This window comes from Embiotoca jacksoni, unplaced genomic scaffold (genome assembly GCF_022577435.1).
Source record: "Embiotoca jacksoni isolate LCO1_2020_lvr unplaced genomic scaffold, fEmbJac1.0.p SCAF_2, whole genome shotgun sequence".
NCBI lineage: Eukaryota > Metazoa > Chordata > Actinopteri > Embiotocidae > Embiotoca > Embiotoca jacksoni.
In genome coordinates, this window is record NW_027185340.1 from 3,025,383 (window position 1) to 3,168,315 (window position 142,933).

General features: G+C 42.2%; 7 protein-coding genes across 10 annotated transcripts; 4 read left to right on the plus strand and 3 right to left on the minus strand.

The window, feature by feature from the left end:
• Positions 1–4,658: 4,658 nt before the first annotated feature.
• On the plus strand, positions 4,659–16,754 carry glra2 (glycine receptor, alpha 2). The gene is made up of 9 exons (XM_069153953.1): positions 4,659–5,271; positions 5,943–6,064; positions 8,181–8,248; positions 9,825–10,048; positions 11,166–11,248; positions 11,340–11,477; positions 11,580–11,794; positions 13,963–14,112; positions 15,054–16,754. Exons 1-9 carry the CDS (start codon positions 5,186–5,188, stop codon positions 15,333–15,335), a joined length of 1,368 nt encoding a protein of 455 aa, XP_069010054.1. The 5' UTR covers positions 4,659–5,185; the 3' UTR covers positions 15,336–16,754.
• A 4,372-nt stretch (positions 16,755–21,126) lies between these two features.
• On the minus strand, positions 21,127–28,028 carry fancb (FA complementation group B). The gene is made up of 8 exons (XM_069153954.1): positions 26,640–28,028; positions 26,375–26,530; positions 26,187–26,276; positions 25,258–25,386; positions 24,401–24,573; positions 23,069–23,487; positions 22,747–22,987; positions 21,127–21,923 (listed from the first exon to the last, which is right to left on the minus strand). Exons 1-8 carry the CDS (start codon positions 27,558–27,560, stop codon positions 21,509–21,511), a joined length of 2,544 nt encoding a protein of 847 aa, XP_069010055.1. The 5' UTR covers positions 27,561–28,028; the 3' UTR covers positions 21,127–21,508.
• Positions 28,029–28,139: 111 nt separating this feature from the next.
• On the plus strand, positions 28,140–44,459 carry mospd2 (motile sperm domain containing 2). 2 transcript variants are annotated; one of them, XM_069153955.1, is made up of 15 exons: positions 28,140–28,228; positions 28,316–28,373; positions 28,757–28,912; positions 30,154–30,240; positions 30,373–30,527; positions 31,829–31,889; positions 32,058–32,096; positions 32,725–32,849; positions 33,465–33,638; positions 38,071–38,189; positions 41,513–41,606; positions 42,017–42,113; positions 42,824–42,944; positions 43,051–43,153; positions 43,888–44,459. In XM_069153955.1, the coding sequence occupies exons 1-15, from the start codon at positions 28,196–28,198 to the stop codon at positions 44,041–44,043; spliced, it is 1,578 nt and encodes a 525-aa protein (XP_069010056.1). In that variant the 5' UTR covers positions 28,140–28,195; the 3' UTR covers positions 44,044–44,459. The 2 variants fall into 2 exon arrangements, with proteins under 2 accessions (XP_069010056.1, XP_069010058.1); XM_069153957.1 differs by having other exon boundaries at positions 43,891–44,459.
• Positions 44,460–46,676: 2,217 nt separating this feature from the next.
• On the minus strand, positions 46,677–49,799 carry LOC138200939 (ankyrin repeat and SOCS box protein 9-like). Its single transcript, XM_069153958.1, has 7 exons — positions 49,717–49,799; positions 49,493–49,572; positions 49,144–49,251; positions 48,553–48,703; positions 48,217–48,351; positions 47,547–47,738; positions 46,677–47,420 (listed from the first exon to the last, which is right to left on the minus strand). The coding sequence occupies exons 1-7, from the start codon at positions 49,796–49,798 to the stop codon at positions 47,269–47,271; spliced, it is 900 nt and encodes a 299-aa protein (XP_069010059.1). The 5' UTR covers position 49,799; the 3' UTR covers positions 46,677–47,268.
• A 3,392-nt stretch (positions 49,800–53,191) lies between these two features.
• gpr143 (G protein-coupled receptor 143) lies at positions 53,192–57,738 on the plus strand. Its single transcript, XM_069153573.1, has 9 exons — positions 53,192–53,530; positions 54,414–54,523; positions 54,896–54,990; positions 55,350–55,442; positions 55,671–55,780; positions 55,864–55,972; positions 56,188–56,305; positions 56,401–56,656; positions 57,491–57,738. The coding sequence occupies exons 1-9, from the start codon at positions 53,275–53,277 to the stop codon at positions 57,592–57,594; spliced, it is 1,251 nt and encodes a 416-aa protein (XP_069009674.1). The 5' UTR covers positions 53,192–53,274; the 3' UTR covers positions 57,595–57,738.
• A 146-nt stretch (positions 57,739–57,884) lies between these two features.
• On the minus strand, positions 57,885–78,481 carry tbl1x (transducin beta like 1 X-linked). 3 transcript variants are annotated; one of them, XM_069153961.1, is made up of 15 exons: positions 78,008–78,480; positions 64,849–64,954; positions 64,006–64,151; positions 63,489–63,708; positions 62,716–62,848; positions 62,439–62,580; positions 62,290–62,353; positions 62,105–62,202; positions 61,449–61,509; positions 61,212–61,333; positions 60,987–61,061; positions 60,732–60,859; positions 60,085–60,250; positions 59,896–59,997; positions 57,885–59,722 (listed from the first exon to the last, which is right to left on the minus strand). In XM_069153961.1, the coding sequence occupies exons 2-15, from the start codon at positions 64,904–64,906 to the stop codon at positions 59,696–59,698; spliced, it is 1,542 nt and encodes a 513-aa protein (XP_069010062.1). In that variant the 5' UTR covers positions 64,907–64,954; positions 78,008–78,480; the 3' UTR covers positions 57,885–59,695. The 3 variants fall into 3 exon arrangements, with proteins under 3 accessions (XP_069010062.1, XP_069010060.1, XP_069010061.1); XM_069153959.1 differs by having other exon boundaries at positions 59,896–60,250; positions 78,008–78,481; XM_069153960.1 differs by lacking the exon at positions 78,008–78,480 and adding an exon at positions 69,389–69,499 and having other exon boundaries at positions 59,896–60,250.
• A 10,752-nt stretch (positions 78,482–89,233) lies between these two features.
• LOC138200941 (anosmin-1) lies at positions 89,234–129,788 on the plus strand. The gene is made up of 14 exons (XM_069153962.1): positions 89,234–89,521; positions 95,383–95,430; positions 109,400–109,462; positions 109,786–110,008; positions 114,561–114,745; positions 115,098–115,227; positions 117,517–117,722; positions 119,495–119,639; positions 120,604–120,750; positions 124,339–124,427; positions 125,564–125,735; positions 126,228–126,448; positions 127,098–127,239; positions 128,587–129,788. The coding sequence occupies exons 1-14, from the start codon at positions 89,330–89,332 to the stop codon at positions 128,643–128,645; spliced, it is 2,022 nt and encodes a 673-aa protein (XP_069010063.1). The 5' UTR covers positions 89,234–89,329; the 3' UTR covers positions 128,646–129,788.
• The last annotated feature ends 13,145 nt before the right edge of the window (positions 129,789–142,933 follow it).

The window sequence follows — 142,933 nt, forward strand, 5'->3', positions numbered from 1 at the left end:
ACGAAGAGACGTTGCCGGCGACGTGCCTTCTTAAGCATTAAGCATTGAGGCACAATTTAAATGTCATTTTATTGACCTGTCATATTGGCAGAGATGTTCATTTTCGGGACGACGCCAACATTTCATTTGAAAGCCTTCATCGGCTGATGTCAATGACGTGCTGATATTATCATGCATCCCAAGTATCTACCTTAAATGAAAGAACTTTTCTTTGAAATTTAAAAAAATAATAATAATTGTACCATTTAAAAGTACCCTGTGGATTTGTGTCTGCCAGTAGTTCTGTGGAGCAAAGTTTTAATGAGTGGGCCCCTGTTTTGAGGACAGTGTTGTTCTACTGGACCGAGAAACATGCATCAACGAAGGCAAGAAAGAACAATGCAAGCTAGCAAACATGGATGTACATTTTATCTTTAAAAAACACAACTCTGTAAGGGGTTATAAGAAAGGAAATTCACGGAACTCAGTTGTTTGACTTTTGGTGGGTAACACTAAATGCATTGATAGCTTTTGTTTGTGTCCAACAAAACCCCAAAGGGCGCCTTTAACATTATTTGCATGAGAGCAGTGATGCCCTTTTTCCAACAATCCAAGCTTTCATTTACCTAAAATATAGAAAACAATTAGTGAGAAATAGCTTGATTGTGAAATACAAACAAAAAAAACAAAAATGTGCCATTTTGAGGAAGACTTAGGGAGGTTTGGGAGGCATCTAAGGATTAACTGAAGAAAAACAAAAGGGCTGCTAGAAACTAATCAGAATTACGGTGCTGAAATAATTGAAAGTAAATGCAGTTGTTGCACAGCTGTGAATATAGTAAAACACTTGGACAGTTTAAAGCAAGACAAACCTGATGAGTAGAAGAACAGACATGGCAATGATTCAGTCAAGAAGACGCTGCTGCTGGATGATAAAGAACTGTGTTTTTGTGGGGTGTCACAAATCTCCTTTTTCTTTACTTCAGGATAACACTCAGCTCAAAAGCTATAAATGTAATGCTTTAACTGCAGGTATGGTATTGGAGTCTAAATGCACAATGGAGACATCAAAAACAAACCTCTGTACAACAGTGTGCGTCTCACTTCTATAGAACTGGATTCATTTTGAGAGTGACAGTCAGTCGCCTTTAATGTGTTCTTCTATTTGACATACTGCACGCTAATCACTTTTATGAAGCCATGTTTGTGCAAGCACATCATGTCTTGTATTCTACCAGTGAGCCTTTTTGCTGTATACCTGTACATATACTCCACTACATGACATCAACATCCCCTGTTTATACTGCCATATACTCCCTGCCAGAGTCATTTCCCCATCACAGTTTAAAAATGGTCACATTGAGGTGGAATATCGACATAGATTAATATTCAACATGGCACACTGCATTTAAGAGATTAGTTTCCCCATAAATATCTAAAAAAGCTGGGGAATGAGCGCTGCTGCTGTGCCAGTATCCCCCTCGCGGGTAATTGGTCCCATAACATACATCTAAGCACCACTGAAAGGAAAAACTGATGGAAACCAGTTAAGCAATTGAAATTGCATTCAATCTTCAATCTATTCTTGCATCACTTTGACAGCAGCACAGCCTCAGTGACAGCGCTCAGTGAGACAAGCCTGCAAGCTAGAAATAGATAAATTGTGAGTCAGTGTCAACATGGAGCAGACATTGGCCAGGAAAATAAAGTATGTGTATGTGTGCTGTTTAGGGTTTGGGTGACTGCACAGTAACTGGAACTCAGGGGAGACATCGTGACATGCAGATCTGAAAGAGAACATGATGGATTGAAGAGGAATTGCTTAACAAACTGAACAGAGTTGTGAGCGTTCGATATGATGTGTGCATCCTATACAAGCGCTGCGGCTTTTGTTATTCTTTTTAGCTGTTCGAATGAGACGGAGAGACTGTGGAGGATGTAAGAGGGTCTAGACTGGGGATCAGTGGGTTTTCTGTGCTCAGTGATGGAGAAAGGCGCTGTGGCTGTCAGGGGGCTCCCACTGATGAAGGAGAGCTGATTGACAGATGAGTCTTTGTGAAGACCAGTGTAGCTTTCTTCACTTTGCCAGAGAGACAATACGACCTATAAGGGGAAGCATCCTCGTCAGCATTTAGGCCGTTCGTTCACCTCAGACACTAAACATCCTATACCATATCCAGAGAGATGCATTTTAAACATGTGGCCACATGTTTGTGTTGCAGCCAGGATGTGTGCATGGTAAAATCTAAGTTAATCACTCCCTTGTGTGCCACGTATGAGCCTCAAAATAGCTTCATTTTGCCATGACAGAGAGCTTATGATAATTGTGCTGGGTGTTTTGGCACCAGAGAATTCTCAAATCCTTCCTTCTCTTCAAGAATCCTCTCATTAAATCCTTTGCATTCTTCCACCGGCTTGTTGCAATGTCTCATCAAAATAGCTCCCACAACAAGTTACCTCTCTGTATCCCTGCTAGGCCTGAGATCAGCTCCACGAGTTGAATTATAGAGCAAAAAAGTCATTAAGTGGGATAAAGATACAAGGAATCGATGGAGCAATGGATGCTCTGCAGATCTCAATTGTCTCCAGTCCAGTGCACATGAGCATCAGGGTGGTAAAGCCTGCTTGTTGTTTCCAGGTGAGCTCTCCAGCCGGTCCACAACTCTTCGGTTACTGAGGGGGATCAATGACAACCCAGACTACATGGAGCTTGCAGCTGGGTACTGCTTCAACCATGCTCTTCCTCAAAAACAGCTTGGTGTACAAAAATAAATGCAAATATTATTGTTGGGTAATTTGCCGTGAAGGGATATCATTTGGAGGTGCAGAATTATAGCCAAAGAAATGACCAAAAACGAAACCTTTTGATTTAATTTAAACGTCACAAATTGAGCTGCAAATCCTTTTGGACAATACAATAAACCAGATGATGGAAAACCCTTAATTCCCTGCAGAATAACAGGCAGTAGCGACCAATCTTTGTTGTGTGTGGGCTGCTTTAAAATAGCTTTGCCTGTCTTGAGCCTGTAGTTTTAATAGCTGTGTGGAAACTGCTGGATAATGAGAAAGACTGGCATTTCTTGTCTAAAAGATTGTTCTGTTTTATTCCCTCCTTTCACATCTCTCTCCCCCTTAATAACACGCATATTTGACTTGCTCTCCTTTAATTATGTGACCCACCTGGCTCAAAGTCTTTTCCTTATGGAAACTAATGACCAGTCGAAGCTCCGGTTGGTTGACATTACACAGACATGCCAACTGCAGCTGTCTCAGAGATGGGAAATAAATGACTTGAGGGCAAAGAGAATTTTTGGCTCTTACCAGCAAGAAATGTGTTCATTAAAGAAAATATCTGGTTCTATAGATTTTATTTCTGCCATGGATCAGACACGGTGACATAAAAATCATCCACAGAAAGGTGGATGATGTGCCGTTCATTACCGTACTTGCGAGACAAAGCAAATTTTGTTTGCTAATTACAAGCAAAATATAAACACACCGGTTTATGTGCCAGTTGGTAAATAATTTACATGGGCATTCAATATTTATGGTGGTGAAAACGCTGTTGAACAAGCCAAGCACAAAACCAGAGAAAACCATACATTCCCAAGCATGAGATACAAAGTGACACTTGTTATTTGGACTACAGCATTAAAGGAGAAGGAGAACAGGATGACTCGACATGAGGCCGAGACGGGCCAAGATGATCTGTTAACTGGTCAGTAACCAAGTGTCAGACTACATGTAATATGGCCCCAAGCCTGTCACGGTGTTGAAGCATGTGATGTGATGAGTGTAATCTTACCACACAATGCCTGTGGTTGGCTTGATGTGAATGAATTTTTTTTTTTTTTTTTATCACCGGGGTTTATCTTCTTCCTCCACAGCACATGCCTGTGCATTCATGAGGAATGAGTCATTCATGCCTGTGGTCCATGAAGCCTCGCAGCCCACTCACATCCTCAAACTGCCAGGTCCCCTGGTCCAGCCTCTGTATCAATATCAAGAGCTTATATCCAGACATATTGAACAAAAATTGCTAAATCAGTGTGGTAGCCTACTAAACCCCAGTTCCTCCACCCACGGGGCCAACCTGTATATGTTCCTGCCGTCTACGTGTGTGTCTGTCAGTCAGCTCTCCACGGTCTCGCTCTGGGAGGCCAAACTTTCAGCATTTCCAATGATGTGCCTCGGAAATCTGTTTCCAGGGCAACCAGGGTACCAAATATTCTCCCAGCGGCTTCTCGCTGGTGCGTCCTTTGTTTACACTTTTCATTTCTGTGAAGATGTAGGTTGCTCTAAACAGACATGGATAGGAACAAAAATAGCATATTGCATTAAAAATGTAGCCGGTGTCAGAGTAACCCTGTCAATTTGATGTTGTACTCAGAATAAATCATCATTTTAGATGGATTACATCTCTAAAAAAAATAATCCGGATTTTACAAGTGTAGGTTCCAAGTCACATGTTCACGACAGGATATCGATTTACAATAGATCCCCGTCCAATTTCGTGTACTTAATTACATATAGAAAGACACCTACATCCCCAAAGCCAAATCCTGATGCGCAGCAGCGCGCACTGGGAGTTTCCCCGACAAGCCGACCTCGGGAGACAAAAGCTCTCATTTAAAACTGACAACTGTCGTCACGTAAAAGGAGACGTTGTTTGAATGTCTCTCTCTGCTGATTACCTCCCTCGTTTATTGGACTTGTTGTAAATCAGCTCACGTCCACCACTTTTAAGCCTTGCGCTTGCGCGCAACGGAACCGGGAGCTGTCTAAGTGCTGAAATGAGAAAAGGCGTTCCTTTCCCATTCCTTGACGGTCCCCCACCTGAGAAAGATTTCACTTCACAAGTAACAACACAGGCCAACGGGTTGGTCTTCACACAGCGAGCCTTTAGATCTCAGCCAGCGCCAAAGCACAGCCTCCAGCCGACGCACCTTGGAGTTTCACCTTCCCGACGTCTGAAAACAGGAATGATGTTTCTTCACACCTCCGCTTCGAGAAATTTGTTTTTGGGAGTCAGAGTTTCATGAAACTAAACTATGATCTGTGGCTACGTTGAGGAATGTCTCCTGTGTTTTTGTGTGACACAAGAACACCCAGACGTCCACGACTTGGTCAGGAAGAAAGCGGTATTCCTATTTGGATTATGTGTTTGACTAATGTCAACATACGGAAGAAATAGAAAAGTGAGCACATGGGGAAACCACCGGGAATGAATCGCTCCATTATTAAGGTTGTGGCAGCTTTATTTACAGTTTTCATGGAGACAAACAACTTCAGGTAGGCCAATTTATTTACCAAACATATTTGATTTCATAGATTTAAAACACATTTCTCCTTTCTGAAGTTTGGAAAATGAGATGAATAAGTATTTGATGGTTTAGGGAACGATATGGAAGAAGCGATATCGCTTGTCTGCACAAAGTTGGTAATTGCATGAGTGGCGCTTTGAATACGATTTATCAAAGTTCTTCTTTATTTTATAACTCAATGCTGATTATGATTTTCAATACGAGTTGTTTTGCTAGAAGCCTATTTGATCTCTAAAATGTTCTTATATAACATTTCAATGAGGAAATCGCGTCTCTACAATGATGAGTTTATAGTGACATTTACGCACGTAAATGTGTTATTGTCAACGCTCTTGTGGCATCACAACAATATCCCTGCAATATCACCATTAGAAAATACAGCTTGCTGCGGTATCTGTGTAGGAATCTTGCAAAAATGAATAATCCTTTCTTAAAGGAGATGACCACGACGTCGAAATCACATCTGATACGTGTGTGCGCATAAACGCATTTTCTGGTTTCCTTATGCGTGTCCATCACTCCCAGGCGTGTCCATCACTCCCAGGCGAAAGATAAGGTTCTATCTCCTGGTCCTGAGCCCTGACTTCTGTCTGATCAAGCCATTTTTTTTCTTTTTTTTTGTTACCATGTGCGTTTCAGAGTTGTGGATGCCAAGGAGCACGATTCCAGATCATCCTCCAACATGTCTCCATCAGACTTTCTGGACTCACTCATGGGTCGCACGTCCGGGTATGACGCACGAATAAGACCGAATTTTAAAGGTTTGTTTATCCTTCTCTTTGTCTTTTAGAAATTTGCACACACTTCAACTCCCCTCTATGAAAAAGTGTATAAAACTGTCACTACAACTGTAAGCACTGCAAAGTTTAACATTGGATCCTCCGGCTGTTATCTGTTGCCAGGATACTGTGCTACCAGCCCTTTGATAAGACCAATCAATCACTTTAGTTTACAGTAACATTGTTGTCCAAGCTTGAATTAAATCATGAACCAACCCCTCATCATAACATTGCATGCTTGTTTGCATTTTGTGAAATTGTGTTTGAAAAAAATCCCCATCTCTCTTAAATACTTAAACGGGGGAGGGGGAGGGGCGTTTAAATATCACAGTGACAAACAAAAAGATTGGTTCTCACAGCAGACAGGGATGCCACCATGACAGGCCAAATGATGGATGGTGCCCCTGTGGCGAGGCTGCAGGCTACTGCCTCCCTCTGTTGTTGTTGCTGTGATGCTGAAGACAGACACTGCATCTGTCACTGGAACGGAACAGAGCGAGTAGAGGCTGGCCCGCTGGGGCTCAGACCCACTCTAGGCTGGGTCAGGTGGGCCGGGATTTGTGGGGATTTGGGGACTCCAGTATAGCTGAGGCGGCCAGACAGTACAGCACAGGGACTGTTCATCTGTAGGATTCCGAAAACACATGGCCCAGATCTCTCCTCTCCATTTGGGAGACAGGGAAGATGTTGATAAGATTGCTGCTGTGGACTTCAGATGAGAGGACAGCCTGTTTAACACTGGCTGGCATTTTCAAAGGAGGGATGACGTGCTGTTTCCAGCTAATAAAAAGAGGATTATGAAAGCTATACGGCCTGATTTAAATGTTGCTGGTTAAATTTGTATTCTCTTTTACTTTAAGGCAGATGCACGATCACGATAAAGCACCGTGTCTTGAGCGCACGTATCTTCATATCTTCCAGCTAGAAAACAAACACATCGGCATGAAGCCCCTGGAATATAAACAAATGATTTTGGTTGTGAACCTGCTAGTCATACTTTGAAGAGTGTTGAACTGTATTTCTGAAGGCTGACCTAGATTTCCTTGCTGAGTTTGTTGAGAGGAGGTGCTGCCTTATTTTTCTGCTTCCTCTGTTAAATGCAGCGACTTGACGACAAACTGAGGCAAATATTAATACCAAGTACCATGCAATATTGATGAGGAAAACACAGGGGAAGGGCACTGGGAAGGGCTTACAACTTCACTCATCAGATAGAGTAAAAACATTTGATTTGACTTTAAATAGCACATAACCTGCCGAGCCTCGCAAAGACATTTTAGCTCAGGCACCTCTGTGGAGGGAAAATGACATTATTCATTAGAGCACGCTGGGTACTTTTTACTCACAGTCTTGGAGAGAAATTGCTCTGATTTGATAGTGGGACAAACAGATTGCTACCGACCCGCAGCTGACACTGTCAAATAATCTGTAGATTACCTTTTTAACTGATTAAGAAGTAATAACTTGAACAAAAAAATGCCAATAAGAATTTCTAAAAGCTAAATTTGACATAATAAGAATTGTTTTTTACAACCAACACCCCAAAACCTGAAAAAAATGTAGTTAGATATCATGTAAAGTTAAGAAATTTTCACATCTCAGAATCTGAAACAAGTGATTTAAATAACTGATCGATGAACAGAATAGTTGACATTTAATTTTCTGGGGATTTCTGGTGATTGAATCATTGATTAGTCAGCTAATGGTTGCAGCACTAAGTTACTGATTGTGTGTGCATGGATCGTCTGTTGAACGTTTTAACAGCAAGTTCTGCTTGAAATATTACCAACATTTTTATAGAAGCCCTCATGACATAATCATGACATCAAGTTGACACTTATTCATTATTAATTATTATCATTCTTTTGGTTTCCAAACATGCATAATTTCAGTCTCCAGTGACGAAACATTAAGGCTCTTTCCTGTCATGTCGTTGTCATTCCATTTCACAGGTCCCCCTGTAAACGTTACATGCAATATTTTTATCAACAGTTTCAGCTCTGTCACTGAGACAACCATGGTGAGTCCCTTTTGGCATTTTGGTTGCTTTTTTGCTCTGTACAATGTGTCTGTGTGTTATCTGTCCCTCAACCTGCAGGTCCACCAGTTAATGTTACCTGCAACATATTTATCAACAGCTTTGGTTCTATTGCAGAAACTACAATGGTGAGTGTTGTGCTTGGACATTTTCATGAGCCCTGACCCCTTCTCTGGAGTTACGATTGAATCGTCTTGTTTTAACCTTGTTTAATCGACTTTTTCCAACATTTATCTACACTACGTATATGTTTTTTGCCATCCTGGAATCTATTGGCGGGCTATTCAATTGATAAAAAAAAGTATTAGTTTCTGCTCCCATGATGGCCTTTGTGCACGTGCTAGCTCAGGTTTAATAATTCATGCAACAAATCCAAACTAGTAAGCCAGTTTAAGTGTAGCCAATAATTGACAGCGGGGGCCTTTTAAAACAAACTACTGTACAATGCGTGATGTGTGAAAGCATCCAATTGCCAAAGGGTAAAAATATACAACCTACAAGGCTGCATTGAAACTAATCAGAATCAAAGCACTCATAATGAGTGCTAATAACTACTTAGATCATGAATGGAAAATGTTAATTTGTGCAGGAGCTGGAACAACGTAAGACTGCCAGGGAATTACAGTTTCAGACAAGCATGCAAATATTTGGAACCGCCAATATGCTGGTGAAATGTCAAACAACATAAAGGCTTCTCATCATCATGACATATCAATTACTCTGAGCAAGTGAGCTTTGTGACACTGCAACTGCTCTGTCAGAGTCGTCCTCATCAGGCCCTACATCTAATAGATGCTTCATTTAGCCTCCACAATGGCCTTTACATAATTCTGATTAACCAGAAATGTTATCATAAGGTCAGCGAATGCAGCTTGCAACAATATGTCATCATCAAAACTGTCATGTGAACATGTAGATTTTATATGTGCCGAAGATGATTGTATTTCTGGATGATATAGGTGTTGAGAAATTTGCATTCAAGATCATATTTCACACATCATCCATTGTATTGTTTGTCATGTATTGTTATTGATGGTACGGGGCGGCTTTTGAAAATATTTTGAATGATCACAACAAGAAATAGAGTGGAGTACTTATTACTGTTTATATAGTGCATGTGTTTGTGTATAAACAATTTAATGTTGTAGTTGATTTAAGTAGTATAATATAGCTAGTAAAATATGTATACTAAAATAGTATAATATCATATAAAGTAGTATAATTTTAACCACAGTAGTTTACATATTAATATATAGATAATCTATAAATATACATATTGTTAAGGTGATCATATTTGGTGTGTGCAAAATCTTAATTAGCAAATTAACTATAGCTGTCATATAAAAGTATTCATAATATTTCCCTCTAAAATATAGTGGGGTTGAAGTATTAAGTAGTTTACCATAAAATGTAAATACTAGAAAAGTACAAATACCTTAAAGATATGGTGTAAGTACTTGCTAGCTCTATTTATTTTTTTTATTACTTTAGAGATAAATTTTCGTGTTCTAGAATAATCATTAATTTGTAGGTTTATTAATGTAATTGTAATATAATGCAACCTCATCATAAAAAGGGTGGAGGAATAATAAAATGTGATAATAAAAACGTACACCAGTGGCTGGCGTTGCGTCGTCAGCCCACTTTGTGATAACCCAAATCACCGCACTACAAAATATGCAAAACCACTTGTCATCTCTGCAGGATTACAGAGTGAACATCTTCCTGCGGCAGAAGTGGAATGACCCCCGGCTGGCGTATAGCAAATACCCGGATTCCTCCCTTGACCTGGACCCGTCCATGTTGGACTCCATATGGAAGCCTGACCTCTTCTTTGCCAATGAGAAGGGAGCCAACTTCCATGATGTCACCACAGACAACAAGCTGCTGCGCATCTTCAAGGACGGGACTGTCCTCTACAGCATTAGGTAACATATTGGACACGTTGTTATAGACAATTAGAAATGACTCCAGAATTATACTACAACTGAATCATTCGGTCGCTGATTCATTAATTAATCAATCAATAGTAAACTAATCCATTGGGTTGTATTGTTGTAGTGTAGCTGAGGTAGGAATCTGTGCCGAGTGAAAGACGATGCTGCAGAGAACAGGAAGCTCTGATGCATAGATTACCCAGGGACATGTTCACTTCTCGCTTCTCTTACATTTCCATCTTAAACATCAAAGACTGGGTCAATGCACAGCGTACACTTTGAAATTGATTTCAATCTCATTATGATCACTCCTTTGAAATGGTATAATTTCCTGAACTAAAGTACATTCCCATGTGCAATGTAGATTTTTGATTAAAAGGAACAGTGGTTGTAAGAGGGCAAACTAACTCAGGGGCACTTTTGAGAGTCCAGAGCAAAGATAGAAGCAAAAGTAAAAAAACAGAAATGTGTACTTTTCTTTACGTTAAAAGATTTAGGCACTCAAAAAAAACAAAACGTGGAATACTCTGGATGGATGACATTTTGCGCAAACTATAAAATATGAAAATATGTTGTATTTAATTTTAACACAACTTGAGCCACATACAGCTTTCAATTTTCTCTGCAATGATGCGATATGAAGCAGATCAATTTCGAGTCCATTTAGAGAGCGGCTCGAGGCTGAGCAGTGCTCAGGTGTGCAGGTAGAGTGGGAACGACGGGAGAAATGAAAGGTGGTTAGCCGCACTCTCCATCCATGGGAGAAATGACAGAGTGGGCAGACTGCGGACCACAATGCATCACAGAGACAATAAGTTGCAGTAATGAAAGTGTGATAGGAACCTGCTGAAGGGAATCCTACATGATATGTTGGAGGTTATCACACAGGAGAAAAAAAAAAAAAAAAAAAAGCAACCAATGCGGTTATTACCACAAAAAAAAAAAGTACCGACTGTAATTTAATTTTTGAAGCAAATTATTTTCAATTCAAGTGTCGACCCACTTGTTCGACATTAATAAATATATTTGTTTTAAAATCGAAAAACATATATTCATGGGTGCAGTCTGTTCACTATGTTTTACTTTGTGGCTTTTTCTTATATTATAGGTTGACTCTGATTCTGTCATGCCCAATGGATCTGAAGAACTTTCCAATGGATGTCCAAACTTGTACGATGCAACTGGAAAGCTGTAAGCATTGATTTTCTCAGTTTTGTCACCACACTTTCTAAACTAAGTATCAACTGTATATTTAAGGGAATCTATTGTTTTCTGTTTGTAGTTGGCTACACTATGAATGACCTGATCTTTGAGTGGCTGGAGAATGGTGCCGTGCAGGTGTCAGATGGACTCACCCTGCCTCAGTTCATAATGAAGGATGAGAAGGAGCTGGGCTACTGTACCAAACACTACAACACTGGTCAGAGGACACACAGACTCCCACTAACGCTGTTTGTATTTCATACCGATAACACTTCTCGTGGTTTAACGGCTGATTTGCATTTGTTTTGCTGTTGAACAGGTAAATTCACCTGTATTGAAGTTAATTTCCACCTGGAGCGGCAGATGGGATACTACCTGATCCAGATGTACATTCCCTCTCTCCTCATTGTCATCCTCTCATGGGTGTCTTTTTGGATCAATATGGACGCTGCCCCCGCCAGAGTGGCGCTGGGCATCACCACTGTGCTAACCATGACCACCCAAAGCTCCGGGTCCAGAGCTTCTCTTCCAAAGGTAAACCTCAGTTATATCCGTCAACAAGCAGAGGACACGAGAGCATGTCTAATACGGTTCGATGCTGAATTCAATGTTGCTATGATCGAAAGTTTTGGTCTCAATCAGTCAATCAAAGCACGTTCACGCCTCTACTGGTGAAAAACACATTTTAAGAGACAAAATTAATTTTTAAAATCATGTCTGTTATTGAAGCACATGAATAAATTCTTTATATGACACTTCTTGTAATTATTTTACGGTTTACCGAGAGGTCTTTAATAGACCTGCAAATCCTAGAAATGTAAAAAGAAAATGTGACCCAAAACAAAAATAATTAACAAAAATGTTTTTGAATTGTGATTATCTTATTTACAAAAAATGTTTTTAGATATTTACTTATATAATCATCTCTTTAAACAATTTGATTTAAAAAGCAAATTGAACTTAATTTGAGTAAAGTTTACTAAATTTACATTCATAAAGACGTAGAGACAAACTACAACTTTTTACTGAAGATGATCAAATAATACAGCATTCTGTGAACTATCCTTCCTCTGAACATTTTAAATATAAATTTGTTATTTAAAAAAAAAAATAATAATTAGAGTTGTACATGTGATCAATTGATCATATTCAAATGAAAGTCTCTGCATTATTAATTAACTTTATGAAAATGATTGTTTCCATTTTTTTGCAGACTTCACTTTTTCTTATTAGTGAAATTCAAATTAGTACTATTATTACTGAACCATTCAGCAAAGCTAGAAAACTAAAAAGGGGTTAAAATTGGGTAGGTGACACAGGAAAACTTGCAATATGGGAGCTGTCATAGATCTATAATTTATTTATTATACTGGGTCTAATATAAATCATTCAGGAAGACTATACATTTTATTTTGGGACAAATTTGCAACGAGAGCTGAAAAAAAGGACAAACTGCACAAAACACACAAAATTTGTGAATGTGTGTTGGTGATTTAGCCCCAGTAGAGTTGTTACCCTCCGCATGCACGTCAATGACCTGGTTGACATGACGATTATCACGACGAGTTTGCAGGTAAAGAAGGGCAACAGGTGGATCAACCAGATTCTACTATTTCTTCTTTAGGTTGGTGCTCTTTCAATGCAAGATTCAGGAAGCAAGATTTCAGACAAAGATTTGTGACTCAAACCTAAACAGAATCAATCTACACAAAAAATAAATAAAATAAGTCAAAGGATGCTTCATTGTTGACTGTTCCAGCATAAGTAGGAAGAGAACAGTTCTCGTTCAGACATCTGTTATGTAAAAGCTTACTTCTACACATCTGTGGATCAAAACCTTTTTTTTTTTTTAACATAATAAAAGCACATGCAGCTCTTATAACATGATATCTACAGTTAAAAAATATGCAGCATTTTTGGTGTCATCTGTGTACTTCAGCAACAGCGGTGGTAGTCTCGGGTAGCTTATTTTCAATCAGGGAAAATTGCCATGCACATATTGTGAAGAGTACTGCTGGCTCATCGAGAGTCCGAGCTTGATGGTAATCACTCTCCATACGTCAATGTGAACACGAGTACCAAAGGCCTCAGCTACGTCAGAGATTCCCACAGGAAATACACACATACTGATAAATATTTAAAAAGAAGCCTTTGAGCGCCTCAGCCAACAAAAACAATAACTTTATATGCCCTAAGTGCCCTCAAAAAGCCGAGTTGTTTTCTCAACATGCTAATCAGCTGTCATAAAGAGATGAGGTCACACTGATGAGCAACAAAGGCTTTCAACATCGTCCTCACCTTCTCAAAAGAAACAGATCAAAACCAGTAGTAAAGGTCCAAACTAGTATGAAAGTTCTCTTTCTATTGGTAATTGGCGCAGCAATTATTTCCCATGGTTTGCAGCCACGAAATCACTGACATCACTGGCAGCTCTGATAAACTTGTTAGCAAACATGATGATTACTGTTATTTGAAAATCACTGTTGACTAAAACAATGGGCAAAATAAAGGGAGAAAGACCAGAAAAACTTACCAGAGATGAATTGGTAGGCCTAAAAGATGTGGAACTCAAATTTAATAAAGAGAAGTCAGAAAATAAATACCTATTTGAAGTTAAAGCTCAATTTCATACTGTATTTGAACTGTTCACTGATGCTGTCACCTTGAAGGATCTAACAAAGGGAATCTGTTTTCTCTCCCAGGTCTCTTACGTGAAAGCCATTGATATCTGGATGGCTGTGTGTCTGCTCTTTGTATTTGCTGCATTGCTAGAATATGCTGGGGTTAATTTTGTCTCCAGGCAACAGAAAGAGTTCCTTCGCCTGAGGCGAAGACAAAGGAGGAATCACAAGGTAGGCTTTCAAAGTCTTCACAAAGTTGCAGTTTAAATATCAAACTTTTTAGCAACTCTAGCAGTGTTGCTCTGGGTACGGGGATATTGATCAGTCAACCACTTTGGTCCAGAATCAAAGAAATCTCAGCTCAGCTATTGGATGGATTAACATTAATAATGACGACCGTGGTGGGTGTTTGTCTGACTTTTTGTTTGGATACACCATCAAAGTTTATATTTATGCAGAGAAATATCTCAACCTTATCCAGGTGAATGGGTTCCGAATCTGGCACAGACATTAACGAGTCCCAAATGATATATTCTAAGTTTGGCCACCATGTTCGCCCTTTCAAAATGTTTTAATATCTGTCGGGTGGATTTCCATGAAATTTAGTACAAACATACATGAATGTTTGTACAAAATCATCTGAACAAATTGCCAATTTTATGTATAAGGCCCAAAATTGTGAATTACACGAGCCTCAAAGGGCTTTAAAATCTGTCCATCCCTAAACTTTTGATTTAGGTAAGGACCTTTTTAGTTTAACAGAAAAAAAAAAAAAGGAAGAGACCTCAGATGGAACATCCTCTGGGATGACAGATGTTGTGTGCCCAGAATAGACATGCCAAGGACATGCCTATGAGCCTCGACTCTACTTACTAGCATGACTATAGACACTTGTTGGAATATTGAATAAATGTGCCATTATTAAGCCCCATCCCCTGAAGCAGCCGTTCTAATAGGTTTTTCATTACAGTGCTTCAGGTTATCTTGGGAATTTTGTTTTAATCAATTTAAAAGTGTTTGTATATTGTATCTCTAATTAATGGTCATGTAAGTTAACTGTGCTACTAAAACCTGAGCCTGTGGCCAGAAAGAAGTAAAACATTTGCGCTGCAGTTGTTTAAAAAAAAAAAAAGGCAAAGTAAGTTCATCTCCATGTGCGTGTGTTTTCTCAGGATGATGACATGCGTGAAGGTCGCTTTAATTTTGCTGGCTACAATATGAGCCAATGTCTGCCAACGAAGGATGGCTCAGCTGTTAAGAACGCTGCTCCAGCTCCAAACCCTCAACCATCGGTCCCGAAGGACGTAGATAGCATGAGGAAAAAGTTTGTGGACAGAGCCAAGAGGATAGACACGATCTCCAGGGCCGCCTTTCCTCTGGCTTTCCTCATCTTCAACGTCTTCTACTGGGTCACCTACAAAATCATCCGGCACGAGGACATCCCTAAAAAGTAAAAGACTCTACCCTCAACGAATAACGTTGTATTTTTCATTTCTCAGATTGAGAAATGCCCGGGAAAGCACAGAGAGATGAGTTGGGGAAACTGTGCATTGAGAGGCACCGTGGTGATCATGGCGGTGTTCTTTCAGGGATAATGTACAATGTTCATGCATCATACAGTTACGCTCATGTTCTGATAATGTGAACAGCTCTTGAGACACAGATGCTTTATTTGTTCTTGTACTGCTGCATAATATTCTCGGAAGGGAAAATGGTTTTCGCTCAAGACTTAGAAACATGCTGGAGAAGAGGGACCAAATTGTTTTGTTTTTTTAATCAATTCTGCCTTGGCGTCGATGCAACCAAGGAAACATTCCATGGATTCGTAGGTGTAGCTTTGTCCGACCCTCGAAGACTTTTTGTGACTGCAAAATTTCTTATCACGGATGCTTAGGACTGTTTTATAGTGTACTATTGTCGTGACACTTCCTCTCTCTTTCTACAAAATACAGCAGCAACCTCTATAAAACTCTAAAAGAAGAGCACACACAGATGCATCTCTCCAACATTAGGCAGCGGCACATGTCTCAGGCACGAGTGTGAACAAGGCGGATGGAAATCTGGAATCGGGAATTGGATATTGCATTTTTATGAAATACCTGAGGCCTTAGATAACAAAGATTTGGTGAGATGAAGTGCTATGCTTCTCTATTTTTTCAAGCGTCTCCTCTTGTTAGAGCAGTCTATCACAGCCGAATGCACCCGTTGAGCTTTTCTACCCGTGACCAGGCATCCAAAGGTACTTCTAGATGATGAAATATATATTAAATTCTTGGACAACAGATGTCACCTAAAATCATTGTACGTTTTCACAGGTGGTTCTAATTTAGATTTATCATTGGAAGGTAATTTATTATAATAAATTGTCATATATTTCACAAGCTGGGTTCATTATAATATGAAGGCTGATTTTAAGCAAATGTATAAGCCCACAAACTGTGAACATGCACTACATCTTTCAGTGTTTTCATATCCACGAGTACATTTATATTCCAGGTAAATACTCCAGGTATCTTAGGTATGGTTTTAGAGTTTGAGACTATGTTTTTGTAGATTTAGTCTGATGATATATTTATTGTGATGGGGGAAAGCTTATGTTTATAAAATAATATCTTTCTGTATACTTCTTCAACCTCCGCTATGGACTGTTTCCCTTCACTCGGTGTGTTTGTTGCTGGATGGTGACATTCGTTTGTAGATGGACTCAAAAGTGAAGGACAGATCTGTGTAACGTTCTTGGTACAGAGCAGCTAATGGCCCTTGCACTCCTGATATACTGTGGTGAAGAACTGTTTTCTTGAATGCTATTCATGGAAAAAAAAATAACAGTTATTTACTGGCATGTACATCAATAAAATTGACTGTGCACCATATTTCCTTTATTTCTGCCTCTCCTGTCATGTATTAGGTAGTGACCGATGTTCTGCATTGTTTGATATTTTCAGGCGTTTGTTTATGACGGTGACAGGATGCCATTCGGAAAAAATAATAACTGATGACACAAAGCACAAACACATGAAAATGCTTTTTGCGCTCGGTGGCAGACCGGATCAAAGAAAATGACAAACACAGCCTCCTCTCCTCACTGAGCTGATAAGTCAGGGTGATGACACGTGCCATGGATCGCCGGGTGGCCTAGGGTGACACAGATACGATCTGGCAGTGGGTTTCCAGTAATGCATGGTAATGGACTTCACACCGTAGTACAGATTCCATCAGTAGGTGCTCGCCCACCAGCTGACTGGAAAATAGCAGGGATTGTATTTGATACAACACCAGACAGAGATGCTTCTTAAATGGTTCCCACCTGTTGTCGCCGCAAGTGAGCTCAAACTCCACGAGTACCCCACATATACCGCTGTTAAAGACATTTAAAGTTATAATACGCGACTGATAATGTCAGTCATTACTAGACGATGGGTATTACTAGGATCCATCAACCCCTTTATTTGTTTGGAGACGAAGACACAGTCTGCAGTAGGTTTGGTGGGGAGGTCGCATGAATCATCCTGCTGCTTTTTTAATTCTCAAAACACAGGGATTATAAACTAATCAGTGATACTAATCCTCCAATGGAAATACCATCCATTTCACCACCACAGTGTCACACCGCTGCCCAGTTTTATGGCTCTTTGAATATGCAAGGATGCGGTAGCCTTCGTGTAATCGGTGTAATGACTTATATAAGGAAAAAAATGTTTGCAGCTTATAATTCTGTTTAAGAGGGAAAACAACTTTCCATCATTCATAGGGTTTATTGCAGCTGCTTTGTGAGGTCTGAGAAGAGGCAAGAAATCAGGGTTGCCATAGCAACTGCACAGCAGTTGATAGGGCCAGGGTGAGAGGAAAGCGGGAAATTAATGAAGTTAAGAACACTTGTGCATGGTTTTGCCAAGGACGTCTCTTACGCCTGCTCATAAATAGTGCACTAAATCGAAACACAATTTCCACTGTATTACGGTAATAAAGACACTAGCAGCAGATTCTGCTTGCTTCCTGAGGGCTTTACTCAGAGGATTATGCTCCCATGACACTCTTCAAACTACTATACCGGCACTGTGTGTGTGTGTGTGTGTGTGTGTGTGAAGGAGAGTCTGCCAACTACGAGGTATTCACTTTACAAATTCTGCACCAAAAGCAGAACAATGGAAGACTCAACACTCTATTATTAATCTGCACTCCTGTTTTATACCTTTCTATCCAAGGGTTGCCTTGACGACAATCGTTGAGAACCCGTGTGCCTGAGAATTGTTTACTTCATGAGTTAAAAAAATAAATAATATGATTTTGACTGAACAGACCATTCAAAAATGTAGCTGCATAAACCATATCCATCAAAAAAGAGCAGCTGGGGAAGGCCATGGAATTGGGTCAAAAGCTCCAGAAAAACAAACTAATTAGATCTAATATTAAGGAAGTCGTTTTTCAGATTTAAACAGCCGAAATAGACCGTGTTCACATTTGATATGAATTTATTAATGTTAAAAAAGTATTATTTACCCTGTGTGAACTGTTAAATGTAGTATTGTAGTATGTAGGGCATAATAAAACTGACCTGCAGTCAAAAGCAAGAGGCAGGACCTAAAAAAAATACTAGTATTATTATTAGATACCTCTGATTATACAAGTAACATCTGGTGACTTCGATCAATAACGGTCAAAGACCATACCGGCGCCCTCATCAACCAGCATCAGTGTGAACGGAGTTCAGAAGCTCCATTCATCAAGATGGAGGTCTCGTATTATTAAAGGCACAAGCTGGAATTTAAATGTAAACACAAGGGTCACCCGAGCTCCCCTCCTATCACTCTCAGGTGTAACACATCGCATTATATCTAAATGAATTTGACCTAAATAATGCTTTCCGATACGGTTACATATGTTTTACAAACATCAATAAAACAGTCGAATTCAGCGAATGTATCTTCTCGTGGTCCGCTAGCCGTCCGTTTAACCTCGCCGTGCACACGGGAGACAAATAAAGTGCCGAAGCCGTATAACACGATTTGCAACCAATCGGTTAGTGAGCGTGCACAGGACAGTGGGAGGAGGAAATGGGGTCAAGGGGGCAGGCGGGGGTGGGGGTGGAGGGGGTGGGGGGGTGAGAGGCAGCAAAAAAAAAAATCTGGCACATGCTAATGTGCAAAAATGCATAACATAATCGCTTTGTCAAAAAAGGAGAGCTGGCTGAAAAACAGCCACAGAGAATCAAATCAGACTGACAACAGTTGAAAAAGACAACGGGAAAGAGCCGCGTACACATCAGATGGGGGGGGGCCTCTTGGTTTCTGGTCGACAGGTGGGAAAACAATAGTTTTACTAAGCAGGTACTCCTGTCGTGTTGCGTTTAATTACTTGGCCATCGGCGTTCAGTTCACTTTGTAGTTTGCCAAGATGTGCTGGTGTTGTACTGTAAGCGGAGGTGGCAGGAGAGTTGTAAGTATCGCTGTCTGGAGCTGGCGAGCTAAATCTGGGAAGCCGTCTCGTCCCTTCTGCATCTCAACTTTCCAAAAGCAACTGTGGCCATTTGCAAAACCACAATGAACCCAACGTTCGTTAAATTACTTGCGGTGTCGTTGATCCCTTTATATCACGTTATTTCTCCATTCAATGTGCTTAGAGAGATTTTCATAGACCTAAAAACACGCGTCTGTGGGATTGTTTGTACTGATGAATAGTTTAAAACTCTCTTCCTGGTAACGTTGCATTCGTTGTCAGCTTCCAGGTTCAAACCTTCAGTCCTCTCTTTGGTCGCTACGGTTTTTACAAAACAAACTTAACACCTCACTTTTGACAGCTTTTACTCGGTTGTGTTTTGAACGCTGCACTTGTGTGCTTGCACGTCGATGGTTTGATTCCATTTTATATCATAACGTCTCTTTTGCTTTCGCTATTAAGACAGAGACATCCACACCGGATGAGGCTGGGACATCTAGCCCAGTGGTCGCCTGGCAACGCCACTTTGGAAGGCGGAGCTTGTGAAGGAGCACTGAAGGGAGGGTTGTATTTATTGAGCTGTTGAGTTTGAGTAGCAACGATCTCTCTCCAGAACTGCAGACTCTGCTTTAATAAACTAAATGAGGTGCAGATTTGGTTTCCTCCATGTCTGATATTTTTCTATAACAGCAGTAAAAATATTATTCTTCCACCTCTTAATTACCCATCAGGGGAGAGGGGGTGGGGGGGGCTTCAGTAGAGGGTAGAAACCCTGCAATGTTCTTTCACCACTCACGGTAAATAGAGGTTAACGGGCAATAATGGGACGACAGACCATATATTTTACTTGGGTGGCAGTCGGGGCTCTAAGGGAACACCAATACAATTTAATGTTCCTTTCCACATGTGATCCATTTCCCCCTGGCTATTTACTGGTGTTATTTACTGTAGAGGATTCTGAATTCTTCTTCACTGCTGGAAGTGACAGAGGTGTTTGTATCACAGCCAAGAGGGCTGTGGTGGTTTCTGGACGTGAGGGATTAAAAGAGCAAAAGGAAGTGCTTGTGTGTGATCAGCTTGCACAGAAGGCTGTAAGTTGATGAGCCAACAGAGCTGCAAACTGGATCTATAGTTACACTCCAACATGAGGAAAAACCTGAATAACATTTCATTACCTTACAGCAGAATTACTATTTTAAGGCAACACCTTGGGAATCACTGATGAAAACAGGAAGCTTTTAAGTACAATGTTTGAGCTATTTAGAGGAGTGTTGTGGCAATGAGTCCAGCGGAAGCAGTTAGGTGCAGTGAAGCAGAAAAATTCAAGGTGTAAAAGGGGAGTTTATCTCTCCTCAGACTGAGTACAACAAACAGATTGGAGGTGCTCCCAGAACAAACTAAATCCAGCTCCCATTCGGAGGAAAAAATAAAACTCACTATCTATTTTAGCCAAAACTACTGGTCAGACTACCCTGACTCCATGTATCTAGCAAAACCCAGGTTGTTTTAACTATCATTTCCTGTTTACTTACATGAATGGTGATGTACTTACATCTCTGTCAGGCTGTGCAAAGTCACAAGAGAAAAACCATCCGAGGACTTTATTTTTCTTTACCTCATTTCACGGCAAAATAACTGAACCATGAGGGGAAAGTACCACTAAAAGCTTTCAGTGCCATACAGCCAAGTGAGTAGCTGTATAAAGTTTTGCACGGCCTTCATCTGCCGTCTTTATTCATAACACAAACAGTTTCTCACTACAAGATGAAAGGGATCTCTGTCTCCTACCGAACAGCACGGGCAGCAGCAGACATAAAAGAGCATTTTATTTAATTTTTTTCTAAACACAAAGGGTCTAAAGGGAAATGAACAGAAGAATAACATGAGCAGAGAGCAGTATCAAGCGGATATTATATTAAGGCTGTGAAACCCGGGAGGGGAGCCAATAGAAATGGGCTGAGGCTCCTCACAGGAGTCAACACTGGATAGATATAAATCCTAAGAGGCTGTGTGACTTCAGCTCTGAACACAAAGCAAGCCACCGATGGGGGGGAGGGGGGGTCTACATACATGAGGAGGTGTATATTTCTGGTGATCACACTTGACACAACCTACTATTAAAGAGTTGGCATTCTTTTCATTCACACATACCATAGTGATGGGACTCAACAATAATAATGTTTGAAGCATGTTATCCGAGCAAAGTCCTCCGAGTGTTTAAGAGAGCTGCCAAATCCCCAGCCAGTTGGACTTTTGACATGCTTTTAATCAGCCTACGATACCTCCCCACATCCACCAGGGGGCTCAACCTCATCCTACTCCTCTCCATGTCCCGTTGCCACACCTCTCTACACCTCTGGAGCCCCTCTACAGAGCCTGGCTCAGGGGTTACCTCCTGTCCAAAGCTCTTCTTCTTTGCCTCATCTTCGTCTTCTTCACCGAGGAGCAGCGACGCACACTCTCTGAGAGACACCACTTCTTTTTCCAGGGCGGATGCAAATATTTGAGCCACCCCCTGGCCTGTTGTACCTGCAACAGCCTGGAGGGAGCAGGACGCAGGGAGGAACGCCAACAGGGAGTCCAAGAACTGGAGCATCTGTAACTGGCTGCAAATAAAACAGCACAGCAACATTTTGCATATTATTTCATAAACCATGTTAAAATAAATTTAAAAAAGATTTAAGTTTCTTGAAGTCGTTTTCTTTTCTTTCTTTTTTTACCATTTTTGTCATTTGTCAGCCCATTCACAACCACCTGCCTGTTCACTGTTCATTTACAGGATTTGTAATTTTAAGTGCTTTGCTTGCCGGAGAATCATAATCTCTTTGATATTCAGAGGAATATCAGGCCGCCATACATCTCAGTCGACTTCAAAGGCTTGTCAACTTTGAATCTATTAATATAAATTGAGCAGTGTGTACTTGTACTTGCAGATAAACCTCTTTTTTTTCTTTTAAATGAAATTGAATCAATCCCTGGAAGTACTTTTTTCAACCAGTACACTGAGCTGTAATATTACAGTTAGTAATTGAACTGAAATTCATTATTCCGGATTTTTCTGACTTTGCATGACTATCATATTAGCAGCATATAACATTTCAGGTCATGCAAACCAAAGAAAATTCTTAATAGGGAAAACATGAAATTGGCATTCTGAAAATAGGATATAAAGGACAAATGTAATACCTTATTAAAGATGCCCTGTGGATTTTTTGCTAATAGTGCCACGGAACAATTTTGTTCTTGTTTGTTCGTATGATCCAGTATGCACGTTTAATTTTATTTTTGAAAAAAAAAAAAAAATCCTACTTTGTGAACCAATAATTCAATTATAGTTAATAAACAGTGGAATACTATCCATCAATACATACACTTCTAAGGTCAGTAATTCAGCCATCTTAGTAGTGTCTGTCAATAAACATGATTTACCTGGAATGGACAGACAGCTCTCCCTGGAAAGGTGTTATCTGATGCCAGTGCAGCAGCATGAGAGCAGCTGGTCCTGAAGAATTTGATAGGAAATACCGAGGGCTCACTTCTATCTTGTTACAGCCCACTCTTTTCTGCATCCAGCCATCTATATCACCTAAGCTGTAATCAGGTGAGTCTATGTGGAAGACCCAGCGATCCAGCACTGCCAACAGACTCAGGAAGTCCTCCCTCGTCTCATCTGAGTAAAAAAAGAAGACAATAATGAACATTCATGTGTCAGGATTAAAACCTCGAGTTTTAGGCTTGTTGAGATTTGTACCAGTTTTGAGTTGGGGGGATTTCAGCAGTTGGGTTTGGATATTACTATTAATCTCTAAAGCAATTTGACAGCAATGCAGGACAAGTGGTGTCGAGTCGCTCATGGGGGCAAAAGCATCTAGTCTCTGGACGGAATGGAGCATGACACGGCACTTGACACAGCCAGAGTTCAACAAAGGTGTCAGCTTGGTCACTGCAGTCACAGCCAGTCTGCATGTGTTGAGATCATTGGGTCTGCTGGCGTTGTGCTGCTTGCTTCTTTTGGCTGCGGGCTCTGGGAACATGGAGGAGGAGGAGGAGGAAGAGGAGGAGGAGGAGGGCGCAGGGAGCCAGAACACTTGGCTCTGGGTCTGGATGACTGCGGGCATTGAGCTTTGGCCCGTCTCTGTCAGGATGGATAAGCTCACATTGGACATTGGTCTGGAACAGAAATAGCACATAACTAACAATCAGATATCTCACAGCGAGTTGATAATTAGACCAGAAATGACATAAATACCTGCAGACTGTGTGTGTGTGTGTGTGTGTGTGTGTGTGTGTGTGTGTGTGTGTGTGTGTGTGTGTGTCTGCTTGTGAACTAATTAACAACAACAATTCCAGGTGGTGAAATTACATCAGCTGCCCAAGTGCACCAATCAAAAACAGCAATAGTATATGGGCTCTTGAGCCAGTCATGCCACAAGTAGTTTTCGTCCTCATGTTCTCAAATGAGAAAAAAAAAAAAAAAAAAAAACAAGAACAGGTGGATGGAGGAATCCGATCGCTTCATGTTCCCACAAAAAGCAGCTGGGAGAGTTATTAAAAACATGTTGCCATGGTGACCACCTATTCACCCTGCATCTGCCTGGAACTGAGGGGCGATCAAAAAGGCAAAAAAAAACATCTTATTCAGTTAGCGCTGTTTCACTGACAGAAATTAGGTATTAATTTCCTTTAAAATAATTCCTCACTGATTTAATCATGTGGAAAAACCTCTTATGTTTTTCATAATTTACCGACATGATCTGTCCACCTCAACAAACGGCCAATGTTTTAATTCAGATGAATCTAATCAGGCAGTAATGACGTGGTGTGACAGCTGGACAGTCACTTGATTAGTGCCGTATCAATATTGGCTGTATCTTTTCCGTGGATACACTCAACCAGATGAACTCACCTATGCATGATGAGACATGAAGTAGATGAGCATCTCAGAAGAATCACTACGAAAGTGTTATGATAATGTCATGTTCAGCGGACCACACAGAGCCGATACCTCAGACCGTTCAGGCAATATATTCTCATTCAAAAAACATACACAGTCCACTTCAATTAAAAAATAAATCACGTTTACACGGAGTTGTCGGCAGTTAGGATCACTCCCACAACCATTCGGTCCTCAGTGATTCGATGCCACAGCTTGTCAATGTGAGGTTTTGAAGACACTGCTGGCGTGTCTTGCATCTTGTCATCCGAGGCCTCATCCCTTGACTCATCATCACAGTCCCACAGAGCAATAAGGCCTTCCTAGACAGAAAGTGCAAAGACTGTAATCAGCAATGACATGTGTGACAGCACTGACAGCAACAGCAGTTTGTGTCAGACGTTTCTATTTGAATAGCCAATAAGGCACAGCAATAGTGGACTTGAGGAGTGTTGCTGTAATACTGCCGGTCCAAATACAGTAAAGTAGTTGAAATCTGCTTTAAAAAAAAGAAGAAGTTTGTTTCAGGAAATGTACACATTTATTGAATCAGTAAAGGCACCATTTAGATCAGTCCTTAATAAGATAATCCTAAACCCACACAAGTTTTTAATTGAGCATAACACATGCCAGCAAGATATAGATATCATTATCGAAAATTACAACAGCTACTATCCAGACAACAAACACAATATATATTCATTTTACATGCCATTGTTTTTTTTTGTCTTATATAAATTATGACGTGGGGAACAGTAAACAGCAAAGTTATTACTACCATATTTTTTCTTCCCTACCATGGGATTAATAAAGTCTTATCTCATCTCTCTTATCTTATGTAACATTTCATACAAGGACACACATGTTGTGATCTGATCATGAAAACTGTCACTAGCTCCCAAACCGGTGAAAAAAACAACAACAAAAAAACAGCCAAATACTGCAACAGCATGCCGATTTGTTTTTTTTTGTCATAGCACATTTGTATTTCCTTACACGACCAGTACCTGCTCATGCTGGGTGAGAACGGACTCCCTGTCCGAGACCACATCAGCGAGCGCTCGCACCGACTGCTGCAGAACTCGGTCCTTCACCCTCACTTCTCTCTGAAGCTCCTGAAGGACGGTCAGTCCGCTCTGCAGTACAAATCAGTACACGTTAGCTGAACACATACACATAATTAGGTTCATGTCATTGACACCAAATAGAAATATCATTAACAGGCGATTGATTATGCAATGTATAATGATTGGGAACAATAGCTTAGATCTGGTCATCATGACAACACACAGTTACATATGAATATTTACAAACTGATGCTGCAAACAATGAACGCTTGTGTCCACTCGTTAAACCATATTTTAAACAGAAGTCTTCACACACGTAAAAGAAAAACATGAATTATTCATTAATTTTTGCTGGGGTCATTAATTAATTGTACAACCCGATCAATACTGGATTTTGGGAGTCAATCCTGATATTAGGAATAAAAAAAAAAAAGAATTATGATATTGATATGTCCACCAAAGTGTGGTTATCAAACACTTGTGTAATGGAGGCTGGACAATTTTCAGCTGAATGATAAAACATATTGTCCAAAATTATATCAGTACAATGAAACAGTGAACTTCACTTCAATGGAAATATAATCATTTTAAATAACAATACATTTTAAAAACACAAATAGATAATTACCACAGGCATTTTTTTTTTTTCATTATATTCTGTAAAAAGCAGTTATCATATTAAACAACACCAATATGTCTCTGATAGGCCGAAATCAGCCAGTGAATTTGGCCAACCAATAAATCGGTCAGGCTCTAATTATTTATAAAACTTTGTAAAAAAAACAATACCATCTTGTCTTGCTGGGATTACACTAAAAGATGAATGGCATTAAATTATAATTTTCTCCACTGATGTCATAAAAGCTCACCTGAAGTCTGGATTCTAACGCTTGAAGAGTGACGAGACGGTTCTCCGGTGGAGGAGGGGATGTATTCGGTGCTTCGGTGTCCCGACCGCGCTGAAACATGTTTTGTTAATTTGTCACGCTGCTGCTCTTTTAAAAATCTAACTCTTCAAAACTATCGCGGCTCACGACGGGTAAATAACACGCCTTACCGAGTACGAGACACCACACAGGTCAGTGATGAGGAATTTTTCCAGCGGCCGTCCTGCTGCACCTCCATCCTTGAACACCAGCAGCATCTGGTCCGTTCCGCATCCCAGGAAGTCATCCACGTGGACGGAGCTGACGCCTGACCACAGGGAAGCTATCTGGAGAGGAGAGGAGTGTTCAACAATGTAAAAACTTATACATTTAATGAGAATAGATCTGTAGAAAATACAGACGGTCAGAATATAATAAAATCTCAGTTTCACATACCTGAAACGTTTCCCGCCGCACGGCGCAAACGTGCCCCTGGTGAAAAGATACGACAAACAGGCAGCCGTCTCGCCCCGTGTTAACTACCTGGATCGTTTCAGGTCGCTGGAACGGTAGTCGGCACACGTCTTTTACGACTCCGTCCTCACAGTGGACGAGTTGCTGGTGAGAGGTCGCGGCGACCGCGGCAACTTTCAGCAGGCCGTCCACTCTGGCAGCCGAGAGGACCGAGACGCACCGCGTGACGCGGATGTAGGGAGGGGGTAGAATCATCGTGCCGTCGAACACTCGTCCACCCTCGACGAAATACCCGAAGGTTTCGCTTGTGGACGGGTCACTCGAGCTTTCAGACTTTTCTGAAAGCCCGAGAACGAAAACCTGTCCTCCGCTGAGGGGAAGTTCTCCAACGACACAGTGGGACAACTGGACGGGTACTTGTCTCACCCCGGCGGCCCGTGCAGATGTATAGAAGACCTCGTTTTCGTGGGTCCACACCACTGTGGGACCCTGCAGGACGTACACACCCTCGTTCATTTGATAGGGGAGCTTGAACTCCACGCAGGGCTGCAGGCCGTTTGAGCTGCTCAGCGTGAGGAGGCTGTACCGGAAGCTCTCGGCTTTCTCACTCTTTTTAGTCACTAAAACACACGGGAGTGAGACTCTCTTCTGAACGTGGGCAGCGGGTTTACACGTCACAACGTCCACGTGAGCGGACCTCCTCCTGCTGATGACAGCTGTTCCCTCTGCTGCCTTCACGAACCTCTCGTCCTCCCGTTCAAACGAGAAGCTGCGGAACACCAACTCGTTTCTGTCGCCGTCACTCGTGGCCGAAGTCCGTTTGCAGTTGAATGAGATTACTTTACCGCAGTGGGAGAGCCGATGGGGATTTCGGGACCAATCTCCCGAGGGCGGTCTCTCCATTATTGGGACAGGGGAGCTTCCTTCGGGTTCCTCCCAACGTGCAAAACCTCCTTTTTTTTTTTGCACAGCTCGGGCTTTCACAGCTGCGAAATGTCACTTTCATGACAGAAATGTCGCTTGTCTATATAAAAGGTGGCGTAGTTGCGAAACGTAGAGGAGTCGTGTGGTGGAAAAGTAGTCGTACGCGATGTTTCATACCGCCTTGCGAAGTAGCGCGCCAAATGAAACTGAACGCTTCCGGTTTGCCCGAGTGCATTGTGGGTACGAGCTGGTAAACAGAAGTTGAGTTGACGAGTCAGCTGAAAGTGTGTCGCTAAGTAGTTCCTATTTTTTTTTTTTTTATTATTATTTTTTAAACCCGTTTCTACTGTATGACTAATTAGGTTGAAAGCGTTTATTTTTGTTTGTTTTGTCTAAATCCAAACGGCCCTCCTTCTTCCTTCTAAAGCGGAGGGGGCGTGGCCACGGCTGGAACCAAAATGGCAGCGATCGGACGCCAGTTTCTCACTCCGCACTGATTCAGCCAATAACACATCTTAGCTGACCAACTGCCTCTCGACGCGGAACTCGCAACGGACACCGGCGGCGGCGGCGGCGGCCTGGGGCGGTAGGGGGGGGAAGAGAAACAGCTGAATATGGCTGAACTTGAGCCACACGAAGGAGCGCAGGTAAACCGTCTTCCGTACAGGGGTTCGTGAGCCGGTTTGTTTGTTGTGCTTGTTTACATTTTAAAGATGTGCTTCTGTGTCGGACAGGACCTCGAAAAGAAAATTGAGGAGACGAGGCAGCGGTTCAAGAGTGATTTTCTCCAAGGTAACACCGCGTATTGTGGATTTAAGCTTGACATTTAATGTGCCATCTTGTCCTCCCATAAAATTCAAAGTAGTGTTTTTTTGTTGTTGTTGTTGTTTTCAAACATGGTGACCTCAAAGATCCGGATAAGCTCCCAAATAGCTAACGTTAGCTTTAAGTATACTTAGTTGAGAGTAAATGCAGCCGGTAGGTATGACGTCATGGCCTCCACCTGTGGAGGGGTGGAGGGGTACTTCACGTGAGTTTACAGCACAATATGGACTTTGTGGGGGTTTAAACTAGAAAGTAAAAATGCAAAAAAAAAAAAAAAAGAAAGTGAAACTTTGTGCTTGACCTGTTGAAACGCATCTTAAGTTTTTCCACCTTTGTTCGTGTTTTGTCAGATCCAGGTGAGAAGTACGACCCCAGGGACGTGGACAGGCTTCAGACCGACGACGCTCTGGTGGAGGGCTACCTGACATGGAGGATTTATGTTGTCGATGACGCCTTAAAAATGATTGATGAAAGTTTTCAGTGGAGGAAAGAGTACGGGGTGAACGGTAAGATGTCGTAATCCCCCCCCCCCCCCCCAACCTCCCGATTCTTAGAAACAGGGTTTCACATCTGTGTATTTATAATACTATTAGTACTACTAAAATCTCGGTGTGAAAATAGAAAACACGTTTTTCATCACAAAAGCCAAAGTTCTTCAAAAAAAACAAAAAAAAACGTGTCTGTCCACAACTAACAAAACCAGATAAGATGATGATGGTTTTTATTGCCTGTTTTTGAATCCCGGTGCTGCAGGTACAACGTCCAAACCGGGGATAAAAGTAGACATGTTGACATTGCCATATTTAGTTGTTATCCGGCTTGCAACACAAATCAGCGGTTGTCTTTGTGCTCCTCTGGGATGAACCCAGACAGAGGGTCATTGTGTGTTAAACGCCTCTATCGCCATACACAAGCTCCCCCGAGAACAATCCCTGCTCTTTTCTTCAGAGGAATTGCTTTGGGTTGTTGTTTGTGGATTTAACATTTTTTTTTTTTTATCAAACAGTTCTTTTTAGGAAATCTTTTTTATTTGCGTCTTCAGTATGCAGGGCAATCGTGGGCCTTTTGACTTTGTCCATCAGCTGTTTGTTCTTTATTTCGTCATTGGAAACTTTTTGCTGAGTAGCATGTTATTATTATCTGTGAGGTTTTACAAAGCTGCTAGTAAATGAGTGACTTCCTCTGAACGGCTAGAAAGTCCTGCTGTTTAGTCCTGGTTTATATATATATATATATATATATATATATATATATGTGATACAGTTTAAAGTGTTTTAACAAAAGCAAAAAAAAATTCTAATAAAAGATATTGTGTGCCTCAAAACAAAGAAATGAAGGACGCCAGTCTAAAAGATGCACTTCAAATAACCTTGCCCCCATTTGCTTCCAATATGATATTGTTTTTACTTCACAATAGAGATTGAAATGATGGCAGTAGTCAAAGGCATGAATAACAACAACGACTAACAGTCACAGAATAAAAGGCAATGTCAAAATAATGTGCATAAATGTAAACAGAATAAAACTTGTGAAATAGATTTATGAAAATCAAAGAAATGTGAAATACTAAACGCAACCAAAGGCCATTGAAAACATGCACGTCTTGAGATTTGTCAATGAAGGGGGAACATGTGATCGCTTGAGGAGGCTTATCATTCCAAAGCTTTGGAACAGCCGTGACCGAAAGTGTAGTTAATGCTATGAATGAGAACAAACGGTGTAATGTGTGTCTTCCTGTGCGTTTCAGATCTTAACGAGAACACTATCCCCAAATGGATGTTCGAGACCGGTGCCGTCTACCTTCATGGCTACGACAGAGAAGGCAACAAGCTCTGTACGTCCTCTGATGTCACGCACCCGCAAACCAGCTTTTGTTTGTTTTGTCAGAAAAGTTATTTCTGCGACGAAACGCACAAAACTACTCGAACTTATTTTTTTTTAACAAAAATCATTTCCTGTGTTTTAGTCTGGTTTAAGGTGAAGCTCCACATCAAGGATTCAAAAAGCACCTTCGACAAGAAGAAGTACATTGCCTTCTGGCTGGAGCAGTACGCAAAGAAAGAACCTGGGATGCCGCTCACTGTTGTGTTTGACATGGCAGAATCGGGCATCAGCAATATAGTAAGTCCATGAAGATGCTGCTTAACAGGCGGTTTTAGTTATTAGATCTTCGACCTTCTTTTTAGTTTGTGTCTCGTGATCTACTCCCGCCTAATTTTGCTTGCTGTTGTTAATATCTGGATCTCCAAGACAACCGCGGACTGTATTTAATTGCTTTTGCCGTTAAACAAGATTTGCTCTTGTATTAGAAAAAGACTACGCCCTTGTGCTGTGACTCACTGCACTGATGCATATATATTTTATTTTTCTGCTGTTAGCGCTGTGGTCTTGCAGGGACTGATGGTCTTCAGTGGGTTTACACTTTGGAGATTAAAGTAACCTTTAAATCCTGATGGTCAATTCGAGTGGGCTGCCTAATCCGTCGACTCGCCGTGACGCAGGCGTTAGCTGCTTGATGGAGCTCTCCCCGTCAGCGAGTGCATTTCATTGGCCGGGCTCTCTCCCGGAGAAATGGCTCAATTAAATACAAATAAACCAACACTGACAAGGCAAAAAGGGATAAATAGCTATATGAGACAAATATAAAATGAGGTAGATTAGAAGATCAGTTTGGAAAGCAGCTGTCGTGAGGCGTGTTGAACCACAGCGGTAACTACAGCAGGGCTCGCCATGATCTCATTATGACCCGGGAGTGAGTCTCCTGCATAGCAATGAGGATTCTGGCCAATTATGGAGCCGAGCCAGCGTATAAGGCTTGTATCGATTGACATATTGGCTGTTTGCCTGATGATTGCAATTAACATAAAACAGGAAGGTGAAATTTCTTCTTTTTTTTTTTTCAAATTCAGCTAAAATGATTTAAAACATAGCAGGATGTTAGAGCTGGAGGTGAGTAGGTTCTAGGTGGGATTTACAGTAAGGACTTTTATATCTGTCTTTGGTGGTTGAATCAGAGAAAATGAATTAATGCTCAGCTGATGACTGGGAATTTTATTTTTCTAACTTGTTTTCAGGACTAATGTCTCCTTGAAATTGGAAAAGTTGACGGTTGAATCTATGTGGTGCGATCAAATTGGAGCAAAGTAGCCTTTAAAAGCAGCGTGTCTATTTTGCTAATTGTTCATAACAAAAATATAGATGATATTTGAGACGGACTGAGCAGGGTATCGTTCAGAGGAGCTTGTAATGAATTTCCACTTAATGTTAAGTGGGTCACTTCAGATCTGGAGGCGGTTCAGAGAGAACAAACATTCTCCAGTGAAAATTGTTTGTTAAAGCACATTTTATTCTGGAATCCTTTTGTGTGCTTCTGCTTTATGAATCATTGAGGGTTTTTTGTTTTTTTTTCCTTTGTGTTTCAGGACATGGACTTTGTGAAGTACATTGTTAATTGCTTCAAAGTATATTATCCAAAGTTTTTATGTAAGTAACACAAGTTGTTATAAAAGCAAAACAAATATTTATTTGCTTGCACATATGTCACATTCACTCATTAATAGTGATTGCAGATACTTTAATGTCAAACCTGGGGATTTTCAAGCATAAAACTCACTGACATACCTGGTCTTTTTTTTTTTTATATCATTTCAGCCAAAATGATCATCGTGGATATGCCTTGGATCATGAATGGTGAGAATGAGTCTGCCTACTCTTAGGAAAACCATACACCGGGCTGTCAGGATTGTGAAAATGGAGTTGACTATGAACTGTCATAAAACTAAACACGGTTCATATTATGCCACCATTATGGAATAAGCCTAGTAGTTTAATATTACACCTTATGAGGAAGAAGAGACATGTTTAGGCATTAAACATTGGAATATAAAAGTAAACATGGATAACAACTTGGATATTTAAAGATTTACTGTCAGAGATAATAGGCACCAATAATCAAAATAAACTGTATAATGGTGGCACTGAGTCATTATGTATGTGCTATTGAACCACACCAGAAGAAGGGGGCACGATGAGGTGACATCATTAAAAGAGTGCCCTTCGAACTTCAGATGACACGGAAATAGAGATGAAAGATATGATATTTGTGTTGGTTTCATCCAGCTGATGAATGAAACGATGCCAAAGATTATGCAAATATAGGGCGGTCGGCTCGGATAGTTGCGGTCAGGCATTTGTGCAAATCGGGCAAATTGTGACACGGCTAACCATCGAAACGTTTATATTTGGTTGTTTATCGGTGATTTATGAGATGATAATTGATTGTGACGTGTCAATCATCGCGCATGTCTCTTCGCTACAGCTGCATGGAAGATTGTGAAGTCCTGGTTGGGTCCAGAGGCAATCAGCAAGCTCAAGTTTGCATCCAAATCAGAGGTCCAGAACTTCATAGAACCCGAGTACCTGCCACCTCACATGGGTGGAACGGTATGTTTTCATGTCCTTCAACACGTCTCATTTACTAAATTTCCAATGTGGCTCTAAATGATGAGCTTGTGACTCGAACTGGTCAATAATTTGGTGACATTTCTCATCTTTTATTGGGATTTCATTGTAATGAAGATGTGATTATGAAGTTTTGTTGTGTAAACTGTAATCATAACTAAAAAAGTTAAAAGATCAGTCTGTGTTTTACCACATTACATTTTGTTGCGTTTCTTATTCATAACATTTTTATTGATATTTAAGGTTGCAAAATTCAGCTTTAAAGGTAGTAAAACAATGAATGTGGATCCTTTTTCACGCCTCTGTATGTTACAAAAGTCGATCAGGTTTGTCAGATCTCACCTGTCCACTTGCCAGTGATAAAGAAATCTAACTTGGTCTCTTCATTAGATAATAAACATAAATTATACTATATTGTCTTACTAATTTGTCCTTGTATGACCTATGCTGGGTCATATGCAAGATCTGGAAACATTCTGTACTCATATTTTGTACTTATCAAAGCCGTACTTGTATGACTGCCCTAATTTGAACGAACTACTTCTCCACTTTTATAACGATGCTTGTATTGATATAACTAATCTGGCTATGTTCCAGGACTCCTTCAAGTATAGCTACCCGCCTCTTCCTGACGATGACTTCCAAACACCCATCTGTGATAACGGGCCTATTGTCAGTGAGGACGACACGGAGAGCAAAGAGGGTGAAATGGAGAGCAAAGATGCCCTCGAGTCCAGCTTCAGCTCTGATGTTGTGGCGAAGCCCAAAAAGGTACAATTTCTTTCAAGTTTATTTTAAGTTTCGCAGACTCTTAATATTGTTATCAACTGCTCCAGTGTTTCAAAAGCGGCGCAGCGGCGCTGCAAAATCACGAAAGCCACCGAAAATATAGATTATTGTGCAAAATAATCCCAATGAACGTAAACCAGGCACATTTTCTCAACCTGTTTAAAAAGCATAAAGTGATATTTCCCATCCACCACCAGCATGTTTCACACAACCACAGCGGCGGGTTGAGCTAATAGCGAATTGTTGTAATGATGAAAGCAGTATTTTGATGACTGAAATTCATTATTTATTATATTGATATTTCTACTGAGATATTACTGGGTTTAAATAGTTAATTTGATGTATTTTTTTTTAAATAAAAATAATTATTCATGTTTGAAATATAAATCAATAGCGAAAACTCTCTAATTTCTCAGTGTGCTGTGGAAAATTACAACCTTTGAAACCACCAAGACAGTTGGTTTGTGTTGAAGTCCTTTTGATTTCAAAAGCTCACTGTGAAGTAGTTTTGATTTAGTCCACTGCCGGTGTGTGCTAATAGGAGTCCTGGTGTCGTTGGCTTTGTGCACTCCTCGGAGAAACACTGTGCTCTCACAGGTGAAGTGAATTGAAAGTGATTGAGTCACGATTGCGTTCAGATTCGGGCCTTTCAGGCAGTTCACCTCTTGGAGATGTGACTTCCTGCCAATGGCCAGATTACGTGCCGTATTGTCAGAGATTCCTCCTGTTTCTCCTTTCACTCGTTTCCCTTAAGTCAGATGACGACACGTAATCGGGCCGCTTCGTGGCAAATAACGCTCGCACATGGTGAACATGAAGCTGTTGCTCATTGTCCCTGTGAAGGTGACTCCCAGTGTATCTGACCGCAATTAAATCCTGCCAACAAAGCGCCCCTTTTGCATCGCAGACGGCAAACTGCTTCTCTCAGTCCCGCGGGCTGAATATGCTGCAATTTCCGCCGCCTCACTCTTACTGTGGTGTCACCACCTTTGCACCCTGGTTGCAGTTGAGACTGCAGCTTATGTCAAAGACTCTTACTCACTCCCTGCAGGACTCTCCAGTCTTCACCTCATAGTCTATTTAGCTTTTTTTCAGGCCAGCAGCATGCAAAGAAAACCTGCATGGAAATAGATTACCTCAGGATATGCTCAGTATTAGTAAAGGCCTGTTGAACAAAGTGCTATATTTACATTATATTGGTGCATGTTTTCTACTTTGGTGATTGATTCTCTTTGGTTTGTTATATAATGTTGTGGATGTTATTTACAGATATTATGTTGATTTGCTTTCACAGCCAGGGAGCAGCCGACTTAGTTAGTTAACCTACATTTGAGAGAGGACGAGGACGAGCAGCCTTTTGTTTTCATTTCTAACTGCCTGCAGGAAACTAACTGTGTCAACTGGAGAGTCTACTGGAGTCACACAAAGCTACTCCCACGAGCCTCCCACCAAAGTCCCACCAAATAAACAGTGCTGCCACCTTTTAATGAATACCACATTGGTTATGAATTATAGATTTAGATTTGCAAAGCGGAGATATGCAAATCACTCATTTGTAAGTCTCAACGTTAATCTAAAAGCACAAGTTTGAAGCATGGGAATGCTCTTACTGTAAAAATAGGAAAATGTTCGCACTCTCTCTCTCTGGCATATTTTTTGGTGAGAGGGTCATGAATCTGCGCTGCATGCAATCAGAGAAAAGATGCATATCTGCGTAATTTTATTTTGCACACCCAAACAATAGTATTATAAGCACTGCAGTCATCTGAGGTGTCAAATGACTATTCAAAACATGTGAGTCAGCTCTGTGGGAAAGAGGAAGATTGTTTTCAAGATGGCTTGACACTTAAACACTTAACACAGAGAGAAAATGTTACTATAAATAACATAAGGAAGTGTATGAACATGCCTGACAACCACATGGTCATTGGGTTTGTAAATCTTCAATGTGACAGAATAGGAGCTCAACAGTCTTTCAAAAAAGTGCAACCTTGCAGGGTGAGTTGTAATAGCAATTAAAAGGTCACATGCTCATTATAACTGAAGCCTGGAAATGTCATAATACACCCACACACACCCAGACCCTTATGTGACCAGAAGCTTTCACACTCAAGGCTTTCAAGTTATCTAGTTGATAAGAACACTTACCTAATAACTCCCTTACAAACCCACAGTTTTGTAAGGGAGTTATTATGCTGTTATGCTGAATTACAAGTATCCAATTAAAGCACGATATAAAGAAGGGCAAAGTTAAGTACTTGAAGTCAGATGGGAGGGAGGAAATGTTGAGATGAGAACTTGGTAACTGTAATAATAGGTTAGCAGCAGCGTCGGCCGCCTCGTGACATGTTTTCAAATCTGCTGCATTCTTGCTTGCGCTGAGTGAAATAGTTTCACTTCGCATTCATGAGTGAGACTTGACTTCCAGTAGCCTGTGTTCCCACTAAACCTCTGGCCCTGTGTTCATAGAGCAGGCTGCCAGAACCCGAACCCCGTCTGGGACTCGCATTGCATCGTACTCGTGCAAAGCATTTCCGCTTTGTCTAAATAAATAGGAGGCTCTCCACAACCGCCATCCACGCCGACCTGAGCTCTTCTGGGCGACCGGGAAGCTCTACGTTTGATATCTTACTGGCATCAGGAAGCTAATTTCCTTTCTTTGTGTTTTGAAACAAGGGCTGGAAGTGGTAAGGTAGCGTAGCATCACACCCACACAAAGGAACTTGCACTCCGGGAGATGTCCGCACGCTGGAAAGGCAGGTGTACTCGCGCGACTCAAAATGTTGCGACTACACCTCCCTCGCAGTCGACTGATGACGTCACCGCCCCCTGGACATGTCCCTCCTTTGACCTGTCCTGGACTTTATATTTCAATTCGAAACCTGTTTACAGCCGCAAAAAAAAACCCGTTTGACCTCGTTGCTTCGCTGAACCAAGAGGGACGCTCATTTCACATCGTAATTAGCTCTTAGAGACGGAGTGGATCAGTCACTACTGACCGTTAACCATTTTACATTTACTTCTGTCTTCTAACCTCAGATTAAAAAAACTACAAACAAACTACTAACAAGACCAGCTTATTAACCTCCCAGCACTTCATCTTGTGCTGTGCCTACCTTTTTAGGAAATTTTTTAACTAAAGCGCTTTGTGCATCTAACACTATCTTTTATTATCTTTTTTTTTTTTTTTTTTTTTAGATGATGGTGATCTGTGTCTTATCATGTACTGTAAAATCAAAAAACACTACCACTCATTATGAGCATTTCAAATCACCTGCGCTTTCTGTCTTTGCATTTCATATCTTACACAATGTGTAGAAATCATGAAGTTCTGTCATTTTAGATGTCTTTTGTTTCTTTGTATGGTTATTAATATTATTAATTAATGGTTTTTTTGTGTGCTAATTACATTTTTAATTGAATTTTTTTTTTGTTAATTGATTTTTGTATCAGTTTTACAAATTTATCACTAAAATATTCTCATTCAAATGATGTACGTTTAATTCTAATATCTGTATCACACTACATAAAGTAATTTCTAATTCAAATTTGAACATGTTTTGCTTGTTTCTATTCACATAATTACCTAATTGTGTTAAGCTTCCTCCCTTAAATGACGAATAAATAGAGACATTTCATCAGCAGCTGATTATCTCTTGATGTCTTCATTGTGGCAGTCGCATGACAGTCTGCCATTAAATTAAGATTACACGGTTTGTTGCTTATCCGAGCAACGTGCACACTCCCCCCGTGGATTCACAAGTCTTCCAGTCACATGCGGAGCGCCTTGACCTTTGACCCCGCCCGCCTTCCCTCTTGCCCTCCATTCCTCACCTGACGCGGTCACTGGCCCGTCCTTCTTCACGCCACGCAGCGGCAGAAACACTGTGCAACCATCCGCTCCCCCAAACGGAGCCGGTTTATCTACGATATTCATACATTTATGCAACCATTTCACAATTTTGCATCCTGTCAGCTGCTGCGTGGTCTCGTGGGTTTTAAGAATTTTTGGGCCAAAGTTTGAGTGTTTATGCTGAAGTCAGCGAGTCCATGTGTGAATAATATCATTACACTTGGTGTTTTTTTTTTGTTTTGTCTGAAGTCATGGGTCATTGCCCCCCCCCGCCTCCCTCCAGGCACAAGGGTCAGGAGTCGTCGTCGTCATTAAAAGAAAAAGTACATTTTCACTCTAAAGATCCTATTTTGATGACATTACGTTTCACCACTATCTCACAAGAACAAGTTATTAATCATTACAGATGGCTGTCAAGGCCTTCATTAACTGATAGCGTTCTCTGAATGAAGGGCAAAGGTCAACCATTTCATTTTGAGAAGAAGAACCAGATAAGGGTCACACAATTACATTATCAGTATTGTGTGCGTCTTTCTAATTAAGTGCTCTTTGTTGTTTCAGGTGAACTTCCTGGAAGACAGTTTGAGGTCAGAGGACAACGATAAAGGAGACACAAATGGGCGGACCAAAGGAGCCAGGAAGCCGCTCACCACCTTCAGAGGCCCTCTGCTCGACGTTAGGTCGGTCATACTGCTCAAGCGCTTGTCCGTCTTGTCATTAGTCTATATGTTTGTACTTGCCCTTATTGATCTTCATGGTTTCATTGCAGTTAGTAAAGTTGTTCGGACACTGGAGTTCCCACAACCTTTTTAGTGCAATTTCTAGTAATGGGCAGATGAGCTCTACACTTCCTTTGTCTGCTGTTGTAGCCGTTCTTGTGGCCTTGGGTGTGGCAACGTCGGCCTGTCCGTTGGTTGACAGCTTCGGTCCAGACTGTGACATCTAAACAGCCACCTAATGGATTTCCAGGAATTACACACATTCATGGTCTCCAGAAGATGAATCCTACATACTTAGGTGATCCCTTCTTTTTTCTCTGGCACCAACAGCAGGTGGACATTTTTGTTTTTTTTGTAAAATGTCTTGAGAGCTATCGGATGCATTGCCATGAAATTTTGTACAGACTTTCATGGTGCCCAGAGCATTAATCTGAACGGCTTTTCATTTAGTGCTACCAAAAGGTATTAATCTAGTGCCACTAATTGCAATCCCATCAGCCTCAGCTGTACTTAGTGTTTCGTGCCAGTGATGTTCACATGTTGACCATCGATGTCTGAGCACCTCCTGTCTGATCTCGAGTACAGTCAGAGAGCCGTTTGATATTTCGGGGGCTTTCACACTTGTATTTGGGGACCATTTCATGCTCACATTGACTTTTTACAAACAAACCCAGAGGAGGAACCATGAAGTCATGCAGACTGACAAGTAACTGATGGACTGAAGAGCTTCGGAGACTGTCATTCTGCATCATCATATTCTGGTGACTGCCAGCAGGTCATTCAGCACTTAGATGTTTCTTATGTGTAAATATAGAATAGGTATTTAGGTTATTAGTATTACGTGTCTGAGGGGGCCACTACTGTGGTGCAGTGTTGCTCTGTTAGCCACATTAAATGGACTCAATGAGCCGCTAAATTACACTTGACTAGGACAGAATATTTACTCAGTGTACTTTTACCCTCCTTCTTTGTCTGACCAGGGGAAGCCCCGACACTCACGCGCTGATATGCCTGCCTGTTTCTATGGCTACCAAATTATTTGCATAAATACATACGTCACTTAAACCATGCTGCTTTTTCTTCACGATCAGCAGATGTTTTTTTGTTTAGCTTTTGAAATCATGCCAGACTCCCACATCTACTATCATCAACCAAACCGCACCAGACTACGCTGGAAACTGGACTAAAACCATCTATTCAAATGATTCCACTAAAATGAAAGTTTGTTCAGGGGCTTTACACTATTTCCCATCTCAATAAATGTACACTCAGCTGCGAGCTTGTTAGGTACACCTGGCTAAAAGAGCAGAAACTGAACATTATAATGTTCATAAAGGTGTGATTTATTCCTGAATTGTTGTCAGAGACTGTCTTACTTTTAGTCAGGTATAACTGAGAAACTGAGTGGATATTGTGCTAAAGGAGGAAAACAAAAATACATTTATGTGATTGTCTTGTACGTATTGGCAGAAATGTTGTTTTCACATATTGACTCAAAGCCTAAAGCCATTATTGACGTGTTTGCACCTTTCTATCCCCATCGATCTTTCACACGTGCAGGAATTAGGGATGCTTCCGGTCAATTATTCATCGAGTAGAAATGAGTTGGTGTTCATTCATTCAGGGTACCGCACTAAATAGTGATAAACACTGGCCAATGATCAACTAGCTTCTAGAAAGGAGGACTTGTCACGTCTTCCACATGTCGTCAAACACATTATGCATTTCAATTGGACCTTAACTCGATTGCAAATGTCTTGTTGTTGACTCCAAAAGCAGTGTATTGCAAAGTAGTACAGCAATCACAGAGTGATCTGGTCGGTCCTTTGGTAAAAGTATTTACCCAGTGTGAATGATATTACTTCTTATTTTCATGAATAATGTCAGCCAAGTTCAGTTTTTACTGAGTAACAGCTTTGATGTTTTTTGGATTTTGACAGCTCCGGGCTGTGAATTATAGTGATAAACAGATTTAAATGAGCCCTAAATGCAATTCTGTTTTTAGAGCTGGGTTAGCCATAATTCGAGTCTGGGGGCTTTAGAGGAGAGTGGGGGTCTTTGATCTTGGGTTTGCCAAAGGTTTCCAGAGCCCGAAGACTCACTGTGAGCTCAAGCGAGTGCCTGACTCCACAGCTGGGAAAGGAAAACACAAGGACATGAAAAAGAAAATAAAGGCTTTGTTGTTGGCAGTTCTAGTCCGTGAAACATAGCCAAGCTGCATCAATGAGAAGCTTCATACGAAGCAGATAATCCATTTACCAGTTTCTTTTTGGCAAAGTTTGTATCCCCAGTGTAATAAGTGTTCGCTGTACACTTAGATCGAATTCATCAAATCACATGCTATCACGGCCAAGTTGGTTAGAAGGTAATTGGGTGCTTACCAACGACAAGCGGAGCTAAACGCCTCATGCTTAGACCTTAAGCCACAGATTCGCTTTGGCTCTGGAATATATATGGGTCTGTCCTGCCTGGAGTACAACTGGAATTCAATTGTATGTTTCTACTGTAAGCACATGTAAACTAAATGTCCTCTGTTCTCCTTTGAAACAAAGTCAGAAACCAAAATACGGAAGGAGGCGCTTTGCAGTATTCGCGTTGCTTTGTACTTGTAGTTTTACCGTAGGACTCCACAACACGTCACCAAACTTTCACAGGGGAAGAGGAGCACGGACGACGTTTGTTTTTAGGTCAGACATCTAGCAAACTAGTCCCCTCCAACTCATGAAACATCGTGTTTACATCGCTTACATAATTCCATGCAGATGCAGGTGTCTGCCTGTTTACCTTTTCTCTCGTGTGCCCTGCCACAGCTCAGCCGGCCGGCTGCTGATGTTTTCCCAAAGGCCTTTTTCCTCCTGATAGTAAAACTATTAACCGTGACTCAAAGAAGTGCGGGAGAGTTTCACCTGCAGTCTTTTGTGAAAGCCTTTGTGGCGTGTTTTCGTAGGCAAATGAAAAATAAATGGTGGTAAACAATACGAACGCATGAATCCTGTTTTTGAAAGTGTGCTTTTTATGGTGTTGAGCTGCAATATATTGCTCGCAACAACATTGTCCTTCAGGGAAGACGTGATGCGTTGCAAGACAAAGCTACACAGACAGCAACAAGCAGGAATTGTAGATGCCCAGTCCGTGTTGATAAGAAACTTACGAGAGAAATAACGAAGCATGTTGTGAAGCAAACGGAAACCCTGGTAGCATATTTTTGAGAGCGCAGCCTCTGATTTCCACTCAGACGGCCTTCTAGTGTAGTAATGTCACACGGTGAGTTTCTGTCTCTTCAGCCCCGCAGAGGAGCTCAGCTTCGGTTTTGGAGAGACGGAGAGGAAAAGCCTCATCATCCTGAGCAACGGGACCAAAAATAAGGTGGCCTTCAAGGTGAGTCCGAACCAGCTCGCGTGCTTAATCCTGTGAACGTGGCATGAGTTTGAAAGAAGAAGAAAAAAAGAGGGGTTTTTTTTGCGATTGATTAATTAATCTGTTAGTCGATCAACAGAAAACAAATTTGGCAAATGATTAGTCTGCTTTGTCATTTGTTGGGTGCACAACTAACTTAAGCTTTCCAGATGTGAAAATGTACTGCTTTTTGCTCTTTTGAATAATTGAAAATTAACTATATTCTGGTTTTAGACTATCAGTCAGACAAAACGACCTCAATGAAGGCGTCAACATGAGCGTTGGGGAATTGTGATTTTCTGTTTTTTTTTCCTTTTGGTCTAACCTTTTATACTCTTAACAATTTCATTTATTTACAAGAATATATGATTTATTAATTTGTGTGTCCGCAGGTACGGACCACAGCACCTGAGAAGTACAGAGTGAAGCCCAGCAGCAGCTACTGTGAACCCGGAGCTTCAGTCGACATCGTGGTGTCCTTACACGGAGGTACTGCACTTAAGCTCTGCACTCTACTCACAGCAGATGTTTCCCAACGCTGAACCTCTAGAAATATCAAATGGTTCCCGTCTGTTACCTTTCCCAAAGTGCAGGCAAACACTTTTTCTTTTCCTGACATGCATATTTCAAGAGTGATAAAAGAATCATCTCCTCAAAACAAACCATCAGACAACTTGACAGTGCTGCATGAGTTGAGACATTTTGTGGCCTTCAAGCGCTGAAATGTCAGCAGGAGGTTATGATGTGCTGAACATAGCGCTGAAGAATCAGCGCAGCCTATTTTAGGGTTGCTTTTTTTTTTTTTTTTTTTTTTTCCTGGCTTTTATGCTGCGGTGTGCGTGTGTGTGTGTGTGTGTATGTGTGTGTGTTTTTCACAATGCTGTCCCGTCTAACACTGAGTCCTTTGAACATAGCCTCTCTGTTACTGTGTTTAAACCAAGTCAGTCAGTTAGCTTTTTTTTTTTTTTTTTTTTTCGTTGTCGATTTAAACAACAGTCTAAATCATTTATTCACATGTTCTGTAAAACATCCCATCGTCCTGCTTCTATGTGTCAGGATTTCAAGCGATATTGGTTTACAAAAATGTGTCTTTCCATTGAGGATTTAAGAGCCATAAACTGCAACAAGAATTTAGTCCTAATTGTATTTGCTTGCATTAATTCTTGGGTAAAACGATGGCCTGGACGGGTTTGTTGCAGGTTCCCAGGCTTCTCCGCAGGACCGATTTTTGATCATGGCTGCCGAGATGGACAATGTTGGATTTCAAGAATTTGCACAGTTCTGGAAAGAAGTATTAAAAACTAAGATCATGGAGCACAGGTAAGTGTGTTTGCACAGGTCTTCATTAGAGAACACCAGCGGACCTGTAGGCTGCATATCTTCCTCCGGATAAGCGCCGCTAATTAGATGGGTGTCTTTCTTCCAGATTGCGCTGTCATGTCCTGGAGAGCAGTAAAGCAGCGGTGAGTCCTCTCAGGGACGGCCCGATGGAGACAGTCAGCGACGGGCAGCAGGAGTTAAACACAGCGGTGAGTTCTGCTGGAAGAGAAGCTTCAACCTACTTGTTTTCTTTAAATATTTGTTTCATTGAGATCCTTTTTGATCTTGTCGAGTTCCATCGTTGTTTTAAAAACACTTTACAGTTCAACATAACTGCATGAATTGGATTATTAATAATCTCTTAAGAGAGCAACAGCTCTGAAACTAATAAAGATGTTATGAGCAACGTGATGGTACATTTATATATTGTTCATGTCAGTAACTATCAAGTGTAGGTTGAATCTAGTGCAGCCACCTGATTTATCACATTCATAAAGAAATAGTTTGATGTTTTGGGAACAATGTTTATTTGCTTTCTTTCATCAAGTTAGATGAAAAGATTGATATCACTCTTGACGCTTTGTTTAGTGTAATAACTGGAAATAGGCTCACGGTTAGCCTGGCTTGGTCTTTGCAGCACCTTGAAAGCTCACGAATTATAATTGTATTTGTTTGTTCATATTTTACAACAACTAAATGTATTTTTAAATATTTATAGTGCTGTTAGGTGCATTTTTTTTTTGAAGTGTAAGAGAACACCAGGCTTCCAGTATGCATGCTAAGATAAACTACTTGCCTCCCCGCTCCAGCTTCATTCATACAGTAAAGCACAGACATGAGGATGGTGTTAATTTTCATATCTATCTGTTTGCAAAACAAACAAAAAAAGACATGTTTCCATGACTTCTACTACCAGGGTGGATAAACCATGTTTCTGTGTCAGCAGCTCATGCGGATGATGGCCTGCAGCTCCCGGCTGGAGCAGAAGCTGAATACGTGTCTGTGGGTGCAGAAGGTTCTGATCGGGTTGGTGTTGATCCTCGCGCTGCTGAACCTGCTGTGTCTCTACCTGCTGGGCACATCCCAGCGGCCATCTTGACCGGCCGCAGCATCCTCCGCCTGCATCTGACAACCGAGGGCACACAAGACGGGTCCGGCGGCGCCGGTGTCGACCACCTAGGGGACGCTGCCCAAGCCCGTCCAACAGGCTGCGGTCAGGGAAAGGAGCAGGGCTGACTTTAACAACATGTGAGTTGATGTGGAGCTAATAATATATGAAGAGAGATTGTCTGTTTCCCAACACTTGACAAAGAAAGAAAAAACGTTCATAAAGTTTTTGAAATAGTCTTACATCAAGTCAGTGAAAATACTTGTGTATTTATTGCAGCAGTCTCAACATGTAGGGGGGAAAAAAAAAGAAAAAAAAAAAATCGTTATTTTTGTGAACATAATGTATAATTTTTTTTATATTATATAAATCTACACAATATGAAATAAACCCGTTTTGTCAATTGATTTTATTTTAACATTTTTAATGCTTTTCTCGTCGTCAGGTCGGGCAAAGATTTAAAAGAAAAATAAATAGTAAACATGTGGCGCATTTATCTGGAGATGTAGATGTTTTAGTGGCCCTGTTATGCATAAATATTCACACTCTTTAATAAACCCTCATTAACACAGAGCTGCCTAATTGAAAACATCGCAACACATGACCTAACTAAACTTCTGCACAATCTCACCAAGGAGCCACAAGAGATCTCCGTCTCCACTATCTCCTCAATTTGTTTTAATTACCCCAACAGTAAACGAAACTAAAAATACCAAAGCAATTACTGGCGAGTACAAGGACACGGCGCAACCCACTTGTAGCTTAGTGGGAAGCTGTGATATCTATAACAAGATCCGGCTCGGAGCAATCAGGACGCGAGCCGCCGGCCGCACAAGGACCGATCGCAGTGCGGCTGTTGGACGTGTGCACACGAGGGTCGCACGGCATTAACATTCGCAGTTTGTTCGCAGTAGGTGGCAGCCGCCCACATTTGAGGAATGATTAGAATACTTCTGGGAATAATGAGTAGAATAATCCCCCTCCTGATTAGAAACACTGGGCCGATCTGAAGCCAACAAAATGTTTGTTTCCCGAACATTCCCTGCATTGCTTGGTCTGTAACTCCTTCTATTTTGGTGGTGACCCTTCATATGGTTTCCTTCTATATCTTATTGTAAAGCCGCTCCATTAATAGCTGTTTGTAAAAGGAATTGGAGAGTTTTTAAGGAAGCGTGTAGCGCTGCATGTAAAACTCGCACTAAGAAATGCATTTTGCACTATTTGGGTAGAAAGTGCCGAGGCACTAAAAAAAAAAAAAGAAGATGGGGGGTTAATGGAGTGTGTGTCTCCGGGGAATAAAAGTAAAAGCCTTGGTATGACACATAGGTGGGTTGATTTTAAGTGCATCTGCGTGCCGCACAGTACTTTACTGAACCTCGGAAAATCGTTCAGATACACTACAAAGAGCAAAACGGCACACGGCCATCAGAAATGCCAAGATGACTGAAATGTACGACGGTTCAGGTGCTCGTGTGATTCCCAGACACCCTCGTCTCACCTGATTGTCCAGATGTCACTAATTACAGGCTGTATTACTACATTACTGTACGTGTTCCCCAGCGGCTGCACGACTCAGGAGCTCCTCCGCGGTATTGATTTTACATTAAACGCCGGTTAAATCGAAACTCGGTTTCGAGGCGGGCCCGGGCCCCCGGGGCACCCTGTGCAGCGTTTGAGGGGGATGATGATTTAGTTTGGGCGGCAAATTGGGACACGAGGATCAATGGAGAGTTAATGAATGCTGCGTTTAACAAGAGGGGAGCGGGTTACTGTTGCTTTTGTCACCGCGGAGGGGATGTTGATGTCCACATTGAACTGGTACCAGCCACTGGCCTTTTAATCACCTCGCTAAATGACCCATTGGAATCAATATTCATAATACAGTGGTGGTAAACATTTCCAATACAAATGACATGCATAACCGCTATCTATTTCCCAGTAATGTTGTTCACTGTCACACCTACCCGTCTGTTCGACCCTTCTGATTGGCCGTATGCACTGACAAACACACAGGTCAGAGGTCAGGGAGCCCTTAAGGAGGGTTTTTTTTTTCCAGACATGGGGAAGGAGGGTCACGAGCCTACAGCACGCTAGGATTAAACATTACAAATGCCTTTCTCACACTTAAAGTTTTATGAGGAATTGAGCGAATAACTATTGAGAAAATCAGGAAGAAGAAATAGTTCTGTTTTGGGTTTCGGCTTGCGGATTATTGTGAAATCGACCGGGACATTTTAAACACTCGATCCAAGCAATGGAAAGAAGAGATGACCTAAATCAAACCAAATGGGAGTCCCGACATTGTGTGGATCACGGCTCCATCTCGGTATCAGCGCCATCTCTCCTCCTGGTGTTGTTATGATAAGTAAAAGGGCACAAAAATAAAGTTAGACGCTAACAAACTACTGATTCTTCACTTAAACACAAACAAAGGCAGTCGGGGAGGAAAGTTTATAATACTGCGTCCTCCTTTTGGTTCTTCTTCATTGTCTTCTTTTTCTTTTGAATGATTCTCTGGAGAAACAGCTGACTTTTCATAGAATATATTGTGTAATATCTCAACACGCCCGATCACAAACCCACAAAACTGGATTCTTTTGTTTTTACAGTCAGCACAGAATGTGAAAGTTTTACAAGGATGTTTATTCACCGTCTGTCGGTAGAAATATTTTCTACAGCCCATGTCTTAAATAGCCACATTACATCAGTATTTAATAATGCCTTACAAGTAAAAGCAACACATTTTTAAATCAAAAATCCAGCCTGAGAGAAGCATTTAAGACCATTTTGTTTAAAATAATCGGTACATTTGTTTGACTTTGTTGTGAGAATTACAAAACAGAAAATGCATTTACGTAACTGATCATTACACAGATGTTATGTAATCCAGCCTCTGCAGCAACATTCACACAGGATTATTTGTGTAATGTTAAAAAAAAAAATAGTGATTCGATGGTTTCAATATACAATATAAACCTCTCACTTAAAAATGTAATGATGTTGTTTTGAGACTTTTCAGTCTCTGTATGAGAGTCCAGACTGATCTTGAGAATCTGTTTGTTTCGAGGTTCGTCTCAAAGGGGAATTACAGTTCATCTTCACAACCTCAAAAATCATGACGTTCTCTCATCCCCCCCGCAAGATTATTCAACTCTGCCCCCTACTGACCAAAACCTGTAAGGCTCAGCATTGTGAGGTTGAAGCTCTTGAGGATCTTCAGTGCATCAGATCTCCCCTCCGGTCTGATCGGTGGAGGAGATACTGTATCAGCTCTGTGGGGAGGTGAAGGTCACGAATCCCACCGAGCCTCTGCTTGCCCACAGTTCTCCTGATGTACAGCCGGCACAGCTGCACTAGAGGTGACACTCCTGGGAGAAGCAAGAGCCATTACAGAGAGACGATTTGATTATTAGCCTCTGCCGGCGGCACCAGCTCGGTGCACAGACCTTGAAACTCCCCGTAGGAGGGCTACTCGGTTACTTTGGTTTGAATACCTCCTGCTTGTCTCAGCAGTCTCTCCGCTAGGCTGTCGGGAGGTGCGAGGGCCAGCGGCCGCTTGCCCTCCGAGTTCACGAGGAAGCGATCTGCCCCGTACTCGAGCAGGACGGACGCCAGCTCGGGGCTGGACAGACGAGCGGCGATGTGCAGAGGCGACTCTCCGGACGCGCCGCTGTTCACACAAGCACCTGAAGGACAAACGAGGTATGATGCCCTCACATTGCATCAGGAAGAGCATTTCTGAATTTTCCCCTCCAAAGCTTTTCTTCCACAGCAGATCCTCAAATGTAAAACACAATGTGGATGTTTAAGTCATTTTATTTATTTTCATAGATTACAGCGTTGAGGTACACGTGAGGCAGTTTATCCCATTTTTTTATTCAACTCCCTCAACATCCACAAAAGGCTTTACACAACTTTTTGCAGTAGATCTGTAAACAGCATTTGTCGTGGAAATTGTTGGGAGTTCCCCTTCAAGCACATTTTACTAATCATGCTATTTTTTTTTTTTACTTAAAATAGATTTTTCACTGCAGGACTTGAGTGTCATTCCACATTATTTACAAAACTTGATCTTTATTCATTTAGTCTCCTCTTCAAACCCCCCCCAAAAAAATAAAAAAATAAATGAATTTATGTAAAAGTTCAAATGAGAAGCTTTCTTACCGAGCTGCAGCAGCTTCCTGACAGTACTGAGATGCTGACTGGAGCAGGCCACGTGGAGAGGTGCTCCTAACTCGTCGATGTGCTGATCCACATCTGCACCGTACTGAACAAGAGGTTCGATGCACTCTGGGTGACCTGGCAGGAGTTACCACAATCATTATAACATGAAGGGATCTGCTGAGACACCTGCTCGTGCTTCACATCCCGGGGACAATATGCTCACGTCTTACTTTTAAAACATGATACATGTTGGGGTTTGTTTTTTTTTGGCATTTCTGACTGAGCTCGGTTTGCGTAGATTAACCATGCACTCGCAGTGGCACCGTGACCTCTGACCTCTGGCTGCAGCTCTGTGGATCGGAGAGCCGGACCGGCCGGTGCCCAGCGGGGCGGCTCCGTGTTGAAGAAGCAGCGACACGCAGGCGACGTGGCCTCGGCAGCACGCCTCCGTCAGGGCGGTGTGTCCGTCCGCCGTCGAGCCGTTTACCTGACGTGGGTAAGTACATTTGCGAGACAGTCCGGCAGCAGCGCCGTGCACACCGCATTCAGTTAAAAGCGAAAATAAGGTATTCCTATTTTTCTACCGACTGTATATAGGTTATATTTGTACAGCTGACACATTTTGTTGTTGATCTGCCAGCGAACATTGTGGTGGGCAGACACGAGACAAGTTGGACTTTATAACTGAGGGTGTTCGTTAATGAGTTCTTGTGCATGCGTGGTTGTGTCTGCGTGCCTGCTAGAAAATGTTGTTTGGTTCATTTCTCACCGAGACACACCATCAATAAGTTAAAAAATAGAAGTAATTGATATGATTGTTCTGGGCAGGAACTGGGAGTTTCATAATGTCATAATTTAGGATGGTGTTGAATTGAGTTAAATTCACCAGTAAGTCATAACTTGATAAGAAGATGATGCCTCACTGACATTTGCCCCGTTTTCCAACAGGAGTTTGGCCGTCGTGGCGTGTCCCTGCATGCACGCTGCACGGAGCGGCGACACCTGGTCCAGAGTGCTCAGATTTACACACGAACCCTGTGAACAACCCGCAATACATACAGAGTCACTGGCACACAGATCAGGAGTTTTAAACATGAAACATCAACAGTGTTATCATCTCAGGATGATGTTCATATTTTTTTTTTTTTTTTTTCTGTGAAGAATAATCTCGTATACGATGATTGTCCAACTTTTCAGAAGTCGGTAAACTGCACGTTGTAATGATCTGGTGATAATTCTCCCTCAACGTCATCTACAAAAGGCCTTTAAACTTCACCTGAGCGATGAGCCTCTGCAGCGTGAGGACCCGTCCATTGAAGGCGGCATCGTGGATTGTAGACCAGTCTGACTCAACATCTGCTTTCAAACATGAACGGTAGTCTCTTAAACGCACTCACTAATTCACTTTCATATAATACCGAATGTGCGTTACGGTGAAGCTTTAAAGCAGTAAACGTCCTGCAGCTTCGGCGTGAGCTCGTGCTGCCAGCTGCTACTCACCGCTCATCAAAGGGTTTGAGAAAAAAACAGCTCCACTTTGACATGTAGTGTCTCGCAGAGTCTCTTTGTGTCCAGCAGACATGTTTCACAGTGTCGCTCTAAAAGGCTGTTTTACAGCCTGCTTGTTTTGGGGTTTTTTTTCCCCTCGTGGGCTTTTTGCAGTAGAAGCTGAACCGTATCCAGCTGTGAGTCGAAGCACATCTGAATTATGTTTGGTCTGTTTTCAGTGTGTGTGTGTTTTTTTTTTTTTTTTAGTGGCTGATCTCGGTGCTGTGATGTCACTTCCTCTCAGACAAAAGGGTTTGCCGTGCAGGAAGCAGGCTGGTTGAATGGAGCAGGTCTGTAGTTTTGTGTGTAATTTGACACTGTACGTCCACACCCATCCTCTCCTGCAGGGGGCCGGTGGGGGAAGGCGTTTGTTTGGTTTTTCAATTGAATGAAGGGAAATGAATTCATCCACGTGTGTCAAGTCGTCTCCTTCTGTAAATGTTTCATGTGCCGTGACTTTGAAAACTTTGTGGGACCATTATGAGTTTGTATACTTATATAAATAAATTTTAAAAAAGTCTGGCACTGGGCTTTAAGAAAACACAGCAGCGTATTTTACTTTGGATAAAAATGTTAAATTTGATGTCCTTTTTTCATGAAATGCTTTAAAGGTGCAACATGCAGTTAGAAGCTGTCATTTATTTGCTATAATGGATGATTGTAAAGCTAGACTGTAATAACCCTGAAGCGCATCAACAATAAAAATAAATTTAAAAAAAAAAAGGTTGGGTTATACTTTACGTCATAGCTTACTTATTTCCTCTTTCAACGGGATCGTAGTAGCAAGAAAAACAGCCACGGCTGAACCATGTATTGAGAAACTCTTGCCGCTCACGGTTAAAATATGAGAAGTTGTGTGCACAGGCCTGGCATTTTTTATTCATCAAAACCCGGTTGCTAGGCAACCGCAACGTGGATGGCGTGTAGAAGCCACAGAGGGTAAAAATTTCGCAAAGCTAACAGGCAGGAAATACAAAGTCATAATGACACAATGGGAGACGGTGAGGCCACTGGGAACATCAACATTTTCTTAATTTATGTTATCTAAGTTATGAAGAAAAACTGTTTATTACTCAAATTAAAATTAACGTTTACTCACTATCGCCCCTCGAGGTGTGTGTTGGCATTGCGCAACGGGACAGGTGTGCAGCATAACACATGGACCTCTTCAGCGTTATTTCTTCACGTTCTGTGGATCATTTTAGTTCATTAATTTAAGTTTTAAACTAAAAATCGTACATATTGTTCCTTTAATTAATAGAAAGCAGTTCTGCTTTTGGGAAAACTATTTCAAAATGTGTTTTTTTTTTTTTGTGCTTTCGCAACAACAATGACACGAATGGAACAATTTGAATTATAATTACGATGGTCGATTAATTTTGCCACATGATCTCTGTATTATTTTCATGAGTAAATCCTGTCTGACGGAGGCAACAGCTGTGGTTATTGATCTCGGACCGTGCTCGTGCTCCACGTGCACTATAAATAAATACCGTATCACTCGGTACGGTAGCAGCTTAATAGTTTTTACACACACTCCTATTCCCAAATGTAATTTACCAGCAATATCTACCGTGCCTGCAGAGCTGCAATCAGATTATTTAGTGTGCAGACCAGCAGAGGGCAGCCGCAGAGAGCAGATGTTCAAAGTGAGACAATCCCGGGACTCCGGTTCCTGGGGGGGGGGGTCGTTAATCCCCGGCGGCGGGCCACAAGTTGGCCATGCGATTGACTTTGTGCCTCGTCAGAGGAGCTGCATGTGGATTAGAAGACCGTTGTATAAACTGAATGAATGGCCTCTCTGTAGCGGTGGATAATGAAGGCCTTTGGTGCTTTGTTTCCCAAGTAAATCTGCTTGAAATGTCCACCGTGTTTTTCTCAGATCTCAGGCCAGGCAGGCAGATCGAGCAGCTGCCGGCACCTCCTCTGGATCTGGAGGTCTGCTGCATGCATGCAACGCTCATCTGAGATATGCAAGTAAAGTGCAGCAATTTGTATAATTAATTCAAAAAGGCGGATGTGACAAAGTTAACCCGCAAATTTAACTTTTTATTCATGTGCAAATTGCTTTTATTGATCACTGAGTACTTTAAATACTTTTTCAGACACCTTGTCGGTCATAAAATAATAAAACTGGTAATAGAATAAATGTAAAAGACGGTGCCGTGTGATTTGTTCCAGCTATGATTACAAACATGCGAATGTTTACTTTTCAAAATACCCAGGACCAGCTGTTCTGTGCAAATGTGACATATGTGCATGTCCCCACGTCCCCGTGTTCCAGATTTCATCCATGTGCATACAACGTGGTGTACATGTGTGCACGTGCATGCGAATCCAGTATCACTCGATGCAAATGTATGAGCTATTACCCCATAACAGACCAGAAAATAAATAAATCAAATCTGAATATAATGAAAACTTTAAATCGGTGGATTTGTACCGGACCTTTCAGTCTTTTTACGTGTGAATCTAAGTGTTATTTGAGTTTCATAAACGCCTTCAGAGGACTCAAAGAAGTTCAGTTGCCTTTGGAAAACACTGAGACTGACCGTGATATCTGGATGACTGACAGTCTTTGCAAACGCAGTGCAGGAGTCATTCTCAGACAGCTGCATTCACAGGTCTCAGATGTGTTTGTGGAGGTTATCGAGTGGCTCTCATCACCTCCAGGAGCCTCAGATTAATGCTCGGGCGTTTGCAGATTCCCTCCTGACACATCGAGGCTGACGGGACGGACGGATGAAGCTCTCCTGTCTTTATTAGTTTACACACCGAAATGTCTTCTGGCTCGAAACTTTCAGCTTTCAGAGATCAAATGCCAATCACGTAACAGTTCATGTCCAACGTGGACTATGTCTGGAGTCCCATCAGCCAAAACAACGTATTAAATAGATTAAAGAGAATCTATATAACTCTCTTTTTAACCCTCTGATATCTCTCCAACCAGCTGCACATACAAACATACAAACACACCCGATAACATTTAGAAAGCCTGAATATGCTACGATTTTGTACTTTGTCTATAATTTGACTCCTATTTAGTTTTGTTGAGAGGTTTTACTCATTTGTATTTAATAATATTTGTGATCTCTGCTGATTTATCGAGGTTTTCGTACCATAATGTACTGAATAGGCTGTGTTTCATGTTTCATTCGTGTTTTGTAGAGTTTTTTTCTGTTTGTGTGTAATTAGTTAATGAGCACTGGAATAAATTCGATTTTCTTTTAACAACTAAAGTTAAACACTGCTTCAACCACGCGGGAACATATAGTAGTCTGCTGAATTTAAGACCTTAACACAACAGTCCTTTGTGGGGTTCTTGTATTATTTTTTTTTTGTGGCACAGTTAAGCTACAACTGCAGGGATTAAATGGAAGCACATGACGATTCAACCCCGTGATTTCTCACACAGTTGGGTCATGTAGCTCCTCAGTCGTTTCCTTTTCTTTTCTTCTTTTCTTCATAATCCGCGGGCCTCTTTCCTTCCTTCTCTCTCCGGAGTCCGCGATGGCATCCCCACGGCTGGAGACGTTCTGCTGCCCGAACCGAGACGCTGCGTCGGACTTCGTGGTGTCTTTCCAGCCCGACCTGTTCGCGTCTCTAAGTTTGGGCAGCGGAGCTTTGAGTCTCATCTTGGCCGTTTTACAAGTGCTGCCAAAACGCAAAGGATACCGACGGCTGGGACAGTACCCTCTGCCGAGGCCTGCGTCCTCCTCGCGGATATTGTTCATCATCACTCTGTGTGACATACTGGGATGCATAGGTAAAGTACAAAAAAAAAAACAACAACCTCTGGCAGTCATTGGCCTACTTTTTTTTTTCTCCCTTTTTAGTCATAGTGGAAACAAAATAGAAAAGAGCGACGAGCGTTTCCCAGCGTGGGGCTGCAGGCTGGATCTAATTACGCACGCAGAGATTTGATTTTTAACCCTTTTGTTGCACAACATAGTTTATGTGCAGCTACAACAAATAGCATTTTTATTTTTTTTAGTAAAAAAAAAAAAAAAGGAGAAGTAGAAGAAAATGTTTGTCCTTCATCCTTCACATGCTTTTTTTTTTTTTTTTTTTTTTTACAAAATACGATCTGAAGCAGATTCCATCTTTAATTTATAACAAAAGTGTGACTCGTGGTCGTCTCACGTGAGTCATTAAATGTCTCATCACAACCAACTTTTTCTACTAACAGACTGTATATTAAGGTCTGCAGATGATCCTCAGATTGCTGCACTGCACAGAAACCAGTTGGACCTTCGACGCGTTCATTCATCACTTCTCTAACTGGTCTTGGTGAAAGCGAAGGAGCACCGAGACCGTACTTGTGTGTACTCGGTGCCCAGTGAGATTTATTTACCGCTGCAAACTAACAGCTTGAAACCCGCTGATGACACAGCTTCAAATGAAATACAGAACAGCGTGCAGTCTGCAACACATAAAGATCCTGGGAGAGCTCCCATTTTTCCATTCTGCAGTGAAGCTGATGGGTTTCATGGAGGAAATGGAAACACCCTCATAAAACCCACCTGCTGGAAGTTCATATTTCCATGATGTAAAGCTACTATTAAAAGGCTGATTCGAATTAATGACGTGACTTAATAACCGACGCTGCTCTTCTGGTTTTGTTCGCTCGCTTGTTTTTCCTCGCGCAGGCATCATCATGAGGTCGTCGGTCTGGCTGGGCCTGCCGAACATCATCGACCGCATCTCGGTGGTCAACAACACCGACGTCTGGCCGGAGGTCTTCTGCGTCGGCAGCGCGGTACGTCCGCCGTAATGCTCTTTGGACAAAGCCTCTCATTGTTGGACGGCGCGGTCACGAACACTTTTGAGTGAAGCGAGCTTTGGCGCAACTCGGCCTCACGCTTGACAGATGACGTGAAAAGGGACTAGAGTGAAAAAGCACTTCGTTTTGTTCGTTTGAAAATGCTGATTTCCTGGACAGGAGTGTTAACACGGTTTAAAGCCGGAACATCAAGCGTGCGCAAGTCTGAAGTCTCTTTTCAGGGCGCGTACAGCAGATTAACCTAAAAAATAAAAAAAAAACAACGAGCCACAGTCAGTCCTACTCGTCCGAGTTATTCTACTTCTGATCTCTGTCGTGAGTTTATTGTGTCTGCTCTGTGTGTTACAGATGTGGATCCAGTTGTTTTTCAGCGCTTCTTTTTGGTGGACCTTTTGTTATGCCGTTGACGTGTTCCTGGTGGTGAAAACATCTGCGGGAATCAGGTTCTTTTAAATCTCACCTTTCGTCCGCAGTTCATTATCACCTAAACCAGCCGAAAGCTTTATTCGGAGCTTCTGACGGGCCTCGTGTCACACTAAATGTGTAAAACAAAGTTCTCTCACCCGGTGTTGCACCTCAAAGTCTTTCACAACTCAAAACAGCATAAAACTGCTTGTTGAGTTTTGGCATTTTTCCTGAAGGTTCACCAAGCAGTCAAATGCTGCTTTGAAAGTTTGAACTTATTAAAGTTGCTTATGTTTCGCTCCGCGGTCGGCCACACGCAAACCAAATCTTCCTAAGATGAAGAGCCGGAGCGTGTGCTGCGATCTCCGTCTCATGACTGGTTTCTTTCCCCCGTCAGCACCATTGTCCTCTACCACATGATTACATGGGGCCTCGCCGTGCTGCTGTGTGTCGAAGGACTGGCCATGCTCTACTACCCCTCCATTTCCGAGTGAGACAATTTCAAACATACGCCGATGAGCACCTTTCAGCATCTGCTGCTTTCACCTGAAGAAAAAAAAAACAAAAAAAAACAAGTCTGTTTCGTCTATTAAAGACTTCCAGAAGCAACCGGATAAATGTTTAAATAAAACAAACATACAACCCGAACGTGATGATTTGCAAATCGGGTAAATTCACATTTCCTTGTCGATTAAATGGCTCGTTATCTTTGTCCCAGCTGTGAGAAAGGCCTCCAGCACGCCATTCCTCACTACGTCACCACATACGCACCGATGCTGCTCGTCCTCGTGGCCAACCCGATCTTCTTTAATCGGACCATATCTGCGGGTCAGTTTCTCGCTCTCAAACTTTCTCACAACGTATTTTCGCACGAGGAGGAATAAACGTCTTTTCTTGTCTTTCCAACGCAGTGACGTCTCTACTCAAAGGACGACAAGGAATCTACACGGAAAACGAGAGAAGGCTGGCAAGCGAGATAAAAATACGCTTCTTCAAAATGATGCTGGTCTACTTCATTTGGTGCGTTTCCATCTTTAATCTAAAGGACAAACTTAAAGGACAGTTTCTTATTTTTTTTGAAAGTCTGCGCCGTTTTGGATTTGAAGTAAATGGGCCAAAACGTGGGAAACCGTCGACCTGATCCTTCACGGTTTTCCTCAAAGGGACTTCCACGTGTTTCACATTATTTAGAGAATATTCTTCAAAGGTAATGAGATGCGTTTCTTCTCTTTCAGCTGGATTCCCAACATCATCAACGAGAGCCTCCTCTTCTTCCTGGAGACGCAGGCAGACATCAACGACAGCAGGTTCAGGAATATCAGGAACGCCACCCTCATCACGTGGTTTATAATTGTAGGTAAAAATATTAAAAATTAAAAATAAAATACACCGACGTAGCAGACAGAATATGAGTTTGATCATTACTATTCTGCGTTTCCCTCTTCCAGGGCATCCTGAACCCCATGCAGGCTTTCCTGAACACGCTGGCCTTTCACGGCTGGACGGGCTTCAACGTGGACTTCAGCCTGCAGCGGCGGAGGGAGCTGGCCTGGGACTCGGGCTCGACTTCTGTGGCGAACGCCGGCGGCCACAACCCCATAGTGGGAAGTACTCTGCTCTACCACAGTCACATCCAGGGCACCCAGAAAAACCTGATGGGAAACGGGCAGCACCCCTCCGACGCCACCAGCGTCCTCTCAGAAGGTAATTGGCCCGTCGACGGCGCCAGCAGCTGGCCGGTGTATCGGGGCCGGTGACGCCGACGTGCTGCTCGCCAGCACCATATATGGACGTCTTCCTCTTTATGTGAAGTACATGATGGATGGGGGCCGTTACGGTGTTATACCATCCGCTGAAGAGATGTGGGAGAAGCTGTTAGATTTAGAGACGGACCGGGGAAACACTCGGCTGCCGTCTAAAACTAATGCAGTCGAATACAACAAGGCGGTGTTAGATCTTCACAAAGGCTGAAACGTTTGAGTTTCTGTGTCGATTCAACTTCCACGTCGTTGCAGATCTGCTGTGTTAGACGGTATTAGTTTGGATGTTCAGCACTCGTGCTTTCAATCCATATAAATGTCATTATTTATTCTGTCAAGAATTTAAAGAGTTCATTTCTGCGTAATATAAAAAAAAAAAAAAAATGTTAAAAAAAAAAAAACAACCTCTTCCTAAATTTGGCTCTAATACTCCGTCGTACATTCGTGCAAAACACCGAGGGATTTAATATATTTTGTTTTTTATGGACCATAAAGATCATGTAAAAAGGATAATGTTTTGTGTCACGAGTTTCTCTGACATGACAAGTATTTAGAAATAAACATTATTTTAAAAGAAATTACGTTTTTCATTCTTATTTTTTCTTATTTGTCAAATGCGGGAATTGAGTCGATTTAAAAACCACCAGGAAGGATGTATGTCATGAATGTAATTTGTTATAAATATGAACACCTCTCTGGATAAGCAGTTTGATCAACTTTAAAAAGGTGTCATGTGCAGTTCCCTCCCAGTAATCGACCCCTTATTTTGTCTTGCCAGGTTCAGAGTCCAGTACAGTTGAAATCCACATTTCCAGCGAGCTCCGAGACTACGAGGACGTAGACGCTGACGGAGAATCCTTGGACAACTCCGTGAGACGCTAGCGGAGGTCGTCCTCAGTCCATTTCACGAGCTCCAACGCTTTGAAACGAAGGCACTCATTTTGTGATATTTGTTCAAACTTCCAAGTTTAGCTCATTAGTGTGTTTTATAAACAGTTCTTGTATTCTGAACTGTCCACTTTGTATTTTTGCACACATCTATTTTATGCAATATTAAATACCCAAAATGTCTCGTAGTTTTGTTGGTGACGCTTTCTTTGCATTTTAGTTTTTTTTAAAGAGCAGCTGTAGTTTTATCTTCTCAGATAAAAGAACACAAATCAAGACAGGCGTGTTTTCTGATATCAAAATAGAGTAATTTATTTGAGACACTGAATGACTTTGACGTTTTGTCTTGGAAACAGGTGACAGCACCCTGGACCAGGGCGCGAGAGATAGTAGCCGTCACAGCACTTATTCCATATCGGGCTCCTCAGCGTGCCAAGAGTGGCCACCAACCCGCGGCCCAATTCTCAGTCTGACACAGACAATAATGGCTCTCAGCAAATTAAAAAAGAAAAAAGAAAGAATGAAACACCACATTAGCATCCAATTGTGACATTAAAGAGGGAAAAAAAAACAAAAAACAAACATTGGACCTTCACTTTCAGCAAAATCTGAACGTTTGCTGAAACCACCAAAACAAAAAGTGCACTTCATGTTGTTCTAACGGAAAATGACTAAAAGTGAAAAGGAACCAGACAAAAATATAAAATAATAAAATAAAAAAAGGCAAGTGAAAGAGGTGGCGGGTTAGTTTGAAGTGACTTTAGATCCCAGCCAGCAGACGTGCTGTTGAAGCCCCGCCCACAACACGAATCCTTTCCAGCCGACCGAAACTTGATCAAGAACGATCGAAGCTCTTTTATTTTAAACGCCAAACGACTTTTGCACGAACTCCACCTTCTGGTCAAAATGTGATCTGAATTTCCAGGAGACTGATCAGAGGAAAATGCCAAAGAGGAACGGTGGTAATGCTGATGGCAAAGCGAGATTTGCTTCCGTCACATGTCTGTAAGTCATTTTGTGACTCCCTAGAAAAATAAAAAAGAAAGAAAGAAAGCTTGATGCGTGGGTTATGATTGGCCGAGTTTAGAAAGACTGTATTAAAAAGAAGCTGATGAGACACGCACTTCATTTAAAAAGTGGTCTTGTCACGTGTTAACAGCAGAGATGTGACGGCTCTAGCCATTTAATAGCCCCTACAGGATGGCGATAAAGTGTACTGTATATAAACATATATACACAGTATATAAGTCTGTGTATTAATCTAATTTACATATCTTTACATTCTTTAAATTTACATCCAAAAAGGGAGAAAATTCTCTTTGTAAACCACACTTTTCACATCTTGTCCACAAAATGACATTTTTCTGATCTCGGGTGAATGGAGCGCGTCATTTTGAGTTTCGGGTTTTTTTTTTTTGGGGACTAGTTCTCGGCAGCTTTTTCCTTTTGTTGACCTGATGTTAAAAGAACTACCTCGTAGCGGCACATTCGATTTGACTTTCACAAGTCCATCCGTGGGAAATAAAGACAGAAGACGAAACAAACTTGTTCTCCGCCGAGCGGCGCTTCAGCGTCGACGTCGCCCGTCAGTTCATTTTGGACGTGAAGCAGCGTTTCGTCCGAGGAAACTCCGAATCCGCAGCCTTTCTTTTTCCTGAAGTGTCGCCGCGAGTCTCTCGGCCCGAACACGCGGCGTCTCGTTAACACTTCCTCTCGTGGTGTAACTCGACTCACCGATGCGTTTCCAAACCCGGTAACAGCTGGCCGTCGCAGCACTTCCTCGTTAGAAACCTTTTAATACAATGGATGCGCCCGGGGGGGAGGAGGAGGAGGAGGAGGAGGGGTGGGGGGAGGTGGGGGGGAGGTGGGGGGGGAGGGAGTCGTGTCCAGTCTCTCAGCCTCCTTCCGTTATGTCTCAAATAGGTGCGTCGCAAAACCCACGTCAACAGACCGTGAAGGTGCGCTGGTGTTCAGGCCGCTGCAGCCGTCGGGGTTTTTTCTTTCAGTTCACTTTGACTGAGTGACATTCGGTCTGCTGATGTCAGAAGGCCTTTTTCTGCACATTCCAGGATTCATCATCAAAGTCTCGAGCCGGCTATTTTCGGAGATCGAGAACGCACACCTGGGTAGTTCAAAAAAAAAAAAAAAAAAATACAATAAATAAATAAATCGGTAGCATTAATAAAAAAAAAGATTCAAGCTTTAATCTGTATTTTTTACTGGCGTTAAAATGTCTTCAATTTGGAACTTGCGAGTGAAACTGAACGTAAATGAAACGGGAGCTGCGCGTCTTACCGAGCCGTCCGATGCGCTGGCGCCGACTTTGTCCCCGGTGCTGTTCCAGCACACCTCGAAAATCCCCCCGGTCCCTCTGTAGCTGTGCACCAACGCTCCGGTCTGAAACGGCACAAACAAAACAAAACAACTAACCACGGAGATCCCGTCGCCGCGAACACATCGTCTCTCCTCCGGCCCGACTCTTACCGTGGTGTTCCAAATGTGGACGCACTTATCGAAGGAGCCGCTGGCGAGGTGTTTGCCGTCCGGGCTGAAGGCCACGCTGTACACGGGTTCCTGGTGCTTGGTCAGCGTATGAATACAGACGCCTCGTTCGACGTCCCACAGTCGCACCGTCGAGTCGAAAGATGCGCTGCGTGGGGGAAAAAAAAAAAAAAAGAAAAAACCGGCGTGAAGAGAATGAGAGCGGCGCCAGAGCTGCTTGTTTCTGGAACAACTTTCAGGTTTTATTGCTTTTCAATCTGATATTTCCACAGATTTATGACGCATGAAATGAAACTCAAAAGACTCCCAAAGTGAAGCAGAAAGAAATAACAACGCGCATCCGAAAGCCATCGAGCTGCATCGATAGTTTTTAAAAGGTCTTGTTCGCAACGCTAATACATCAAACTCCAAACATCTTCACGGTTAATTACTGCTTTTTGGAGGCGAAAGCAGAAAGTGACGACCTGCAGATCTGTGACGAAATCTAAAGCCGTTCAAAATAAGATGCCCGTTTCAATTAACACCCGTCTCATCACCCCGGCGGAAACGGGTGGAGCGCGGCACACGAAAGGTGCAGCAGACGATAAACGTCAAAAGGATGTTACGTTATGGAGGGAGCGGCCCCCTACCTGGCCAGCATGATGTTGGAGTTGGGGTTGCCGGTGCTGGGGCCCGTCGGGCTCCACTTGATGGTGTAGATTTCTTTACTGTGAGCCTGGAGGTCGTGGACGCAGGTCTCCTGCTTCATACTCCAAATCTGCGCGGGGGGGTGGTGGTGGGGGAGGGACGGGGGGGACGGGGGGACGGACGGACGGCAGCAGAATACGAATGAATACCGGAGATTGTTTTTCTTTCAACCTCGAACACTGGAGGACTCCTCTTACCTTCAAGGTCATGTCGTCCGAGCAGGAAGCGAGCAGCATACCCGACGGATCCCACTTAATGGCATTAACTTCATTCTGCAAAACGCAATACTCATCAGCATGACTGAAGGCAGCAAGCGAGGTCTGGTTACAAGAGGGGGGCGGGGGGGGTGGGGGCAGGGGGGGGTGGTGGTGGTGACGGGGGGGGGGGGGGGGGGGGGGGTGGGGGGGGGGTTCGTCGCTCACCGTGTGGCCCTGGAAGGTCTTGAGAGGCCGGTCGCTGCCGAGGCGACATACGTGGATGCACATGTCGGTGCTGCAGGAGGCGAACGTGGTGTTGTTCTGCCAGTCGACGTCCAGTGCCGGAGCTGCGGAGTGGACGACGGAGACGGAGACGGAGACGTTTCCATTCTTATTAATTATACGGATTTTAAAAAAAAAAAAAAGTGTGTCGCTCCGGATGCACAAGTGAGCTCACTTTACCTGAGTGAAAAGGGAACTGCTGCTTGGCTTCTCCTGTGTGCGCGTCCCAAATGATTGTCGTCTGGAAAATGAGATCCGGTTTTTAAAAACACTTTTAAAACATTTCCCCACCGATCGTTGCACAGATGATCGGATCGTCAAGGTCGAAGTCGCCGACTCACTTTTGGCGTTTGTGTGCACTTTTAACTGTTCTGTAGAATTTGGTGGCCAACTTCACACATGGGGGGGGGGGGGGGGGGGCGTTAATATTTCAAAAGACAGCCAATCACAAAATAAACATATCTGCACCGACTTGTCTTTTAAGGACATAAAAATGTTAAATGAAACAGATGCATTATACAGATTATATTCTATTTGGCTCAAATTATTAGTCGACTCAATTGGATTTGGTTCCAGACTTCAATAGTTCTCTGATGTATTAAATTAACAAACATAACATAATATATGAAGAACTATAATCAGGCCTCTCTCCCCGTCTGTCTATTTGTGTTTTGAGAAGATTTACAGACAGTAGTAGTGTTTGTATTGTAGTGCACGGATATGAGGGGGGGGGGGGGGGGGGGGGGTGTTATATGATCACGGGGTAAAAACATATTTCATACGTCATATTATAACTGAAAGACACAAATCTGTGCTCGGACATCTTTGTACGGTACCTTATCTACGCCAGCGCTGAGGATACAGTTCCCCTTCTTGTTCCACTTCAGTGCAAATATGGGCCCTTTGTGCTGCCCCAAGGTGCTCGCCAGGTTTCCTAAAAGAACCGGAGTCACGTGAGCGTCCTTTAGAAAAGATCCCTCTGAATATCGTGATTGAGGTCGTTTAATTCGCAGCCACGTACCGTCCTTCGTCCATATCCTGGCAAACCCGTCGTAGGAGCCCGTCGCCAGGAGAGTCCCGTCGCTCTGTCGGACGGAGAAGAAACAAGAGAGCGGTCACTCGACCTGTCGGGGACGAGGGACGGACGCAGACGGACGGTCTGAAACCTACGTTCCAGTCTAGCGAGGTGACGTCTTTGTTGCTGGGGACGTCCTGACCGCCCTCTCGGATGCAGTGGCGCAGCACCAGCTGGGTGGAGTTGGAGCTGTTGTTCTCGTTCAGGTTCCAGATCCGGGCGGTGGAGTCCCCCGAGCTGGGCGGAAAACCCGACGCAGCGGGACACGGAGGAGCGAGAGACGGTTGGAATACAAGCCGTCAGCCGTCGGTTCTCGTGAAACCAAATATGTCAGAAACACACGCGGTACACCGCCATCGCCCAGAGACTCACCCTGAGGCCAGCAGGTCGCTGACGGGGTTCCAGGCGCAGATGAACACTTCGGACTCGTGGCCTCGGAGCACCGTGGCTTTACTGGCCGGTATCTCCACGTCCACGTCCATCTCCGCGGGCTCGCTGTGGTTGTCTGGCACACGGACGGACAGACGGACGCACGTATTCATACACACACCTCGACACACGCTTGTTGGGTGCAGCGCAAACAGACTGAATAGTCACAAATGGTGCTTTTAAAATAACAGGAAGTGATTCTAAAAAAAAGAACATGAATGTGTGTAATGAGATAATAAATGTGTGTAATAGTTTGAAGAGCATGTGAACACATTTTAGTTACACTCAACTCTTCCTAACACCACATCCTCAAATTAAATGTCCCAGGGGGGAGAGGAGGAGGAGGAGGAGGGGGGAGGAGGAGGGGAGGTGCTGACATCCACTCCTCCTCCCCTTGTCTGGAGCTCCACCTGATCTCCACCTCTCTGGTTTCACTCACACAAGGAGCTGAACTACTACTGCGGTCATCACATCCTGTGAACATGAAGCTCAGTAAAACTGTGGAAGAACTTCCAACACGTTATCTGAGGTAGGAAAAAATTTAAAAAAAAACCCGAGTAGGTGGGCGTAATAATTGAGCTTATGACGACGGCCCAGGAGCAGCTCCTTCCCGTCGGGTCTTGGACCGTTTTGTTTTTAACCCCCTCTTTAAATCACCACGTGATCACGGGACTGCGAGGTAATCGGGACGCCCACGTACGGGAGGTGTAACTTACTCATGTTGTGAGTACCGTTCTCCTCCCCGTTGACGGTGGCTTCTCCGTTCTTTGGTGCGTTGGACTGGTTTCCGGAGGTGGAGGCCGCGATGGCGCAGGCGGCCTGTTGTTGGGCGAGCTTGTCGCGGAAGGCCTGCTGCCGCGTCTGCACCACGTCTGGCATCACGGCGTCGATCAGCGACAGCGACTCGATCGGCCGGCCGTCGAACACCGTGCCGTCCTGTCGTCACAACAGCAGTTAGCAACACACCGTGAGGGGGGGGGGGGGGTTTCCAATTAGTGACCCGTCTCGTTTTTATTCCCCGGTTATCGTCAATTAATGAGCGCTTCTTAAAACTGGCTTTTTCCACGGAACACATTTCGGTGTTTATTCCGGGATAGAGATGACTAAAACGTGAAACAGCACTTGCAGTTACTCCGGCGTGTCGACACGAGACATCAAAAGTCTGTCTTCGTATCGTTAAGCGACAGAAGACGTCTGCGGGACGCCGCAGCGGCAGCAGGTAGCCGCCCTCACCTCGTTAATGCTGATCTCAGCCTCCACATACTGGAGCCCTTTCTGCAGGATGGAGATGAGGGCTGCAGGGGGCACTAGTGTACCGTTGATGTTGGACTGGCTGATGTGGCTCTCGATGCCAAAGGTGAACGCTGAGTGGGAGAAACCTGAAAACAACAAACCATTCACATTCATTAACGGGAGCGTGCCAAGCGCAAGATGTGCACAAACAAGAGCACAAATATTCAAAGAAAAGTCTCGGCTGATCCAAACAAAGCTAACCCGTGATTGAACACGACGGAGCAGATAGCATACCAAGCAGGACATTTGAGAGTATAATCAGGCACGCCAGTGTAAACGTTGACCTCACAAGAGCTGCTGGCAGCTCGCACTCTGCCAGATGGCTTCAGACATAGTCTCAACAAACAGAACGAAATCACAGCAGCTAGGATTTTAATCACTGATCCCAAGCCTGAGGATCCAGATTCCCAAGAATGAAAAGCATGTTGATGTCTGAAGAGCATTGTGCACCAACAAGGTGTCCACATTCCCGGGTTGGGAGGGGATGAGGGGGAGGGGAGGGAGGGAGGGGGAGGGAAGGGAGGGAGGGGAGGGAGGGGAGGGGGGTGTCTTTATTTAATGTCTCTGTTTAAGTGAGCGTGCAGCGTTTGACCGTGCGTGACAAAAACTATCAGGTCATGTGCTTTACAAACTGTTTACGCGTGATGATTGCATTTTTTTTTTCTAAAGATGTGCATAGATAGCAAACCCCTGTAATACTAGAAAAAAAAAAAAAAAAAAAGACAACGTAAATATAACAGTAAACAGTATCTGTGTGTTCACCACACATTTGTGAAGACAAACCTGATTCTTGGAGGTATCTGTAGACCAAGAAGTTCACCTCGTCACTGGTAATACTCATCTTAGCCCGATCAAAGGGAGGCGGTGCGTTGGAAGGCTGAGCTCACACCTGACAAGAAGCACAAAGGGGAGCTGGGATTAACATTTAGGTCGGTGGTCTCGCATTTGACATTTACAAAAAGGTGTATTTTTTTTTTTTTATTGACCCCTCGTGGCATTCAACAAATAATATCTCTATCAGATTCTGGTAAAAAAAATAAAAATAAAAATAGAAAGTCTGCACACAGCACCAGTCTGTCCTGATCTTTGCCTAGTGATGCAGTCGTGTGTAGAAACACAGAAGCGCCGACTCCCAGCCTCCGTCAGGTCCTCCACATTGCAGCATGATTCCTTTCTTTGATGATGTCAACGGCTGGACTACTTAACCTGTGAATCCATGTTTAGTATTTACAGACTCTCTTCTCGGGGCTAATGGGAGCGTCTGCATCCATTTGGGAGTCCGCTATAAACTGATCGGCGCTTCGTCTAAATGACTCCGTCAAATGTCGATGGAGAGAGCCCCGATAAAGAAAATAAGGATAATTTAGTGAATTATAAAAGAGAGCAAGAAGCTGATTATTACATCAGCCCATCCGAGTCATTTTCAACAGATAGAGGTGTTTAACGGCGCTTATGTTAACATTTGAATCTGGACGGTCTCAAAACTGAAGGGAGCCGAAGAAACAAAAAGCCAATTACGTTTTCAGTGCCGTCACGTTTTTATCCTCAGGCTGGTGAACACTGTAGTGTTCATCATTTCCTAACGGCTCGCTCCTATGCTTTTATAGAGTGGGATAATGGAGGCGGAGGAACGTTGTATGTACTGTACACTGAGCTATTCAAACCCAAGAGAGCCACATAGGAAGATCAATTCATGTTAACAAATAACTCTTAATATTAATGGGTATATTAGCATGTGGAATAAACTAATCACGCACACATTACTTTCACGGTATCGATTTCCTCCAGCACAATGCAAAAATCAACACGGTAAAACTGTATTTTCCTGCTTATGATACATCAAAACAATCCCAAGCAGACATAAAGTGCTGATAGCGCGTTCATATCCATATTTGTTAACGCTGAAAACGTATCCGGACGGGGCATCTTCTTGTGGGCCATAGAAAAATCCCCCACTGGCCATACTTGGGCCACGAGCTGCTGTTTGGACAACACCTGCTGTACAACCGTAAACAATGTTAACACACACAGAAAGAGAGAGTGTCTCTAAGTAGACAACAAAGCAGAAGAACAACACTGTAAGCTGAGCGGGAGTTAAGACGTCCACATTTCTGTCCCTCCGGGAGCCGAAGGGACGGACACGTTGCTTAAATTACAAAAGAGGAAAAAAACAACAACAACAACAACAAAAAAAAACAAGGGGTGGTGTCAGGTATGAAGACTGCTGTCCAACTTTCAGTCCAAACGCTGTCCAGGCCCACTCAAGATTTCCCTTTCGGTAGCATAGCAACAAGAGAGATCGAGCAAAATAGACGGAGGACGGTGTTGTCCCAATTACCAGCAGGCGTACAGCCGCAGGGGTTGAACATGTTACCCAACATGAATTATTCACTCTTTCACCTCGGTATATTCTTTCAAATGGACTCTGCCTTTATTGTACCGACCACGGAGAAGCCACGTGCTGCAAAATGTCCCACCTCACAACTGGTTTCTTTTCTTGTTTTTGAACACGCACAAAAAAAAAAAAAAAAAAAAAAGAGGGCGTCCTTTGAGTTACACCTGGAGGTAACGAAACAATCCTCCGAACACCTGAACACAAAAACAACTCTGGAATATCACAGAAATGTTCCTGAACATAACACCAAATACTGTTTACTTCGGCAAACAAATCACATTCACAAAAAAAAAAAAAAATAAATAAAGTAAAAGCCCCCCCCCCCCAAAAAAAAAAAGACAAAACAACTCGGAGCTTGTCCACCTCGGCCCCGGTGCCCCCGTTTTGACCACAGCATGTTTCTCTTGAGCTAATTATCTTCCATATGGGACTAGGAAGGGCTCGCCACTTCAAAGCGAGGCCGCCGCTGCTCCCAGCGCCGCTGCAGCTCCATACCAAACAACTGGAAACGTAATTAACAGGCAGCCTGGAGGGGCCGAGGTCGCGTCAGTGCAGCAGCAATAATCCTTATATCAGATGGGCCCGTGATGCCACCATCCATTACGCAACTCCCTGGGCAGTCGAGTCTCCTTTGACCAAACAATGGGCCTTCCAGGAAACTCCGACAGTGTGCTAACCTCTGGCTCGGTTCTCCGGTTTTATCCACCGAGGCGACGAGCGGAGTCAAAAGTCTGAAGATGCGATTCTTCACTTCAAGCTTTCCGAGCTTTGGAAACGTTACGGAGGTCGGGTTTACCGCGGGACTTTTTGACGCGTGTAAGCTATAGCGAGGTGTTGAAACTGGCAACGGCGGACCTGTACGTGGGATTATGTGTGAAATCTATTTAAAAGTTACACAAAAGCAGCGATTTACAATTCAAGTTGACTAAAATAATAATAAAATACTGACGCAAGTCCAGATGCCAACGTGATGTGGGCCGACATTTGTGTAAGATTGAAATAAAATCAAGAAGACCGTGGACATCATAACCCCACGCAACAAATAATCCACATAGCTGAGGTTGCTATAGCGATATGAATCATCTCAAAAGAAGATATGTGTCAGCCATATATGCCCAAATAAATTATAAGGAGCTTCTTGGCATTCAGCTCCAACAAGCCACCAACACACATCCGAGGAACGAGACCAGTTTATGTCTTGAATGGAAGAAATGAATCCATTTTATCTTTGTATAATAAGTCAATGTAAAAAAAAAAATTTAAAATTGCGAAAAAGACAAAAGTTAGGACTGACAAAAAAAAAAAAAAAAAGTAAAAGTCTAATGGGTCAATGATGAGAATCCCTGCGGGGGAGATCAGGCTCATTAGGGTTGACATTAGGATGTTTATTGCACTCATGCTGTAATTACTTACCAATGTAAACTACACCAGCAGCTTCCCTGGGCTCCACCCGTACTTACACCATAATGCATCATGACCCAGAGCCGTGGTCAAAGCTGAATAATAATCCAAATAAAACATCCCCACTGTAACTCCCAGGAAGACTGAGGCACGTTTCAACCTGCTTTTTCTTTTTGTGTGTCTTCCGTATTCACCTGCAATTTAAATTTTAATCAAACCCCAGAGCACACGCGTGTGCAAGTACACGGATTGCGTTTCGGGCCGTAAGCGCCGTCCTGCGCCCGAAGGCTTCAAGCGTAGAAATCGACAAAAGACTTCGGCGTCGGCCTGCGTGCCGCTTCGACCGCGGGTTTGATTGAACGCTGCTATAATCTCGATCAAAACGATCCATTCACGAACGTGGGCAAATCGATTTTGCCGATTTCGATCCACAGAATTCACCATTTGCTTGAAAATGTGCAGTTTCTGCCTCCGGACGTCGTCGTCGTCGTCGGAGTTTGCGCAAAGGCCGGTGTGGAGTCCCCCGTCTGGTGAAGCCTATTTCTGGCCCGCCACCCTGAACCCTGCATTGCAGCTGCTTCCACCCTCCCCACCACCACCACCACCACCACCACCACCCGCTCTGACAGATTATTCAACTCTCTGACGTACGACAGGCAGCCCTACCCTGAACCACAACAGCTCTCCAAGAACAGCTTTGCGCCTTCCCAACAACAAAGCGCTCTATATTTTACAAAACAAAAAGAAGAAAAAAGAAAACCAATTGCAAACACATGTGGGAGTAGAGAGACTTGCTAGCTAAAAGTAGTTTTGAGCGGGAATGCCGAGGTCATAAATTCATTAAAAAAAACTGGACCGGCAAGTTATACAGAAATTAAAGTCGGGGTTTTTTTTTTTTCATACTTCAAACCTTAATGTATGTGAACAATTTCGCAGCAACAGCGTTTTAATAACTTCCTTTGCGTGGTGTTTAGGTGTTTGAACTTATCACAGATGCACATCTGCACCGGAAAACTGATCAATTCTACACGTCTCTGTTCGTCAAATATTTGAGTTGAAGCTACGCGATGCATTTAATTAAATATGGATTTTCAAAATAAAATAAAGTATTTTAACCGTGTGAACCAGTTTGGAGACCTGCTTGCCCCAAAAGGATTTTTCATTGTTGCTAAAACACAATCTAATCTGTCCTAAAAAAAACACTGACACTCTCTACACAAAGAAATCAGCAATTAATTGAATAAAGCAACAAAAAAAAACAAAAAAAACATGCTTTGACTTTTAGTGCAAATCTAAATAGTATTTGTTAGATTTGAACCAGCCGGGTTAAAACCACCACGCCACTGCAAATGTAAAAAAAAAAACTGATTCAGTAAATTAAACGGGGCTTGTCATGTAAAATCAAACAATACATTCTGAACATTAACCTCTGAATGCAAAAATAATAACAGAGCATAGAGAAACAACACAACCAGTCAGCTCCTACACATGCAGGTTGGAAAATAATGATGTTAAAAACCTGCATACCACGGACCCCATTTTCTCCTGAACAGTCACCTCCTGACAGATGTGCAAACAAGACCTGGAAACAGCAGCCATTTTCTCTTGAACTGCTCTGCTGAGTAAAAACCCGCCTTTGAAGCTTCTGGTTGGGCTGCAGTCTTGAGGGGGGAGGGGGGGGGGGAGAAACAGAGAGAGAGAGAGAGAGAGAGAGAGAGAGAGAGAGAGAGAGAGAGTGGGGGATGGGAATCAGAGGGGGGGAGGATGGGGGAAGGGGAGCAGGGTGATAAATAATGATGCTCACAGGTAATCACAACAACCATTTGTGCATTGTCCTCTCTCTCTCTCTCTCTCAGTGAGTCACTAAGTGACAGCCAATGTAGGTCGGGCGAGCGGAGGGGGGGGGGGGGACAGTAGCGTCCGGTCTGGAGGAGGAGGTGGGGGGAGGGGGAGAGGAGGGGGGGGAACACTTCTCCCACGCTTCCTTCGGTGGCAACGCTCAATGTTTACCAGCCAGCGACAAGGACCTTCCCGAAGCGATAGGCTCCGCCCACCAATTAACACTCCTCTACAGGGGAATAACTCGCATGTGAAATTACCTGTTTGAGGAAGTCTGTTGGACTGGTGACCCCCCCACCCCCCTCCACCCGCACCACCACCACCTCCTCCCTCTACATGCTTGGTCCAGGAACCAGTAGGCCGAACTTACTGGTTCTTTCAGGCAGTTAATAGTCAAAAAAAAAAAAGGTCACCGGGGTAACACATCCCATAATCCTCACATGAATTACAATGATCTTTTGCAGCGATATGTATGCGTGGTTGTTGTTTTATCCACCCCCACCCCCACCCCCCACCCCCACCCTCTTGGAGCAGACAATCACACATGCAGACACACTGCCAGCAAGTGTGCCTTTTATTTCCTCCCTGAGAGAGGGATGGGGGAGGGGAGGGATGAGAGGGGGGGAGGGATGAGAGGGGGGGGGGGGGGAGAGATCACTGACGAATTCATCATGATCGTTTCCAATTGGGAACGTCTCGACTGAAGATCCGCCCTCGTTATTATCAAATAAAAATGACGACTCCCACTTGCTTACTGGTTGCCATTTAGTATTCTCGGTAGTAACCGGAGGATAGCGGGAGTCAAACACTGTTGAAAGAGAACAAATCCCTGCGGTTGCTCCCCATCGACGCGCAACGCCGCATTACATGCGTGAAACGGAAACAATGCAGCCGCATCGATTGTATCAAGATATGGAGTATACGGCTTAAAAAAAAAAGACGCATCTAATGCACCGTCGAAGAGAAGAAAGATGTTTAATAATCTACCTAAAATGAATGATTATGACTTGTAGCATTCTCCCATCCAAAATAATACAATTCGAACATCCACGACTGAGCCGGAAAAAACAAACAAAAAAAAAAAAAACACATAACGCATGTAAATGAGCTTTATCTCGCAATGAAACCCTGGCGTCTTCGAAAGACTTTAAAAGTAATGGATGCATTACTCCAACTGTTCTCCCAGGATCGTATTTCATCCTGCATGTGTAGCAACACGTCGACACCGAAGCAGATTCTTTGCTGTTTTTCCAAAGCCTGTGTGATATTTTTGGTTCTCGGCTGCAGGTAACCTTAATCACAGCTGTCGCCGTTACGAATACATCCATGAGTCTGTGCTGGAGGGGCTCACATCGGTCATTTTGGCACAGACAGATGCCCCATTTTTTTTTTTTTTTTTTTTTTTACATGCAAGTATGACAAATTATTGCATACATTATTAAAACATTACTATGCCCGCCTTGGATAAAAATACAGCACACGGCCGCGAAGACGGTTTATAAGTAACCCGGGTTTATTGTGCGTCAACCCTCCCGTGTCTGATTTCATGCCTTATTCTGGTTCCTCCAAATAACCTGGTTTTATATGCATGTAAGCACACGAGGATACAGTAGCTGTGGGGCATGCATGTGTATATGGCTGTGTGGGGGTGGGTGGAAAATAAATACTTCGTGTGGAGGAGATTGTGGGACACGAGAGAGCTTTTTAGATGCTAAGCGCACATAAATATGAAGTAATATACAAAACAGAAAAGCTGACCTTGTAGTGTATACAGGTAAAAAAAATACATTTTTGCAACATGGTGTATTTCTCCATTTAAATTCGACATGTTCTCTGCTGAACAATGAAACTCGCAGCACTACAAAGAGACGGGGTTTTTTGTTTTTTTTAAATGACGTGGATCGGGCCGGTGCGTGACACGATAAAAAGCGCCGCAAGTTACCTTGCACCGAAACTGAAATTCGAGAGCTGCACATCTGATCACAAAGAATTCAACGAATACCGTCAACGAGTGTTGACATATTGTAAATGTGACCGCCGTCTGCAACCGCTGACAGGAACTAAAGGCGTCACATCTTTATGGGAATATCTGTCATACAACTCTTTTGCATTCATACATTAGTTAAAAAATAAATAAATAAATAAATAAATAAATAAGCATCTTTCACATTTCAGTAATCAAAATAAAGACGGCAGCCGAGCAATTTCTTTTTTTTTGTGTGTGTATTCATCAGAAGGACGACTGCACAAACAGGCTGTAAACACAGAGACGCACCAGTGTGGGCAATAGAAGCGTTGCTATGGCGACCAGAGGATCTTGCTTCTCCGTCAACAGCTGCTCCTGCCACCCTAAATACCCCACCACCACCACCACCACCCCCACCCCCGCTCTCCTTGAGCTTTCCTTCCATCTGACATCGGGGTCAAACAAACAAGGCAGACAAGTGCGCTGAAATACTGATCTTCTTTTCCAAGCCATCCGTTTGGCTGTTTCTTTACCCACAGTGCAACACAAATACTACACACCAAAGACTTCGAAGTATGTGCGTGCATGTGTGCGTGCGTGTGTGTCCACCATGCAGCATCCACCCTGCTGCACAATTAACTCCACGCGTCTAATACAAGTTTACAAATGTGACACGTTTCTCTTGTGAAGAGGAAGAACTGGAAAGTCTACATAACATCTGAAAGGTTTGTTATTCGCAAATGGGAAATGAAGCAAAATCTTAAATGTGTACGAGTATTCGGATCAATGGGACGCAAATACCGCATTTTATTTGAAGTACGTGCACCTTCATTTGCCAAATATGGGCGTCACTTTATGTGGAATCATTAAAATATTTGTTTCTGAGACTATCGTTGTATAAAGGGTTAAAAATATAGTCATATCTGTTTTGTTTTTTACAGCAGGTGGATGACATTCATGTTCAATGACCCTGTTCGTCACTGAAAGGGTTCAGACTGTGGTAGGATGTTGACTAATTTCAAGCTACAAGGAGTCGGAAATCACAAACGACGCAGCGGCAAACACAAAACTTTCACTGTCACAGATGGTTGATCATTTCCGGATCGCTGCGCTCAAAACCGAAACTCGCAAATTTCCTGAAAACAGCATTTTCCACCCGCGGCCCGGGAAACACTGTAAACAAATGAGTACAAAGAAGAACCGGCACAAACAAATAATTCCTGCAAACTTCTTAATTCCTTGAGCAGGTTTGAATCTGTCACCGAATGTCAGTTTTATAGAACGCAATGAATGACGCTCGAAGGTGTGAAAACAGGTTTGCTAACCTGTACGGCAAATTAAATATATAGTGAGGTCTGATCCACTGGAAAAAAAACGCCTGACGACAACGCACTATATCATAATAATGTAAAAATCCTTTAACACGGGCATATTTGTCCTTCTCATTGAACGTCCAACCTCATCAGCCTCATCGAGCCTGCTAAAATATATATACATTTTTTTTAAATGAGAGTATTTACATACTGTAGTATGTTAAATACAATCGTTTGATTGACAGCCATGCTCATTGTTGCTGAGCTTAAATTACATACGCATGTCATGATGTCAAGTCAGAATATTTCCATAATCTCAATGTGATTTTTTTTTGTTGTTGTTTTTTATTGCATTAAAAATTGTACCGATAGTATTGCACACTCTTAACATACAGAACGCAATCGCTGCCGGTGGGGTTCATTCAATCGAGACAATAACAAAGGCTGGAGCTGGATGACGTCATCAGAGAGCCGGCCACCACGGGAGTCGTCTTAAGCGTTTAAAAACAACTATTGCCGTTGATAATCGATGTTCAGCTGAACAGTTAGCTGTTGTCTCATTATTACCTATTCATCTGCTTACTGTAGTGATAATGGCACGAGTAATGAATGTGAATTTAAACCCAGTCTGCAGTGAGGCCGACTTATCGTAGCTACCAGAGATGGGCATTTCACACAAAAATACTCTTCGATTATCACTCCGAATAAATTGAGCATTAATCGACTATTAACACGAGGACTGAGAATAAACGATATCTTGAGAACCGTGTCGACGCTTTTATGGAAAATATTGAATTTATCACTCGGTTTTCAGACAAGCGCGTGAACCTTTGTTAAAACTATGATGTAGAAAGCTAATGAAAAGTCTAAGATGTTGATGATATCCACACCCTTCACGCTGCAGAAAATTCAATAGTACAACCTGTATCCATGCGTTTTATAGCTCTGATGCAATAATTTATGTTCAGGTGAAACTTCCACATGCTGTTCTCTGTATGGATTTCGAGGTCTGTATGTTTTATGGAGTGTATATATTTTCTTTCACTGCTCCCTTAAAAACAAAATAAGCTTACACGGCTGAGTGAAGGTGGGGTGAAAAGCTTTAAACCGAGTGAAAATACAATATAAACCTGAAGTAAAGACGTTTCTCACTCCGGCGTGCATGTGCTTGCACAACTTCCTGAACAGTCATCCACCAGCAGTAACTGTGTCTCCACACACCTTACGTCTGAGAAACCAGATTACCAGACACGTGACGGACACATTCAAATGACGGCAAGCGGGATCACGATATCTTTCTACGTTATTAATTATAGTATTAAGAAACGGGAAAGAACCCGGTGTAGTGTGAACCCGTTGTATTCAAAACAAATGGCTTTAAAAGGAAGAGACCAGACTCATTCACAACAGAGAGGGAAGCTGGAAACTGAAATAGTGAAATGTTTAACATCCTTAAAGGATTTGTCCCACTTGTTTTAATTGAAATACACACAACCAGGACACAGTCAAATAACTATAGCCTTCAACTAGCCAGTACTTGTATGGGCGTCATTTCAGAGTAACCACTAGTCTGCCAATTGGCTGGTAGCCCAAGCATGTCTCTTTTGGAGGGAGAGAATGGCTCACCTCCCCCCATGGCCTATCATAAATAAATACCGCTAAAGAAATATTTGGACAGCCCTATACAAAGATTTGCAGCACCACAAGGCTGACACAGGCTTTCTAAGGGACCTCTTTGCCCTACTTATGAGCCAGGGATGCATTTCTGCCTTGAACACAATCCAACACAATGTACTATGGATTTGCTGCTGTCTCTTCTGTGCCTCTAGTTTCTGAGTCCACAGTAGTTTCATTTGAATGACTTATTAAATATCAATTTAAAAAGGACCACTGTGCAGGATTTAGGAGAAATTACTGGGGGGAAAAAACTGGAACGACATATTGGTAATTGCGTTTTCAGTGGGTGCCTCATCACCTTAAAACTAAGACTACAATGAGCCCTTCAAGTCTACAAAGGGAGCGGATCCTCTTTCACCGAGCACCATGTGGCCCGTTGTTCCTACAGTAGACCGACTACTAAACTTTTGCGTTTGTTGTGAGCTTCGCGGCCACCGGAGGATTGGACGAAGGGGATCTTCACTCGGTTGTAATCAGCGACCTCGCTGCCACTAAATCTGACACACTGCTCCTTTAATGCAAAACGAGGGTGACCATCGCGTGTAGGAACTACGAGTCTTTGCGTGTGTTGTAGGTCATCGGTACCGAAACCAAAGACAATACGTTTAATCTCAAATCCTGTCACAGAAGGAGAGGCAGAGCGATAACCTGAGGGCTAACGACATTATCTAGTTATGCCGCCTGAGGACTCGGTACAAAGCTAACCGTGTCCATGTCCTGACACATTTAAATCCACAGTAAGACAATAAAAGACACTAATTATAAAATGTTAACCAGGAACGATTCGACAGCTCTATTTAACACATGCATATATTTATTTTAATTACCCACGGTTCAAAAATTACACCATCCTCAAGAGCAAGCAATGACACATGGTAATGACTTCCGACACTAACGCAGGCATATTTAGATCAATAAACGTAAAACGTTATGATGTCCAACACAAACTCCCATTGTTCTTTAAATAGACGGCCCTAAACCTGTTTATGTAAAGACTGCAATTAGGGTTCACTGCAAGTCCTCAACTCAACTGCAAGACCAAAGCACTGGTTGAGAGCAATATCATTACGGTAGTAATAAGAATAGTTTTGTGATCCAAAGATAGGGGGAAATAAAAGAAAGAAAATCACGTAGCATCATCGAACTTGTGTTCAGTGTAGTCCACTTTGTTCCACTGTTGTGCTTTACATCAGAAAACTCGTATACCAAAAAATGACTCATTTTATTACATCTAATTACCCAGTTTGCTCAGAATCATTCATTTGTACAACTGATTTTGTAAAACAATTAAACTCCAAATTTAAACCACCATTAAACAGGAAAACAAATTTAATACTCAATCGCTAATATATTCAGATTTAAAAGGCCGCTCGAGCTGCAATGTTTAGCCGAAACATTTATGCAACTATTTTGATTATTTTTAGTCATTTGTTCATGAAATATATTAAATATTATCTGATTCCAGCTCCTTAAATGTGAATATGTTCAGGTTCCTTTAGTCCTCCGTGATAATAAACTGAATATATTTTTCTTGTGGACTGTTGGTTGGGACAAAACAAGACATTTTAGGCGGCACGCTGGGAAACACTGGTCAACATTTCTCACTATTTCTGACATTTTAAAGACCCAACCACCAATCAATCAATCAATCAATCAATCAATTACTGTACAGATGAATCAGTCATGGAAATAAGCATGAGTTGCAGCTTTAAACTCCACGCGTGACCACATTTCACAATGGAAAGGACATCAGTGATGAAATAGTGTGTGAAAGAGCAAAAGGTCTTATTGGTCTTATTTACAGTAACATTACCATGACAACTGAAGCCACCTGATGGCGTGCATTGTCAACAACAAAACCAAAAGTCAGTTTAGGATGAGGGTGTGTGGACTGTTTCCAAATGTATTAGAAAAATGTAGATGTTTATTAATAATTGCTCTTTTTGGTTGTTGTTTTTTACAAGTGACCGCCCTATTATGTAATCAATACAGTTCCACAGAAAGACAATAAACATGAATCTGGAATTATTACCCAGGCTATGCACGCTCAACATATAAATCCACTAGGAGACGATATAATGATGAGTAGATGTCATCCAGCGTATTTTCTACAAGTTAGTACTTCAAAAAAAAAAAGGAGACCAAAGCAGCATAAAATGTCAAATCTCACCAAAGGAGGTTTTCCCCATCGCCACTTCTTTGTTTAAAAAGGCCTCCATTGGATTTCAACAGCTGAACAAACTGATGTTATGAACAAACAACACACAGCCACACTAGGTCAACAAAAAAATTGGGGGCATCACTTTGCCATTAATTATTTGGGCCTGTGAAGTAGAATCAGGTTAAGACAGCATTCAAATAGCTGTTGCTGTCATCTGAATCCCTCTCATGGCTTGCTTTAACAGAGATAATAAACACTTTCATTCTCTGAGGCCGGGCGAGACGTCCTAATTGTGTCTCTGCTTGCTGTATCCCATTATTCCAGTAACGACAGAGAGCAAGCCACAGATTACTAAACGGAAATAAGGAGAATTTAAAAAGGTCACAGCCTTTCTTAAGCTCCCCTATGAGGAGGGGGGGGGGAGGAAAAAAACTGTTCAAATGAAGTGTTATGTCTTATCAGCGTGTGTTCAAGCGTCATATTGAGCAGGGTTTCTTGTGATATCCAGCTGCTTCTTGCTCTGCTTTAAAGACACTTCCAGTTTAACATTGTAGTTGTACAGCAACGTGAACTGTCCCTTGAAACTGGTGGCAGTGTCTAGTACAGTTGAATGTCCTCCCCTCCCCCACTCATGCGCTTTCTAAGTCTGCATTGCAATATAAATATGTATTATTATTATTATTCATACATGAGTTTAAAAAAAAAAAAAAAAAATTTAAAAAATGACAAAGTGCAACTTAAATGTGTTGGATGACGTTTGTTGAGCTATCGAGGACAAAAAAAAAAAATGAAGAAACTACAGAGACCTCTAAAACTTATTGGATTTTGTGAACAACTACATAATGTAAAGAAACACTATGGAGGAGGAGGAGGAGGAGGATAGATAAATAAATAAATAAATAAAGTAGGTTGTTTGAGTATGAACAGAAAGAGGGGACATTAAAAAGACGCAAGCAGGAATTTGAACACACGTGTGGAGTCAGTGGGTGACCGAGCTACGAGCCGGCAAACCTCCTAATGAACGCCGTAATCACCCATTTCTGAAAGTCATTATCCTCATCGCATAAACCCCCCTCCTCCTCCTCCTCCACCTCCTCCTCCACCCAGCCACCTCCTCCACCCCACACACACAGACACACATAAACCTTTTGGGTGCAGAGCAGCCTTAAAAACCGTGCCACCGGGCTTACCTTGGTTGTTGTTGTTTTTTTTTTTTGTTGTTGTTGTGCGAGTGAAACTCGTGGTGTCTGCCGCCACCTCTTCCTCTTCCACAAGGAGAACCCCTCCAACTTCAGCGAGCCAGCGACGACTTTCCTCCCATTTTGATTACCGTCATATTTCAAGTTCCGACCGCGGGTGTGTGTGTGTGTGTGTGTGTGTGTGACTCACTGGCGGCTAATTTAGCTGCGCTAACAAAAAACAAAAAAAAAAGCGTGTTCGCCCAGACAACAGTCGCAACTGGCGGGTAAAAAAAAAGTTGGATTAAGCCTCCCGGGGGTTCGTGTGAGGCTGCGGGATAAAAAAAAAAAAAAAAAAACGTGGAGGAGGTGGTGGTGGTGGTGGTGGAGGAGGTGGTGGAGGAGCTTTTCAGCGTTCACTTGAGAGAGAAACAGGGAGACGTTGAGGAAAAGGCAGCGAGGCGCTGAGCGGCGGCGGCGGCGGCGGGAGAGAGATGTAGACGGAGAGCAGGAGAGAGAGAGGGGGGGGGGGGGGAGGAGGGAGGAGGAGGAGGAGAGAGAGGGGGAGGGGGGGGCTAACTGACCTTAAACCTGAATATCCAAAACATGACTAATTAATTTAAAATTAAAAATAAAAACACCCGTTTTGATGTCGCTGCGTTACTTCAGATGAATTTAAAGGTTTTTATTTTTTTATTTATTTTTTTTTTTTTTTAAATGTCAGTTTTAGTGTAAAGCACCCGGATGAACGCGCGTGTCCTCCGGAGACTCCTCCAACGGCCGAGCCGTTAAAGCGCGGTGTGTTTCCGGTCGGTGTTATAAATATAGAGAGAGTGTGTGTGTGTGGGCGCAAGATTTAAACCCCAAAATACACTTTTTTTTTTTTTTTTTTTTTTTTTTTTTTTCTCCGCGCAATTAAAAAAAAAAAAAAAAAAGGCAATCGGGAAAATGGAGTCACGCCACCAAAAAAAAAAAAAAAAAAAAAAATTAAAAAAAAAAAAGCGCGCCCGAAGTGTTATTATCACGGTGACGTGTTTTTTGTTCCAGTTTAACATGGTGTCTATCTGCTCCGGCCTCTGAGCCGCTTCCCCTCCCCCACGTGCCACTCCTCCTCCCCTCCTCCTCCTCCCCTCCCCTCCCCCCACGCGCCACTCTTTTTCGCCTGCCCGGTCACACAGCGGTTGATTAATTCTCCTTTCGCCTTGCTCAGTCATTCAGATTTGGAAAGTAAATAACAAGTTGACATCAGTGTGACACATTCCTCCGGTTACCGTACACGCTGCGATACGTGCGCAGCGGCATATTAAGACGGACCTTTATACGCAGCCTATAATTATATATAAGTATATACACTGGAAAAAAAAAAAAAAAAAAAAAAGAGTTAGCGACATAAATCATTGTTAAAATGAGTTTTTTTAAAATTATTATTTTAATTTATCATTTTATTTTGAAAATAAGACACCTGTAGGGAACAATAAAAATAACTCTTAACTACACAGTGCCACTTGTTAATTTTGTGTAAAAAAAATCCTTTGTGAGCAGAAAGATTTTGTTGTTATTGTTTATTTGTATATATGTGTGTATGTATACACACATATATGTGTATATATGTGTATATATGTGTGTATATATACAACCAATGTTATAATGATATCATGGGAGCATGTGATGACAAATCCATGAAGAAATATAACTAATAACAAAATTAAAATTACACCTCACCATAGGAATAGAGCTACCATTAACTAAAAATGAGGCCTTGTCTTTTGTCCTATTTCTGAAAACGTAGGCGTTTTATCAACGAGGGAAGCAGTTCTTATTCTTCAGTTAATATCGTGCGTTTTATTGTGAAATATTTGTATTTATACTCTATGTAATGCTGACTTTGAAAATATACTGTATATGCATTAGGGCTGCGTCACATCGCGGTACTTTATCGTGTAGTGATTTTGGATTCCATAACATTGTGATACGGCATAATTGTTTTGTCTGTTTGCGGTTTTAAAGGCTGCATTACTGTGCGGTGATGTCATTTTCTAAACTTACCAGACTGTTATTTGCCTTATTATTATTATTATCCACATTACTGAGAATTATTTATGAACTAGTATTTATACCTTCTTGGTTGGCAAATAGCATGTGTCACTTATAAATCTATAAAATATGGAAGATCCATCTCAGAGCCTCTACATGACTGTACTCTTAAAAGTCAAGACTGAAAAACACACGCATCACAGTAAAACTGGGAAACGCAGCTCAAATATAATTTCCTCTTGGCTACATCAGTGGAGATAAAACACATTTAAAGATGAGATCTTTGAAGTCAACACTCAGCAGCACTGCAAGACAAGTCTCTTTTTAGAAAGTGACAGGATTATTACACTAAGACTTTCTTTTTTTTTTTTTTTCGAGGAAGTAAAATGTTAACAGCTGATGAAATCTCCCTGTGGGAAAATTATCTCCATTTTACTTCAACCTGAGGTCACAGTTTATCACATAATTATTCTTTTGGGTGTTTTATCTCGACAATTCACAGGTATATGACTTAACTACTGAGTTTCTGTGTAACGGATAGGAAGAGCTGCCCATGATGGCTTCCAGTTAATCATCACATTTACTGCCCCCACAATCTAGTGAGTAATCACGCACCGTCTTTAGTGCCTGAAGTTCGAGATAGCACCTCAGTTATACCTAAAATACCAATAATGAAAGGCGAAAACAGATTTCTCAGTGTTCCCACAAGAGTTGTTAGTGACCCGCAATTTAAACGATATTTCAACACTTATTTTTCTATTTATCCAACGAAAAGACCAAAACCAGTTTGTCTGTCCCAGGAATCTTTACCCTGCATGAGGCACTCGGCCACAACCCTACTCATTACGACTGAAAATATAAATCTTTGAAATGGGAATTACAAAAACAAATCCAGAATAATTATATCGCTTCTTTTAGACAGTGGATTAATACACATTTGGGGCTAAAACAGATGTTTTTAACGCTATGATGACATATGCGGGATTCACATAAAGTAAACTACAGTGCACATGTTTATCGCAACATCACGGCTTGTCGATGTGCTTTTAATATTTTAACAACAATGAGGGTATATATGGCTCAGAAGAATACAACACTGGCATGAAAACAATGTGGTTGGTTTGGTCTTTCTATATGGGATATAAGCATCAGCAAAAGGATTCACTGGAAGAGATATCAAGAAATGATTTGAATCACCTTTCAACAAAAGAACAAATATTTTAGCTTCCATGAAATGCTATGTAAAACAGGGTTTAATTTAATAGTGTAGTGTTTTTATTCCAGTGCTCTGTAGAATCACATATTTCTCATTGTCTCAGGTGGAAGACAAAAACCGATATGGAATTTGAAAAATGAAGACTCTGCAGCGAAGTGAGTTTTATAGCTTTGTTTTTCTTTGTTTTGTTTTTCTTCATAAACGTGTCCCGAACAACAAGCCCGTATTATACATCAGCTGAACTGAATTCACCGTCACTCAAGAACCAGACCCAGAGATGCAGGAATTTCTTCACTTAATACAGCTGCTCCACCTCCATCTCTCCCCCCTCCACCCCCACTGGAAAAAAAAAAAAAAAAATCCCCTTTTGTCTAGAAAACAACCACCCATTGCGACTTTAGGACTTCTGATCCTCATACCAACCCTGTCACACTCTGCTGCGAACTGCCCGAGGTCACAGTCCGATGAAGCTGGAAGGACAGCATCGTCTGCAAATAGTAGAGCGGCACTGAAAATGCTCAAAAATTGCCCTGCAGCTTTGCAGTCAGTATCCCCCCCCCCCCCACCCACCCCCCTCCACATTTACTGTAATTTATTAAAATAACCAAAATAGTGCCGCTTTAAGTGTGCAGGCCTTATCCTGCTGTTAGCCAGTGGAAAGATCCATATCTCTCCCTACTCATGCGTATATTAACTATATTCAGGTAATCCTAATAAAAACAGATTTTCATTTTCTTCCTGTTAAATCAGCCTGTGCCATTTAAAAAAAAAAAAAAATAAATCACTCCAGCATTTAAAAAAAACAAAAAAACAAGCCTTAACATGTGCAATGTGAGCCTCGACTTCATGCTCTCTGCATGAATGCTCCACAGACTCCTTAAATCCCTCCGCATGGCCTTTCCTCTGCACTTTCCTTGCGCTTCTATTACACGGTGTACGGTACGAGCGTTTCCTGCCATAGAGCCGAGGCCTGACCTCCTAACAAAGAACAGGTTCAATCTGCCTCCCCTCCCACCCTCCCTCCCCTCCCCTCCCTCCCCTCTCTCTCTCCCCCCCCCCCCCCCCCCCCAACCCGGGGAAGCTGATGAGGGTCACATGACCTTTCTAGACAGCACCGAGGAGCAGTGGTAATATGTACGGGTGGGGGAAGGGCGCTTTGCGACTCTTGTTGTGTCGTTATTAGGTTGGGGAAGCGTGGGGAAAGCTCAGTCTGCAGCAGGGTGGAGGAGGGTGGAGGAGGGAGAATATCCAGCCGGATATATATTTCTCATTGTGTCCGTTGACATATTGGATTTAGCTCCATATAAAAAAACAAAAAAAAAACAACAACCCTGCTGCTGCTTTATTTACAATGAGAATGAGAGTTGCGTGGGCCAGACTGGAGGAAAAGGCATCCCTAGTTATGCTTTCTGTGCATGCAAATACACAAGAGACAAAAACAAAACAAGGCTTGTGTATGTGAGTGCACTGTACTGCACCTCCCCCACTGTCCTCCTCCTCCCTCCTCCCTCCTCCTCCTCCTCCTCCCCTTCTGCAAACCATCTCTTCTAACAGCCAAGAGAGGCAGAAAGGCTTTTTTTTTCTGTGGCGAGCTGTTATGTCATAAGCCCACAGACCTATTTTTTTTTTTTTTCTCCAGACAAAGCAAACTACAGGAAGAAACATCTCTATTTTTAGCTGCAGATGTTTGTTTGGTTCCACGTCAACAACGAGAAGTTGACAAAAGAGTTTGAAGCTGCGACGAGCCTGAACGCTGTTTTATAAATTCTCTTTGGTTTTTTAAAAAAAAAAAAACAACATTTGTGTTTCTTTGGCATTCCCACACCACACCACACCACACCCCGCCGCCAAATTCAAATCCCTTTTGACCGGGATGGCGGGAAAGCAGCAGGACAGATGTCAGAGACTTCAAGGGGTCGAGGATGAAGGTCAAAGGTTGGCGACCTGGGCAACCACCAGACTCGCCTTTCCTTTTCCTTCCCCCCTCCGGCACAATGGCAGTCAATGACTTTACAATGCTTTCTTCCTACAGTGACATTTAAATGTCTTAAGAATTCCCTCTTAAGCTCCGGATACCTCCGGCGAAGAGAGAATATTATTTTGCCTCTTACTCGTAATGCAGTTTTTTTTTTGCCTTTCAGCTACGGCACGGTTTCAAATCTAACCGAGGCGTTGTGGGTCCTTAACAAAACGCTTAAGAACATTAAAAAAAAAAAAGTGCTCATTTCTACGCTGTTGGAAATATGCTTTTTTTTAAATTTTATTTTATTATTTTTATTTCTTATTAGTGAAAAAGTTAGGTGACACTCAAGTTAGCGTAGTGTAACGCTGGAAACAGCCCACCTGGCTCAGTGCAGATAAGAAAACAAATTCCGCCCACCGGCGTCCCTGGACCTCGGTAATTAACATCTCATTTGTTTAATTCACAATAAAGTGAAGTGCAAAGATTTACAGTTTCTTGTCAAGGGGACGAGTCACTTCCTTAGAGCCTCTGCCGGTTGCCTAGCAACTGCTCACAGCCAAGAAAATTGGCCAAAATGGCAAATTGTGCTATATACATTTTGATTATTGTCGCAATATAAATAAACAAACAATATAATATCTAAGATTATTTATTTGTGAGGTTTTTTTTGTTTTTTTCTCATTTCCAAGGTTCATGCGTCGCTGAAGCTGACGGCCTTCTGACTCGAGGGATATACACGTTCTCCTGTAATCCTCTACAACAAAGCAAACTATACATAAGCACAATGTAAAATGTGAGAATGTTTATGCACGTCTCATTGTCGACCAGACTGGTGATTGCAGCGAACTGTTAAACGGCAAGTTTAAACAACAATTCTGTGATTTCTTTTGCTGAATTCTTTGACGTGAGAGTTTAGCCGGCCTAAAATTGAATTTGAAAGCAAGCTGCCGAGCTTTGTTTGACATACAGGTGTTGGCGTATTAACCCGGGAGCGTTTAAAAACCCTCCTGTTGTCCGAGTCCTTCCAGGAGCACTGTATTTGTTAGCTCAGAAACTTGGGGATGGGCATTAACTTTGGGTTTTTTTTAAGGCACGATGGGATTCGTAGTTATCACACACATCCTGATATAAGTTAGTCATGTGGGGGGGATGTTAAGCACCTCATGACTCAGATTGCATCACCATTTGTCAACATTTCCTAACCTAATTAGGTTATAAAACTTTGATAAATCCTACTTCGCTGTGTATAAAAAAACAACAACATTAAATTGTGATCTTGTACATGCTTGTGTGTGACAGATACAGAGGAAGAGACATTTGTCTTCTGTTTTCCTTCATATCTGATAACTGTTTGCTTCAGACAAGAGAATAAAACAATAGAATAAAAATATTGTGAGAGAGAGAGGAGGGTGTCTCAAAGCATTTAGCTGAACCTTTTGAAATTTATCTGAGGCGACATTGCCATCTAGTGGTGTACAACAGGTACAACACCCTTTCCATAAACACTGAGCTGTTCCTCATTTAGATAACATGGGTTTAAATCAGCACTATTTCATGACTGTGTCCTCCATGCGTCCTCCTGGACGATTTATGGTATCCAGCCTAAAAATAAACACCAGTCCTTTTTGGTGCAGCCATTATCATCCAACCTGCTAACAACCACAGAGGGATACTCAGCTGTCAGTCAACCGTTGCTGTCTAAACTGAGACCAAAATGTAACTTTAGCTCTGAGTGGGTGGTTTCTTTGTGAATAACAGCTTGTGCTGGACTATCTTTACCCCCCCCCCCCCTTGATTTCACAACGCTGCATTGTTTTGGGATGTGGGGAAAGAGGGAAAATGTTTCATGCAGGCTTTTATTCAGAAGTCCCACCACTGCAAGTAGGTTTTTCCAACCAAGACAAATATTTTCTCAAGGGATGGTAGAAATTCTTGTGAACACACCAATGAATAGACTTGAAATTATGAATAGACAAAAGGGAGACTGTACAGCTGAAGGTTTATCAGTCAGACAGCCTATTTAGAGAAAAATACATTTTCCACATCATATGTTTTATTAGTTTAAAAAAATAAATAACTACCCACTCGTAATTAATCTGAAAGAAAGAATAAGAGTGTACAGAGATACAGAGTCAAAGCATCCTAATCATTAAGCATAATGTAAATCAATATCTCTCATCTGCAAGAGATACACACAACTGGTTTGTTAAAAAAACATATCATGTCAATACTTGGCGAAAAAAAATAATCTGTCAATCAAATTAAATACTGAACATGCTTTCAATGCAAATTAACTCGACATGACAAGAATATGTCAGACTATGAATTAATTTTATGTGTGATGGTGAGACTGTCTCGCTATAACGTGTTATTTGACTTGTTAAAATAAAATTAAAGAGGGATCAATAAAACAAACAAAGTGTTAAAATAGATTTTTAAATAGATTTGTTTTCCGCTGCATCAAAAATAACAATCGCCTTGCTTCACTTGATTTGTGATGAAAGGTGTTTAATCAACTGCTTTGTGAGTTTTGTCTGTGTGTTTGCTGCCTCCACCAGCTGGATGGTACTGTAGATGATATCTCTTGTGATGATGTCAGTTGATATATATTGCTTTTTCCATTAGTGTTGGCTGCTGATTCCCCTGAAGTTGTCTTCTCAACATCCGTATCAGTTAGAAATTTGATTTGTATTGATTTATAGCCGTGCAGATTAATCGGTGATGCCGCTAACTATTTGAAGAATTGTAGACTTTTGACATTTTGGCTGTCATTACACGTCGAGTCTTTTCCATATCAACAAAGCTTTTATATGATGCGGGAAGATTCGCTGTTTAATTGATAAATACACAGTCAAAACTGATTTAAATGGAGGGAAACATCTAAAGCTTTACTGCAACTCCTGCTTCATGTTCCAATACGACCTTAATCTGAACTAATCTCTTGCTTGTGTTCACAACTGAATCCGGTGGTCTCCTCTGATCAGAGTGCCCCCCCCCAAAAAAAAAAATCAAAGGCGTGAACTGTAGAGTCCACCTGCACCTTAAACCATCAAAGATGCACAAGTGTTTTTGATCGTGGTGCCCCTTCTTTGTGAGGAGCATGCGGGCTGAAAACTGATCCTGCCCTGTTATCTTTTGAGATGCTTTTTGTGAGGTCACGTGACAGAAGCCCCCCCTTTCAGTATTTTCTTTCAGCTTTGGGACTGCAGCCGGTCCCTCGCCACACCAGCATATCCTGTCATCTGTCAGAATAATATCTAAAGAGAGCGCAAAGAGGCCAAAGTGTCACCGAGGGTTTTCTCAAACAAAAAGCCCCACAGAAAGAAGAGTAAGCATGACAACTGGGTGTGATCCCAAAAAATATTCCATTAATTCCTGGTTGGGACCCAACCTGGGGATATTGATTGGCTCTTCAGCACTGATAATGTTGATGTTATTTTGGGAGAAAGGACAGAACAGGGCTGAAGGCTCGAGTGTAAGGATGATAAAAATCTTTCATTAAAGGCAGTGGTAAGATTGATGGGGTGAATTTAAAGGGGGGGGGGGGGTGGTTGGAGCTTTTTCTTTAAGTGAAGATTCAGGAAACTGGTTTGAGTTCAACCATATGTTGTTGTCTGTAACTTTTACCCTCTAAACCAAAAATGATTCGCACCTTGCAGGAAAAACAAACAAACAAAAAACCTGCAAATCGAATGGTAAATACGTTTTATTGACTCATGAGCCATTGTATCCACATTCAGGTCTATTTGTAGAGGTAAACACACGTTGCTAATGGAGATTCATTGTAAATATAGCTGTGTGAATTAATGCTGCGATAGGAATTGGAGATGATATCCAGTGAGACAACCGTGCCCTCTTTAGACAGCTTTATAGTCTTAAGTTCCCAGTTGGAAGATGCTTTTCCCAGTCAATGAAAACATGGCGTCGGAGAGATACGTGTCCCACAGGCTGCAGGAGACATCAGGACCGCACACAGACAGTGTGTTTCCTTCACTGCACACTATAAAATCCCCCTCACCACACATGGCTGTAATAAGCCAACAAATTAAGTCATTATACTGTTTTTTAAGGTACACAGACATCCGTGTTTAAATATTTTAAGAGTAGCAAGGGATCTCTCACCCCAAGTTCCATTGTATGTCTGAGACCACCAGGGAAATGAACGCACATCCATCTTATCATTAGAGAGCTGTGAGATGATTTGTATGCTATGATTTTCACAACAGAGCAACAGGCCAGTGCTTACAATGTTGTGGTCTGCTGACTCTCACAGGATGTTGGGCTTTTTTATCAATGACAAAAGGGAATGTGTGTCAATTATTTATTTATTTTTGTTTGATTTCATGATTCCCATTGCCGTTAAGGCAGTGTGTGTGTTTTTTTTGGATGTGTTTATAAGGAAATAAAAATGACCCTTTCAGGGGAGAGACACTGGTCCAACTATTTGGCATAATTGGCCCAAGGAGGGATGAGCCAGTTGAGCCAAATCTAATGATGGTGTGCGAGAGTGGGTTCACTCCCACTCTGCATACAGTTTAAGAGCAACACCTATAAAACTTCATTATGCTGCTGCTGTAATGGGGTTCAGGAAAGTACTCCAGGAGCTGACAAAAGCAGGAGTGTCTTGTAAACCCTTGAGGGAACTTTCTAATTAAATACTCACTCCTTAACTCCCATAAAGAGCAAGGATTTCAAGCTTTTCCTACATGTCACATTTTCTCCGTACCTTGGGCGATGAAATGATGCCAGAAGTTGGGAGTCCATCTTGAGGAATTTAGTCAGGATGGTTTTTAATAGTTTTCCATGTAGAATTGTTTTTCCAAGCTACTGTGAAACTGGGAGTGGGGTCGGGAGGGGGGGTGGGGGGTGGGGTGAAGGGAAAGGGCTTCCCTGGGATGTTGGCAAGCGTCTCCAAGCCCATATGTGAGGGTTTGATATAGAAAACCCGTCTACACGCAACATTTCCAAGGAGTTGTATCATCAGATGGTAGGAGGTTTAATTCCTCCGCGTACATTTACGTAGACACGTGTGTACCTAGCTTTCCTTTCTACATAATGTTTGGCTATATTGTGTTTTGCATTTTTTTAAATTTTTGTTATTTGTACATCGGCAAAAATGATTTTATAAATGAACTTGAAGGAAGCAAATAAATTAAAACGCAAAACCTGCATTTTTATGTTTCCTAAATAATTCTTCCAGTAAAATAGGACTGTTACTACATGACTTACCTTTAGCTAAAGAAAATTGTGCAACTAATATTTGTATATAAGGAGCACACCATCCATTTTACACATAAAGTTCAAAGTTTGCTTGACACCGGGAGTGAGCCTGTGAAACCACGGATATGTCTTCGCTCCGGAGGGAGCTTCTTAAAGTTGGAAGAAAATTACCCCGATGATCAAAGTCATCTCAGCTTGGCTTTGAGGTTTTAAATTCATAAAAGAAAATTACAATCAGGAGATGGTGAATTTTTAAATGCGGGAGTGTCTAAAGAATGTCAAATGATGGTATAGGGTTGTATCATGGAGAATATAGGCTTCCTATTGTGGCCTGTTCAGTTTTGAATATTCTTCTTTAAATGAGCCTCTTCTCAGCTCCCCGTATTTAGGCTATCTGGGTAAAAATATAAATCATTGCAGACGACTTTGCAAGGCCGGTCCTCCAGATAGAGAAGAGAATCGTGATTATATGTATGTATGGACTACAGATATAGGCGCACACCAATCTGAGAATAGAGACTGATGGTGCTTGTGTACTGGAAGGTGCTGGATTGTGAATTGTGTAGATTAAAATACAACAATTTGTTTCTATCTTTACTATCTATTCTCAGTTATGATCGTAGACCATCATTTCCATTCAGAGGGGGGTTAGGAGGGGGGGGGGGGCTGCTCACTGACCAAACCAGCCTGTGCTTTGAATGGTGTGCAGGACTGTGCAGCAGCCTACCTGCTCCGACGCTCCTCGTGCGCCCGTCAGTCACCGCGGGATCCTCCAATCGCAGCGCACGTGCGCCCGTGACTCCTCCCCGGTGTATAATTGAAGTTTCTTTAGTTTCTTCCGCGGAGCCTGCACGCAGTGTTGTCCGATCCGCGGAGGGATTAAATACACAACTGCGGGACAATGTTTTCCAGGAGCCTGAGCCTGTGCGTGACCCTGTGTTTGTGGATTACAGCTCTAACGAGCCCGGGGAGCGCGTCCGCGAGGAAGCAGGACGACTCTTTCTTCACTGCCAGTATTTATCGAGCGAGATGCGCCTCGAGATGCCTCAGCCTGCACATCACTCGCATCTCTGCTTTCTTCAAGCACTCCCAGGTACGAGCGTGTGGTCACTGAAACTCCCGGCAAAATGTTGAAATTCAGCAATCCGATGTTTTATTTCAGAAATGAAAACGTGCCGGTGGATGCCCTCCTCACAAGTCAAACCTGTTTCTCTTGAGCCCATTGTGAAAAGACAGGAGCAGGTCACCGACGCTGCCGTGCGCTTCATTAGTTTTACTCTCTCTTGTCAGTCATGATCCCCTGACAGGGAAGTTGGACCGTTGTGAACGGAAGGTGACACCAAAATAGAAGCAGCAGCAGCTTCAGATATGCATCAATGTAATAGTTGGAGTTGTTTGCAAAGTTACCACATCGCATGTATGTGCAAAGACTTCCACGTCAATCCAGCCTAATGAACACATCGCAGTGTTTTTGGAGAGGGATGATGAATGCCCCTCAGTGGAGCCAATTTCCATTCATGACTTGCTAATTACTGGAAAATGAGATACCACTTCTTTCAATGCAAATGTGGTGGGTGCTGTTACTTTATATAGTGAGGGCAACTTTTCTCTCGCCTCGTATATAGTGAGAATTTCACACTGGTGTCCCCCACCAAGCATGATGTGATGCAGCCCTTGTTTTGAAGCTGCTGTAAATTAGCTGTATGCTTTGGGTGATTTGCTTGTGTGGTGTCAGAAGTTGTTTTTCACCCTCCACCGGACACGCTGTTCTCTCCCAGGACTCCCAGAGAAAAGAGCTGGTCACTGATTCTTCTCCCCTCTGTTCCTTTTCACCAGCTACCTATCCGCCTCTATGCTCATTTCATTTGCATTTGCAAGGCTTGTCTTTTTCTCAAGGTGCATTAATGAATCCCTAATTGTCAGGAAACATTGTGGAGTAAGGTAAATTTGTAATTAGGTCTAATGAATTAGCAGCATGCCGTTTGTTTTGTTCCTAATTAATGTTACTTTAAAAGCACTTATTGATCTGGTGTAATTCTTAATGCAGGTCCATGGGGCGCAGACCTACCGTGGTTAATTCTAGCAATTTTATTAAGGGATAATATACAACTGGGCTGAAGGACGAAATGCACTAAATTTCCCGTTAGTGCATCCAGAAGAAAGATTGAAAACAGTGTTTCTTGAAGCACAACTTGGCAAGTTGTGTCAGGGATTTGTTTTGAGAGGGTTCCAAGAGTGTACTGCTGCCGGAGGTTGCAAAGTTTGGGAATTAAATTAGTCACCAACTAAGAAGTCAAGTCTCACCTCTAATGAACAGCTAATAGTCAATATAATTGACTGCAGAGCCTTGGAGTCTGAGGCACTCCTCAGTGAGGGGAAATGAGAGGGAGGTATTTGTGTAAAGAGAGAGGCATTTTTGTGGGTAAGTGATAAGCAAGGTTGCTCAAGCGAGTTTGTGGGTCTAAGAATAGACGGCAATTGTTGATAATCTGCAAGGACTGTCTTATGCACTGTTCTCAACAGCCCTTTCATGTGCGAATGGGGGGTCTGGTCAGCTGCAAAAACATATGGCTCCTCCCTCCCTCCCTCCCTGCCTCCCTGCCTCCCCTCTACCCGCCTGCCCTCTACCCCCTGGCCCTGCCAATAAATGCCAGCATCACACCTCATAGGCATGAACAGGATACGCACCGGGCTACCGACGCTGATCCGCCGAGGTCACCTTCCTGCTAAATGCTGGAACCCAATTGTGCTAAATGTGATAAGCTCTAATGTAATGTTGCAACAACAGTGGATCATGCTCAGTCAGCACAACCCACAGGTGGATCCGCTTCCCCTGCCAGATCTTATTACAGCGACGGGTCGACAGGCAGCTCGGAGCTCCACTTCAATGATTGAGACGACAGACCTCTTAATTTAACTCGGACATCCTTCAGGAGTCATGTAATACTCGATAGGAAAACCAAGACACACAACACTTTCCATTTTAATGGAAATGAAATGCCTCGGCTGCATGTCAAAGCGCTGACTTTTGCCTACTGTTTCTTAATATTTTACTATGTCTACTCGATATCTAGCAATCTACACGGGCTGCTTATTTTGGTTATGGTACAAGAAACAGTTTGTCTTCTTGACACATTTTGCCGCTGAAATTTAAACCCTTTTTCATTTTAGCTTTAATTTGCTCACACTGTGAATACTGGAATGATTCTTGGGAGAATTTAGATGTTATTACAGATGTTGTGGACACCCACGCGTCTGTTCGTCTTGAGTGGCTGAATCAGAATACAAATCGGCGACTTTGTTTTAATCGCCGCGGCTCTAAATTAGTGTGAAATGGAAACAAGCTCCGAGTTGCGGAGTTAGGAAACCCATGGGTAGTCCATTGGTTGTCACATTTATAGCAACTGCAGATTTATAGACGTAATAGTATTTCCAAATACAGATATATCTACATTTTACTCCACTTTTGGGGAACTTGTCACCCCAGTACAATAGACAGAGGGGAACACCCAACTGTAAATATTAGCCTCGGACACTTTAAAATATTAAGAGCGAGCTGGGAGCCCCGCGCAATAATGTATTCTGAAAGCATCAGCCTTGTAGTCGATTATTTATGTGGGGACCTGTGAAGCCAAAAACAAGGTGTGTCCATGAGGTCTTGTTATTACATTCAAAGCAATAAAAATCTACCATTTTCAATTCAGTCATTCAGCTCTAATGTGCTGCGTAGTAAAGTCTAAGCATCTTGCTTGAGAGATTTGTGTTTAAAGTGAAGGGAAGAAAAAACATCGGAAAGTAGTTTTTCCGTGTCCCCTTGTTTTTCCCTTTGATATTAAATAACCTGCGGTGGAATCAAACTTCAGCCAGTGCTCGTCTCATGTGTGGAGTTTTTCATTAGTGAAGACAGCGGATGAATGGGGGTCTATGTAGCTTGGCCTCACCTCTCTGCAAATGCTTTTAAACCATGACAGTCCTGTGTGTAAATCTCAGCCCCCAGTGCTGCAACACCCTGAGCTACCTCATTTGACAAATAGACTTCATTCCTAAGTGGAGACAACTTTAACGCCAGTGTTGTTTAAAATTTCTGAAACACCCTTTTATGTTAACATTGGATGTGCACTGAACACATTAGCTCACTTTCAGAGCGCCTGTCAAATAATTCATTTAAAGTGAATAATTGATGGCTAGAATGACCACAGCCCTCACACCCACTCAAGTCAAAGCCTAAATCTTGAGGCCCTTTATTTTAGAGCTGCATATGTGCCTTCAAGGAGAAGTTATTTTGGTGTTGCCTGAGGACCCCGGAGCTGTCAAAGGACAGGCAGAGACACCAGTCTGTCCTTTGAAGTCCTGTCTCCTGTTAACTTGGCCATAAATGCACAAGGTCCCACAGACCAGCATTGTGTTCCACTAGTTCAATGCCGGAAGAGGCCAGATTAAATGCAGTTTGAAAACAAGTCATCAAAGTGACTTGAGATCCGTCTAATCCAAATCAGAGGCCCATAGAAAACAAAGATTTCCATTTTCAAAAGGTAGAAAGGTATCCTCAAAGATAAAAGGGGTTTTGTCCATGTTCCTCTCAGTTGTCTAGACAATACAACACACCCATGGCCACCTGCTCCGACTTCTCAGCTGACAACAGCCGTAATGTAGCTCTGTGGTAAATGCCTTGTTTACATGACTCCTCCAGTCACTCCACCGTCAGCAGCAAAGCGGAGTTCACCTTAGCCACACATTGGTAGACCGCTGTCTGGCTTCCGCTCCTCGACCCCAGTCGCACAGGAAGATATCTGGAAAGAATTCATTCAGCGGAGTCCTTGACAGTCCTCAGCACTGCATAATGTTCAGAGGAATGTCATAGTGAGTCAGAGGGATGAAGTCCTGACCTATAATTATTCCCCCGTTGGTCCCTGAAATGGTGGGGTCAGGCCTGGACAGCTGGGGCAACATCCTGCTGAGCTTCTCTGCTACGGGGATGCTGTCACACAGCAAAATTAGCTCCTCTGTGGATCTGGCCCTGTCTCCATTGATGGATGGGCGAAGGAAGGTGTCAAAAACAGGATTGATGATTTAGGACATGGTCGAGAGTTGTGACAATCTGTATACATTATCTGAAGGCATTGCCTGCTAGTGTAAATGTCAAAGTTATATTTATGTGGTGCCACCCGTGGGGTTTGGCTCGGTGGGATTGATCATTTTTGAATAATTTAACTTGCCAAACTCTGTAGGGATTTTACTTCTCAGAAAAACGATGCACAAAGGTGTAGTAGGTGAAACAAAAGGGCAGAAAACCTGCTGATGCACACTAAACCATCTCAGTCAAATTAGCACTAATTTCTGCTTCATTTGGTAGCAAAATTAAACAACTATTCCAAGTCTCGTCCTTAGTGCTCAGGCCGATGTATTTTTCATCCTTATCTGCAGGTTTTTTTTTGTTGAAGAGATTCTCTAAAGACATAACCGTCCAATCATGGATTCCTTTGAAGCCATTTGACCATTATCCTTGACACTGAAAGCACCGCACTTCCTGGTACTGGATGTCAAATTAAACCCTTTAATGATAAGTTCTCTCCCAATGTCTCATGGGAAATTTCTTCTGGATTACATTGTGGGAAAAGGCTTTGAACTTGGCATTGAACTTAAGCAGACCTTTTTGCCTGCAGACCCCTAAAGTTTGGCTTTATTTCACCGCTTCATTACTTTTATAGCGAAGCAGAAGGAACATCCAGAACTCCAGCCAAGATCCACGTCATTGATTGGGACGAATTTCAAACTCTAAACTACAATATTGGCGTCTGATTATTTGTCACGCATTCAGAGGTCTAGAAAAGAAGAGCAAAACGAGTATATAATCAATATTTTTACCGGAATAATTACATGTAATGTGAAAGGTGCGGCTTTTGGCAATGAACCCACCTGATGTTGAAGTTTTCCCTTCGCTTTATGCAAATTTTAAGCTTATTTTAGCTCTTTGTTTTGGATTTAGGGACTACAACTTTATTGTTAAACTTTACTGTCACTATTCTGTCCTGTGTGAGTGGGGCCCAAAATAAGAGCTAAAACGGAGAGTGATTACTAGACTTCATCATGTGACCAAAAACTCAACTCCAAATGATTTCTACCTTTAATTTTGACGGTATCGGAGTCAAAGTTGTGTTTAATGTTTTGTTCTGCTGCCTACGAGCGGGCTGAAAATCTGCTTTTTCCCCCCGACTTCAAAGGTTGAAATAAATGTCACGTTTTCTGACACACGGCACATTTAAACCATTTAGCCTCTTTTGTGGTGATCAGCTGGTCATTTCTTCTGAAGCTCTAACCTTGCACTCGCTATCCAAGCACAATTATGTTTGCAGAGAATAACAGCTTAATTCTTCGTCCTTATGGAATACAGGAAATTACCACTTGCACAAGCCATTTACCCCCACCGGTCCTTCGCTTGATAATCCTCTGTATTTACACATTGAGGCTTTATAAATACACAGCACTATTAGGACCAAATGCTGGCCTTGTTGGAGTGCAGAAGGTGGCCCTTCCACAGCAATTAGAGGAAATTGTCAGTATCTGCGGTCTACTCAGAAGTGCTGACATCAGTTCCTGCCTCAGTGACCTCGGGGACGTGTGTTGAGAGATCAAACAAATCCTTAAAAAAGCTGAGGTCACCACGCTCTGCTGAAACTGACCAGAGGTTTGCCCCCCCAGCCTCGGCACGGTGACCCCGCTTTCCTGCCTGGGTCATATGCAATCAGCACGCTAAAGCTCACTCAAAGTCACTCCATCAAATTTCTCTACTGTTGGCATTACTGTTAATCAAAAAGGCAGCGACTTAAGGAAAGCGGCAAGAACATATATCGTGACGAGAGAAAACTTTCATGTTCATTTGATGAATTAATTGTTTGAAATGTTTTTTCAAAAGTATCTGTGATGACTGATGATGTTTTTCCTTCTCTTTTACAGAATAATGGATCATTGGTGTGGTGCCAGAATCACAAGCAGTGCTCCAAGGTAGTGCGGTTTAATTTATTTCCTGAATGAGACGCATGCCACATACATGCCTCATTATCAGAGGATAATACAACAAAGTGTACGAGTCACGACAGGACTAGTTTTGTCATGCCTGCAGGAGTCGTTCACTGTTGACATAGACTACCATGAGGAAAAAAAACCTCTTCTTTTCAGCTAGTACTTTCCTTTGATTGCTTCGGCTTTCATTGATACTCATTTTCTCTTGTAATTAAAACACAATTAAATGAGATATGAAGCGGTTCGGTGCTTGTAGATTTATAAAAGCAAAACATGATTGTTTATCCTTTCTGTCCATTTGGCATTTCATTTGAATGCATTACGGTGTGTCTCCCGCAGGGCTTGTTTGTGTTTTTTGCCCTGTCCCAAAGAAGGTTGATAGAAAGCGGGTGTTGACAGCTCGTCTGAAAAGACAGCGCTGACATATCCTATCAGACTCTCCTGGAGCTGTTGACAAACCCCTCAGAGATGTGCTGTATAGACTGTAGACAGGGAACACTATGGAGGGCAAATTAAGAAGGAGGATGCGCAAGCAGAGCCGGGTCCAAGCAGAAATCTCAACAATGCTTTCTGTAGCTGCCAAAGGCTCTCATCTCCTCACACAGATGGTGAAACCAGGATCCAGTGCTGTGAGCCCATTAGGACTCAAAATAGGACGCGTGCAACACACATTCACAGGAGGACAGTTTCATGAAGCTGTGCATCTGGTTTTCCTCTCTTCTGGGTTTTTCTTCATGCTATGAAAATTTGTCAAAAATAACTTATGATATTGTAAAGATAACAAATTACTGTAGATGAAGTCCATACACTGTATGTATTTATCAGCTCTTTTTAAAGTCCACAGATATTGATGTACTTCTGGAGGAATGCATGGGCTGATTAGCATTTTTGCAAAACGCAGTATTACAATGATGGTGATTGATTGAAAACTCTGAGTGACTGCAGTTATTTATGCTTACTTAACATGGCCTCACATGTGGAATTCATATTAATCACAATCAGTGTCTAGTATCAATTGCTTTGCAAAAATCCCCCTTAGTGTTTGATGTCTAAATTCCTCTTTTGAATTTCAAATGGTTTCCTAAGAAATTTGCATTTGTCTTGGATACAGCCGAGCTATTGTGCCTTCTACTGCATCTGCAAATGTATACGTTATTTCTCCTGTCCTACTTATATAAGTGTTTACGACATGCTGTTCTACTACAGTGCTGATTTTTTTTGTTTAAACTGTAAAATTAATTATTTGTTGTGAAGTAAAATTGGTTTCATCATTAGATATAATGTGTTAATATAAAAATCTCAATGAAATGCACTTGATGCAACTTGAGTTTTGAAACATTTGTGACAGGCGGTAAAGCTTTGTTTTCACCATGATGTTGTTGAAACTCGTTTCCCTTCCTTTCCACTGTGATAGCCAACATCAGCTCTTGGCACGAGTCATTCCCGAGTCAGTCGGCAGTGTTTTATGTTTGAAAAATACTTCTGCTGGCTGCGAGTCTTAAGGACAGCACAACGTTTTCTTGATCAACCAGCTGACATTACTGAAACTCTGCGAATGTCCAAAATCTCTTTAATGGACTTCTTGTTCTCACGGCTTTAACAAACATGCCAGTTAGCACTTCTTTATTCTACTTGTAGGCTGTGATTTGAAGTAAACCCATAAAAATAATGATATGCTTGCATTGCCGTGTCACTGCTCGGATGCTCTTCTTCTTTGTCATTCCAGTTTTGAGGGCTCTCCGAATTTAATTAATTTAATTGTATCCTCGGTGTTGGTTTAGGCTTTCAAGATGCAGCCCAAGGCATGGTGCTTAAGTTTAATTTGCTGAAAGAAGTCAATATTTTGGTGGCAAACGCCACCACGCTTCACTTCCTCATCAATGACTTGAGTGCACACTAACGCCCTGTGTGCAGTGTGTCAAAACAAAGCGCTATTGTGGCCGCTCGAACAATCGTACCAAATGGGCTGAAGCTGTACAGTGGCTCCCTGTGAATAGCGCCACAGCCGCTGATTAGCCTCTTCACTTCATGAACAGCACACAGTCAAACAGAGAGACAAAGGCAGCGGCTCCGGGGGGAGTGCGTTAGGGCAGAAGGCCTGTCCACCCAGGAGCTGATGTTAAAGAGCTCCCTGCCCGTGAAGAAATGCGAGGAAGGGCCGCCTAATAGTTCGGACAAAGATGCTGTGACCCCGTCCATCTGTCTGCATTTGAGGAAATCAAAGCCTCCTGTTTCCATTTGTGATGAGAAAGTCATCCCGGTCATCTTGTATGCCGTGTCCGGAGTCGGCCCTGCACTCAGTGTCCCCATTGTCATGGTAATTAACCCGCTTGCCCTCTCTCCAGAGCAGAGCGAGGTGGCATTTAAAGCGCCGGAGAGTCATTATCATGCCACAACAGTGGACCAGCAGACAAACCCCATTCAGCTGGAGACGCCAGGAAAGCAGACAGCAGGCATTTCTATGAGCTATTGTCATTGTGTCTCCCTACTGTTACAGCTCCCCACTTGAGAAGTTTGGATGTGTTCCCTAAAAACTTTGAAAAACTCCAGGGAGTTTTCCTTTTTTTTTTTTTTTTTTTTTTGCCACAGCAAAGAAAAGACATTTTGTGTGTGTGTACATGGGAGAGTGTGCAGAAGCAGCCAAGAAGCTTTCCACGTTCAGGGCATAGCTGATATTAGCAAAGTATGCTTTTCCCAGGGGTGTGATCCAGACTCCACATCAAATGCTAGGACTGACTTGAGGCAGTTAAATGCCGGTCCGCAACAAAGAAGTGCGCTTCATTACTCAAACTTCTCTCAGGGAAGGATGAGAAGAAAGGACATGTGCGTAACGACTGGATAAGTTGGCCAGCGGCGACTCACTGGAAAGTGCCCATCACTTTTAATTCTGGAGAACAAAAAGTGTAATACTTTTCTTGCAAGCACAGCCATTTAAAAGAAAAAAAAAGAAAGTATGTACTTTCCCCCTCCACTGAGACTGATATCTCAATGAATTAGATTGAGCTGTGATCAGGCTGATGAGAATTACAGTCTGTCATATAACATCTTTTAGCAGGGAGATGTTGACTTAGCCTTACATTTCTCAATGAACCCGTCGCGGCCTTGCATTTACTTATCAGGCATTTGCAGAGAGAAAAGCTTTAAAACGCGGAGCAGCCTGGTCGCCATATGACGGCACTGCGTCGCGCATGTCTTTCATAGATGTCTCGCATGTCCCAGGTGGCTCTTTTGAGTGCTCTTTCCTATCAATCACACCCTAAGCCGCAAATTCCAGCACAAGAATAAGAAGTGTTTACTCTTTTGGATTACACGCGCCCTCGTCTTCACATCTTGGAAGCTTTGGAGCGGTTTTCTTGAATAACAAACGCTGGAATGCCACTATGTCACATTCAAAAGTGTCTTTCAAAGCCCACTGTCAAACCCCCCCTCCCCTACCAACCCACACATTTTCTCACGCCAAGATAAAATAGTCTAAACTTCCCCATCGCTTGTTCTTCTTTTGAGACTCAGTTGAACCTATAAAATGTATTCAGAAGCACCACCTTATTTCCCAGTTTGCATTTATCTCAATTAAAAACAAAGAGGAAGAGGTCACTTTCATTTGAAGCTGTGAGAGCGGCGTCTATGCGGTTTACAAGTCTTTTGTGTGGTCATCTGTTCTTTTGGGGTTAGGTAGTATATTTTGAGGTGCACTGAAAAGATGTGATAAAGTGGGCGCTGCTTGGTAGTTTTACAGCTGGTCATGGCTGGAATTGTTAGGTGTTTAGACGGACTTCAAAGCACCTTTTGGTCATGTTGAAGCCAGACATTCATCTCACCTCCCTGTGTTAGTCACATTACCAGCACCAACACCTCAAAGCAAGCTAGGCTAGAAATCAAACTGTCAAGTAAGCTGCATCTGGACTGCCTGCCATCGGTGTCAGCAGGCAGACCTAGCCAGTCTGACTTCATTTATTTTCCGATTTCATATATATGAGAATTGAGTGGTGAATTCGGCGAAGGAGGTGGAGATCATGCGAAGACACGGCTCTGTAGTTTCTCTGAAGCGTCGAGTATTTTATCTAGTTTGAGGCAGTGTGATTGTTAGTGTTGGTGTGTGGGTGGCAGAGGAGTGTGAAGCAGGGCTGGTCAGTCCCAGCAGGAAGGACCTGATCTGGACATGGTTGTTAAGTTTCATTGGTTAACTGGGGTGGGGGGTCGCTTCATTGGCTGCTATCTGTGGAGCTCATTATTCACATGGTGGGTGGCAGGGAATGAAAACCCCCACAGCAACAAAAAAAAAAAAAAACAACAACCAAAGATGTGGCCACAGGAGAGGAGGCAAAGAGGCTGTGGAAGTGCAGTTTAGACTTCTTCAACACTGAAAGCACAAATCTAATGCTGCTCTTTGCAACACTGTCAGCTCCACGTGAGTGATGAGCACCGCAGGAAATCCTCCACGAAGAAACAAACCCACTATCTCACACCGACCTGTGCATTTTACTGATCCTGCAGAGCACGGGGGGCTTTCAGATAGTTGCCATTTATTTTTTAAGATCATCAACCTTTCTCAGAAATCCTGATTTCCCATGTTCTCCCTGTCAGAAGGGATTTCATTCTCTTGAAGGATTAATGTAATCAAAGCTGCTGTGAAATCCTCTTTTAGCCATAATGATCAGTCCCACTGAGACAATCTGCTGTCAACTAAGTATTTACTCTCCATCTGAGGACGTATTGGCTGAATAATATGTATTAAAGTGCACACATCACATTGACTTTGCCATCATTTACTTCCCGAGCTCATGTGTTGAGAGGTGCTGAAGCATGAAATGACTCTGCAGCTTTATTTAAGGCCCCTTGTTAGTATTTTGTCACCACACTGATCTTGCCAACAGCCACATTAGTGAAAGGAAAATTAGAATGTAAGAATCTTAAAGCTGATGTTCTCAGTAGATGGAGGGGGGCTTATCAATTTATTCCAGCTCCACTCAAAGCTGCTGCATCCCGCTGATAAACCCCGTAGATTGTGTGTGACAGTTTCAGGCCGACGGAAAAGCAGAATGTGTGTCAAAGACTCGGCGATCAGCAGCTCTCTTAACCTTCGACTTGAAGATGGTCGAGTAATTTAGATTTCCAGACTGAACATTTAACCGAGATAAAGAAAACACAATTTAGTTTTAGTTTTTCTTTCTACTGCTATAAAAATCCAAAAGTCATCCTCGTCAACATGCCCAGGTTTGCCCTCTCTTTGTAAAGTTTTTGTTTTGCTTTTTGAATTACGCATAAAAGGGAATTCATTGTCTACTTCAAACAAACACAGTGCATTATATCACAGTTATTTTGGGCTTCGCATTACTTCTCAACCTGGACGTATTACAATTCAAAGGAAGGAGCTGTTAGTTGAAGCTGGTGAGGGCAAGTAGGATTAGTGAATTTCAAGTGTTTCTGAAACTCAAATAAACAAGTGGAGATAGTGGTGGAATGTGACTGGAGCACGGGATTAGGACGGCTCCCCCCTCCGCTCCCCGGCGTGCTGTGTTTTACATGTTGTTGACCTACATTGGAACAGAATCTCCGGGTCTGGTCTCATTTGATTTGAGATGAGGGGGCGGATAGAGACAGCTTGAGTGGTCACTGCAGGAACAAGCCAGCAGGGCTGACATCGTCTATCTTGTTTACTATCTCCTCAATCTGCACTGACTGATGTCGCCTCGACGGAAATTCATTTTTCATCTTCTGCATGGAAAATGCGAGTTCATTATTGTTGCAGTAAATCAAATGTATAGACAGTTTGAATAAATGGCCGTGGTGCTGAGGAAGTGTTTTATCATGCGATCCCGTTTTCAGCTGCCTTTCTATACATCGGTCATCATAACATTATGCGGTGTGATGGTGTGGGAGTGAATTCAGTAAATCGTGTGTAGACGTGCCGTGGTTTTCAGATAACAGTGGGAAGGGCTTGGCTTTCCCATGCTATGTCACAGTGAAAGGCCTGCTGGCCTCTTTATCACCCATCTGACCCCACATGATGGATACATCCTGTTGAGTCTAATTGTCATGAAATGTAAACTGAGCCCAGAGGTAGGTGATAACTGAGGCTCCACTTACAGCCACAGTAATTTGGACTCTTGTCACTGCACAATATAACAACTTGAGATGGCAGAAGAGCTGTAAGAGAAGGAGCCCTCACAGGGGAGTGAGGTGTGTGTTTGTGTGTGCGTCTGGGTGAAACTTCAAAGTCATTAAGTATTAAGTGAACTGCTATTGCATTCCACAGCAGACAAAGCACAATTTTGGCTAAGCTGTGTGGGCTTTTTGCTCATAAATAAGGCAGGCACCTCTGATTGTGGGGTGAATGTATAATTCATGCATTGCCCCTCCTGCTCCTCCTCTTTTTCGTCTCACTTTCCGCCTAGCTATTCCTTTTCAGCTCTTTGTTGTCTGCGCCCTCAACTGCATTTAAATTAATAATTAAAGTGATGCTCAAAGAATTTCTGTGACGCCACCTGCTAGGTTACTCACCATCTCCGAGCCTGGCTTGACAAACAAAACGGAAAGACTTGTAACCTATACATTACATTTCATTTCACCTCACCGGAGCTGGGAAAACGACAGTGTTTTAGTTGGTTGTAAAGATGAAGGAATTAAGACACTGGAAACGCTCACAGCACTTGTCCCTGTCAGGGCAGTAAAACACTTTGAGATTTGGAAAATGTACTTATTTGTGTAAGGGAAATTGGAAGAGGCCTGCGTCAATTTGAATTAATAACGCAGTTGTATGACTTAAAATCAGGAAATAATGTTGATAGGTTGCTGTGATAATACAAGTACGAGCAGGCAGCTCGTCTTTCCTCAATCCAGCTGTGCCAAAAGTGATAAACAGATACTGGCATGATAAGGTGTTTTTGCAACTAATACCAAGTTTCCATGATGGTTTGGATGTACGTTTAGACAGACAGACAGACGGCTGGCCGCTGACATGTTGCTCCACACATAGTTTACCTGGTCTCCACATGGGCATCATTTGAAACACAAGAGGTGCTTCAGCACCAACATACAGTAATTGTTGTATTTCCTGACTATGCAACAATTCTCCGCTGACACTGTGAGCCCTTCGGGTTTCCTGTTAGTTTGCAGAGGATTATGTAATTGCAGAATAGAAAACCAGAGAGAAACTGCTGCAGTATGATTTCGTCTTTTTTCCCCACTGAAAAAACTGACCAAAACTTTGTAGGAATATTAAAGATGCGCTCCCATTCCTTCTCACAGCTTTTCTGTTGCCTGCAAAACATCAACGCCAACCGATTCAAACCGCTTAAATACAATTACTGAAGGAAACTCTAATTGCTCTTTCCTCTCTATAAAGTTTGTGGCATTATTAAGATAAGCAAGCTCCTGTTTAAAAAGTCATTTCGTATTTATCAGCTCCTGTGAGAGCTCGCTCAGGATAGAGTTGCAATCGTACATCTCAAGTCAGCACACTGTTAATCATTCTGATCTACCTGATCCACCCACTGTCTGCTCAAGACACACACCTGTGCTGATTTACAGCGGTGCTGACATTACATACGCGATATCTCTTGGACTTGACACACTATAAGGTCACGTTAGGTTGAGGAAGTAGTGTGTCTAGACTTCATAACCGCTCACGACGTGAATATCTTCTTCCTGATTTACTCTCAGTATTTTTACAGTCCTTTGAAACCTAATGGCACGTTAGAGACGTATTGGAAAGCTTTACCAGCATATGATTTTACACTCAATCGGATCACAGCTCCAGCGCCCGATGAAATATGTTTCAGCCTGGTTAAACTGTAATGAGAGTCTCAATGAGCCCCTTCTGTAAGACAACTCTAAAGAGTTTAGCCATGCTGCTAATTTATTTGTCTAAAAAACAGATTATGGATTGAAACCACGCTGATTTTTTAATTTATAAGGCAGCTTGAAGGAAAGTTTGTGTCATGAATGAGAAAGAGGGAGGAAACAGGAAAACCATCAAAAGTAATGGTCCTGATTGTGGTTTTACTCTGAGAACTGAGGGTTAGAGAGGGAATGAGTGATGTACAGAGAAACTAGAGTCATGTCCACTGTCATGCAGAAAAATCCAGCCGTCTCTCCGTCTGTTTGCAAAGTGTTCTGTAAAATTAAGTTCCCCTGAACCGCCGAAATAATTGAAAAGTCTAAAATCTTTTCTCCCTGTCTTACGTTTAATGTGCCACCACCAGGGTTTGGAAAGAACTTGGTTTAACTGTATAGACTAATGATGGACTGTACTTGGTCTCCACTTCCAAATAGAGTTTAATTAATTAATTGATTAGTCAATTAGTGAATAAACTTAATTTTTAGTGAACTAAATATCTCTGAGTTTGCATCGCTTTGGTCCAATGAAGCAAACAATCTGAAGACGTGAAAGTGGACTGTGGGAAATAATAACAGGCATTATTCATTTATTTATTTTTTGACAAAAAGATTCATCAAGAAAGTAATATTTACATAAAAGCTTGTTTTATCTGTCAGAATTGCCAAACACGCTGCAATGGTGTAATCATTGACATCTTTTTATGTTCTGTTATTATGGTTAAGAAATAATTAAGAAGAAGTAATTCAAAAGTCTTTGCACTATTCAAGGCTTGGTGTAATAGTGCACAGACAATTTTGGAGTTAGAGCATTTCAAAAGGACAGTAAGGGAAACTTGGATCTGAATTTTTAGTACAATAGAGGAGGACATGCATTGTTAAAACATTTCTATTATAAGACGTAAACGGCATTTGGTGAAAAACACTGGGGCATGGTGGTACAGTTGCTTACTCGGCTCCACCCTTGCTCCATTTAAACAAAAAACAAAAAATGTTTTTTTTTCCAGGATCGTACAAAGTTTGCTATTTCATGCCAAGATTGCATAAAACAGGCGACTCTAATCCAGTCTGCAGAATGTTTCCTGAGACCTTGTTTTCTTTTACAGTCCACAATTGACAGTTCATTAAGTGACTTTTTTTGCACACATAATGCGTCAGGGACATTGTGCTTGCTTGTAGGCTGGGAAACACACCCAAAAATGGTCACAGGGTAAAAGTTGCAGGCTCCAGAAACATGGCCTCATAAAATTGTTGGCAAGTGAAAGTGCATTGGCCTTGTTTGCGAAAGATATATCACATGATAAAAAACTAATGCTTTGTCTGCGCTGCAATGTGAGCCTGGTGTTTTGAAATGTATCTACTTTGGAGAGCTTTGGAAAACCTCAATATGAACATGCTGGCTTAGTGTAGATGGAAGGGCAAAAAACAAAGAGAGGAGAGATGAGTCTTAAAATATCTGGATTTGAATGGACATGCTGAGAGAGATTGAAAAACAGGGACAAAGAAATGAAAGAAGAGAGAAGATATAAGAAGTGAGAAGAAAGTTGAGGGTGGACGGAAATAAAAGTGAAATAGATTGAGAAGGGAGGGAATACGTGGAGTAAGTGCCTCTTTCACTAGAGCCCAGCAGCTTACTCCTGGATGGGTCGATAGATATGAGCAGAGAGCTGAGAGCTGAGAGCTGCTGGAATAATTGAGTCCGGTCATTGGCAGTGTGAAAAGCGCCAGGCCAGCAAAAAAAAAAAAAATAGCCATAACTCAACGAGATTGGAGGTGAGATTTACAATGAGTGTGATCAACAACAGAGATTCCTCCATATCGGAGTCTCCCAGAGGAGCAGAGAGCTGTGGCTTCAACTCGAGGGGCAGCAAAGGCACCTTGTAAATATTTGTCGGCCCCACTCGAGCTCGACACCGACCGTCAGCGCTGGGATCGATGCGTTCGTCTCCCAGATGTCATCTCTAAACTTTTGGGAGAGAAAGAACATAATGGGGTGCATATCTTTTTATTTTTTATTTTTACAGGTGCCTCCATGATTTTGTGTCTGCTAAATTTCATTTACAAAATAAGGGAATCAGTCATAGCTGTCTCGCACATCTCCACGTGACTGTGCAAATATGTTCGGGCAATATGGGAAAATGTCATCTGCATCAGTATGAATTATGGCCTGTCATTTATTTTGTACACGCTGTGTATTTTTAAGCCTGCGGCAACCCTGACTGGTAGCAGTTCATGCTTCATTAACTAAAACAAAACACCAGTGTGACATTTTATATATGCACTTTTCTCCTAGTTTATGTTATTCCAGTCACTCACTTGGGGCAGTAAGCATTTTTTTACGACGCGGGTGGAGATCTTATGATGGAGAAAAGCACTTTTATACACAGCAACCCTCCCCCCCTTTTCTCTTCCTTCCCTCTCACACCCCCCCTCCACCCCTCATCCCAGGCATGAAAAAGTGAAGATGGGCTGTGGCATTGGCTGCCATTCAGCCTGACTCTCTCATCGGCCCCACAGAATGCCTTTCAGGGTCCCCCAGAGTAACAACTGCTGCGTTTTATTACAGCGTGAAATGGGGAGTGAAAGACCGCTATGGATGTTCCTACTTAACCATGCAGAATGTGTCACCATTGGGTCGGAAGATAAGAGGACAAAGGGGAAAATCAGCCGCTCAAAATGCCTTTGTGAAGAGTGCAAGTCCATAGAAACAACCCCATGCTCTTGTTTACATCTCAGAAAAAAAAAGAAAAGAAGAAGCATTTGTGTCTTTTTGGGGTGAAATTTGTCATGAAATATGTTAACATCTCATAGAATAATTACCTTATGCTACTCAAACAGATGGTCTCTGTGTTGCCAGCCTGTGTGATTTGCTTGAGGGAGACCCAGTGCCGGCTCCCAAACCCAGCAGATATACCATGTCCAGCTCAATTATGTTCTCTCCCCCCGGTTCCATGGTGGGTTTTTCCAGATTATGTCTGAGAAGTCAAACACTAGCTATTGGCGATGAAAGATGTGCAAATGTTTGAGGTTTTCCAAACTCCAGTGGGACCTGCTAATACTACCCACAGATATCTCCTGAAGTGACCCCGATAGTTTAGTTGTGGTACTTTTCTGTGCTTTTTCTGCATAGAGGAAGTTTAACGTGGTTTGGATGTAATTTAGCATTTTTGTTTTGTTTGTTGTCATTAATATTTAGTGGTAGAAATCTCACTGACCAAAGGTTAATGTAAGAATTGTTTTAAAATCTTAACATATAGAAGCAAGAGTACATGTTTCAGGAGGATGAGGGCATGTATACTGCATTAGATGGGGTGAAGGTGGGCCACCCCCCACCAAAAAAAAAAAAATTGCACAAGAGCTCATAGAAAATATTATGGCTCTATCCCAAGTATGTTTTCCGTTGCATCGGTAACACGGTTCAGACGGAGCACCAAACTGTGTAAATATGAATCAGGCACTTGATTGATGAGAGCACCTTTGTAATTATATCCAGCCGTCGTATTTGCTTTGGCAAGACATCTGTCGTCGGCCCTCCTCTTCCCTACTTAAATGTCAGGTTGTGGGTGTGGCTGGGGAGGGACGCTGACAGATTGTCAGTTTTCAGCACACCTGCAGGGAGCTCGCTGCCTCGACACAGATGCTTATCTTCTTTTAAGAGTGTCGTTTACGATAAATCGTGATAAATTTGGAGAATACAAGTTCCCTGGGTGAAATTTTTATTCGGTGGGAAGAGTTAATAAAAAGGAACAAAAAAAAACTTTGAGATGTGATGGGTGAGACGACACTTAACAGCCAAGCATTCTCAACTGTGTCGCAATATCTTTGGTACGCAATGTGCTGTGTTAAGTCATGCTGTTTGGCACGCAAGCATGAGCAGCTCGAGGTAACGATGATTCTATTTTCACTCGTTTAGTTGTGATTGTGGTGAACCAGAAAAGGATTCATCCTTAAGAAAAGCCCACGGAATGCATTCAGTCCATGCACACGAGATCTTTCAATGAGTAAAATGAGCTTGATCCCCGGGCTTATGTGTGTATGTTCAGTGATTTGTAGAGGGGATTTGGGGGCTTTAACATGTGCGTCTACTGGCAGAGCGTCCTTTAGACACTGGTGCTGCACAGTCATTGCCTCAACACCTCATTGTTCCAGTGTGGTGCTTGTACGAGCCTGGGATGCTGAGGTTGCCGCTGCTGCTGCGCCGCTGGCTATGCTCCCAGCGGACATAATTGAGAACAGAATTAATGATATAAGGTCACCATATTATTAATAGCAGATGATTTTACAACTGCATAGACTGAGGCATAACTTGGACAGTGCAGTTGAGCTCGTATGTCATCCTAAATCGCAGAGGTGTTACAGCGGTTTCACCTGATCAGCTCCGTAGAAACCACATAAGTTTCTTTTGGAGCTCTCTGCTGTCACAACCTTCCAAGGTGTCCATTTTTCCTTTCGGCACTTTATATTTCGTATTACTGGAGCGATATCTATATTGCTATGAAGTAATTAAGAAAATACTTCCCCTCCCAACCTCCTCCCCTCTCTGGAACCGGCCGTGTAACACTCAACAGACTGTCCACGCAGAACTTGTCGGCTGCCTCAGACGAGGCTGGGCAAAGCAAAGACCTTACAGAGAAGCGGAGTGTAATTGAGAGCTGGCAGGATTGTTCATGGTCCTGATTGCAGCATATTCCTCCAGAAGCAAGGTTTATGTTTCATCACGCGCCCGTCCACCACACTCCATAAAAAGCAAATAAACTTTTCACTGGCAATGGCATAATAATGACAGAGCTGGCTAATGAGCAAATTAAATAGTAATAAATACAACTCTGGCCCCCTAACTGAGATGTGAAATATCTTGCATCAACTCTTCGTGTTTAATGTAGTCTCTACAGTAGGCGCCCTCATTTAACCACTCCTTTATATTGTACCTTACATAACTCTACATGTTTTGATAATCTGTTTTCAGGAGTCTCTTTTTTATTCTGGCCAAGAGCAGACTTGGTGATGGCAGGTCTCCATATCATATTCCTCCCTCCCACTGACCAACATATTGGACTGTCCTGGATGAGGAATATCGGAGAATGTGTTGAAAATTCACTGCTGCATCGACCTTAGCTCTGTAGATGGTGAAGGAGTCTAAATTAAACGGGGTTGAATGAGTGACTTTGGCAGGTCGTTGGTTGGTGCGGTTTGGGCTGCTCCCAGTGCAGTACAGAAGCAGCCTGGCAGAGGTTTGACTGAGCTTGCTCTTCTCTTTCACACCAGCTCTCAGCGGCCAGCAGCAGCTGAGCACATAAGACCCGAGCTTCTCTCAATCCCAATCTGAGCACATTCCCTTCCCTGCAGCAGGATCTGCCTGATTCTTTTGGACATGCGTGGACCTTTGTGGTACACTTCATTCTCTTTTATTGAATTTGATTTGTTAAGGATGAGTTGTTGTATCTAAAGCAAGAGGAGTTTGACCAGATTGGTAAACTTTCATTTAAAATTTTATCATACCATTATGTTTGGCAAAATGAGCTTGAATTTCACTCACGCTGAGGTTTTTCTTTTATCTTGCGCCTACTCCAAACATTCAGCAAATTTGTTCCACGTGCACAAAAAAAAAGGGAATCCCAAGAACTTTAAACTGAGTGTATCATTTATTAAACGCTCTCTGTTCAGCATGGTAGAGAGAGGGGAGTTTTGTGCCAGTGACAGAGTGTATCAAGCCCAGACATGAGCAGGAAAAGTGGCGGGATGAGAACGAGGCGTAGACAGCATGGGAGGCTTGTAGTGTTAAAGCGTGAAGAGAGGATCTGTCAGGGCCCACACCAAGCAAAACCCAAGCATGGGTAGATTTCTAGAGACAGCTTGTGGCTGTCTGCTCATAACAGACAACCCCATTTGCCCCATGTTTGCTTTGGTGGAAGACTGTTTATGTCCTTTGAAGGTATGCCCGGCATCTGGAACAAAAAGGGGTGTGACTGCTTGTTGTGAACGTGGTAGGGGAAGTGCCCGAGTGAGGTGCCTGACAGGCAGCCAGCGCACGAGCACAGAAGGCACCATCTCCACAGCAGCAGCTCTTTGATGTGGCTGGTTCTTTGAAGAACTGACACCCTTCTCCTTTTCACAGTGCCTGGAGCCCTGCAAGGAATCCTGGGACCTGAAGGAAAACCAGTGCCAAGATTTATGCGAGGTATGTCACTGCCACAAATACTGTGGTTACCTCAGAGTTGAGTGTTGGAGCTTTTCAGACCAAGTGGGAAAATTCAATAAGAGGAAAGTTTGAAAGGAGTGTGAACCAACTCTTTCTGCACTGTAACAACACCCTCTGTGAGGCTGATTCAAAGCTGCTTAATGTGCTCATCGCTCCACTGAGTCACAAGTCAAGGGTTGAAATGTAAACAGGACAATCACTGTTCACCGAGCTGCCTGTTTGTAGCCAGGCAGGTTGGTCCTAAAAAGTCATCTGACAAATGCTTTTCCCTCTCTTTCTCCTCCTTTCTTCTTTTTCATCAGCCCCTCTTTCCCAAGAAGCACTATGAGTGTCTTACAAGCTGTGAGTTCCTGAAGTCGGTAGAGGGCGTGAAGCAAGGCGACTGCCCTGCCCCGGAGAAGGCCAGCGGCTTCGCGGCAGCCTGCGTGGAGAGCTGCGAGGAGGATGGAGAGTGTTCAGCTGTCAAGAAGTGCTGCTCCAATGGCTGTGGCCACACCTGCCAGCTGCCCAAGAACCTCTACAAAGGTAATGGCAAATATACTTGCATCACACTGTTTTACACCATTCGGCAACAACGCTTTGATTTCCAAGTTTTAATCCTGAAGAATTCAGTCCTGGTTGATTTGGCAAACAACAGAGGAGCAACTGGTGTATCAGCTTACAGTGCAACCACACCAAGTCTCTTTGCCTGACCTGATTTCATCATGCACATGGCACAGGTATTTTTCCAACCACAGAAGGACACATTAAAACCTTACCTTCCTTTTCGGAGTTGGAGGTGCACTGCCTGTTGCCTCCGGCTGCCCCTTTCTTGTTCCATTACGGCAGTTTTTTTTTTAAACGGATCCATTAATGAAAGTATGCCAGCATTCACATTTGTAGATAAACAATAGCGCTATTGTTGGTGACAAATTTGCTTTTCCACGGAAATGGAAAAAAGCGCAGTAACACCCCCCCCCCCCCCCCCCACCCCTATGTTCTCCCAGTTGAATGCTTTTAATGTGAAGCAGCATCGGTGGGAGAGGAAAACTGCGAACACAGAGGCTGTTATCAATGAGATCAAATGAAAACCATTAAAGCTGGAATAAATACATGTATGCTGAATCCCTGGGATGACGAGACTCTGCCAAAGACACATATGACTTCTATATAAAGAAGTAATTTCTTTATGTAAATACACTGAGTGGTTTATTAAAAGCATATTTAAACTTTAATATTCCTATAATACTGTATTGATGGAATTTCAGAGAAAGTCTAAAATAAGAGTAATATATATTGTGAACAATAGTGAAGACTGTGATTTCTTATCAGCATCACTGATATAACACAATTAAATATAAAGTAAATTAACTGCAGCACTGAAAACAGCCCTTATCATCCACTTTTCCATGTGGTTTCCTTTTTTTGTATCGGCCTGTTCCTGCTTCTCATTGAAGTGATGACACTGAATTAAATATTCACGCTTTAAACTCACCATTTTATACACGTCTTCCTAAAATGCAGCCAGACATTTGTTATCTAACTTTCTCAACTAAAATAGGAAACAGAATTTTTGGGTTGAAAAAAATGTGAAAGCCTGACACATGAATTATATTACAGACATGATGATTCATTAATAAGATAAAAAGCAGATATCTAGTCTAAACAGTAGACTGTGTGCCTCGATAAAGTTGCATAATTATCCGTGCACTTCACTCCTCGCTTTATTTTTAACAGAGACCAGATTACAGTAACACGGTTCATCAGCTGAATCATGGATACCCGCTCCCTTTCCACATTTCCTTTTCAAGCAGTGGTATTTCATATCTGGTAATAGTCCGATGCAAATGTTTTTAATGTGATTAACTGCTGCAGTTTGCATAATTTTCATAAATACCGTCGAAGCCATTAATCACTCTGTTAAACACAAATTTGAAATCTGAGTGACGCAAACGCAGATTATCTTGTTTAAGATTTGACAACTTCTTTAGAATCGTAAATTTATTTATTTCATCTCTTTGCATTGTGCGTCACCCACACATCCCTTTACGCTGCGTCTCTCGTAAATTGGAATGTATATTCAGTCCTGAATTTTGAAGGATAAGCTGGAGGGTTTCACAGACACTGATGTACCGAAGAATCGTCGCTCCAGTAAAGTAGTTTAATAGCGATGCCCAAGGCGGCTTGATGTTCTGAGGGCGCCGAGTCGTTACGCGAGAGAACCAAGAGCCCCTGAACTTGTAGATGGGAGCTGGAACTACATTATGTACACTGTCAGCACACAATTGCTGGCAGCCTGAGGCCATAACAAAGTTGAGGGGATGTTGAAGCAAGAGCAGTGGAAGATGAGTCTGTATCAAGCTTTGCACTGCTGCTGTGATAGACCGTGAGCTGTGTATGCTTTAAATCTTGCCGCAGTAAGTCTTAAGTTTAACTGGGTTTAGTAGTGCGCCGCAAGAACATGATTAGTGAGGTCGAGCTTGTGCGCACAGAAGGGCATGTTAGTATTTATATTCGATTTGGAAAAAATCCTGAGGGAATGCCGTACTCAAAAGGTGAATCTGGGGAAGATGAAAGCAGGCGTAACCTTGAAAATTTCAATGCAGTGACCCAGTCAACGAAAACCGTTCACCGCACTGCGAGACCTTCAGATCAGGCAGCCTGCCTGCTGATTTAGTCCAAACACTGAGCTCATGACGGGCCGCCGTCAGCACTACATTTACACTGAATTACACCAAGCGTTTTGGTGACGGTCCGGGTGGAATTCATGTCCCGGTCCTCGGTGTCAAAGGTCTAATTAGATGCTTGTGGTTTGAAGAGCGTAATTGTTTCTGTGTGTGTGCAAGTGTGTATGGAGTCTTCACCGTGATGAGTTGTGATGCTGGAAGCCATTAGCAAACACAAGCGGGAAGAAATGGAGCGTTTCCCCCACTGAGATCACTCTCAGATGTGTGTGTGTGTGTGTGTGTGTGTTCAGGTTGGGGTCCCCAAGCCATGTGTGTGTGTCCCTAATAGTCAGGATCTCTGAGACACTGGACCCCCACCGGGCTTTTGATGTGCAGCAAAGCCTCTGTTTTTTTATTCTTTTTATTTTAATTTTTTTTACATTAATAGTTCCCACATTATCCACTGCTCTGAAATGTTGTCTCAAAGATTTATTTGCAGAGATGTTGCTCATATAAAATACACTGTGCAGGTATGGAAATAACTGTTTTTTTGTTTTGTTTTTTTACACTTGTCTATTTCTTTTGTTTTAATTTCTGTCTCTGTATTTTTCTTATTCTCTCCGTGGAAGAAGCGGCACCACGTGAAGCAACTCGACTTGTTTGGCATGTTTGCTGATCAAAAGCGGTTGTACAGTATAATGTGTGAAAAATGCAGATGTTAAATTAAATTTAGCGAGAGTCATAGTCACACCGCCACAACAAGTCAGTCAGTCAATCACTTCGACAAGCCACCCTCAGTTTACCGTAAGTCATTGTGCTACAAGCAGTATTTGCAGTGTTTTGCTCAACCTCTGTAATTAGAGCAGTCATTATGACAGTGTGTGCGTGAGTATTGAGAATTATATTCCTGGAGTGTAATTGTTGGCATGATTAGGACATGAATGAACGCCGTACTCTTGGTCGTGCTTCAGCAGCAGTTACATCATGGTTTTGGAGTAAGTGTGTGGCCGTCGAAAAGTGAACGCTGTATGATTTTTGGATCGAACGTGACCCAAAAGTTATCTTTGGAAAAAGCATGCTGGGAGGAAGTGTATTCATTGTCCTCCCACATATCGCGCAAGAGAGGAGTTGTGTTTGTGTTTGTGTGTGTGTGTGTGTGTGTGTGTGTGTGTGTGTGTGTGTGTGTGTGTGTGTGTGTGTGTGTGTGCGCGTGTGCGTGTGTGTGTGTGTGGTTTGCGAGTACTTGTGTGACTTTGTGGGAAGATGAGCTAAGACAGAGGGAGAGGAGGAATGCTGTGGTTACCTTGGTGTTGATTATTGCGCAGGAAATGTGACACGTTTGTTCGCACATGCACCGACGCACACACCCACACAGACGCACTCTGCTGTGGAGCTGTGAAACCACAGCACAATGACCCCCAGCTGTTAGTGTGCAGAAAAGCTGTTATCGGTGGGACAAAAAAAAAGTACTGACTCCATATGCGTGTGGCTCAAGGACCCCCCTCCATCTTCCAAGACTTTATGTGCATCATTCAATCCCTTTTACATTCCCTGTATGGAGACTGAATAGAGACATAAGTGGATCAAATTGTCTGCATACAAAATTCAGCCTTGATTATGTTGTTTACCGACATGCTGCTCGGTAGCCTTGAGCGTGCATTGATGCTGTTCAGAAATGCGAAGCGGCAGCGGGCCGTTCAGCAGCGACAGAGGTCCAACATAATGGTCTGAAGTGCTGGGTGATTTATTGAGAACGGTTGGATGTGTTCAGCCTTCTCCTGTACTTCTAAACTTGCTTTTCCAATCTCCATCTCATTATCACTGTGCCCGATGCTCAATCAACAACTCACTACTTCTCCACTGCAATAAATTTACTTGGGAGAGTCAGTCTGTCTTGGCGGACTGTTTGGCCGAGTCCCGCACGTAATAAATCTCTAATTTATTGCACATGGCCACATCGGCTTTGTCTGAAAAGCTGAATGTGAAGTCTAATGATGCAAATTAATTTAACATATATGTATGAGTGTATGTTTGTACTGGTGTATTTTGTGTCTGTAAGTGAGACAGAGAAAGAAAGAGAGAGAGAGAGAAAGAGGCAGATAGAAATGTGATGCGCTATGTTCTCACATACCTAAATGCAAACTACGTGTATTATTACAAAGAAGAGCAGCCACTAAAACGCTCCGGCCAGGAAATATCACAATCTGTCACAGTAGAAAGATGATGCTGTTGACCCACAGCATGTATTAAATCTATTGCAATGAGGTCATGTCTCATTTTCAAATCTGTATCTGTCCAACTCGAATGGTGTCATTTATCTTTCCAACCTACATTCGCCCGACAGATTTCATGTTGAATTTATTCTAAAATGTTCCACACTGTGATGATGTTAACTCTTGTCACGTTATCAACATCCTTGCTTGTACTTTTAGGAGTCCCGCTGAAGCCGAGGAAAGAGCTGGTGTTCTTGGAGCAGCCGTCGGGTCAGCTGGAGATCCGCTGGTCTTCAAAGTTCAACATCTCCGTGGAGCCCGTCCTGTATGTGGTGCAGCGCCGCTGGAACTACGGCATCCATCCCAGTGAGGACGATGCCACAGAGTGGCTGACGGTGGCGCAGGTACAGACCTTCACACCACACATGCAAAATAATGGATGTCAGTATGTCAATAACATCGTTTTGAGTAGTTTTTGTAATTTAAATCCAATCAAATTTGTTGCACGAGTGATTTTCTTTATCAGAAATTCCAGCTTCACATGTCGGAGCGTGCGACACACTACAGCTGTGAAACCGCTGCACTGCGCTGACAGACTGTCGCACACGGTTGCACATTCCTCGCAGTCACGGCGTCTTTGAAAGTTCGGCAAAGAGAGAGACACAGATGACTGATGTGGCAGCAAACTCACACGGGGCTGTGACCCTGCGTAAACTCTGACCCCTGCGGTTTGCTCTGCCTCCATCTGTCCCTCAGACCGCAGAGGAGCGCATCCAACTGGCCGACATCAGAGCCAGCAGATGGTACCAGTTCAGAGTTGCAGCAGTCAATGTCCACGGGACCCGCGGCTTCACGGCACCCAGCAAACACTTCCGCTCCTCCAGAGGTCTGTGTGTGTATTTACGTGTGTGTGTGTGTGTGTGTGTGTGTGTGTGTGTGTGTGTGTGTGTGGCCTTGCATTATGTGCAAGTTCCTGTTTTGACACTCACTGCTCTCCATTTGTTACGGTGAAGACCTTGGAACAGGTGGAACCTTTGGGAACGAATGTTAAGGCCTGATTTGACTTCTAATACGGCCATACAATGCGTGTCTATGTGGTCGATATTCCTTTTGCATTTCCAACTTTATCACTGACTCATAGAAAGTGCGTCAGAATCTTTTTATTTATATATAAAAAAAAAATTGCTTGTATTTACCTTAGGTTTTTCACTTTGCATCTTTTAAAAGACTAAAAGTTGAAGTATTTTTTGTCTTTTTGTTCGTTTTGTGTGACCACTTCTAAACTGTTCGACCCCGTGTCTCCATCAAGCAGCAGCACATTGATTATGACTGAAGCAAAACTGGTAAAGCCAAAAATGAACATTTGTACTGTTCACACTGCTGTGTTTATTTAAAACGGTATTTTTTCATGTACCTTGTTAACCTGAATTGTAAAACGGTGTATCCCCTCCGCAGTTTCCACACGTTTACCCAGTGATCTAAATTAAATTCACGCTGCTGCCAAGAAGCAAGCGAGTAATGAGGAGGCCTGGGTGCACAGAACATTTCATTTCTGTGTTGCAATAAGATCTTCAGTTATGTCTTCAAAGGAGGGGTTTCCCCTCTTTACAGTCATATAAAATGTAATAAGTCTGAATTAGTCGGGATATAGCAGGTTTCAAATGAATGCGAGTGTTGTCTTGCTTCCAGACAGAGTGACGTAACCGAGGCACATTTCAGATCTTTGCCACAGATTAGTGAACAGGCTCTGATGGCATCCTGTGGTACTGCGGGACTCTGCTTTACTGCACTTTCTAAATAACTACTTTAACTAATGCCATCTGCAATACAAAGTTATGGACAGTTGTTTTGTGGTTCCCAGGGATTACAGGTTTGTGAATTTAATATTGTGTCTGGATTGCATCTGATTCAGATCAAATACTGTGTGCTTTTTTGGCACGGAGAGGCAAAGCCATGTGCCCACCAGTTATGCCTCGAACAGCCTTGAGTTGAGTCTGGAAATGTATATCATGTGAAATGTATAAATACATAAAGGTGCTCACTAGTGGAGTGCCAACAGCTGTCCTTAGTACTTGCCATATTCTGCCAAATAATGGAACTGGTACCAAATGCAAACAGTTTTAGTGGGTTTGGTGGTGGGTTGACCTGTCCTGTCAAACCTCTGTTCATGCATTTGCTCCCCAGAGTATTTTGGATAGCTGTCAGACAGAGCCAGACACCAGGTGGGAAAAGGATTCAGCTGCAGGGATGGAAAGCGATCTCCAATCAGGCCAATCAGTGCCAGAACTTTGATAGATTGATGAGAGCTGTCATGGATTTGATGAACTCCCGGCCATTCTGTCATGCCATTGTTATTTATTTAGTACGGCCACATCATCTGAATGCAATTTTGCCCGACTATACTTTGTTAGGGCAATTTGTTAGAGCTGACTGTTTATTTATCTTGCACAGCCAACATCAGCTGGTATGGAGAACCGATGTGTCCAATTGTGTTTTTGGATTGGATTAAATGTGTTTCAGGTGGGAGAGGGTAGGGGAGAGGAGAGGAGAGCCAACAGGGCTGTGGCGTGAATCATTTTCTCATTACAGGACCGTTCCCTCCGGTCTGGCGTCTGGCTTGTGGCCCTGCTTGTGCTTCTGCACCGGGCTGACATCAGCAGCCGTCAGTAGGCTGGGTCACGGCACATATGGACAGGTTCAGAATCAGCTTTAATCTGGACACACACACACACACACACACACACACACACACACACACACACACACACACACACACATTAGTTTGAGTTTAGGAATGTAGAGCGTGGAGCCAAAGTGAGCAGCATGTGTTTGTTAACCCCTGACCTGCGCTCGCGGTCCTGCCGAACGCTGTCATGGACCTGACATGACACCTGTCATAACATCTCGTGGCAGATTGTCAATGGAAGACTAATTACTTTACACAGTGTCACACGTGTCCCCCTCCTCAGCTGCAATGCAGACTGCAGTGTTGAAAGGTGCCTTGGCCTGTAATACATTCTACCTGAAATTATTCTTGCAAGAAAACTGCCTTGGCCTGAGATTTGTCACATACAATAACCAGAGGCCCACTTTGTCTTCCTCCCTAAATGTTCACAGATGTAATAAAATGTGTTCCCACTGACAGTGTTGTTTCTTGTTGTTGCTATGTCTTCAGATCCATCCGCCCCTCCCGGCCCGACCAGTCTGCGCGTCACCAACGTGACGCTGGGCGATGAAGGCCTTGTGACAGCTCGCCTCAACTGGACAGTGCCAGAGGAGCCAGATATTCCCATACATCACTACAAAGTGTTCTGGAGCTGGACTGTGCCCACCAAGTCCATGGTGCCATCCAAGAAGAAAAGCAGAAAGACCACCAATGGGGTAATCTCCTCACTCTGTCTCAGCGATGTGTTCTTTTTCTTTCCTTCCTTTCATCCTCTCTCTAAGACTCGGAGGTCGCGTCCAAGATGATTTCACCATCTTTTCCTCCAACCTCGACACATCTCTGTAAATATCCATTTCTAGTATCCATATCCAAGCCTGCAGTGGAAAAGAACATGAACATGGAATAGGAGTTGCATTTATTTATGTGTAGTCACGAGGCTATCAGTCATGCACAGATTGATACGATATGTTCTTCCTTGTTTTAATGAAGCGTTCTTTGTACTGATGAAAGAACCGTTAAACACAGTTAAGATTTGAAAGAAAACACATTACGTGTGATGAATAGCCCTGCCCATAGTGATAAATCACAACTGCGAGGGCTGTGTTGCTTAAATGTCTCAATTTGTATTGTTCACCTTTTTTTTTAGTTGATATTTTAAAGCTTTCGATCATTTTCTCCTACGCAGTGTTCGATTGCGTGATAGATTTATTTCTACAATGGTGTATGGGATGCTTTATTTTTTTAACGAATCTTAAAAGCTTCAAAATCCCTTGTTTATATAACTATACTTACAATTCCTTACCTGCCAATATATTTGACATTAATGCAAGCAGTGTATTTAAACTAAAAGCATCAAAGGAACATTCTTGCACAAGGACATAAATATGATGATGAACAAGGTTTGATTCTTGTTATTAATGGCCTTGTTATTCTTTGGAAGAGTTTAGTTTGCAGATTGGAGCCTTTTCAACTATTTGCCTCAACCAGAAAGAATAGGTTTTTTTTGGCCCTCTCTTGGGAATGTCACAGACAAAGTCCTTACTTATGATCACAAAAAAATGATATTTAAAAGCTTAAACAAACAGGCAAGCTTAGAGTTCACAATGTTAGAATTCCCAACTTGGGACAATACAGAAAGCCACAGACTAATATTTTGACAGTATAAACATTTTTTGCTTTTGTTTTTCCTCCTGCATAAAACTTAGATGAGTGGACTGTTGCAGGTTGAAGCAGTGGGTTCATAAGTACATATGAATGAAACTGAGTTTATAGATTAGTAATATGATGAGATCATAGACTCCTCAAAAATTACAATGTTATATGTGTAAAACTGAATTCATTAGGTGTTTAAAGGTTTTGTGAGACAGTTGCAAAGTATTTCCAGTACCTGATAGCATGTGACCCGATAGCTGACACCTGATGTGGCTCACTATCTGTGAAGAGCGTTTCATTAGAGGCTCGAGCAGAAAGACAGATTGTCTAGACGGTCCACACACACCTCTATCGAGAGTTCTCCTGAATTCGTTTTTTTTTTAAAAATGCAGAGCAGATGTGGTACGGAGGAGATAGAGGTGGGAGACACCAGACACCTATTGACACATGTACTACTGGTTTCCACTTTGGCACCGCAGGGCTTTGAAAGCAGCCTGCTGGTAGAGGAATGTCAAAACACGCACAGTCAATAACAAGAACTCATCAGGTTCATGCTGATGGTGGAATGCTGCAAGTCAAACACAGTGAAGAAGCCCTGGGAGGCTCTGACAACACGTCCCTCTCACAAGGCCCTGAAGGCTATCTCCTCGCCACGATCCCTTCCTCTGCTCCGCATGTGTTCTTAATAAGCAGCGCTTTCCCACAGGCCCGCGTTGGCTGTGGCTGAGCCGAGTTGGAGCGATGACTGGCACGGTGTCGGGGCCTTGAATGGAGGCTCGAGTGACAGTGTGGTAACATGCAAATGCCAACATCCAAGTGTTTTCTGTTGTCACAGGCTCAGAGCTGGGTGGATCTGGAGGGACTGCAACAGAACAGCAGCTACACTGTGGAGTTGCAGGCTGTCACATATTGGGGACAGGTGCGTCTGAAGAGCTCCAAGGGCTCTCTCCACTTCAGTACCACCCAAAATAACGAATCAGGTAAACGCTGGCTTCTTTTATTCATTCAGCTGTCAAGCTTGTAATGTGTATTAGCGTTACTCGCAGCATTGCTTTAAGGACAGCAATCTGGGTCAATTCAGGAGATTTTGAATAGTTCACCGCATGTAAATCCTAAAAACTCTGGTGACCCCGTTACTTTGTCTGCACAGGCACCATAAGCTTTTGTAATTTTTCCCAAATCCCTGCCAAACATCATCAAACATCCCCATCTGTACTTACTGTTTGATTTCAACGAGCACGTGTTAGCACTCTTGGACATTTTAGCAATATTATTGTGAACAAAATGGGATGCCACCATTTGAATTTACTTTGTCCATATCGAGCCAAAGCACCTAATCTTATTGGTTCAGACCCCACCTAAAGAAATGACAGTACTAAGGTTATGTGGCAACCAAACAGACACGGTAGGTACAGTTTACAGTCCCATGCAGGGTCATGCACTACCTGAAATCAAACAAAACCTGGATGGAGCTGCAGCTTTCTAATTGGATTGGCTGGATCAACCTCGCAGAATCCAATTTTCTTTTTGTTTGCTTTTCATCAGAGCTGAATTTTCCTAAATTACTGAGAGTCTTCGGGCAAACAATCATTATGAGAATTGCAAAAAGCAGGAAGGGCCAAGGTACGCTGACAGCACATCTGTATTCATTCGGAGCGCTTGAGTATTTAGGAAGCACAGACCAAGCGTCGGTGCTGAGTGTGCTTTTCTTTTTCGCATGTGTGGCTCTCGAGGGAATTGAACATCTAACCTTGGCAGAATAAGTACTGCGTGTAGCCATCGACTTACTGCACATGTATGCATAAAGAACATGCCCATGTTGTTCACTACTGTGATCGTACAAAGAAATAAGTGTGTGTTTCTGCATGCTGGAGAATTTCCCACAATGCAGTTACTGGTGTGTGTTAGCTACAGCAGCAAACATGTCTCCTTTCTCTTTTCCAGCAAAATCAGTGCTCAAATCAAAGAAGGAGGAGATATCCCCTCTTGGTTCGTCCCTGGCCAAACGCCCTTCGGGCCCTTTGGAAGTGGGTACGCCCTTCTACCAGGATGGCCAGCTGCAGGTCCGAGTCTATTGGAAGAACCGGGGAGGTAAGAACTCCAATATACTGATTTATAGCTTTGTTACACTCTAATTAGCGCCTCATTATGCCCATCAATCACCATGACTCATGCACATCAGAATAAAATGTCATGACTGATTCGTAGTCACTCAAACAACGGAGGATTCCTCTTATACATGTGGTATCAGCTGGTGTAAATGAAACGGTGTGTCTTTGCCCAGCGCTCATGTTACCCAGCTCTCTCAGAGCGGTGTAAACCTGCACATGGACCGGTAGACCGGAGCCACTGTTTAGAAAAGAACAATAAACACACAGCGCCGGAGCCGTGCGGTGGGATTTATTGACAGCTGTATTTAATAGATCCTCGCCCTCACATTAGCGTTGAAGCGGCCCTTTTTGTTTTACAAGACCTGATGTCATAGGGAGCAGACATGGTGGTGGTTTGCAGCACTGCAAGGGGTTAAAGCCTATAAGGAATGCCTGTCCCAGCGGCGTCCATTCCCCAAACCTTCTGTTAATACCAGAGCGAAAATATGGAAACCTTGAAAGCCATGCTCTCAGGGTAACCTGTCAAGTCCCATTCACTGCTCTATGTTATGTTACTAATATATGTCATCGCCCAAGCCAAACTCCACATCTTAGAGTCAAGAATGCAAACGCTGGCTGAGGGAGAGGCCTGGTGAGACACCAACTGCTGAATCAGAGTGAGAGAGGGAGAGGAGGGGGAGATAGAGGAGGCCCAGAGCTGTTAGCAAGGTTGGCGTGGACTCAGGGAGCTGAGTGATGCTGACGGCGATCAAGCATGGCTGGGGAATCACAGTGTTGCAGAGTTAATCCTGGTCCAGCTTATTTTTTGTCTTTTTTTTGTGGTGCTGGACCGTGGTGTGTGTGTATGTGTATGTGTATGTGTATGTGTATGTGTATGTGTATGTGTATGTGTATGTATGTGTGTGTGTGTGTGTGTATGTGTATGTGTATGTATATGTATATGTATGTGTATGTGTGTATGTGTATGTATATGTATGTGTATGTATGTGTATATGTATGTGTATGTGTATGTATGTGTATGTGTGTGTATGTGTATGTGTATGTATGTGTATATGTATGTATATGTATGTGTATGTATGTGTATGTATGTGTATGTGTGTGCCACTCATTAGTCTGAGCGATGACCCTGGCTTTGACTCCGACAACCTGGGTTCCACTCCTGTAAACATGCAGACACACAGATGGCCTGGAGAGCGGGAGTCTCTGGACATCTGGTTTGTGTGACAGAGAAAGGGACAGGTTAACTGAACCATGATTAAACTCTCACTCATTGTCTCTGTGATCCAAAGCGGCCGGGCCGCTGGGTTGTGTCCAGCAGACGAAACACAACCGTACTGTACACCAGCTCAGATAATATATCGCTGTCTGCCTAACACCCAGACAATAGACAGTGGTTCGGCAGTGGCTCGCTTCTAGTCATGATTTATCGAACGCTGCCGAGGTTCTGTTCTCTACCTGATTTCCATGTCCCATTTCATGTTTTACATACCGCTTCCCTTCTCTATCAGACCCGTCCTAACATATCTTGTTTATTTTTTTGTCCTGATTTCCCGGTTCCCTGTAATTCCTCTCTTCTGCTTCCAAAGAGCTCACGGGCTTCAAGTGCCGAATCTGCGTCTAAGCCTTCAAAGGACCCCTTTTATCTCCCCACCACAACCCAGGCCCCCGCCGAGGGGTGAACACAGCACAACTCAATTATTAATCGGAGTATTTCACATATCCAAGCGACACGGTCGAATGAATAATAAATCTTGTAACATAAGATGAGCGCGATGGGCAGATAAACACTTCTGATGAGTTTATGTGGAGCTGCTGTACAGTAATGACGTGTATGAGTCTGCAGCCGAGAGGGCTGGAGAGCCCCAGCGTGACCACGGCTGCTGGTCCACACATGAGCATGCAAATCCTTAAAGATGAAGCAGAACTGTTTGATCCAAGAGATGAGCCTTCAGCAGACAAAGGGAAAGAGGAAGATGATTATTGATAAGCAAATGCGAAGATAAAAAAGGACTCTCAAGTCTGTTTTTTTTTTTTTTCAGAGACATACAGTGTGCTATCATCAGCGCTAAAAATGGAAAGAGTGATATCAGATGTCAGATAGGGAGTGTTTTGATCTGTGAGATACCCATCAGTTAATCATTTTAACCTGTCGGATCGTCTTTCGATGTCAGATTAATACTCAGAAGGTGCAGTGCAGTGGTGGAAAATGACTAACTTACTTTAATCCTGTACTAAGGTATGGTTTTAGGACATTAAAATCACTACACTTTGGAGGTAAAGGGGCATAACTGTTCTGCTTTTTAGTCCACTACATTCATTTGACATCTGCAGTGTAGCGACATCACATTCACTCAGTATCACATTATATTTTGTCCACATTTTTATGTTTAGTAATACACCGGGAGCAATTCAGCATTGATTTCTTTCATATGAGGAAGAAGAGCTAAGGGACCGAACAACCAAACTATATATCAGCTTCCAACCTTCTGTTCCAGCTGACCTACAACTATGAGTTATTACTTATTTAGTACATTGATTTATACAAAACCTACGATGACTTCCACGATCCATTGCTCTAGATTAAACTACTCGATTTAAATAAAGTAGTAAAAATGACTGGCAACTTGTCCTGATATAAATCGGCCCTTCGACTGGAGTGCTTTTTTGGATTCATTTTGTGGATTTTTGGGTTAAATGGTTAATTATAGGTTAGAAAATAGTGAAAAATGCACAAATAGAGCAACGTTGTTTTGTCGGTCGAGAGTCCAAATTAAAGTTTGTGCTGATGTAAAAAGAAAAGCAGCACATCTTTACATTTGAGAAGAATACCTGACATTTTTTACTTCTTGAAAGGAGGTGATAATTAATTAATTAATTAAGTTAATAAGTTCAGTCGCTAATCGATTAAGTGCCTAATAATTCTAACACTTGTAATTAATACAATTATTAATGTTATTTTGTGCCTAATGAGTACAGTTTGCTGAATATATATTGCGCTCGTAGTGCTTCCATACTTAAACCTGTAGTATCGTACTTTTACATATAAAAAAAAAAAAATCATTATATTGAAGCTATTACCAGACGAGTTTACACAATGCTGATTAAGATTATCACCGCCAGATAAATTTCTCTGTATTTTACAACATACAGAGTTTTTAAATCTGGTGTCTGGTGAGACATCGTGAACCAACCTGATGTATGTTCACCTTGCTGTCTGTTTGTTTGTTTGTTTGTGTGTTTGTTTGTTTGTTGGTCTGACTGGGAGAGTAACTAGCAGTTTGGTGAATGTATGTGTGTGGTGAATGCACACTGGGCGGACCGGAGACTTCTGCTGGCTGACCTGCATAGTTTCTCTTTGCCAGGCCTATGCTACCTTTAATAGGGATATAATAAATGAAAGGCTCCTCCAAATGTCATCGCAATGAATGGATTGAATTCTAATCCTGAAAATAGGTTATTTGGTGTTCAGTGTTTTTGTAATTAGATGAAAAAAGTAAGGATCTGCATGCTGAGTAGTTTTGTTTTTTCCCTGCATAACTTTGCATTCTGTCTGGTCATCTTGTTTCAGACCCCGCTGTGAGTCGCTACCATGTGCAGTGGATGCCGGAGTACTGTAGCCACAACGAGACCCAAGGACCAGAGAAATCAGTCACGCAGGTTAGTCTTCAGCAGCCGTGACACACAACTCCCAGCTGAGGGTCCACTCATATAGCACAGCGCGTAGAGCTACGACTTGATCAGCAGCTCTGTGCTATGCAAAGCACGCGCCTAACCTTTTGTCTGATGCTTAGAAAGGACAGCACAGCTAAAGAAAACAACTCCACTGAGTGAACCCGAAGCCCTGTTGCGTTTGATTTGCATCGGGCAAATCACCGGCTGTTGTTTTGAATATTATGAGTCAGTCGTGTGGTCAGGCATGCGGTGTGTTGCCCAATAAAATGCATTTACTTAAACAATGTTTCCCGGAACGGCGGATCAGTCACCTCCAGCGGCTCCAGCCATGCTACTGCATGGGCCTTTGTTTTAGGATGCAGTCGCGTCTGAGTAGGAGAGTCTGAAATTGGGGGGGTGGGTTAACTGTTTGGGCTCAGGCTGATACACGATGGCAGAAGTTTGGCAATCAACACATTCTTTGGGGACCAGCACTGTGGTTGCTAGGAAATACACATCCATTTTCTATAGATCACCAGGAAGGATTCAAGGCTTTTTTTTGTGAGCACTGCGCCTCATTCACTTTTAATCAAAGCTGTTTCATATCAGAGAGAATATAAACACACCCTCTCCAGTCTCGAGGGACTGCCTGTTAATGTAGGGCCTCTTTATTACTGCAAAGTCTAAATCCACCAGTCAGCAGGATTTTTTTTTTTTTTTTGGTTTCCTCGAAGAGAGATGAGAAAAGCGTTTTTTTTTTGTTAAGATCAATGGATGATTAAAGTTTAAAATGAGTGTGAAGTGTAAGACTGCTGCTCAGATTTCATTAACATGGATTTACAGGGCGTTATCATAGCAAATTATATATCAATCCACTGTACTTTTTTCTTGCCCATTATGGACGTTTTTATGTCGATGCTACATATGAAATCATTCATATACTTGGAATAGGAGAATAGTGCCCGGACCCCTAAACATGCGAGTGTTCAAAGTAGTAATGTAATGTGGGGCATGTTCCTGTGGCCAGAGCGGGAATGTGATCTGCCTGTGCTGTGTATTTAATTATCTCTGTAGCTCCGCGGGACCTGACCTGGGTGACATGTCAAAGTCATCACGGCTGAATAATGTGTTTCTCTGCTCAGGAGAACTACATCAACCTCCCGGGTCTGCTCTTCTCCTGCAAGTACAAAGTCACCGTTCACATGCTGAAGTCCAAGAGACGCTCCAAGGACGAGAGCACCACCTTCCTCACCCCATCCTGTGCTACCATCCGGAGCAAGACTCACAAACACATCCCCTGCCCGGGAGAGGGAGGTGAGTGTGCAGCTGCTGGACACATAAAGGGCATTTTATCGATCCGCATTAGTGCATATGCAGTAATTAGATCTCTAGCGTATTATAATCATGATGATGGACAAAATCTATGCAGAGATAAAAGAATAGGTCAACACTTAGAAGATATTCTTGGAATCGGTGCTGACTCCAGGAAATCACGGTGTCTAGCTTTGATGTAGACAATAGCAAAATTCCCATAAAAACACAGTGTCATTTTTATGCTTCAGTTTTTGTACAAATTATGATAAGAGGAGAATTAAAATGCTTTTTAGTCCTGTATGGCTTGATAAGGGTCTGTTTGGCAGATTTTCTTACTTTTTTTGACAGGCTAGCTGTTTTAGGCTTTGTGTTATCATAGAGACATGATAGTGGTGTCAATCTTGTTTCTCTCTGCTAGGAAAGGAATAAACATATTTCCCAAAATATTGAACTATTTCTATATTAATATTTGCATCACTTTTCTCTTAACAGCTCCGGGGCTTCCGAAGGTTTTGGCTAAGCCGGAGAACCTGACCGCATCCTTCTCCATCACTGACGGAAACATCACCGGCAACTTTCTTTGGCGCGTGTCTCGGATGGCTCCCCATCAGCGAATCACAGGCTTCCAGGTCACCTGGGCTGAGATCACCACTGAAAGCCGGCAAAACAGCCTGCCCAACAGCATCATCTCCCAGTCGCAGATCCTGCCTCCGGTAAGTCTATTTTCTTCCTTTAATCGCCACGTGCTAAAACCTGTTTGTGAATGTTTGTAGGTTTTCATACAGCATGTTTGTCGTGCATAATATATTATCCTGTGCAGTAGGAAAATATATTGTATCTTCCACTTTTTCAACTTACAGTGTCTGTCAGGGGGGACAGTGATTTGAGGATAACACTGTTGTGGCCTCTTTGCATGAATCACGCGATAAGTGGTGGTGTGTAGACAGACACATGGATTGATCTAAAGAAGTGTTGTGTCCTGCTGGAAGTTCTCCTCTACCTTTTCATCTGCCTTCACGTCTTCCTCTTTCATCCTCTGTGAGAGCTCTGAAAAAGCCGCTCTTTGACATAATCTGCTCCATCAACAACACGTTCCGCCTATCTGCACCTCCCAGCCTCTGGAGCTTGTCTATAAATAAAACCACCCACCACACACTTTATCAAGCTGGCAGCCAAAAAAGAGAGACAGCCAGCCTTATGAAAACAAAGTCTTTGTTTTTGTCTGAGCTTTGTGCAAAGACAGCTCCACTCCCCAGTTTCACAGCCCATTCAAATTCAAGTCCTGTCAAATTCAAAGGCATGTTCTGTTGTATTTCATTTGATTGCGTGTCCTCTGATGCTCTCCTCCCTCTCTCTTGGCAGGATCATAACTTGCTTGTAGTGTCCAACCTGCGGCCATCCACCTACTACAGACTGGAGGTGCAGGTCATAACCACTGGAGGGGAAGGTCCCGCCACTGTCAAGACCTTCCAGACCCCGAGCATATTACCGGTCATACAACACCGTAAGTGATACCTCAGTTTGCTCAGATAAAGTGATAATATGAAAGACTTAACATTTTCATACATTTGGTGCAACATCATATCCACTAATTGGGCTGTTAAGCTTTTTGTTGGGACTGTTTATTTTGGTTTGCTTGCTGTCACTGCTCTCAGATCTTAGATTTTTTTCGTTAAGCATGAACTTGATTTTATGTTTCTTTTTTTTTCTTTTTTTTTTCTGGTGAGAATTTAAGCCGATTTGTGCTTTCCTTGAACTGCACATTCACCGGGAGAACAATATGAATGTTGAATATGAAAGGCCGTGCGAGGAGATTTGTCGTTCCGCACCTTTAGAATTCATCATTAAAAGAGTACAAGGTCACACAGATGGCCTGAAAGTCCTGGTGAAACCACTTTCCTTAAATATACCACCATCACTTTCATGACCTTAGGCCCCCATGCCCACCACTGTGCAGCGATAATGTGCAACCCATGCAGGCACGAGAATAATGGAGTACACCCATTTGTAATTAAAGTAGTCGCTGCTGGACATTGGAAGTCCTTTGTTAAATGCCTCCCATTAATGGCACCCGAACACATTGAGAGAGCCGACTTGTCTCCTGCTATTGTAACGACAAGGCAACAAACACACTCTTAACCATGTCTGGCGGACCAACGCATTAACCTGAAAGCGTGGTATGAATGGAACCGTCTAGGCTACACGTCAGCTATCTGCTGTCCACGTTCAATTTGTGCATCTGTTAGTGCATGTGGACACAGAACACGTGAATTCGCCAATAAGAAAAACTGATTCCACTCTCATGTGTGACAGCTGCACGGTAGCTTAGCTTAGCACAAACAATTGAAAGAGGTAGCTTTCCTAGCATTCCTAGCGTTTCCCAAAATGTTGAACTATTCCTTTAAATGTGAGTAATATTATGTTTTATCATTAACAATGCCAAATTCTGCACGAAAAGTCTTGCTCAAAGTGTTAAGACAACTTTATCTTCCCTCAGTTATGTCCGTTTTGCCACCAAAAAGTGGAGGACATCAGTTACAGAGTCTGAAAAAGGCAACAGAGTAAAAATAGGACCTTCTGCTGGATGTGTAAATGTGCAGTTGTTTGCTACCAAGTTGCTGTCTCAACTTTATAAGGTGATAAAACTGAAGATTTAAAGATGTAATTATCAATGTTGTAAAAACAATTTAACGATCTAGACGGCAAGTTAATGCATCAGCAACAGCAGTAGCAAAACAAATGGCAAATACTGTGTGGAAAAGTCAATACAATTTGAATTATGATCAGTTATTGCTAAGAGCTGACTAAAATGAAGTGTTATGTGACAGCTTTTTAAATATGTGTTTTCAAGGACCCAGACTCCGGCAGCACCACTCTCATCACCAGAAGCCATCAGTAGAGAGACACTGAGTTTGTAAGTGGAGGCAAACCCATGAGGGAGAAGTACCAGTGGCTCTCTGCTCCTGTCTGTCAGGGAAGGAATGTGTGGAACCAAACAGAAACACAGCGTACCAGACCATGAACTGACCCCCCCCCCCACCCCCCTTTGCTCATGAAATATGGGTCTATCTTCTCCAGGCTCCACAACACACCAGCTATTCCTTCTTAACCCCTCTCTCTTGACTTGCACGTCACCGGACGGGTTTGTGTGTACAGTGAAATTTATACTGCAAGGTCTCATATTCTGGGTTGGTTAGTACACAGCTCCCCAACTCATCCCAGACTCGTAGGGAAGTTATGAAATTCCAGGTAAACGTTAAGACCCAGGAACCCCAACATTTGTTGTGATCCACAACTGTGTCATAGTGCACAACACCAGACCATTGATTGCATTTGGTAAATACATGATTGAAACTTGATTACAGGCGGTTGAACAGGGATGGTAGGAAACGCCAGAACTGTAAAACAAGTGTTTACTTACAAAGAAAGAAAAGTAGAAATTCACCTATTTATTTTGTGTTACCCATTAAAGAGGCGCTTAGGCATACAGTCAGTACTGATGGATAATGTAACTAAAGTCATCGTTGTCTAACCCAGAATATTTCACGTAGTATGTTGCATGTAGTACATTTGATTTTAGAACTGTAAATGAATTACTTGCTTCAAATTGAAAGCCTGTAATGGTTTTGCATGACAACCGTTAGCATTCTGTTGGCATGAAATAATGTCTGTGTTACCTCTTTTCAATATGTTAGCAATATTTCAGTAACAGATTAACAAAGAATTATATTGGAAGTAATATGTAATGTTTATTAATGAAATTATAACTTGCGTGGAAATGATGAATTGTACATGTTCTTGGCTGTAGAAATATTTGTCGTGGAACAGTCAGTGAATGTCTATATTTATTTATGTGTGTATTACAAAGTTTGGTTTGGATGTGTGTGAATGTGTATGTTTTGTGCGTTTTAGTCTAAAATTTTTGAACTGGCAAAAAATCTTGTAAAGACATTTTGTAAAAATGGAATTGTAAATACAGTCTTATGTTACATGTTATTTTTCCATGGTAGAAACTGTACAAACTGCTAAGTAATAAAATAATCCTTAACCCGTGCCCTTCGCTGTTTGTTGAATCGGAGCTGATGTGATAAGTAAATAGACATGCTTTTCCTCCCAATGCTCGACTATTTGGCAATTACTGTTGCTTATTTTGGCTTTAAAATCCGTCGTGGCAGACTCTGTGTACAGCATGTTCACTGATCGGTCCAGGAACCCGAGACACGTGCTCTCCAAGTCCAAATAAACAGGTCAGCTATAGCTCAGCAGGCTGAGTGAATTCACCATCGTTGAGGTTGGGCGCCCGTCAACAATAATGCTCTGCTTCTCTGAGCACTTGAGTGTTTGAAAAGCGCTAAATACCTCCTCTGCTCAAGCAGCCTTTCCCCCCTCATAAAATGAAAAGTGGAAATGTTTACAAGAAAATAAAGCGAAGAGTGACTCTGAAAGTTAAGCCTAATGTGCTGTGTGTGTGGAGGCTGTGATTTTTGGTGTTAAAACCTCAAGCAGAGTTTTTTGTGTCGGACGAAAAGCGTTTTAAGCATGTATTTAATAATCCTGAATGCTCCGCATGCCTGATGTTGTGAAAAAGTGGCCTTGCACTGCATTATTGAACGTTCACTTGTTAATGGGGGTATTTTGTTTTGTTTGGAAGTGAATAACAACACTAACCGCTTCATGTTACGAGGTCATCAAACTATCAAACTTGTGCATTTGACAGTTTGGACTTTAAAAGACAACCTCTCAACAGATTTGAAATGTGGTTTAGCAGCAAAGATTCATAAAATCCCAGATTTGATCCATTTAGACACAATTTAACTGTTCAAAAATCAAAACACCTCGACAAATGCAAGTAGTAAATCACATCTCTATGCGAAAAATACCCCCTGAGCTGTGCTCTTGTTCAGGCTGCATTTTAATTTGCCTTAATTTGATAAACAGGATGATTAGTGTCCCTTTGATTGCTAATATCATTCAAGTGTGCCACTGGCAAAGGCATAGTTTCCTGTTCCAATATTAAAGGTTAATCAGTGTTAATTAAGTATCACAAACGTGAGAATATCAGATGCACATTTAGAAATCATACACTGTGTCCTTTGTGTATTTATGGAGGGTAGCAGTGTTTACATATTTGCATGTGCTTGTTTTTTTCTAAGTGCTTGTTTGTGAAGCGATGATGCTGTCCAGATGTTTAAATCTGGTCACAGTCTGTTCTCATCACCGTTTTCCACAGCGAGCGACAAATTATTCTGAGCCCTTGTATTCACACACTCAGCCTCTTCAGTCAGTCAATGCTTCGCCACTCACTTCTCAGGGATGTTGTTTATGTACAGTTCTATTATGTCACAGGAGATTAGTTCCTTGGTCTGTGCACACTAATCCCTCTCTCTTTTCTAGGAGCCGGGCCAGTGTTTAGCGAAGGCTCCTTTCTCCGTGAGCCAGCCCAGCCCCTCTTCCCTTTTCAGGTTGTCACAGTCCCTCTCCACACACACAAAATACCATGGCCCTCAAGTGTGAAAACCTCAAAACAAAAGGGCCTCCAGCCTCCTTTGAGGCATGTTGCAAGACGTCCAAGTCCCCGAGGACATAAAAGAAAGGAAAATATGCAACAACTAAATAATGGCCCAGTCGTCGGTACAAAAGCTTTGTCTGTGATGGTACAAGGCCAGTGAGGGCTTATACACTTTGCATGACATTACGTCCCTATTGTTAAAATCACGGAAGGGGATATTGCTTTCAAATTAAAACACATATTTCTGAAGACAATATTATTCATTTGGCTCTTTGAATAATCCCAGCCAGTTAAATATTTGCCCGTCTTCTGGTTGAAATTAGTGCTTTTTTATTAGGCTTGAGAACGACACAGTGAGTCCTTTCAGATGAGCACAAAGATAGGCTGTTTCTCCCACACATTTCCTCTGACCTCTTAGCACCCGTTCTGCAGATTAACATTGCAATGAGCCGTGCATCGCTATTTATCAATCTAAGCCACTTTCATGGGTCATCCTACAATATTTGACAGAGCAACTGTAACATTACTCCTTAAAAGATGGGATAGAATTGAGGTTTTGATGAGAGGTATAATCCTAGTTTGACTTTGAAGTATGATGCAAAAAATAAAATTGATGGACTTTACTTTCCCTTTTGGGATGACACCCGTTGTAACCTTAACAATTTTGAAAGCTCCAAATTTCTCTCTCATGTGAGTTTCAGGTCAGTTAGATCTTCAAGCAGAGCCAGGCATTCGCTCCAGATTACTACCACATGGACTTTTGCACTGGTACTCCTTCAATATGATGAGATGGAATATATTGTCTGCGAGATTGATGAAAAATAACCAGAGTGTTTTCCCCCCTCCATTAGGAAAATCAATGTTGCTTTAATGCTGTGGTATGGTGAGAAATCTGACCTTGCCCTGGGCAGTGGCATGTTTCTGGTTAGGCTCTGGTGAGTAGGACCAGGCAGGGGACACATGAAAGGATCTCTCTTTCAGGCCGCAAAGATGTTCAGTCAAAGTCTAATGAAGACCAGAACACATGGACAGACCTGAGAACATGCATGCCACACAATATACAAGCGCTCGAGCTACAGCGCTGCTGACAAGCATACTATTCTTTTCCTGTTCTTTAAAGGTTGACAGAGTAAGAAGCTTGACAAGCATGCTGTGATTAAACGCAGTATTACCAGGGCATTGAAATAAAACCATTGCCAAATCCAAAGACAGTCAGACAATGCATTTTTTTCCTGCCTTTTATTGGAGCAACAGTTTCCTTTGTCGCTCCCTGGGCAACTCAAGTTCCAGGATTCAGCGCTTGGAAAAGGCTTCCTTGCTGTATGTTGGATATAATATGCCAACGTGGGGTTGTACAAAGTGCAAGGTATCATATCAACTTGTTTTTTCCAAGCAAAGAGTTACCAGCTTATAAGGTACACCTGTGCAATCAAATGAAGTCCAATACAACAGCTCTCCAGTAATTCTCGTCTCATGATGTTCATTTTTTTTGACAGCGTGTCAGGAAGGTGCTGATTTCGCTCTATGGTAAGTTGCCATGGACCCTGACAGAGAAATGTGTTGTGGAAGGCAAAATATTAAATCACCACTCGGTACATACATAACAAAATAACATTATTTGATATAAAAAAGTATTCCATTAAAAGTAAAAGTCCTTCACTTCTTCAGTTATTAACTTCAACGTATGGGGAAAAATGCAGAATATTCTCAAGAGTAAAAGTAATGAAGATATTGTTATATTATGTGTATCATCATTATTGGGTTACTTATTATTGTATTAACATGTAAGCAGAATAATACAATTGTAAAAATAATAAAATAATGAAATAGCGTACTAGATCATAACACAGTAAAAAGTAAAACATTTTCCTTTGAAATGTAATAAATACAATACAACTTCAAATATGACCATACAGCCAACACCTCTCTGACAACTTCTACAAATCTGATCCTTATAGTAAATGAACCTACAATACGAGACGTATCCTGTACATGTTCCCTCCTCCCGAATTGAAGCGCACTTTATTCGAAGGATTTGGTTCTTTGGAGTTTGGGTCAAAGGTGAGCAAGAGGTCCAGCGTGTTTGTGTTTAGAGAGAAAACATCACCAGAGGAATCATTATCTGTATCCCTCTTTCCAAACCAAACATCCTTCTTCACAGGAGTACAAAGTGAAGAGATCAGGCAAGAAAGTACCATCCAGCCGGGTAAGAGCTGTTTATAATCCCCTCTGATTAGTGTTAATCCCCTTAATGCTCCTTCCTGAGAATAAACACATGTTGACCTAAGTGACCCACTCTTAATTAATGAAGTTAGGAAGTTTGATATGCTATCATGCATTTACTGTGGTCAAACTAGTGTTATGTGTTGAAGCAAATTTGGCTCTAAATGATATATTTAAAGGTAATAAGTCAAAATACAACAGCTGACACTATTAAATTGGGATCACTGGCTGGTCTCAGCTTCTCACAACACAATACACCCCCAGGCATGACTAGCAACGAGGGGAAACTTTGCGTCTTGTGTTCTTCTCTCCTGTGAAGTCTTTGTGCAGGCGAGGCAAAGTTCAGAGGTCAGCTGTACCCAGGAGGATGGACGGCAGCGCGAGGGCAGGACCCAGGCACAGGGACAAGGAAAGGGTCAAGGGTTGAGTTCAGAGGGAATCCACACGGAGGATGTTGAAACAGATATTGTCAAGGGAGCTTCCTCCACTTTTCCTGCTGGCCCACCGCTAAGACCAGACCGGCACAGAGTCAGACACGGCAAACACATCTCCATCCCCTGAGCATTAATGCAAACATGTTAATAAGATAAGTGCACGTGCGCTCCAAAGTGTCTGTTAGGCCTGATTTGATGTGTAAATGTTATACTTCATCACCTCTGCTTCCTCCCCAAGATAAACTTGCGTGACAGGAAGAAAGAGCAGTAATTAGGGTTGTTCAGGGATTCAAATCCACACACCTCATTATGCTCTTTTTACAATAAACAAAACATATGATTCTGACTTCTGCTCTCAGAAGAAAACCTGCTCTTTCGCCGTCTCAATTGTTCAAGATTTTAAACAGTGCCTCCATTTGTTGTCTGTGCTCTCTCCCCACATGAATGGATTGCGGTGAATCAACACATGGTTCAGTCTCAGGATAACAAATGTTTGTGTGTTTGTTTACATACAGTAAAATGGCATTATTGCTCACAGCAAAACCACTGGGTTATTTTTCACAATTTCCAGTAGTTGTACTGAGAATATCATAAATGAGGCTTTAGCTGAAAAGTGAGCATGACGTTATTTTTCACTGTAAAGATCGGTTTATATCTGCATTCACTTGCCAAAGAGGCCAAAGCTCTAAGAGCCCCTGAAAACCTGCAACAGTGATTGATTCTGGCAAAGTATTAATACCAGGATAATCACATTTTCATCTTTATTTTGTATGAAGATGCTGATCTAAATAAATCATTAAAAAAAAAAAAAAAAACAGCTTGCACATGGCTCAGCAAATCACAATGTTTATACAATGAATGTGCAGTATTTTATCCTGTGTGTGTGTGTGTGTGTGTGTGCTCCAAGGCTAAGAGCTCATTTCCACCCTTGATGATCACAGTCACTATTGATTGTAATGCTGACGAGCAGGCTCGTTCTGCCCGTGGCGTACAAAGGAATCTGGACATGTTTAAAGTTCTAACTTTCATGTTTTTTCACGCTGGTATGAAGTTGGATGCTGATGTTGCCGGGCAGCTGGCTCTCATTAAGAAAACATGATGTCAAACGGAGGGCCTGGCTGGTGAAAGTCAACCGCTCTCGCTCTCGTTGTCGTTGTCGTCTCTTGGCGTATGCCAGTCACACTGAGAACTGTTGGACCTGGTGGACTTGGTACTTTGGCTTTATTCAGTTAAGTTTCACAAAAAAAAGAAAAGAAATAGCCCTGTATGATGGTTCTTACTATTAGAATTTAAATATGTCAGAGATATATATACAGTAATTTATGCACATATAAATATGAATCAGCACTGCTCACAGATTTTGACAGACTCATGTAATTTTCATTTTGTAAGTCTCGGTTTTAGAAAAATTAGCACCATAGCATATTTTATGGAGGGTTTATAAAACTCTTGACACTTTGCTTCACACATTCTGAATAAATCATAAATAGTGATTCTGTAATAAAACTTTAAATAAGAAAAACCTTTGGGTCAGCATAATGTCTTTTTTTTTTTTTTTTTTACTGGGTCTTTAAACTATATTTTAAATCTCTATTTCTAGTTTTTTTTTTTTTTTTACTTGAGTAAACATACTTTGCTCAGTTGAGCCATAAACTCTACAGTTAAAATTCTTAATAAGTTATTGATAAAGAGTTCTGTCATAAACCATAAAGTTTTCACAAACTTTGGCCTTATTTTATAAAGACATGAATAAATTATGAACAATAAATTAGGCTGTTACCTCCAATTTATGAAGTTTTTACGAACTTAACTTCATTAGAAAACTATGCATAACAGTGTAAGCAACATCCAGATACTTTCATTTATGACCCCGGTGATGGCTGACCATTTCCTGTGCCTCAGCACTTGGAAGCACATCCTGGTCCTGTTAGTCTCAGAGGGTGAAGACTGTGGTGGGCAGCTCAGGTCCTCATATCTCACCTATCATACCACTGAAGCCTTTGTCAGTGCCCCGTCCACCAAACACTTGCCCGATCACAGTGGGTACAAACAAATATGAGTGAATATGCTGTGACAGACAGCACTGTCACAGCACTGTGCTGGTCAAGAATCTGTAATAGAGCTCCAGCATCCGGCTCATAAATCCCCTGGCTAAAGTGTGTTTTTTCAAGCCTGTTTGCAACATAAACAGTTCCGTTTGTGTTGAGGTGTTGAGTGCAGCTGAGATTTAGGTGAGCTGAGGGAATCCTGTGATTCAGTGTCAGGACAGGCTACACTGTGCCTGTGCAGCCTGTAACACGTTTATGACACTCGAGAGGAGCAAAAAACAGATGGTATACATGTTAGGAAGGTTTTCACAGCGCAGCTTAACAAGGGATGATCTCTCTTTTTCCACGCTTTGATGGTAAGTGGCTGTTAACCATGTCCCACCTTTGGGATAAATGACATTATCAGCTACTTATCTGATACTTTTTGTGACAATCTGCTTTTCATCACTTATGACAGAAATCTTTAGAGAATATTTTCCAACTTCAATTCATTCCCCGTCCCTTATATTGACATCTGATGACTGCAGGGACATATTTTGGGGTTTTTATTTTCTTGATGTTGAATTTTAAACACAGACTGAAGCATTTAACTAAACACCTTAAAAGAAAAGATTCCTAAAATATACCATGGGACCTAAAACCACAATTCACATGTGAACACAATGCAGTTGTATTCATGTAAAGTTCATATGTGCTAAAGAAAACAAACGCTTTCCACCTTTCAACTCATAAACAATTTACTGCTTCAAATGATTTGTGCCATGTTTACCATGCTCTCTTCTCACATCTGCGATTATGTGATATTGCCCAAGATTTCGCTGCACTCTGTTCATCTCTGTGCTCATCTCTTCTCGTATTCACAGTCCTTTAAAGCAAAGCCCCAAAGACAATGAAATATTGTGCAGATCTGATTGGAAACAGCCTTCATCATGTGAAACCAGCAATCTCAGACTTTTGTCATTCCACTTTTGAAATAGACCGTTTGAAACATCACAGTAATTTGATTAAAATGGATTGACAGTCTGGTGAGTTACTGTCAGTGCGCCAGTGGGAAAAGCGTGTTTCTGATTTCTCCTGAGGAGAATCCTTCACCTCCCCAGCAGTTCTTTTCATATGAGGGCAGCGCCTTTCATCTGTTCCTCCAAGCGAAGCTCTTAATGGGTTTCAGATTCTTTTCAGCTCTGACAATCTTCTACCATCGTCTTTTTAGTGGGTTCTGCATCCCATTTCAATTAATCTTATGTGAAAGCAAACTTATTACACTTATATGGAAACAAACTCAACCTAATGATTGATAATGAATGTGCCCTTGCCCGTATATGTGGATAATAAAGCAGCCAATTGATTTCAGACCTTTTGAATTTATAATGAATGTACCAAGCTTTGATCATACAAATGGATTACAGATTTAATATGATGCAGGAGGTGATAAAAACATGCACAAACCATGTATGTATGTACTGTGTTTTTTTAGTATTTAGAGGGAACACTGTAAGCAGTACTCATTTTGCAAAACTGCCAAAGAAATCCACTGGCGAACACAACCTCAGCAAAGTGAAGTCATATTTCAACACTTACATGTTCACTTTCTTGCTGAGAGAGACAAGAAGATTGATACTCATGTTGAAAGGTATAGATCTTCTCATCTATGTCTTGAAAGAGAGTGATCGGGCATATTTCCCAAAATATCAAATTATTCATTGAAGGGTCCAAATATACCTAAAAAAAAAACTCCCCACAGAATGTGAAGAATAACAGTTTTGACGTTGCATCAAACATGTTAACAAAGTTAAGATGCTAATCAGCAAACCACAACCGGCCTGTCTTGTAATACAACCCTGCACCTCTGGAGGTGATAGTGAGTCACTATGCCATAAAGCCTGCTGACACATTTGCCAGTGGACCATTATTACTACCACCAACTGCTACCCGTAAGAAACTATGTCTGGCCAGTTTGCAATGTAAGCCATTGATGCTAACATTGGCTATGTGGCAATAGGTTATAAAGGCAGCTAATGTTACTGAGTGTTAAAGTGTTAAACGGAGTCTGCACAGCAAACAAACCAGGCGAAATGACAACAGAAGCTGGATCAAAAAACATTCCTCAGGATGTCAACAAGTTGGGACTCAAATCTTACATATTGCACTTTTAATCAATGTACTGTTTATGAAGTGTTTCTCTCGTCAGCCAGCCAATCACTTGATAAAATGATATGTACTGCTTCTAAGGTTTTCTCTTAATATGACAAAAAAAAAACATTTGCTGCTGGGTGCGAAGCTCTGATCCTTCACTAATGCAATTAGTGCAACCGAATCAAGAATAGGAAGTAACAATATATAAAGATAATACAAAAAGCAAACATTATAATAACTAACCACTGCAGTGGTCGCTGTAAAATCCCTCAAAAAGTCCTGTGGCCTCACTGCATGATCTGTCTTTCATAGACGACCGGTGCGGCCTGCCAAGAATAGCACTCTGGCTGATGTGTCTGGCTCTTGTTAACAGGGGATAGGTTTGTGTCAAGCACAGATTCTCTGCAGGCTGAGCCGGTTGTTGTTGCGGTTAAAAAAGATCGCGGGACTATTGTGCAATCACTCACTGACAGAGATGTCGAGGCTGCCATAAATGACACACCTCCAATCAACTGATCCTCTGCCAGTGAGTCATCCTTTTCTCATGGCAGCGGTTTGATAGAGCGCCTTTGAACAGGTGTCCAAAGCTGTTGTTTTTCTTTCTCATCACTCTTTCATCATCATTTTTTTCCCGAACATAACTGTTTGTGCATCTGATACCTTCTCAGTCCACCCCTCCCATTCTCACACATGCACACCCACACACTCGCGAGACTATTTCTTTCTCTTGCACTTTTCAAATAAAAAATAAATACTGTTAGCCTCTGGCATTTATCATGGATGAAATGTGTTCACAGAGAGAAAGTGCCTTTGAATTTGAGCCCATCCAAAATACTTTATGAGAAAATATTGAATTGAGTTAAATTTTCATACTGGGTACAATTTTTTGTAAGAGAAGGGGGATTATATTTCTTTATTTAGATTACTTTTCTGTATTCTGATCCTTTTTCAATGGACTAAAACTTTCTTCCAAGTGCAGTGTCATTGAATAAATATCCTGTGACTTTCTTTTCTTGAAGGTCTGCCAACCATTGAAGGGCTGCTTTTAATTGACTGATTGTCCACATGGCTGGAATATGCACAGGCATTGCTGCAGGCAGAGTTTCTTCTCATCAGAAGCTGTTGTTGGTTGAACATCTCAGATCTGAGGCCAATAATTGAATAGATAGGGTTTTGATTGATGTTTAGAGGAAGTCCCTTTCCTATTTAAATATTCATGGCTCTATAGCCTGCAGGGGTGAGACAGGAATCCAAAGCAAACCTGTGCACAACAATAGCGCTTAGAGTTCCTCCTGTCTGCTTTTCATTACAGTAAATAAATTTTCAGAGTTACCATCCCTCTCTGCATTCCTGCTCTTCGCTCCACCTAATGGAGGGTATTAGGCCTCTGGAGACAAACCTAATGCATGGACTGAAAAGACAAATTTCCCATCATCTCATCATTGTGACACAGAAATATCACCAGAGACATGAATGTTTTTTTAATTTTACTGAATTTTATGTGGCGCCATCATATTCCTTTCTGTTTTCTTACAAAGCGCAGATTGAAAACGACTATAATGCCATGTTTGAAACACGCAACTGATGTTAAAGGTGTTGCCTTTGGCACCACGTCTCCACTCCTAATGCACTTGTGGTCTTTGATTCCTAGTAAGTCATTTACAACTTGCCTTGTCCCTTCTACAACACAGATTGCCATAGACTCCGTACTCAGCTGTGCCAAAGATATCTCAAACCATGAAGCATGTGCAAGAAAGCAGCATAATGCATGATTTAGTCTGTGGCTTGGAACAAGTCCCCACTATTATAACACAGGAGGAATGTCAAGTGGCTTTAACCAATTATTTTAGTCCGTATTAGCATTTGATGACATCCAAAGCATTAACAGCCCCTTTAAAGCTAAATGTAAACCTAAACTGATTTTGAAGGAGATCAGACAGTATTGTCCAGCAGGTGTCCTTCAAAATAAAGGTGCTTAAAGATGGACCAGTAGCAAACAGCCTGTCTTTTCATTTCAAATAAGATTTACTGCAGAGAGAAAAAAAAAAATCATTCTAGCATTTAGAACAACAAACATCTTGAGGACATGAGTCATTAGAGATGGTGAGAGCTGCCAACAAACCCAAAAAGTTTTCTCCAAGGAACCACTTCCTGACCGGAGTCAGAAAGATGCCTCATTAGTGTCATAAAATCCCAGCGCATTGTCAGGTGTTGGATTCCTGGACGCCTTGAGTATTTTAATTGCTTGTTTGACCTGGGTCTCTGTTTGTCTGTCAGCTCACAGCAGTGCAAAATCCCCACTACAGCCTTGCAAGATGCTGAAATGAGGAAGAAAAAACCCTGTTGGAAATCAATCCACCTATTTATAAGCCAACAAATACAGACAAAATCTGGGTTGGAGTGAGAGAAGCCCTCTTTGGGAAAACAAAAGGGCCATGAATTGTCTGCAGAAGTGTTTTCTGCATGGAATATCTCCTTTCTTTCCACAAACACATTTTCATTTGAGGATTTAATTAAGCGAGTGTAAGAGCTTGTTTGAAGAGTGCTGGGAAGCAGCAGAATAATAAAAGCTCTGTTATAGAGCCAGGAGTCAAACAGCATGCTACTAAAAAAACCTCTCACATTTCTGTCTTCTAACTTTTTCTTTTTGCCATTATGCATAGTTTGTCTAAACATTTTAATTGATGAGGTCTGTAGGTATGAAGCCAGTGCATTCCTAGTCAATGTTTTTACAAAGGGCTAATGTTTGCCCACAGGGAGAAAAGATTCATAAGTTGAATTATGTTTTTATTTCTTGTGTAACTCTTTTTTGAAAATTAAGACTAATGTTATACCCTGAGTATGAGTTTATGTTCCTTCCTGTTTCTAGTGGTTGCTCATATGACAAGTAAGCTCAGTGAAATATCTTAGTTGATTCCCAGCTGCAACTTTGAAGTGAGACACAAAGTGGCACAAAGTATAATATCCCCAGGGCCCTATTGGGTATTTGGGAAAATAAACATTTGCCAAGCCCAGTCTTGTGTGACTGATTCTGCACTCATAGGTCTGCCAAAGCGCCAGTACTATTTGTACAACATAATTAAAATGACAAAATGACAGGTATTCGGGAGATGAGTTGGTCTTTGAGGGGCAGTGATGATTTTATTATTCAGTCTTGTTGACAAATCTTGTTGCAGACACTGTAGAGAAGATGCTACAGTACAGTGAGTAATGCAGGCATACAGACTGAAATACACAGTGGGCTTCTTATAACGATGTCATACTTTGATGGATTTCATGTACGCTTTTTTGCCCTAATGGTTTTCTTAAATTTTATAGATGGATAATAGAAAATCATTCTATTGTTTTTGTGCATTCAAAGCATAAATTACTATATTCACAGATTTATCCTCAAACCTGGTAGATTATAAGAAAATAATGACCAGAAGGTCTCTTGAATAGCTGTTCAGTATTATATGACCTTCATCAGTAGCTGGAGTTTGCCCAGTTTGTCATGGAATTGCAGCTCAGAAAATGTAAATTATTTCCTGCTGGAATATGATTTGAATCAGCAGTTTGTGTATGGATATGGAGGAATATTTAGAAAAAAATGCGTGTTAAATACATATCACATTTTGTTTGAGTTGGGTCGAAAACATTCGAACAATTAGATTTTATCATTAAATACAGATCTGAAAGGAGGAGAAAACACAATTCCTTTCAGAATTGATTCCTCAAAGCTTATCTGAGCCTTTTTTAATGACAAACTTGCTTCTTGGCATTTATTCAGAGGTCCCCTCCAAGAAAGGGAAAATAAAATCTTTCTTATGACTGAGCACATATTTTTTTTTTTATCCCTTTCCAAAGCCTACACTTCAACCATTCATTATATCCCTACTAAATGTCCTGATTTATTACATCTTCAAATTTCACAATCTGGGGACAAATTGGTCTCCTCAAAAATGCATGAACATGGCTGAGAAGCCCCATATTAGATGAAAATGCATTCCTGATGTTGCAACATGAGAGAATGTGGGCACGATGGTGTCACTGTGGATTAAAGGAGATGCCATGTTTTATGACCTGCAATACTGTTACTAATTTGGGGACACTTGATATGGTGCATTTCATCAGAGAGACACAAACACTGAAACCCACAGAGGCATTTCTCGCAGAGCATTTGCAAGGCTCAAGGTGACAGAGACACATGGCTCACGGGGTGAATGGGAATCTCTTCTAAGAGGAACAAAACCATTGTGAGACGGAACAGGCCGTCATGGCAAAACAGTCATAAAGAGGCATGAACTGGCAAGTCCTCGATCTCCACATCTTGAGAAATAATCACTCCCTTCTGGATGTGTTTATGAGGGCAAAAGGGTCTGCGCTGTGACGCCTGTACAATATACTGAAGAAGAAGCATACAATGCAGCTGATCTGAGCCTTGGACTCTGACAAAAGAGCATGCCTAAACTGACATTGTGCTTACGTCATTTACAAACGACCGACACATTTTCTGTGTCGAATCCATCAGAGTTCAGTGCATTTGCAATTCAATGGAGCTGAATGCAAAATGAATACAATAAATTACTGAAAAGATGACGCATCTGTGTGACTTCACAGAAAGCATCATGCATTTTTTTTCACTTTGCAGCTATAGCTTTATGATGGTAGGTGTTCTCCACATGCGCTCAGGATCAGATATAAAATTACAAAACAACAACAACGCATACATTAACTTTCGCCAAAAAAGAAATCATTTCCTCGAGCACAAACTTATATAAGGTGTGCAGTAAAAAAAAGATATTTATCCCTTGACACTGAGCTATGGTAAAGTCCAAGGAAAGAGAGAAGAGAGTTGGGTCCAGCTCCTCT

What these genes read in the sequence shown, in the direction of transcription:
- glra2 (XM_069153953.1), top strand. Translation starts at nt 5,186, where the DNA reads ATGGGGAAACCACCGGGAATGAATCGCTCCATTATTAAGGTTGTGGCA. An exon ending in ACTGTCCTCTACAGCATTAG is followed by an intron (nt 10,049 to 11,165) that starts GTAACATATTGG and finishes CTTATATTATAG; the next exon opens with GTTGACTCTGATTCTGTCAT. An exon ending in CCAGAGCTTCTCTTCCAAAG is followed by an intron (nt 11,795 to 13,962) that starts GTAAACCTCAGT and finishes TTTCTCTCCCAG; the next exon opens with GTCTCTTACGTGAAAGCCAT.
- fancb (XM_069153954.1), bottom strand. Translation starts at nt 27,560, where the DNA reads ATGGAGAGACCGCCCTCGGGAGATTGGTCCCGAAATCCCCATCGGCTC. An exon ending in TTCTCACCCAGCATGAGCAG is followed by an intron (nt 24,574 to 25,257) that starts GTACTGGTCGTG and finishes CTTTCTGTCTAG; the next exon opens with GAAGGCCTTATTGCTCTGTG. An exon ending in ATCCCCCCAACTCAAAACTG is followed by an intron (nt 22,988 to 23,068) that starts GTACAAATCTCA and finishes TTTTTTACTCAG; the next exon opens with ATGAGACGAGGGAGGACTTC.
- mospd2 (XM_069153955.1), top strand. Translation starts at nt 28,196, where the DNA reads ATGGCTGAACTTGAGCCACACGAAGGAGCGCAG. An exon ending in AATCGGGCATCAGCAATATA is followed by an intron (nt 30,528 to 31,828) that starts GTAAGTCCATGA and finishes TTTGTGTTTCAG; the next exon opens with GACATGGACTTTGTGAAGTA. An exon ending in AAAATAAGGTGGCCTTCAAG is followed by an intron (nt 41,607 to 42,016) that starts GTGAGTCCGAAC and finishes GTGTGTCCGCAG; the next exon opens with GTACGGACCACAGCACCTGA.
- LOC138200939 (XM_069153958.1), bottom strand. Translation starts at nt 49,798, where the DNA reads ATGTCTGCTGGACACAAAGAGACTCTGCGAGACACTACATGTCAAAGT. An exon ending in TGTTGGAAAACGGGGCAAAT is followed by an intron (nt 48,704 to 49,143) that starts GTCAGTGAGGCA and finishes TACCCACGTCAG; the next exon opens with GTAAACGGCTCGACGGCGGA. An exon ending in CCACAGAGCTGCAGCCAGAG is followed by an intron (nt 48,352 to 48,552) that starts GTCAGAGGTCAC and finishes AACTCCTGCCAG; the next exon opens with GTCACCCAGAGTGCATCGAA.
- gpr143 (XM_069153573.1), top strand. Translation starts at nt 53,275, where the DNA reads ATGGCATCCCCACGGCTGGAGACGTTCTGCTGCCCGAACCGAGACGCT. An exon ending in TACTACCCCTCCATTTCCGA is followed by an intron (nt 55,443 to 55,670) that starts GTGAGACAATTT and finishes TCTTTGTCCCAG; the next exon opens with CTGTGAGAAAGGCCTCCAGC. An exon ending in TAATCGGACCATATCTGCGG is followed by an intron (nt 55,781 to 55,863) that starts GTCAGTTTCTCG and finishes TTTCCAACGCAG; the next exon opens with TGACGTCTCTACTCAAAGGA.
- tbl1x (XM_069153959.1), bottom strand. Translation starts at nt 64,906, where the DNA reads ATGAGTATTACCAGTGACGAGGTGAACTTCTTGGTCTACAGATACCTC. An exon ending in CAGATACCTCCAAGAATCAG is followed by an intron (nt 64,152 to 64,848) that starts GTTTGTCTTCAC and finishes TGTTGTTTTCAG; the next exon opens with GTTTCTCCCACTCAGCGTTC. An exon ending in TCCAACATCATGCTGGCCAG is followed by an intron (nt 60,251 to 60,731) that starts GTAGGGGGCCGC and finishes TCCCCCACGCAG; the next exon opens with CGCATCTTTCGACTCGACGG.
- LOC138200941 (XM_069153962.1), top strand. Translation starts at nt 89,330, where the DNA reads ATGTTTTCCAGGAGCCTGAGCCTGTGCGTGACCCTGTGTTTGTGGATT. An exon ending in CTTTCTTCAAGCACTCCCAG is followed by an intron (nt 89,522 to 95,382) that starts GTACGAGCGTGT and finishes TCTCTTTTACAG; the next exon opens with AATAATGGATCATTGGTGTG. An exon ending in GCCCAAGAACCTCTACAAAG is followed by an intron (nt 110,009 to 114,560) that starts GTAATGGCAAAT and finishes TTGTACTTTTAG; the next exon opens with GAGTCCCGCTGAAGCCGAGG.